This window comes from Heterocephalus glaber, unplaced genomic scaffold (assembly GCF_053883595.1).
Source record: "Heterocephalus glaber isolate CG9 unplaced genomic scaffold, H.glaber_assembly_v1.0 deba00001606, whole genome shotgun sequence".
Lineage (NCBI taxonomy): Eukaryota > Metazoa > Chordata > Mammalia > Rodentia > Bathyergidae > Heterocephalus > Heterocephalus glaber.
This window is the reverse complement of record NW_028258377.1, coordinates 8,218,377-8,340,272: the sequence shown is the minus strand read 5'-3', so window position 1 is coordinate 8,340,272 and position 121,896 is coordinate 8,218,377. Positions and strand designations below refer to the sequence as shown.

Sequence of the window (121,896 nt, the reverse complement as noted above, 5' to 3'; positions counted from 1 at the left end):
CTCTAACTCCCTCCATACTAAAGATTCCCACCTACATATTCCATTATATTAAACAGTAAACTATTATATTACAACTGTCACTTAATCACTGAGTTATGTTTGGTCTGTCCATCTTCATTTAGGGTTGCCAGATAAAATATAGATTCTCAGTTAAATCTGAATTTGCTAAATAATAAATTTTTATCGTGTTCCTAAAGATTGCATAGGAAAGACGTATACTAAAAATTATTCGTTGTTTATGTGAAATCCAACTTGGTCATCTTGTGTTTTTATCTGCTCTATCTGGCAATATACTAGGAATATAAACCACAGGAGGGCGGGAACCTTTGTTAGGTCCCTAGTGCATATCGAATGTGTAGCACAGTGTCGGGCACATAGTAGGAGCCCATTCTGAAGGAATAAGTGCACTATTAAACGAACTAGTAAGTAACGGAATGAAAGGATGAACCTCACCGGGAAGTAGGAGAGAGCGGGAGCATCTGCAAGGAGGTAGCCCCTGCTGGGAGCCCAGGCAGCGATTAGTGCCTACGCAGACGCACTGAGGTAACGTGCTCGGCGGCCCGGTGACGTCATCACGCTGGCGCTCCCGGACTCCAGTGGCGCAGGCGCCTCTGCCGCTGTGGGCTGTGCTCGTGAGTGGGGGCGTCCCGGCAACCCCGGCACGGTACCTCCCGCCTGCGGAGCGGTACAGTCTCGCCCCTGATCCTCAAGTCCCTGTCACTGGCTGTCACAAGCAGGCTGGCTGCCTCTGCGCTGGGAGAACATCGCCTCAGGGCCATGTCCAGGCCCAGCAGCGTCTCCCCGCGGCCGCCTGCTCCGGGCGGTGGCGGCGACGGCGGCGTAGGAGGCGGCCTCGCTGCCTGTGGCTCTGGGGGTGGCCGCCGGGCCAAGGGTCTGAAGGACATTCGTATCGACGAGGAGGTGAAGATCGCAGTCAACATCGCCCTGGAGCGCTTCCGGTACGGGGACCAGCGAGGTGAGGTTTCCGACGGTCCCCCACGGCCGTCGCCCCTCGCGCCCCCAGCCCCGCCGCGGCAGGGGAGCCCGGTCCTGGGCGAGGTTGGCCCTCGGGTGGGATGTGAAGGTCCGAAAGGTTCTTGGGGAGGGGGTCCGCGAGGTTCGGGGCATCTGTCTGGCAGCAGGGGTAAAGGTCACTTTGGTCCAAGCGGGACCTTTTCTTACCCAGGTTTTTCAGCAGCTTTGGTCGGCTAAGCCAGTTGGGTCAGCCGCTATAGGTGTTGCCTTAAATAGGATGCATTTAAGCTACAAACGTAAAAAAAGTGGAAGAAATCAGATATATAAGCGTAATAACAACATTTGGTGGTTTGTTTAAATCTTAGAAGCAGCACGCCAAACCCTTAGACAAATTATATTGTCTTGGCTTACAAAGCTTGTTCAGCCCCTTTATAGTTAGAAAGCTACTTGTCTTGGGTCACATAATACAAGAGCAGCTGCTGACCTGTGGCGTCTCCACAGTTTATTAAATGCCTATTTCAGTTTCTTGGTTTAAATTAAGAGAACCCTCACTGTGGAAGCTCTAGTCCAAACTCGGTCATGACCTGGACAGGGTGATTTTAAACAGAGGTAAAGCCTCAGCAATATGAAAAAGCAAATCCAGCTAGAAGTAGTGAAATACAAATTCATAGGGTTTTGAAAGCATAGACAATGGAGTTTCATGTTGGAAATTCGTAATGCTTGAGCAGACTTCATTACAGAAGGAAATAAGCTTTTTGTTAATTTTTTGTTTTGAGACAGGTTCTTGCTACGTAGTTCAGGCTGGCCTTGAACTCACAGCAATCCTCCTGCCTCAGCTTCCCAAGTGCTGGGATTATAGGCATGCACCATCACGCCTGGCCAGCCTTTTATTAATTAAGCAATTAAGGACTGAGTTAAAATAGTAATAAATATGCTCATCAGTAATTAGACTAACTCAGGATTCCAGCACAAATAAATAACAAGAGTAATCTTTGGTGAATGTCAGAGTTCTTTATCATGTGTAGATTTAATACATTTAAAAAATTAATATCAGAATTCTGGTATATATTCAGTTATTGAATGAATGTTTCCTTTTTTTTTTTTTTTTTCCCAGTACCAGGGATCAAACTCAGGACCTTGCGCTTGTGAGGCACTCGAAGTGCCACTGATCTAAATCCTGGCCCATGAATATTTACTTTTCACATAAAATAGAACAGATTTGATTATATGCTTGTATGCATGTTTTTCAGATTGTTTATATGTATATTGCTTGAAAGAAAATTGCTTATCCACAAATAATACTACAGTATTTTGTTTTTTTCTATGCAGAAATGGAATTTCCTTCTTCTTTGACCAGTACTGAAAGAGCTTTTATTCATCGATTGAGTCAGTCTCTTGGTTTGGTCTCTAAAAGTAAAGGGTGAGCTGATAGCTTTTCTTACTTTAAAAAGAGATTATTTACCGAAAAGTATAAATGTGTCTTCCAATATTTAAATAGTTATTACAGTTTTAGTTTCACATTCTTAATTATATTGTATATAGATAAAATCATTCAGGTCTGTACCAAGTTCAGATTTTTCTTTTTTCCTCCAGTCATACCCCAAGGGCAAAACCCCGCCAAAACTGTGAATACCAGTACCAATCTTAGGTTCATTGCCATTAGATTGATAGAAGATTAACAAGAGAAAAACAAGTTTATTAAAATGTTGATCACACATAGGCAAGGCAGAATTCAGGGTTGAGTAACTCCAACTTGGGGCTTCTATAGCATCTTAATAAAGAAGAGTAACTATTAAAAAGTGATAGAGCCTGGCGAGGTGGCACACACCTGTAATCCCACCGCTAAGGAGACTGAGGCAGGAGGATTCCTGCCTGTCTCAGTACTACCCTGGCCCCATCTTTTTTTCAAGACAAGAACTCAGTTTGTAGATCAGGCTGGCCTTAAACTCACTATGTAGCCAGGCTGACCTCGAACTCACAGTGATCCTCCTGGCTCAGCCTCCTAAGTGCTGGGATTATAGGAGTGCACCACTGTGCCTGGCTTTAAAAAAAAAAAAATATAATGAGTAGAAATGATTAAAACGGAACAAGAAAAAATTGTGTGTGCTTTTTTTTTTTTTTTAAGTTTTTGGTCTTAGAGGGAAAGTCATTTAAGCCATCCAAATTGAAGAACTCCAAAATTCTGTGGAACTACACTTGTGTGGTGCATAATGATGTTTTGGTCAGTGACAGACTGTATTGGTGGTCCCATAAGACTGCATTGCCTAGTGATGATGTGGCCTTAATTTGTGTAAATGCAATGAATGAAATTGCCTAAAGATACATTTGTTGTAGTGACAGATGGCTGTATTTCATATTGGGAATAACAATAGTGGTATCTGTATAGAGCAAGATTTCTTAGTATTGGTGCTGTTGACATATTTGGTGTTATAATTCATTCATTTATTATTTTGCATTCAGGCTAAACGGCAGTGTACCTAGCCTTTACCCCCTAGATTCCATTAACAGTCCCAAACCTAGTTGTAACAGCGAAAAATACCTCTAAACATTGCTAAATGATCCCTGCAGAGCAAAATTGCCCCAGATTGAGACCCACTGATACTAAGGGAAAAAAATGATAAAATTGCAGCTTACCTGTTTTTAGATTGAAAAGAGGGAAAGCAACACCTTATTAAAATATTAATAAAAACTTGGTCCTAACATGAAAGTAGCTGATGTAGAAATGTCTTGCATATATTTTTTTCTAAACTTGCAGCAATCCATTTTCCTGATTAAACTGGCATGAGGTTATTAAGTCTTTACCTTGGTGTAAATATTTATACATTCTCTAGTAGAAATACCATTGTGACTAAAAATGATGTCTGTGCCTTCTTAGGAGCACTATATAACATATTGCAAATGCACCCTAATACCTACCTAGATTCTGAAAGATCTGAATCTCAAAACATGTTTGGCCCCTGTATTTTTGGATAAATCCTCCATCTGTTTTCACTTCCAAGTACAGCAATTTACCTATCTAGTGGATTATGTACAAGTAATATGTGCAGGCTCAGGAACCTGACCACTATTGTAGCACTGACCTTAAAGTTGAAAATGGACACTGACCTAAACTAAAAGTCCCCTCAGGCAGTAAAGTAGCTATTAATGAATTGTGCTGGTATAAACATGGGTATGCATTTATCGCTGTAATATGATGTCTTCAACTCTTTTGGGAAGATACCTAAAATGGGAATAGCTAGTTTAAATGGAATTGATTGTTTTAGTTTTTTGAGGAATCTCCATACTTATTTACATATAGATTGTACTAGTTAACATTCCCACCAACAAGAAAGGTTCCTTTTCTCCTGTTTATTGGTCAGCATTTGTTTTCTGATTTCTTGATGATAGCCAATCTTTCTGGAGTAAGATGAAATCTCAGTGTTGTTTTAATTTGCATTTCCCTAATGACCAGAGATGTTGGAACATTTTTTCATGTATTTATTGGCCATTTGTATTTCTTCTTCTGAGAAGTGTTATTCATTTCTGGTGCCCATTTTTTTGATTGGGTCTTCTGTTTTGGAGGTTCTCAATTTTTTTAGTTGTTTATATATTCTAGGTGTTAGTCCTGTGTGTGAAGAATAGCTTGCAAATTTTTTTCCCATTCTGTGGGTTGTCACTTCACTCTTTCGCGTGTTTCCTTTGCTATGCAGAAGCTTTTAATTTGATATGATCTCATTTGTCGATTCTTGGTGTTATCTCTTGTACAATTGAGGTTCTATTTAGAAAGCCCTTGCCTATGCTTATATCTTCAAAAATTTTACCCATTTTATTTTCTAAAAAATTATGTTTCAGTTTTAATATTTACATCTTTGATCTATTTTGATTTTAGTTTAGTACATGGTGAGAGATATGGGTCTAGATTCAGTCTTCTGCACATGGATAGCCAGTTTCCCAGCATCATTTGTTAAAGAGGCTATCCTTCCTCCAGCATAAGTTTTTGGTCCCATTGTCAAAGTCAGGCAGCTGAATGTGCTTGGAGTTGTTTCTCCATCCTCTCTTTTGTTCCATTTATCCACGTCTTTTTTCAACACCATGCTGCTTTTATCACTTTAGGTATATAGCATAATTTAAAGTCTAGAATTGTGATGCCTTTTGCTTTGCTTTTTTTTACCCAAGATTTCTTTTGCTCTTCTATCATAGGTCTCTTCTGGTTCCATACAAATTTTCTTCCATACAAATTTTAGAATTGTTTCCTTTAGTTCTGTGAGGAGTGCTATTGGGAGTGAACTAAATCTGTATAACACTTTTGGAAGTATGACCATTTTGACTATATTGGTTTTGCCTGTCCAGGAGTGGGGATATCCATTTTGTGATGTCTTCTTCTTCGAATTCCTATTTCAGAGTACTGTAGTTTTTGTTGTAGAGGTCTTTCACACCCTTGGTTAGGATAATTAGTAGGTATTTAATTTTTTGTTCTTTTCGTTTTTTTTTTTTTCCTGGTACCGGGGATCAAACTCAGGACCTTGCGCTTGCAAGGCAGGTGCGGTGCCACTCAGCTAAATCCCCAACCCCCGAGTACATGTTTCTTATCCTGAGACTGCTAAAGTCACTACTTCGTTAGTACTGAAGTATTCTTCTAACCTCTTTCCAGAAGGCTATGCGGCACAACAGAGACCCTGTTTTCATATTTAGGTTATTGCCTCCCTTACCTCCTGCTTGAAAGGTTTCATGCCTCCCCATTTCTCCCTAGCTAAAATAGGAAAAATGGATTTAATGAACTCATTAAAGTTTTAGACATCCATTGAAAAAGAAATCCTGCTGTGTCCAATGATAATAACAGCAGCCAGCATTTAAGTACTATTATGCAACAGGCATTGAGCTAGATGTATAAACAATTAACATTAAAACTTCACAACAGTTTTGTAAGATGGGTTCTGTTAATAACATCTGATACCTGTATAGCAGAGGAGGTAGTTAAAGCCTAGAGAAGTTAATTTTTCTAAGATCACACAACAAGTGTCAGTCAGGATTTGAACACTGTTAATGTTTAGCTAATTATTTTTATATTTTACTGCAAGTTTATAGTAGTGTACTAGGTCCTGTGAGGACCTAAAATAAAAATACTAGATAAATCTTATCTTCAAGTTACTTATGACCCATTAAGACCATCGTATTTGCCACATAGTGTGGTACCACACGAAAGCAGCTGTGTACCTTTTAGTGACAAAATAGTCAGTTGGTTTATTAGTTTCTATGTAGTTATAAAAAAGTATAAATTAGAATGATGCAAACTCTAGTAGTAAATTGTAATTCTATGTTACAATATTGAACATGATCCAGAGCTAGATTTTTGCATTTATTTGCCTAATGGAAATATAAGTGGAGATACAAAATTAAGTATTTCGCTTTTTAGAGACAGTAACTCCTTAATGACTGTCAGCTTTAAGTAGTCATTTTCTTTGAGTCATTTTGACTTTTTACCCGATCTTTTATTCTCAGACTTGGAAGAAGAACATATTAAGGCATATGATTATTGAGTTAAACATTCAGTAACATGCTCATTAATTGACAAATTAATATTAAAGTTGTATTAAATTTGATTATATTATCAGTTTTCCTTTTTGGGGATGGGGGAGTAGAGTTCTAGGGACTGAATCCAGGACCTTGCACATACTAAGCCTGGGCTTTACAAGTGAACTACATCCCCAACCCCATTTTTTTTTTGAAATTACTGAAATGCTAAAACTTCACTGTAGCATGCATCGGTTGCTTTTACCCAAAGAAAGTTAGAAGTTTTCATACTCTTGTCTGTAATTTTATTTCCTTTACTTTCAGTTAATTTTTTAAATTAACAATAATTGTGTTTACTTATAGGGTACAGTGTGATGTTTTGGTATATACGTATGTTGTGAAAATCAAGGTGATTAGTGCATCCATCACCTCAAATATTTATCCATTTCTTTTTGGTGAGAACATTTAAAATCCTGTCTTTCAGCTATTTTGAAACATGCAATACCTTATTGTTAACTGTAATCACCCTACTGTGCAGTAGAACACCAGAATGTATTCCTTTGCTAACTATAACTTTGTACCTGTTGACTGAAGTCCTTGCAACATTTACTTTTATGCTTAAAAATTACATATAGGGATTGCATTTTATTACGTAAAAATTTTTGTGCAGTGTACTTATCTAGTATGTTTCTAGCTAGTTTCTAGTTAATTATGCTTTGGAAAGGAAGTCTTTATGCTTTTTACTAAAGGATAGTGTCAAGACACCTTAGAATGATATCATATATCATTGACACTATAGTGCTGAATGTAGTAGGAACAAGCACTAGTAGTAGCCTGAGGTTGAATCTTTTACTAAAACAAACTGTCAGGTTGATGCTGTCTTTCTGCTCTATCAGCTGTGCTAAAGCTGAAGTCAGTACATTTTAAATGGTAATCACTATGTACTTAAATTTGCTTAATATGAGTTTTTTAATGCACATATACTATATTAGGCGACTTGGGTTAGGAAAGTTTCAATTTGATCCATTATTTTGTTCATGGGCTTGTTGAGGAAGGAGTGTATTTTAGTTTGTAATCCTAGCTTCTTCCATAGTGTCTGACAGATAGGTACTCAGATAATATATGGTAAATAATTGAATGAATGAATAAAAGAAAATTAGTTAAAGGTGAAATATAGCAAAACCTTCCCAAGATGATTTTTTTTAAAAAAAATTAATTTTATTGGTACATTTTAGGTATACAATATAATGACATTCATCATTGGAAATTTGCACCTTTATATAATCTCTTTGGGTTCTTATTTTTCCTCCTTTCCCTACCCTTCCTTTAACCTCTCCATTCCTCCGTATTTACAAAGACTTTGTGCCCGTTTTTTCATTTTCTCATATTAATTCCATTCCCTTCTCCAAAGATGATTTTTAAGAAAATCTGGAGTTGCTAGGTTAATCAGAGACTTTTATTAGCCAATGTACATTGTTAGAGAAGTAAAATCATTTAATTTTGGTCATACAGTTAGTTGAAAGAGTATTACTAGATGGACACTAGCCTGGTTTTTGATCTGGTAGTCATTTCAGCATATCTTCTGTATTTAAACTTTTGTGAACTTCACAGAGAATGATGAATCTGTAGCAGTTATGGTGAAGTTTGAGAACGGTTCATAGGAAAAGAACCTACTACAGAGAATATCTCTAGAATTCAATAATTTTGATTTATCATGGAAATAACTTCAGATCAGGTTAAGTTTTAACTTTTTAATTTCATAATTTAAAGCATCGCTGAGCATTTAAAGTTGATGATACATGCAAACCTTCTAATTCATTAAAGAAATTTATAGAGGAATTTCTGGAAATTAAAAATCTTGGTAAAATGCAAGTCTCACTTAAAAGACTTATGTAGATAGAATTATATAGGTTAATTTCCAGTTCAGTACTATTCTTACAGTGAAGATATTGTTGATATATTTCAATCTAATGAAAATCAGGAAAATTATAAAATTTTACATTTAATTTTCATTATATTTGTGACTTTGTTGCTCATTTTTATACCTTGTATGATGACAATATTAACAAATTGTAAAACATTTTATGAAATAGTTGGATACTTTTTTTGAGTTTAAGAAATGATATTTTTCCTGATTATAATTATAATAGCTTTCACTTATTTGGGGCTTATTCTGTTAGAGATGCAATACTTTACATGATGCCATCTTAAACATATGAATAGCCCTTTGAAATATGTATTCTTTTTATCTTAGGTTCAGGGCCATTAAATAATTTGCTTATAGTCACAAGCCAGTAACTAGTAGAATTGGGATTCAAATTCTGGTCTGTGTGCCTTCACAGCTTGAGCTGTTAACCAGTACTATATTGCTAGATTAGAGATATGTGTTATTAATCAAAACATTTGGAGGCTTGCTGTGTAACATTTTACCTAGTATTCTTGGAGCTGCAGAAGTCATAAAAGATACAGTCAGGTCTATAATAGTTGAAACAAATAAATACTTGAATAGTTTAGGTCATCATTACCTTATAACTGAAGAGCAGACCCTGAAGCTTTGAAAAATTTCTTTGATTAAAAAAAAATGTACCTTAAATGGTTGTCAGTAATGGAGATTAATGTATTTTTTGGTTCAGCCACTAAAACTGGCTGTATTAATAGGCTTTCATGGGAATGTGACATTAACCAATATACTATGGGAGCAATTAGTGGAACATACTAATCTGAAGAGTCAACCATTTTTTCATTATTATTTTTTGTTTCTGGTTCAGAGTCCCCCCAGTGCTTCCCAGCATGTATTAATTAATTGGTAATGTTTATCTACCATGAAGTTTGCTAAAGACAAACTTTGAATGGTTCTGGGTAAGTAAGCCTTTTTTGCTTATTTAAAATTGGATTTGCAGCATTTTGAAATTTTAATTAAAAAGTCTTGAGGACACTTGAGCCCAAAATCTTTCTTTACTGATTTTTATGGGACTTTTAGTGTTTTATCTTGAAGCATTTTGATTTTTTTCAGTGTTTTGCTTGAGACATTTTCTAAGTAGGCATACATCATATGTAAAAAAATTGACTGTAGTAAATAAATGATTTTTATTAATATTCAGAAAGGGAGCAAATAGATACCTAACTGTGAAGAAGAAAGATGGATCAGAAACAGCTCATGCAATGATGACCTGTAATTTGACTCATAATACAACACATGCTGTTAGGAGCCTAATTCAGAGATTTCCTGTCACCAATAAAGAGCGTACCGAACTTCTGCCTAAAACAGAAAGAGGAAATGTGTTTGCAGTTGAAGCTGGTATGTATTTTCTGGGGAGCTTCCTTGTTTATTTGTTTATCCTATATTTGATGATTTTTCTTTTTCTGTTTAGATTTGTTTTAAAAGACTAATATGAAATGAAGTAAGTTTCTCAGGTTGAATAGTTTGTCAGAAATGACTAAGAGTTATGAAAACTTTTGGAACAAAATGCAATATTAAGGCATGTCATGGAGTTGGACCAACTTTTTTTTAAGTGTTATAGTGATAGTTACTGTGTACAATGTACTTACTGTGCTAGGCAGTATACTAATCTTTTTTTTTTTGAGGGGGTACTGAGGATTGAACTCAGGACCTTGCACTTGCAAGGCAGGTGCCATGCCCGTGAGCTAAATCTCTGGCCCTAGTTTACTAATCTTTGTGTAAGGCCTTACAGCAAACTTTGCTAGATAAGAATTTTCCCTGTTTCACTGATGAGGAAACTAAAACTCATAGGAGTTAACTAATTTGTTCAAAGTTACTCAACCAGCCAGTAAACTGCAGAGCTGGGAGTTTACTCCAAAGTCTGGACCTTCCTTATATTGCACTTCCATTATGCGCTAATGAGTAGGATTTTGAATTGGACCTTTAGCTTCTGCTGAGGAATAGGGCAGAAACTTCAATATGTTAAATTGCTCAAGAGTAAATAAATGATACATTTAGTGTATGAAGTGAAATTGTCATTTTATTATTTGGAAAAATAACTTCAATGTTAGAAAAAAGTTTTTTTTATTGCCTCTAGTGACAATTTTGGTAATTATTGCCTGTTGGGGCAGGTCTACACCATGTAGAAAGTAGATGGTCTTAAGATATCAAAGAACTTGTTTACAGGCACACTTTTTGAACTATCTGGAGAATGTAAAACATACCATCCTTTGTTTTTTTTTTTGGTACCAGGGATTGAACTTGGGACTTTGCCCTTGCGAGGCAGGTGACGGAACCACTGAGCTAAATCCCCAGCCCCAAAACATACCATCCTTATCTACCTGCTTAGATAAATGTGAATGTTGTTTAAAAAATGTTCAATTAGGATATTTGTTGTTTTAGGACCTAATGCTTAGATGATACACATATTATTCTATTTGATCACTTGATCTTAACGTGTATAACTTTAAACATGTATTTTCCTTTTTTGCCAGTGTTTTCATATTCTATGTAACAGTTCTTATACATTATTTTGTAAAATTTTAATTTTCTATGACATTACTGAAACACCTAACAAACCTGAATATAATTAGACTATAAAAATTATTTTGCTTTTTAACAGCTATTGATGGATTAATTTTTACTCCTTTTTATACATATATGCATCAGAAGTGCTTTTGAGAGGTTTGCTTTGTAATTGATACTGACATTTCTAACATTCTATAAGATTAGTTAAGTGTAGAACAACAGTTAAGGTATTGCTTGCTAACTTTATGTGGACTGAGCTGAAAAGAAACACTTGAAAGGAATTACATACAAATTACTATGCTTATCTTTTAACACTTCTTTTCAGTGTTGATCATAGTTTTTTTTTATTTTTTCATTCTCAAAGAAAATCGAGAAATGAGCAAGACAAGTGGACGACTCAGCAATGGCATACCTCAAATTCCAGTGAAAAGAGGAGAATCTGAATTTGATTCATTCAGGCAGTCTTTGCCAGTGTTTGAGAAACAAGAAGAAATTGTTAAAATAATTAAGGAAAATAAAGTAGTTTTGATTGTAGGAGAAACTGGATCTGGAAAGACCACACAGGTTTGTTTTTCCTTTGTTGTTTAAAGAAGAAAATAAAAATTATCCTATGTTATAGTTTTATATCATTTATACTACATCTATTTAAAACAGAAAAATAAACTTCTAGTTATTCGAATGATTATTTCAGAAGTAAACTAGTGGCAGGAGTACATTTTGAGAACCAGTAGAAAAGAAATGCTTTAAATTATTAGTTACCTTTAAACTAATAAATTTGTTCCTTAATAAAACAGAGGTGAGGATGGGGTATGGTATCATGGAAGGAATGTAGATTTAGCCTTGGGTTGAAATTCCAGTTTTTCGCTGTATTTGATGTGAAGTTTTAGGCTAGTTTTCTAACATATATGAGCAGGAGTCTTCATTTATAAAATGGGACTAATAATTGCTAGGGTGAAGCTTAGAGACAGTTTTGATAGTGCACTCTACATAGTGTTGTACATGTAGGAGCTAAAGTAAAAGCCACATAACAAATAGTAATACAAAGTTGACTGAAGAATGGAATTAATGTGATAGGTTTGACATGGGTATTTAAAATCAAAAGTACCTTATTGGAAGTCCCACTCTATAAGAGGTTAGAAATAAGTATGGCACAGTATGGCCTTTTTAATATTCTTTAACTTCCAGCATTTTAACATCAGTATTAAAATTAATTTGCTTTTAGTACACACTCAGATAAAATAATATATTTGCAAATTTTCCTCTATGGAAAAAATGTGTTTTTGACAATTGCTTAAAATTTCTTATGATTATATTGGTTACTTTCATGAACTTTGCCACTAGGTAAGGTGGTAGTAGAATGTCTTAGTCCATTTTCTGTTGCTTTTACTGAATACTACAGACTGGGTCATTTATAAAGAATAGAAGTTTCTTTAGTAGAGTCTGGAAGGTCCAAGAGCATGACACTGACATCTGGTGAGGGTCTTCTGTGTTATGATATGGTAGAGATCACTTGGTGAGACAGAGCAAATGTGTTTGTGTAGATCTCTCTTCATCTAAAGCCACTAAGGTCATTGTAGGAGCCCTACCCCTTATGACCTTACTCAGTCCTGTTTATCTCTAAAAGTCTCCATCTCCAAACACATCAACAAGATAATTTGTTAATTAATTTTTCTACTCAGAAACTTTTGGGGGTCATATTCAAAACATAGAGAATTTGACTGAATTAGCCATTTTCACAGAAGAATAACTATCATTAAAACTTGAGCCTATAAAACTAAATAATTAAAAATGTGATGATATTTTTAACTGAAGACTATATAGATTTTTTTCTTAAGCATGAGTCTTGGTATGATTAAGTGAAATATGGAGTTTCTTTAAAAGTCATTTGAATGTCTTAGATTATTACCAGTGTTTTAGAGTAAATTTTACCATTAAGTATTGCAGCAGTTTTAATTACTGTGTTGAATGGGGATTAAATATGAAAGTTTTAATTAAAATATTTTTATTTTACTAATATTATAATTAAAATAATTATTTGCAATACTAGGAACTTAATCCAAGGCCTCAAGCATGCTAGGCAAATGTTCGACGACTGAGCTACATTTCCAGCTCTTTTTATTTTATTTTGAGACAGAGTCTTTTTAAGTTGCCTAGGCTGGCCTTGAATTAGCAGTCCTCCTGCCTTGGCCTTCCAGGTAGCTAGGATTACAGGCATGTGCTTCCATGTCCAATTTAAATTATGTCTTCTGTAATGATGCTAGTCTATTGGAATTATGGAATTTTTTTACAGTTATAGTGTTATTTTATTAGGCGTGAAAAGAAATTTTAGAATTTCATTAGTAAATATTATATGCTTTATTTTTCAAGAAGAAACTATTAATCTAATGGGCATACATATAAGAAGTACTCTTGTTGGGAGTCAGGGATTTAGCTCAGTGGTACCACGCCTGCCTGGCAAGCACAAGGTCCTGAGTTTGAACCCTGGTACCAAAAAAACCCACCTCCCGAAAGAAATAATCTTGTTGAAAGAGTTGAAGTAAAATTACCAATGTTTCTACTATCTGAAATGTAAAATAAAATAAAGTAGTATCTTTGGCCAAATTCATCTTGTCTTTGATGGTATTAAGTTAAATGCTTTTTGAATTTTTCTCCTTTATCCATGTTTATTATGTAAAACTTAAGCATTACACAGAAAGTGAAAGTGTGTTACTCTTTTTCTACCCTCTCTGAATTATATTCAGAAATTTGGAGTATGTTTCTGATTTGGAGGGGGGTGTTTGTGTTTTTTATTTTTGTTATCTTCACAGCATTGATATAGATAAGTCATTTAAAGCAAGTATTTCTTTATAATACTGGTACATATTTTTTAAAAACAAATGTGGAGTAATGACATATATACATTTTTATCTTCTTTCACTTCACAGAAATTGTATTTTTTTTATGTCAGTACCTAGAGATATACCTCATTAAAAAAAAACTACATAGTATTCCTGAATATTTTTATAGTAATAAATATTTACTGTGTGCTGAATTCTTACAACAGTTGTCTCATTTTAGCCTCTCAGTAACCTTAAACTGTGTAGATTTTATTACCTCTTTTTACAGATGGTTTACATAACTAGGGATTGGTAGAGCAGGAATTTTATTTTTATACTGTACTTACTGTTTTGTATTGAAGCCTAATATTTCTTTGCTTATTTCTGGGAGTTTTAGTAGGATTCATCTAGGATAGATGAATCCTAGAAGGGTGAAACCAAATTAAGAATATTGTATTAAATTTTAATTTATATTAACTAGTTATGATAAAATAACTTTAAAAAGAGTTAATGTATTAAAATAGTATTGAAAGTATTACTCTCTAAAGCTTGGTTAAGAATGGATTTTTAATAAAATATATAAACATATTTAGTATATATTTTACCTTTGTTATTCTGATAGGCAAAAAATATTTTAAATTGCATTTCTTTGACCCCGAGAGAGTTGAGTATCTTTGTTTGCTTATTATCCATTTATCTTTTGTGAGTTTCTCATTGCTTCTCGGCCTTTTGGCTAAGATCAAGTGTATCTTTTGTGAGTTTCTTATTTATATCCTATTTTTCTTTTGGCTTATTTATTTTGAATTTCTTTTAAAAAATATATTATGTATGTTACAGATATTGGCCCATTGCCTGTTAAACATTTAAAAAATAATTTCTCCCAAGTTTTTCTTTGCTTTTTAGCTTTGCTTATGGTATTTTATTTAGTAATTGTACATTTTTATTTAGTCAAATCTGTCAACTTTTTTTTTATGAGTTGAGACCATGCTAAGGTGGGTAAAAAATATTTTCCTGTAAATACATTTACTTAAAAATTCAGCAGGAATTTATTTTATTGTATCATAACAGGTAGAAATTTTATCTTTTTCTTTATATCTATATCTATATTTATATCTTTCTTTTCAATATCTAATCTTTCAAACATAAGTTTTATTTAGTAATTTATCCTTTCCCTCTGATTTAAGATGCCATTTTTAAAATCAGGTTTTTTTTGGTACTGGGGATTGAACTTGGAACCTTGTGCTTGCAAGGCAGGCTGCAGAACCACTGAGCTAAATCCCCCGCCCAAAATATGGTAACAGAATTCTTACTCTTTTTTTTTTTTTTGGTACCAGGGATTGAAGTTGGGACCTTGCTCTTGTGAGGCAGTCGCCAGAACCACTGAGCTAAATCCCAGCCCTAAAATCAGTTTTTATAGGTCTATTTCTGGGGTTTTTATTATGTATCTCTAATCTCATTATCTATTCTTCCATCAGGCCCCTGCTTTTTACTTTTAATAGTTTACAAAATATAGTATAACATTTTTCTTTATTATCTTCTACTTTTTTGAGTACTTACCCTAGAGTTAGTTTGCAGTGGACATTTGCAGCTAATCCAGTCCACTTTGAAATGACACTATACCATGTCACAGGTTGTGTATCTTAAATAACACAGTAATCCTAATTCTTGCCTCTTGTCCCTTGTATTCTGTCATTTCTTTCACTTATATGCAGGCATACATGAATCCCCTCCCAACATAAAATATGTACATAAACCTAAATAATCAAGTACATTGTGGCTGTTATTATTTTGAACAAACTTTTGCCTGTTAGGTCAATTAAAAATAAGAAAAATAAGGTTTTTTTTTTTTGGTGCCGGGGATCAAACTCAGGTCCTTGTGCTTGCGCAGCAGGCGACGAAACCACTGAGCTAAATCCCTGGCCCTTGAAAAATAAGTTTTAATTTTACGTTCACTTAGTTTTTCTTGATGTTCTTCCTTTCTTCACGAAGATCTGAGTTCCTGGCCTGTATTATTTTTTATTTTCCTTCTCTCTAAAGAACTCTTTTTTGGGGAACGTTTCTTGATAGAGAGTTTACTGGTAACAAATAGCATCAATTTTTATTCGTCTGAGAAAGTATTAATACTTCACTTTTGAAGGATAATTTTGAAAGCTATAGAATTCTAGGTTGGTGGATCTTTTCATCATTTTATTTCACTCTGTTCTTGTTTTGCTTGCCTGGTCTAAGAAGTCTTATCTGTGTCTGAGAGGTCAGAAGTAGTTATCTTTGCACTTCCATTAGTGAGGTATTTTTTTCTCTATCTTTCAGGATGTTTTCTTCATCTTTGATTTTCTGTAGTTCTAAAATTATATACTTTTGAAGCATCTCTTGGTAGTTCTTTAACATTTATGCTTTTGGATGAACTAGTTACAAATAATCTTAGAGGCTAAGAAATATATGAAAAGAGGTTCTTTTTTTCACTCACATTTAAAGAAATGAAAATCAAAATAATTATATTTATAAACTATCTGATTGACAGAAATTTTAAAAAATGATGATAATGCTGTATTTGTCAGGGAGTTTGCAAACAGCCCTTCTACTTTGTTGATAAGGATATAAATTGTTTTGGAGGATAATTTGATAATTTTTCTGTCTAAGTTTAAAAATGTGCACACTCTGAATTTTTTTTTTTTCAGACATCTCACTATATTGTTCAGGCTGGTCTTAAACCCACTATGTAGCCCTGGCTGGCCTCACATTCATGGCAATCCTCCTATCTCAGCCTTCTGAGGGCTGGGAACACATACTCTGAACATTTTTGCTGCTAGTGATTTGTATCTTTGCAAAAGCTTCATGACAGCATTTTTAAAATAGTTACCAACAGCATTAATAACATGAAAAATTGGAGATTGCCTAAATATTATTTGTTAAATTATGGCACATACGTAAGGTGGACTATGTAGCTATTAAATGAATTAATTAGATATGACACATGAAGTGAAAACTGCTAGTTACAAATATCAAGCACAGTAGTCACTTTGAATAAAAAATGTTTTTATAAATATTCTGAATTGTGTAAATTTTCTTTTATTGGAAGTGTGCATAAGAAACTTTTAAAGTTATTATGGAGAACTGGGTGGGTAAGAGTTTTACTTTTTATTTTGAATGTTTAGGACCCTCTTTAATTTTATTTAGAAAAGTATTTGCAAAAAAAATTTTGTCATTTATTTTATAGAGTAATTTGCCTTATATAGATTTTATAGAAAATTAATTTTTTAAACTAGTGATTATTCTCCTTCAGGAATACAAAATGTTTCTTTTTATATCCAAGTCTTCTTTTATGTTTTTAAGCAGCATTTTTTAGTCTGTTTCATATATGCCTTAAATATTTCTTTATACATTTGAGTGTAAATGTTTTAGTTTTCATTGTGAACAAGCTGTTTTAAAATTACATTTTTTAACTGATTATTGCTGTTTACATAAGAGTTTTTATTTGGGCATGTTACAAAACTTTTTTTAGTTCTAATGGTTTTTTAGTTGGTTCACTTGGGTTTTTGAGGTATACAAAATATTTGTCCCTTTATATTTTAAAACTTCTATTACAGATTCCTCAGTTCCTTTTAGATGATTGCTGTAAAAATGGTATCCCCTGCCGTATATTTTGTACTCAACCAAGACGATTAGCAGCTATTGCTGTAGCTGAAAGAGTTGCTGCAGAGAGAAAGGAAAGAATTGGTCAAACAATTGGATATCAGATTCGATTAGAAAGCAGGTAAAGACAGTCCTGGTTTTTGTTATGCTTATGAAAGATGAAATGTATATATATTTCACTAGAAATACAGGATGTGTTAGTCGAAAAGTTAAATGATTATTTTTTCCAATGTAATTCTATATTGAGATGTTAAAGTCATGTCTAAACTTAGTGAGGTTTCGAAAAAGTAGTTTGAAAGAGTTTGGACCAAGATACAAATCTCTTTTCATAGTTTCATGATCAGTACATGTTATTTCATATCCTTGAGCCTCAGTTTTTTCTATAAAATGAAACTAATAAAACATATGGAGCACAAGTTTGATGTGAAGCTTATAGAAAACAATGAATTTTACTGAGTTATAATGTCATTTGATACACAAGTTGAATATCCCTTATCCAAAATGCTTGGGAAGAGACATGTATCAGATTTTGGAGTTTTTCAGATTTGGGAATGTTGGTATGAAGTTTGAGCATCCTTAATCTGAAATACTTTCAAATCTGAAACTTTTTGAACACTTTAGATTTGTATTTTTGGATTAAAGATGCTCAACCTCCAGTAGGACTAGAAATAGCTTCTTAACAAGGAGTACTTTGTGTGTGTGTGTGTATTGTAGAACTGGGGATCCAACTCTAGGCATTACAAAAGCTAAGCAAGTGCTCTATCTCTGAACTGTCTCTCCAGCCCTGTTTTTAATAGTGATTAAAAATTGATTTCATTTGTTATGTACTTTTTCCCAAGTAAAATGTATTTACAGTTTTTTAAAAAAACCTATTTAATTTTTTAACAAAATATATTAGTTAATAAAACACTACTAGAAATAATGCATTTGTGAGATTGTAAGGCATAAAATACATCATAATTTTGTTAATAAGCTGTTACATCGGTAATATTTGTTCAAGTACATACATAGCACCAGCATTTAAAGTGATTATGTTTTAGTTAGAGAAAAGATTTGTAATTGTTTACTTTATTTTTTAAAAAGGGTTTCTCCAAAGACACTTCTGACATTTTGCACTAATGGGGTGTTGCTTCGTACATTGATGGCAGGTGATAGTACATTGTCAACTGTGACACATGTAATTGTGGTAAGAATATTGCTGAATTTGTCATATGTAGCTCAGATTGTCTAACATTAAATACATAATTACATTTTTAAAAGAGGGCAAAATAAGAGAATTAATTTATTTTTTTGAATAGGCTATTATGATATTCTCACCATTGGGCCTTATGGGAGAAAATAAAACAAAGCAGTAATTTTAAAAATATGCTTTTCATATGTGAAAATGATGCATGTACTTGAGTTCTCCAGAAATAGTTTTTTCTCTATGCTTGGTCACCTGATCCCTTCTCTAATATCATGTTTCCTAGTTGCAAGGATGTACTACTTTATAGTCATTCAACTTCATGGTTAGGGTGCTAAATTAGTTAACTCATGATAAAATGAGAATATGAGTTGCCCTCTTATTAAAGAATTTTAAGCTTTTATCTAGTTTGTATCAGTAAAACATTAGCTTTAGTTTTACAGGCTTTTTTGGTACAGGGGATCGAACTCGGGACCTTGTGCTTGCGAGGCAGGCAGCATATAGACTTTTAGTAAGCAGCTTTTGGAAACTTACCCAAACTAAATGATGCACCTGAGCCCTGATGCCAACAGAAGCACATTTAAATTGATTTTGTTTATATTAAAAAATAAGTATTAATTTGGAATTTTTTATAGTTTATGTAGCTTTATATTTTATGGGATATACTTTGTAAGCTGCAGTAAACTGACGAAATCTGATTGTTTTCAAATTATGCATAATACAAAATTTTTACTGATATTGATTATCTTTGTTCATATTTAATTTGTTTTTTTTGTTTGTTTTTGTTTTTTTGGTACTGGGGATCAAACTCGGGACCTTGCTTTTGCGAGCCAGGTGCCAGAACCACTGAGCTAAATCCTCGGCCCTTTCCATATTTAATTTGAATTAGTGTAAGAAGCAGTGCTATTATTTTAAAGACTGGGCATCCATAATGTTTTCACTGTTTCCTGGTTTTATTTCTGTTTACTGCAGGATGAAGTGCATGAAAGGGATCGATTTAGTGATTTTTTACTTACAAAATTAAGAGATTTGTTGCAAAAGCACCCAACTTTGAAACTGATTCTTTCTAGTGCTGCTTTGGATGTAAATCTCTTTATAAGATATTTTGGAAGTTGTCCAGTGATATATAGTAAGTTAAATTATCACGTTCCATCTGTAATTTGTAAGAAAAACAGTTTGGAGTTTATTTCTAACAAAAATTAGAATGTTCTAAAGTAGAGAAAATCTATTTTATCTTTCTTATGAGATAGGCTTCATGTTATATCTCTCCATTTTGACCTTTACTTTTCTGTCTATAGCTTTTTGGCATTGTGTAGTAAACCCAGCTGTCTCACCTTAAAAGAAATAGGTTTAATTTTCGCCAGATGTTCTCCTTTACATCCTGTCCTGTAGTGTCTTTCCTTTATTCTGGATTCCTTACAGAATGTTTACTTCTCATTTACTTATTTCCTTTTGATACTTAAGAACTTATTTTTGATACTTATACTTTTGATAGTTAAGTACTTATTTTTTTAATGCTCATTTACTTCTTTTGATACTTTTGCTGTTGTTTAATAAAAACCGATTTTGCCCCATCGTTAAAATTTTTTCAAATTTCTCTTTGAAAATTATGAAAGTTGTGTATACAACTGTGTATACAAAAGTTATGTATACAGGGATTTATAGAGAAAAAGTTCATAGTTGTCCCTATCCTGTTTTTGTTCCATGTATATGGATTTTTAAAGCTTTGTGGAAGGCTGGGGATTTAGCTCAGTGGCACTTGTGCCTCCTCACAAGCACAAGGTCCTGAGTTCCATCTCCGGTACTGCAAAAACAAAAACAAACAAAAAGCTTTGTATCTATCCTTTGTTGGTTGGCCATGTCCATATGTATATATACATATATATATATATTTTTTTTACAAAAATGAGCACATACCTAATATATTATTTGTAATTTGCTTTATTTATTTATTTTTTTGTACCGGGGATCGAACTGGGGACCTTGTGCTTACGAAGCAGGCGGCGGAACCACTGAGCCAAATCCCCGGCACTATTTGCTTTATTTATATAACAGTAAATGATGTACATTTCTCCATTTTGAGTGATCTAGTTTATTATAATCAACTGTTTCAGTATTTTATAATGTGGATGTACTATAACTTATTTAAGTACTCCTTCATTGTTGGGTATCAGACTAGTTCTAGATTCACCCTCCCTGCCAACCTACACTATAAATACTTTTATAAAGAACATCTTTGCATGTGTATCCTGATTTACTTTTAGGGATAAATTTTTTTAAATGAAACTGCTAAGTAAAAAAGCATATCATTTTTATTTTTGATAGCTTTTGCCATTTTACTTTTTCAAAAGGCTGATGTGATTTATAGTTTTAAAAGGCGGGGGGCTGCTCACGTGTGAACTTTTACCAGTGTTGTTTTAACACTGATCTAATTGCCATGCCTGGTGTTCAGATTTTAGGCAAAACATTGTACTTCAATTTTCTGTATTATTTCTCATGGTTACCCTTTCTCTTTTCTCTCTCCCTTTATTTTAGTGCACAAACCTCCTGCTCAGCGCTTTTATTTTTTGACTTACTGCTTAAATATTGACTTTTTCTAGGGTTATTCCCTTGATCCATTTTCTTTTTTCTATTCACTCTCCCTTTCTTTTTATTGCATTTCTGTTCTCTTTCTTCCTTTTTTTTTTTTTGTTGCGCTCTCCTTACTACTGTAGGTGTACATTTAATTTCCCTGAAAGTTCTTATTCATGCCCTTGGTTTCTACTTTCTCTTGTGTACTGATGACTCAGATATATTTTCAACTCACATTGTTTTTCAAAGCTCTGGATTTAGATATCTTTTTAAAAATTTTTTTATTTTTTTGGTACCAGGGATTGAACTTGGGACCTTGCACTTGTGAGGCAGGCAGCGGAACCACTGAGCTGAATCCTCAGCCCAGGATTTAGATATCTTATAAGCAACTCACTTCTAATATCCTTCTAATATCCTCCAAACTGAATACTTAATCTACAAACCCTGCTTGTTTCTTTTCCTGTGTTGCCTGTCTTGGTTAATCATACACTGTTGCCCTTATCATCTAAGTCACAGACTTGTACATTCTTCTCATAATAGTTTTTTTGGTGACTAGACACATAAAATCTGTGCATCTGTTAATGGAAAGGTTGTTTTGCTACTTCATGTTTGATATGTGTTAAATCAAACCTCAAGTTCCAGCCATTCTATTTCTCCTTTCAACTTTCGTTGTTATTGTAGAGTAACATCCTTCTGGCTGTGCAAGACAGACATCCACGAATTATGTTTTACACTTCCTCCATTATCATCCTCCACATCCATTGTAATACTGAGTTCTGTGTGTTTTACCTCCTGTCTCAAGAATCTATAGACTTCTTTTCCATTTTCACTATCACCAGTCTTACTAAAATTTTTGTCATTTATTATCTGCATTTTACCATAGTGCATACCTGGCCTAGTTTTATTTTAATTGCCTCTTTTTTTTTTTGGTACCGGAGATCAAACTCGGGTCCTTGTGCTTGCACAGCAGGCGGCGAAACCACTGAGCTAAATCCCTGGCCCCTTGCTTCTTCTTTTTTTTTAAGGTAGAACAAAAGACAGTTTATTTGGGGAAAAAGATGGAAAAGAAACAAGATAGACAGCTACTATGAGATGGTAGGGGGCTTCATAGCTGAAAGCCCATCTAATTGTCCTTTAATTCTATTTTCACACCACAGCCAGAGTGTTTTCTGAAGTGGAATTCTGATGATGTTGAGCAATCACCTGAGCTTAAATCTTTGAATGACCTTTATTTTACGACAAAATTTTAGACCTTTAGTGAGACACGTATTTCTGCCTAATCTTGAACTACACTCCCTTTTTCACTCTCTTGTTTCCACTGTTTTTTAAGTAGGTTATCCTTTTAGGTTCTTGAAAACATCACACTCCTTGCACCACAGGGACTTTGCTTGTGGTTTTTCTTCATTGCACACCCTTTTCCATAGAACCTAGGCCAGTGGTGGCGAACCTATGGTACATGAGCTGCAGCAGCCATGTGAGCCAAGTGGCCCCAGCAGCTGAGGATCAGATAAAAGTTGTTTTTTCTAAACTAAAACCTCAGTGTCCATGTTTAGTCGAAGTGGTGGCACTTTGGGATAAATAAGTGGGTTTTGGGTGCAGTTTGGGCAGCTGGTCTTTAGAAGGTTCACCATCGCTGGCCCTACTTGTTTATTCCTTTTTCTTTTGCCTTGTTTTCTCCATGAGGATCCTTTCTCAATGCAGTCAAATCTATTATAGAGGGTGATAGTGTCTTATGCTTTTCTCTCTTTTCACAACTCGCTTTTTACATTTATTTTGAATTAATGGATTAATGTCTGTTGTGCTACTGTGGCACAAAGTGGCAAGAAATAGTTCTCTTTTTGCTTGCCTTTTGTATTCCTGGTACTTAATGTTATGCCACACACTACCCTGTGTAGTTAAACAGAAAAACAAACAAATGAACAGCTGTGTAAAGTAAAAGCAGTTGACTGTTGTAGACAGATGTCTGTAAATCAAAATTATATTTAAAGGCCAATATTGAGAGAGTCACTTGAACTTTCAGATTAAATATTACTATACCTTGATTCATTAACTTGATATCCTCATGTTTTTATGTGAATTATTTCTAAGATGCATATTGACTTGAAAATTTCTGTTATTTAGTACAGGGAAGACCATTTGAAGTAAAGGAAATGTTTCTGGAAGATATTTTAAGAAGTACTGGATATACAAACAAAGAAATGTTAAAGTATAAAAAAGAAAAACAGCGAGGTAAGTTTTTTTGTTTTGTTTTGTTTTTTTGGTACTGGGGATCGAACTTGGGTCCTTGTGCTTGTGAGGCAGGCAGCAGAACCACTGAGCTAAATCCCCGGCCCCTCCGCAAGTTAAGTTTTTAATCAAAGATATGAAAAGAAATAACTTTTAAAAACGACATTTGGGCTGGGGATTTAGCTCAGTGGCACCCCGTCTGCCTTGCCAACCGCAAGGTCCTGAGTTCAATCACTGGTACCGGAAAAACAACAACAATAACAATAACAACAGGGCCAGGGATTTAGCTCAGTGGTTTCACCGCCTGCTGCGCAAGCTCAAGGACCGGAGTTCGATCCCTGGAACAAAAAAAAAAAAACACCAATAACAACAATAATGACTTTCTGTAAGTACTGTAGCTTTATATTATGGAGGTGCAAGGACACTTAAAAGTATTTTTCTCTTGCATGTAATTGTATAAAATTATGTTAGAATATTGTCCCACACATATCTTTGCATTCTGGTTTATATTCCAGAGTTGTAATCTGTGGAGTAGAATTGAAAGTGACTACTAGAATTGATGGGTTTGAGTGTGTCTGTGTCTGAAGTTTCAACTTAGGGAAACAGAAGAGTGTATGTTGGCTGCCCATAGCATATGTCATAGATGGGAGTAGCAAGTGGAAGAGAGGGAATGAAAAGAATAGCATCTGAGCTATCTTATCTTATCTTTCATAAAAATCTCCAAGTTTCCAAATCTTGATATTATGGGATTGCATCTGTACTTTGAATTTAACATTATTTGCCCTGTTATAAAAATTTATACCATATCACAGCTTTTGAATTAAGATTTAGATTCCTTTTTCTTACTTTTAGCTATATTATTCATCATGGCAGACCTGCCCTCAAGCTTTGACTTCTTTGTTTATTCTTTATGACCTTGGACAAATTTCTTAACTCCTCAGGATTCTCCACTTGAATAATGTAATTAGTAATGCCTATTTCATTAGGCAGTGCTAAATCACTTATATGTAACCTGTGAAACTCCTAGGTCTTGAAACTTTTGAGACTTTTAAATTATATCCTCTTGTATCTCAAACAGTGGACAGAGTGATAGAAGTTTACTAAATGATTTTCTACAACGTGCTGTATAGATGTTAGAGATTGAAATAGTCTAATATGGGTAAAAATACTCTTAATTCTGGACTTACTTAACCATAAACTTCTTACCCCAATAGATGAATAGATGTTTTTAAGCAGTTTCATGTGTCCTTATAGTTAGCCATACTACGTTTTATTAAATATTCTTTTTTTTATTTTTGGTATTGGGAATCGAACTTGGGACATTGAGCTTGCGAGGCAGGCAGTAGAACCACTGAGCTAAATCCTCGCCCCATTAAATATTCTTAATATTTTTAAAAGTAACTGCAAAATACAGCCAATTTTTATGTGAAACCAGTTTCACTTAATTCTTTTGAATAAAGAAATACATTTTTTAAAGGAAATTATCTACTATTTTTCTTTGGTAATTTAGAAGAAAAACAACAAACCACGCTTACAGAATGGTACTCAGCTCAAGAGAATACTTTTAAACCTGAATCTCAGCGACAGAGAACAGTTCCAAATGTGACTGAAGAGTATGATTTATTAGATGATGGAGGTGATGCTGTCTTTAGTCAGCTGGTAAGACTTTATAGGTTTCACAGTGATATTTTGAATAAAAATGATATGGGTTAAATAACATTTGGAACCAGTTTTTCTTTTCTTCCTTTTCCTTTTTTTTGCATGCTGGAGATCAGACGCAGAGCCTTGCACATGCTAAAATATAAACACTGTACTACTGAACTGTATCACTAGCCCTGAACTTTCTTTTTTGAAAAATAATTTTACTGTTTTTAATATGAGAAGTTACATAATGCAGACATACTTAACAGTTTTTTAGTATTCATAGGATTTTAACTTATCCAAATTTTAATGAATCCACCATATGAACGCTACATGAATTTTTAAAAATACTTTTAAAGAAATATTTTTAATATAGAGAAGATCTGTTTTAGTCAGTGAACAGCATTTTAATCATGTAAATTAGTGATTGTTAAGCTTTGGCTGCACATTATCATCCAAGGGGCTTTTAAAACCCTGTGGAGGGCCGGGGATTTAGCTCAGTGGTTCAGTTGCCCGCCTTGTAAGCGCAAGGTCCTGAGTTTGATCCCTGGTACCAAAAAAAAAAACCCTGTGGAATCAGGCTACCTGTCAGCAGGGATTCTGACGTATTTGCTCTGGAGTGGGGCTTGGTATAAGGTTAAAAGAACTTCCAGTGATGCTTTTCTGGTGTGTAGCTGGAAAAGGGAACCACTGGTATGTAGATGTATTTAGTAATAATCCTTTCTATCAGAAACACAGTGTTGTGACTAGATCATAGTCATTTGTTGACAAGATCATTCTTAGGTAAAAGATAAATATGAGAAAGATATATTACTGTGAGTAATGTTTTTGAGATGAAATGAGAAACTTTTGGTATCATATAATGTATTAATATGTTATATGGTTAGTACTTTTTGTGGCCACTATGGCCATTTTTACTTTCTTTGCAAGCAAAAGTTAAGCTATTCAATAATTTATAATTTGTACTTTTTTTTTTAAAGTCAGAAAAAGATGTGAATTGCCTTGAGCCATGGCTGATAAAGGAAATGGATACTTGTCTTTCTGACATATGGCTACATAAAGATGTTGATGCCTTTGCTCAAGTCTTCCACCTTATTTTAACTGAAAATGTTAGTGGTATGTTTTGAATTTTTAAATTACTCTTACAGTTATTTGTAATAGAAGTGTAGTTGAATTCAAAGTATATGAATTACATTTTTTGTTCACAACCAATAATTTATTGTTTTGGAGTACTTATTTTAATTCAGATTTACAAATGTTATGGGTTTGTATGTAGATGTCCCCCCAAAGCCTCATACATTCATAGGTGGAGCTTTTCAGAGGTGGCTGGGACTGAGGGTGTGTGATAACTAAATGGGTTTAGCATAGTTCTGTGTGTGGATAATGGAAACCCTATGCTGGGTGTGGGTGGCACCAATCAGTAAGTTTATAGCCTGGATGGAATATAAAGGGAGGGAGGGAAGGCTTGGTGCTGCTGCTTTCTGCCTGCCATGCTATGAATGGTTCTCTGTGATGACCCTTTGCCATAACCCTGCCTTGGAGCCAGCTGACTATGGACTGAAACCTCCACATGCTGTGAGCTGGAATAAACCTTTCCTCCTTCAACTTGTGGGTGTTGGGTATTGTGTTTTGTCCCAGCAACAAAAAAGTAACTAAGACAGCAAATGAGGATCTTTTTAGCATGCCATAGTACAGTCATTAGGTATTTCATTAATTCAGGGATTCTTGACCTACTGTCTCCAGAATAGTTTCATGAGGTGTGTATATACATGGCAAGTATTTACAAAGATGTTTTTATATATGTATGTTGTGCACATACGTATAATTTCATCTCCTCACCTTATCCACTGGGAAATAATCTTTTTTTTTTGTACTGGGGATTGGTGGCGGCACCACTGAGCTAAATCCCTTGCCCAGGAAAATAATTTTTATGGCCTCAAAGAGATTTGTCCTTTCAACAAAAAGAAGAAAAAAATGGATAATCATTTTTGCTTTAGGTTATTAATTTAGTAAATGAAAACATTTAGTATACTTTTAGTTATATGGAATCAAGTTCTGATTCACATGAACCTACTTTATGTCATGTCATATTTTCACTAATCAGTTATCCTCCTTTTAGTAGTTGATTATGATGGATATGGGTAACCAGAGGCAAATTTCAGTACTCTGTAGACTTTGAAGCAAAAGGCCAAATGAGTAAGTCCTAGAAAATCTGTACTGGAACCGATGTAGAAGTCAAGTAATTTATCCCTTCACCTAAAACCCTTAAGCATTATTGTCATAATAATTGTTATTGGTCTTCCTTTTTGAAACATTTTCTTTAATCAATTTCTCATTTTCATACTTGGCTTCTTTTTTGTTTCTCTGGCTGTAATTTCTTGGTTTGCTCGGTAAGATTTGTCTCTCTTTTTTCTGATCTCCAAATATGAAATGTCCCAGGCCTCAATTCTTAGACCTTATTTCTATTTGCATTTATTAACTGCATGGATCTCATTTAACCATGGCTTTAAATATTTTCAATGATCCCTCATTTTTTCATCTCTAGTCTAAACTTCCTCAGTGACTTTAGTACAGTGGCTCACTTGGCAGCTCCACTTAGATATCTGTTAGGTGAGTAAAATTCTCTGTGAATCCTATGGGCTTTACTCTTTATAATAAATCCTGAATGTGACCACATACCACATTTCTCTCCTGGAGTAATGCTGATAACTACTTCTGTTCTTAAGTTACTGCAGTCTGTGCTCCATAAAACAATCAGATTGATCATTTCAAAAATGCCACTGGCCTGCTTTCAACTCCTTCATACTTCTGATTACATTGTGAATAAAAATCAAAAGTCCTTTCCATGATGGGTCTTTTGGCTGTCTTTTTTATCTCACTTTGTATTTAGAACAGGTGTTTTCTTGCCTTTTTTTCATATATGTTGAAATTCCCATCTTTTGGCCTTTGTTTTGTTGTTTTGTTATGCCTGGAATGCTCTCCCTATACACATTCAGACATATGGCTCAATGCTTCCTTCATTTTAGTCACTGCTTACATATTGCCTTCTCAAAGAAGCCTTTTCTAATCACTAGAATTGTACCCCTTTCTCCTTGCCTTGCTTTGTTCTTTATTGTGCTTTCCTTGGCATCATATGTTTTTAATTTTTACTCTCTGTCTCATCCACTAGCATGTAAATTACATGAGGGCAGAAACCTTGTCTGTTTTACTCAAATTGGGATCCCCAGAGGTTCATAGTAAATTCTCAAAAATATTATTCAATAACAGTTTTACTTTTAAACATCTTTACTAAGTGAAGTCCATTTGAACATGTTTAGTGACAGGAAATTCACTAACTTTGTTGAAGATTTTTAAATTTTGATTGTTTAAATTGCTAATTTATTAATATGTTGAAATAAAATCTACATATATAGCTTTTACCTTTTTCTACTTCAGATGTGATAATGAAGAAATTTAATATGTATTTATACTTGACAAACTTTCAGGTATATGAAGATAGTTATTTTTTTTTTGTACCGGAGATTGAACTCGAGTCCTTGCGCTTGCGCAGCAGGTGACGAAACCACTGAGCTAAATCCCTGGCCAAGATAGTTACTCTTTTATTTTTGTTTTTTGAGGTATTTTTATTACTTTAACTTAATTAACATATAGTAGATAGTCTTCTCCTGCCCTGTTCTGTCTTCCTTTGGTTATGTTTTGGTTTATTCCTTTAAAAAGCATGATATCCAGTTCTGAGTTTCATGTTTTAGGATAGAATGGGTCTACTACCTTACAAATATTGTTCATTCCTTGCATAAATTCAGTCTGTGGTCAGTATAACTCTTTGTCAACACATTATCTCACTAATTCTGATTGCCTTGAAAATCCTAGTTCTGCCAGGCATAGTGGCATAAACCTGTAATCCCAGCACTCGGGAGGCTTGAGACATGAGGATAACCATGAGTGTGAGGCCACTTAGTTCAAGGCCAACCTGAACTACATAGAGAGACCTTATCTCAAAAAAAAATCCTAGTTCTTTTTTTAATTATATGATTTTAATTAATTTACCTGTTGTGTACTTGTTTTGAATTATTTTGAATTTAAGACATTCTCCCCCCCTCCCTTTTTTTGTGGTACTGGGGATTGAATCCAAGGCCTTTGCACTGATCTACATCCCAAACCCTTTTCTAAAAAGAAATTCAAAATTTTGAAATGTTTCATGAAATTGCTAAGTTACCCAGGCTGGGCTTGTACTTGTGATCCTCTTGCCTCAACCTTCCAGAGTGCTAGGGTTACACACATGTGCTACCACACCTAACCCAGTTTTTTCTTTTTAAATTTCATTTTATAGTTTGATTTGACCCATTGTTTCTTTTTTTTCTTTTTTTTTATGGTACCAGAGATTGAACTTGGGTCCTTGCACTTGCAAGGCAGGCGGCAGAACCACTGAGCTAAATCCCTGGACCCCATTGTTTCTTTTTAAAAGCTCTTTTTTAAAGAAAGTTCCAATTGTTTTCAATATTAACAAATATTTTAAATTTATACATCAATTAATCAATTGAATTATTTTTGAATCTGTATTTTGATAAATTTTTTTTGTATTTGGAAATGTAGCTGTTTATCTTATTTCCTGGCATTCTTCATTTTTCCATTTAACAAAATTTACTCTAATGTATTTAGTAATTCATTACTAAAGTCCATGATAGAAAAAAAAAATACCAAACAAACCAAAAAACAAAATAAAACAAAAAACACCAGGCATGGTAGCACATGCCTATAATTCCAGCACTCGGCAGGCTGAGGCAGGAGGATCACTTTGAGTTCCAGGCCAGCCTGTACTACATAGTGAGACCCTGTCTCAAAAAAAAAAAAAAAAGTCCATGACATATTTTATTGCTTTAAGATATTAAGACATTTAAAATATCTAAATATTATCTTTGGTTCTCTTTCAACATATTACACAATAGATTACTTAATAATGGTCATCCTAGGACTTGGATTTCTCCTCTTATAGTTTATACATTTCCTTAAATCCAGTGCTCTAATGTCTTCAGTCACCTGAAGTAATACAAAAATGTTATTGTAGCTCTATGGTTTATTTACGTCTCATCTTTTTGTCTTCTAAAATCTCAACTCTTTTTATTTTTTTTTTTGGTACTGGGGATCAAACTCAGGTCCTTGCGGTTGTGGGTCAGGTGGTAGAACCACTGAGCTAAATCTCTGGCCCTAAAACCTCAACTCTTAATACCCTGGCAAGTTGGAAATACTTTGTAATCTAAGAAACTGTGGGCTTATAGATTTCTTTTTTGGTGCCATCCTTTTTCCCATGTGATCCTGTAGAAGCAGCTAATAATTAGTAAGACTAGACATACTCTGTTACTGCCTAACAAATGATTCCAAAACTTAGCAGCCTAAAACATTATCTCAGAGAGTTATTCTGGGAGTTAAGAATGAGAAGTGATTTAGGTGGTTAAACTGGCTTCCATTCTGTCCGAGGACCACTTAATACATCCCTAGGGGCTGTAATCTGAAGGTTTGTTGTGGGTGGATGATCTACTTTCAAGAAGGTTCACTGGAACTACTAGTGGCAAGAGGCTTTAGTTTGTTGCAGGCTGTTGCCAAAAGGCCCTGGTTCCTGCTGTCTTGAGTCTTTCTATAGGGCTGTCTTATTACACTATGGTATGACAACTGGTTTCTCTGAGAGTAATAGCACAGTGGTTATCTGTGCTTTCAAAAATAAAAAGCAAAGTACTGTAAAAAGTAAAAATACATGTCATTATATATTTGTCCAAACTCATAAACTGTATAACACCAAAAGTGAATCCTAATGAAAACTGTAATTTGAAGTGATTATGTGTCATTATAGGTTCATCAGTTGTAACAAATGTACCACTCTTTTGGTTAATGAGGGAAGCCATACATTGTAGGGACAGGGTATATGGAATATGTCTTTATGTTCTTCTCAATTTTGTATTGAATACAAAACTGCTGTAAAATAGTAAAGTCCTAAAAAACAGAAGCCTGAGGTAATTCTCTTGTAAGTTTCCTCCTCACTTTGAAACCACTGATTGATAGTGATAGTGGATACATGTTTTAGAATGTTATTAAATAATGAGGGTAATTGGGTGTACTGTATGTGGAAAATTAAATGTTTTTCTTTATAATAATCTTAAATTTTACACTGAGGTTTTTTTCCCAGTGATGAATTCTTTTTAAAATTACCAATTTTTTTTTCTTTTTTTTTTGGTACTGGGCATCGAACTTGGGACCTTGTGCCTGCAAGGCAGGTGATGGAAGCACTGACCTAAATCCCCAGCCCTAAAATTACCAATTTTGTAATTAAAGCAAATTCATACTAAGCAGTTACATATTAATTACTTGAGAAATATATTTTAGGAAGGAACTTTAATAGAATTTATTATTATGTAAAAATTAGAATTTGTTTCCTGCTTATAAAAGCAGGCCTTTTATAAGAAGTAAACTTTGTACTAGTGTTTTTCCTTGCTGTGATTTGAAAATAGTTTGTCCCCACCAAAACTCACATTGAGATTTGCTCCAAACTTGTTTTTGTCGAGAGATGCAGCGACCTGTGTGGTGTGGTTGAACCCGTAAGAGGAGTACTCCTTTTCCAGAAGGGTGTGAGTTGCTCTCATGCTATTAGATTGGTGTCTGTTAGAGTGTATTGTTGTAAAGGGAGAGTAGTCCGCTTGGCTGCCCCTTTTGCATGTACCCACCTACCCTTCTTTGGTGTGAGTTGGGCAGCATCAGGCATCTGTAGGAGCTGAGCATGTGCTTCTGCCATGCTTTTGGACCTCCAGAACTGTGAACTACGCAAACAGCTTTCCTGTATAAATCTCCCGGTCTCAGGTTCTCATACCCAGTGTAAAGGAAAAGAAAACAGACTAAGACATACACATTAAGCATTTTGGAAAATAGTAGAATGGAATAATGTGAGATTAAAAGCAAAAGAAAACAGAAATTTGTTGTGAATTCATTACTGATTACTGGTGAAAATGAACTTTTTAATATCTTGTTACTTGGTAATGAAGGCAGCATCTAGAGTTAAGGGGATTATGTAAGGTTCCAAAACTTGGTAGCCTTTCTATTTTAATTACATAGGTGAGTTTTAAACAGTTTTAACAGCTGTCTTTCTTTTTCCTGCCTTTCACCTTACAGTGTCTGTTCCATCCTGTTTATACAAAGACATGTCAGTAAACCATTTCCTTGGATAATCTGATTTAAGGGCTAGATAATGTTCTTATGTGAAGTGAAGGAGCAAGTCCCAGGTTAAAAGGACAGCCAGTTCTGCCATTTAAATTTTATTAAAAAATTAAAATAATTTTAAATAACTTGGAAGTTGAACACTTGTATTTTTTCTTCTTGTAGTTGATTACAGACATAGTGAAACCAGTGCCACAGCACTGATGGTTGCTGCAGGACGAGGCTTTGCAAGCCAAGTGGAGCAGTTAATCAGCATGGGTGCCAACGTCCATAGCAAAGCATCAAACGGCTGGTAATGCTGGACTGCATCCATTTCTGTCTATCTTTACATATCTTTTTAGAATTCTTACATTTGCCTTTATTTTAAAAGCCATTATGTAATAGTTGCGGGTGGATCTCTACTTTAATGGTAAATAATTTTGAGTGGCAGTTTTATAATTTTGAGAGCAAATTATTTCTGTCTTAGTCTGTTATCTTTGAATTTTGGCAGGATGGCCTTAGATTGGGCTAAACACTTTGGGCAGACTGAAGTTGTGGATCTCCTAGAATCTTACAGGTAATTCTTTAGTGTTTTAAGTTAATATTATTTTCTTTTTTAAAAAAAGGCTAGCAATATAAATCATAGAATATGTAAAAGTAGGCTATTTTTAGTTTTTTATCCAGAGATTTTTTGGGGGGTGGATATCAGGAATTAAACTCAGGGCTTTGCGCTTATCAGAGGCAGAGAGACTACTTTTTGTAATTAGAAGAAATTTTTCTTTCTGATTTTTTTCGATTAAGATCTGTTGTGTTTTAAGGGCTTACTCTTTATTTTGAAAAATCAGAAGAGGGATTTGTAGTTAAACATGGTAGATACAGCGTGTGTACTTATCTCTGTATTTCCCCAAAACCTCACTAAAACGATAAAGGAATATGAAAGGTATAAACTGACACAGTCAAAGACATTAAGAGGGCACAGTAACAGACAGAAGATGTGAATGCATTCTTGGATGATAGGTAGCTAGTTGATAAGTGGTAATTGACTTAGGAGAACAAAGAAACTCAGTGCTAGTAAGAAACAAACTCACATTAGCTTTAGAACTCTTGAGATTCTCATTCAGTTGCCTTTAAATGAAGCAATGAAAGAAGGGCTAAAAAACAAAAGCAAAAAACCAGAAAACCATTGTGACATGCATGTAGAGCTTCACATCGCCTTCTTCCCTGCCATTAGATGATATCCCTTTCCCACCTTGATAGGAAATAAGAAATTTATTTTAAAAATTGAGCCACAGAGACTTTTGATTTAGGATTATTTAAAAAATTAGATATAGAGGATTTGAACTTGGGTTTACTAGCTATAGTGGGAAAGTAGGGGTGAGGTTATCAAATAACAAAGTGCTTTGAGTGAAAGTCCATAAACTGAAAGTTGAAATGCCATCCACTTCTTTATCATGTTATCTGCTGTTACCTTTTCCTTTTTAAAGTTTATGTTCTTTGTCAGAAAACTTGATATTTCTTTCCTGGAAAAATAGACCAAATTCTAGAGAAAATGTTTGGACTTCTAGGAGGTTGGTATTCCTTCAGTGGAATGACCTTTAAGCCAGATCACTTAACAGTCCCCATGAGTGTACTCAGTTTTTTGCTACTTTCCTCTTTAAAAGCAAAGAACTGCCAAGGGTAAATACTTGAAGAAAAACTGCACCCACAAGTGAAATAAGTAAAACAGAGCAGCAACAGAAAACTCTGGAACTTGGATAAAACTAAGCATCAGTGAGTAGAAGAAACTTGTCCTATAAAAAAGAAACAGGCCATAAATCTTCATTCAGATTTCAGCTTCATGAGCCCTACTCAGTTTACCTGCATTGTCCTTAACCTGTTCTATATTTACTTTTTCTTTTGCCTGTAGAACATGCTACTCTCTATGCACTACATACTTTGCTGGTTTATTGTTTTTGTTTGTTTATTTTCTCTCTTTTCTCCAACAGTGTTTAGTATACTTGTGTCTTTTGTTCAAGAACAGTGCCTGGTTTAATAGATGATCAGTGAATATTTATTGCATGACTAAATAAAAAATATGATAGCATAAAATTTCAGAATGTTTCTTAAAGTTGAAAAATTGTTTACAAAGTAGGGAAAATAGACAAGAGATGGAAAATTGTAGAAAAAAGATAAAGCTTACTTCCTATGTACCTTTTATAAGGAAACTTTTATTTTATTTTATTTTATTTATTTATTTTTTGGTACTGGGGATTGAACTCAGGACCTTGTGCTTGCAAGGCAGGCGCCAGAACCATTGAGCTAAATCCCTGGTCTCAGGAAACTTTTATTTTTTTTAAAAAAATTATTTTATTTTTTCTGGTACCAGGGATCGAACTCAGGACCTTGTGCTTGTGAGGCAGGTGTGGTGCCACTGAGCTAAATCCCTGGCAGGAAACTTTTAGAGAATGTGTTTCACAAAAAATAGATCAAACAAACAGGAAACCCCAGAGAAACATTGTATATCCAGACAAGGATTAGGTCAGGGAATGCTCTGGTTACTGGTACAGAAGGAGGATTGTGATGACAGCTGTCTAGCAGACCCACCCAGTCCCCGTAAATACGATGGAGGGCTTCAGGAGAGAAGTCTTTGAGAGAAAAACTATTACCTGAAAATTTTAAGTATATTAAAAAGCTTTACAAGCCTGTTGGAACATTTCAAAAGAATTAGTGATAAATTCACAGAAAACCAAGCAAATAAAGATTAAACAGTAATTATCCCAGGAAAATAAAAAAGTACAGAAAAAAGGAAATATGATCATAGTTCCCAGTTTGTCTCAGTGGTACATAGTGTTTACATGATCATAGTAAAGTAAAAGCTGAATGATGATTTAAGAAAAATTATGGGATTTGGAGTGGGTGGGATGTTTACGGAAGTAGAATTGGTAACCTTATTTTTCCTTAGTTGGACTAAATTGTTAATAGCAGAAGACGAGTGTTGCTTAGAAATAATAGCAGTTAATTAAAAAATGGCCTAGACAGTTGCAAAAGGTCCTAAGTAGTATGATTGGGTTTTTGTTATAACTTATAAAATTATTTATTAATGTTATAAATATGTATTATGTTAATTTTATTTTTTTATTTTTTAAGATTAGTATATGGTGAGCCGGGAATTTAGCTCAGTGATTCCATTGCCTGCCTCGCAAGTGCAAGGTCCAGAGTTCAGTCCCTGGTACCAAAAAAAAAAAAAGTTAGGGGAAAAATCAGGGCCAGGGATTTAGCTCAGTGGTTTTGCTGCCTGCTGCAGCTGAGCAAGCGCAAGGACCCGAGTTCGATCCCTGATACCAAAAAGAAAATAAATAATAATAATTTTTAAAAAAGGAGAAATCAGAAGAGTAATATAAGTACTTTAAGTATCTTATGAAACTGATTTAATTATCTTTTTTTTTTAAGTAGTGCTAGGGATTGAACCCAGGACCTTGTTTATGTATATTTGGTAAGCCCTCTATCACTAAGCTGCATTAAGCTTATCCTTTGCCCTAATTATCTTTTACTGGACATTTTAGATAAATTTAGATTAGTTATATAGATTTTTAAAATATGTAAAAGAAACTTTAATATATTTTATAATACATTGATAGCTTCTATTTGTTGTCAGCCTATGAGAGTCCCCCCCAAAATGGATTTTGAAGTTAAAATATAGAAAATCATCAAGAACATATGAAATGTTTTATTTGACCTAATTTTTTGTGCTGCTATAGATGTAATCTTGGACACTGTAAGAAGTAAATGTTTGAAGTATGAAATTATTTTTGTAATTTTGATTTCATTGATACTTAGGTTAAAGAGTCTCAAAATTCTTAGTACATCCAAATGCTAATCTCATTTTTGTTGTCATTTTAGTAATAGTACACAGAATTTGTAGTCTTTTAGTGATAACACTTTAAATGTTCCAGTCATTATTTTGGTATTGATAAGTATAGATACTACAGATTACCAAGTAAAACAGTTATCTGGATAATATTTTTAAGTATCTTGGCCAGCTGGGTTTTTTATTCCAAATTTCAAATATTTTAATTTTATTTATTTCAATTTGTGAGTACTGGAGATTGCACTGAGCTACATCCCTAGCCCTTTATTTCATTTTTTATCTTGAGACAGGGTCTTGCTAAGTTGCTGAGTGGCCCAGACTGGAATTGAACTTGTACTCTTCCTGCTGCAGCCTCCCAGAGTGCTGGAATTATAGATATGCATCACCATGCTCAGCAAATTTCAAATATTTAAAATTAAATTTATTATTATGTTTGAGGGATTGATAGTGATAACTCAGTTTTATAGCTTTTTCTTCACTTGTTAAAAAGTAAGAAACAATAAACTTAGAATATTTTACAACAGATCTTGATATTTAAAATACTGCATAGATACATAATCTTAATATTTTGCCTATTGAAAATAGTCTTGTTATTTTTCTGCTCAGCTCTTTGAGAGAAATTGGGCTGAACTGAACTTCCTGGAAATCCTATTGATAATTATTAGTGATAGCAGTAGTTTATGTTTTTATATACAGAATGAAGAAAAGTGGTAGTTTATGCTGATTCTGCACTTTTGGGAAATATCGCAGTTAACCTGCTTTTATAAATAATCTGTACAGCTTTTAAAAAATTGTGGATCACTCATCAAAATATTGTTTATAATAGTGAACAATTAGAAACAGTCTATTAAGAAAATATAAATGAAGCTTGGTAGCGCATGCCTGTGATCCCAGCACTCGGGAGGCTGAGGCAGGAGGATTGCCTCAGGTTTGAGGTCAGCCTGGGCTACATGGTGGTTCAAGGACAGCCTGAACTACATAGTAAGACCCTGTTTCATAAAACAAAAAACCAAAACCAAAACAAACAAAAAAATGTATATGATGACAAAATGTTTTTAATATTTTATTGAGGTAATTCCTATATCATATAATTCACTCATTTAAGTGTACAGTTGATTGATTTTTTTTTTGTATATTCAGAGACTTACACACTTGTTACCACAATCAGTTTTAGAACATTTTTATCACCACAGAAGGAAACTTGTACCCACTAGCGGTCATACCCTCTTTTCCCTCAACCCTCCTAGTACTAGGTCAATTACTAATCTACTTCCTGTTTCTAGAGGCTGTCTATTCTTGGTGTTTCATATAAATGGAATCATATAATGTGTGGTACTTTATAACTGGCTTCTTTCACTTGGTATAATGTTTTTAAAGTATACTCATGTTGCATAGATTTTTCTTATGACTGAATAATAATCCATTCTATGGATATAGGATAGTTTATCCATTTGTCAATTGATGAATGTTCATGTTGTTTCCACATTTTTGCTATTATGAAGGATTCTGGTATGAACATTTGTATATAGTTTTTTTCTTAGTTGACATATATGTAAATATATTTTCTCTGTTTCTCTTGTGTATATACCTTGGAGCAACTTTACTGGGGCATATGGTAACTCTGTGTTTAGGCTTTGAAAAACTGCCTCAGTGTTTTCCAAAATGGCTGCACTGTTCTACATTCCTACAAGGAGTGTAGGAGGGTTCTAATTTCTCCACACCCTCTCCAACATTTGTTACCTGTCTTTTTGATTGTGTCCATCTTACTAGATGAGGATCTCATTGTGGTTTTGATTTGTATTTCCTTGATGACGAATGAAATTGAACATCTGTGTTTCTTTTTGAGAAATGTCTTTAATTTGTGATTTTCTAAAAGCAGTTATTGCCAAATTTTATGTTGAATAAGGTGCTTAAAACTAGAGCATGAATTATATTGCAGCTATACCTTGTCACTTCCTTAGAGCATATTGGAAATTTGAAGAAGGACATAATGGGAATCATTGGTCTTTAAAAGTTACTCCTTTTAATGAAAACTGACTTGGTGTTTTTTTTTTAAGTGCTTCATTGGAATTTGGAAATCTAGATGAAAGTTCTCTGGTTCAAACAAATGGAAATGACCTGAGTGCAGAAGACAGAGAGCTCCTGAAAGCTTATCATCATAGTTTTGATGATGAAAAAGTAGACTTGGATTTGATCATGCATCTTTTATACAATATCTGCCATAGCTGTGATACTGGTAAATAAATACTGTCTAAAATTACTGCAGCAAAATGTATACCTTTCTTTAAAAATTAATATTTTGATTGTCTACATTTACATGCAATTGCATTGATAGTAATGCATGAATAACTGTCATGGTAATTTACCAGTACTTGAAAACACACAGTATAGTTCCTTATAATTACTTCTTTTGATTGCTTCTCATTTCACAAGATTTGGTATTAAAAAACTTCTTCTCCAAGGTGCAGTATTAATTTTTCTACCTGGATATGATGAAATTGTTGGTCTGAGAGATCGCATCCTGTTTGATGACAAGCGGTTTGCTGACAGTGCACATAGGTAAAATCTGAAGTTTTATATTTGTGGTTAAAATAATAGACAGGTACTACAGTATATTTCTCTTTCAATTGTCAACAGATATCAGGTCTTTATGCTTCATTCAAATATGCAAACGTCTGATCAAAAGAAAGTATTAAAAACCCCACCTGCAGGTGTTCGTAAAATAGTAAGCTTCATAAAGTCTTTTTTCCCCGTTATTATTAGTCATCATTCAGTTTTCATATTACTTATAAAATAATATCCTATTGCAGATTCTTTCCACAAATATTGCTGAAACCAGCATAACAGTCAATGATGTTGTGTTTGTTATTGATTCTGGAAAAGTGAAAGAGGTGAGTATGATAAGTTGTATTCTTATTTAAAAGAAGGCTGAATTCTGTTCTAACTAGTGCTTTTCATAAGACAATTCACTTTAGTGGAAAAATTTATTTCTAGATGTATTTAGCATAGTAAATATTGATTTCACTCAAATATTTTACTTTAAATTCAGTATATAGAATCTATTTTAGTTCAGCAAATTAGAAAAATGATTTCTATCATTAAATACTAGAAAGAAAGAAAAAGCTTGGTTACTTATAGTGAAATTTTCATCACAGTGTGAATTCAATTGAATATTTTCTATATTTTTCTCCTACCTTTGGGAATAGACCATGTCCCTCATGTTCAGTGTTAGATCTTCAGTTCCTAATATAGTAAGTGTAATTCAAGAGAACCTTGATGAAAGGAACAAGAAAACTGCAACCAGTAAACCAACCAAATACCACCACCCCCTCACACCCCCCACCCCCCACCGGCCTTAAACTAGCGGTCAACAAACAATAGCCAGCATTCAAGCTAGACTTGTTACCTGCCTTTGTAAAAAAAGGTTTATCACTCTTTTTACCCACTGTGTATAGCTGCTTTCACACTATAATGGCATCTGAGTAATTCCAGCACAGGCCTTCTCAAAGCCTAAAATATTTACCACTTGGCCGTTTGCAAAAACAGTTTTCTAACACCTGATATAAATAAAAAGGAGTATTTGTTTTCTTTCAGTATATAAATCCCTAGCAATTCTTGGTGCTCCTAACTTTTAGTAGAGCCATTCATTGAAAGAATGAAAATGATAGAAATAATTGACTTGTTGAGAATATTATTCATATTGTAGAATGCAAATTATGTTCCTTTAGTGGATATAAATGGTTGTTAATGTGAAGAAATATAATGTTTTTAATGTAGTTTTTAGGAATCTTACAGAGAATAACACATTACAGAATTTGGTCAGATGTATTATAGTTGGATACTATAAAGAAGAGATAAAGTTTATTTTTCATGATAGGACAGTAGTAAATATTTTTAATAAAACTGCAGTGAGCCAAGATCAGATTTTGTTGCTCCAGAATTATTCAATGCAGATGGAAGTAGATTCTGAATATTTTAGATATTAATTCCTCTAGGTATTACTTTTTATATAAACCATAGTTTAAACACAGTGATAGTGTCAAGTTGTTTTACACACATGATTGACAAATGAAATATTTTTATTAAAAATTGAGTAACATTTTCTAAAAATTCTGTAATTAAACTATTATGAGAACCTATTATGAGAACCCATTTGCTCTAGGTCGTTATTGTAATTAATAAACTTTGTGGTACCTGGGGCTTGAGTCCTGGGCCTTCTCACAGAGCTACATCTGCTATCTTTTCATCTTTTATTTTAAAATTATTATTGTTGCTATTGTTGTTTGAGACAAGAGTCTTGCTGTGTAGTTCAGGCTGGCCTTGAACTTGTGGTAGTCCTCCTGCCTCAGCCTTCAGAGTGCTGGGATTACAAGTGTGCATTGTCATGCTTGGCTTTTATTTTTTTATTTTGAGACAGGGTCTTACTGAATCACTAAGTTGCCCCAACTGGGTTTGACTTTGTGATTCTGTTGCCTCAGCCTGCCAGAGTACTAGGATTACAGACATGTATCACCACACCCAAACTATGTAGTTATTTTACATAATGGAAAACATGTCTAAATAACGGAGGTATAAATTCTAGTTAGGAATGTATTCTTTTAAAATATTTCTCTGCAGATTTTTACTTTTGTTTCTTTGAGGCAGTATGAGGTTAGTAATGGTTTTCTTACGTATTTTCCTTTGCAACATTCAAAAGAGGCTCTTTTTAAGTATCTCAGCAGGAGGTAAAGTAGGAGTTAAAAATTCTTGGCTATGGGATAAGATTAGTTTAGTGATTGTTATTCTTCTGGATGAGATCCCTGGAAAGTATTTCAGAAAATGTGCTTCCCTGATCACTCTGTCTTTGTAACAATGAAAATGTGATAGAAAATGACCTCCAGAGAATAGATCAGTTTTCCCAGTCTTGATTTCTCCTGAGAGCTGACTGCCATGAATAGCAGATAGCTCAGCAAAGCATAGAAGAGGAAATTTTATGGCTCCCCTGAGTTTAATTTTGGTTCTTTTTTCCTTAGTGTTTTTAACCAGAGTATCTGGATTTTTCAGAATTAATACTCTTCCAATTATTTAATCAAGATGGGACTTTAAATTGGGTGTGTTAAAATATGTTGATAATGTTTCCAGTTATTTTCTCTTAAGTACCTTTTATATTTTAACATAAAGATGATTTAAATATTGCAGAAATCCTTTGATGCACTGAACTTTGTTACAATGTTAAAAATGGTATGGATTTCTAAAGCTAGTGCCAAACAACGAAAAGGCAGGTAATGTATATTTAATGTACATTCATTCAGTTGCTTGTAAAATGGAAACTTTCATATATATTACATATTTGTCATATATTCTACCTTCTGTAACATGTTAGTTTTCATGTTAACATTAACTTTTATAATATAAAATGTGAAGTGAACCATTTTAACACTTTTTTAAAAGCTGAATTTAGATTATATAAAAATTTAAGACATTGTGGTATAATGCACACTAAGATGCAAGAAGCGTAATAAACAAAAGTAAAAATTCTATAAATATTTGCAATATAGGACAAAGGACTAATGTCCTTATATAAAAAAAGTTCTTTAAAAAAATAAAAATCAAGGGCCGGGGATTTAGCTCAGTGGTTCTGGTGCCTGTCTCGTAAGCACAAGGACCGGTGTTCGATCCCTGGTACCAAAAAAAAAAAAAATCAGTAATCTAATTAAAATGGATACAGAGCAAAACTGTTGGTTTACCAAAATAAAGAATATACATTCCCTGTTAATACATTACCTCATATACACCAAAATAAGTGCAAATTAATGGAGTACTATTATTTATCGGATTCAATGAAATGAAAATGTTTTATGGTATGCAAAATGTAATGGGAAAAATATGAGCCAGGAAACTTTCTTTTTATACTGATGGAAGTGTAGATTGTTATGACTTCTTCAGAGGGTAAATTGAAACTATCCAAATACTGCCTTTGATCATGGATTTTACATCTCATAATTTATCCTGATTATACTTGTACATGTGTGTAAAACTATGTTGAAGAGTGTACTTGCAGTGTTGTTTATAATAATATAAAGTTGGTGTTGTTTTCAGATAGGGAAAATGGAAAGTAAGGTTTATTTAGGATGAAAAGTTAACTTTTGGTTGTGTTGAATTTGAGTTACTGTGGAAAATCCAAGTGGAGTTGTCCAAGAGACTTGTGAGGTATAGGTCTATAATTAGAATGAGAAAATCTAGGATGGATGACAGTTGAAGCTAGGAGCATAATTAAGATCACCTCAGGAGAGACAGAAGAGCAGAGAGTTCATCCTCTGAGAAACATTAACTTTTATAGTCTGGGAAAAGACCTTAGTGGAAGCTGGGTATGTAGGAAACCTAATGGGTATATTGTAGGGAGTATTTGATGAAGAAAGGCATGGTCCACCAATGTCAGAAGGGGATATTTCTGTATCTCTATGATTTAACATATTTAGTCCTGTCATTAGCTGACATAGTGACTGGATGTGTTTAAAAGAGCCTGCTTTTCTTCATGATATTTCTCTGATGTTTCATAGAGTGTTACACAGGTCTCTATCATTATGAGATAAATGTTAGTGACATGAAGATGTATAATGAATAATTTATGCAACTCTAATCAGTGGTTGTTAATAGCTTAAACAAAATGCTTGTTAATAGCTTGGCAAAATTGATTGAATTTAAATTACCCAACATTTATTCATGCTTTGTTCTTTACTTGCTTTCAAATGTATATTTCTTTTGATTTTTACCATAACCCTGGCAGCTATATCAGGTAGGTGTCATTTATGAATCTCAGTAAGTGAAGTGAGTTCCAGACAATTGAAGTATCTCCTGAAAGGATTCATGGAGAATTAAGAAAGAACTCACGCTCAGATGTTTTGATCTTAGTTCATTCTTCTGTCTTCCAGATCACATTGCTTTTACAGTTTACTATAGCGTTTGTTCCTTGTTTGAGTATTAATTTTGTATTTTGTTTTTAAGAGCGGGGCGATGTAGACCTGGAGTTTGTTTCCGTCTGTTTAGTAGAATCCGATTTCAGAATATGTTGGAATTTCAGACTCCAGAACTTTTGAGAATGCCATTACAGGTAGAAATTTAAAATACCTTTTAGTGGGTAAGGAGAAGGGCCATTTTAATTTCTACTAATTGGACTTGGAAAACAATACATTTATAAAACAGTTGTGTATAATGGATGGTGGATACTGCATACCTATAACAGGATTTTTTTCTGTATAAAATAAGACTTCAAAATTTTAAAGAATTCATTGAATTACGGGGCAGTTTATAAGAATATTGTTTTTATGTACTATTTTATGTACTATTTTGAGTTTCAGCTACATAGCATTCATCCTAAAAATTGTCAATAGAATTAGAAAATAAATTATTTAAGGTCTAAAAGATAATACTGAAATCTCAGTGAGAGATGCTGAGATTATCTTGATAACTTTGGAACTGGATTTAGTAATATTACCTGGCTTTTATTCATTGTTTTTCCTTAGGTTTTATAACTTCATGAAACAATCATACACACTGTGTAGTTTCTAGGGAAAACTACCAGAAGTGTCTAAATCTGACTCTTTAGTGTATTAGTTTAGATGCTGGCTTTTTTTTTTTTTTGTACTGGGGATCAAACTCGGGACCTTGGGCTTGCGAGGCAGGCGGTAGAACCACTGAGCTAAATCCCTAGCCAAGATGCTGGCTTTTAAACCATTAAAGAGATGCAGGATCATGTTTTTGGCATCCATATACCTCAAGTGATTTCTCACCTCCTCATGCCTATGGCTTCCTTCTGGTGTTGGACATATATTTTCCAGTGTTGCAAATAGCACAAAAGAAATCAGACTTTTGAAAAATTTTTCCGCAAGGCCAACTTTACCTCTGCAAAATGTTGCACTGCCAAACAAAAGGGTTGGCCAGCTGTTTATCCCTAACATGTGATGTCGTCACTGTGCCTGCTCTGTTGGTGGGAGCATGGTCTTACAATCTAACCTGATTGGCTGGTTTGATGAAGTCATGGTTGCTAGACCTGAACAGATCCTGTGACATGGGAATCTCTATTACACACAGTATTTATGGCAGGTGAACTGGCGTGTGGCCCCTTGTCTTAACTTGTCTGTCTGAGGAATGGTGAAGCAAGCACATGTACATTTTACAATAGGATTTTACAGAAAAATAGAAATTTGTATAAAATGGAGTTATCTTAAATATCCCGTTTGACAGAAAAGACCTTTGTCACACTGGAATAAAACCTAAAATTCTTAGCAAGCATCTGAATTATCTGTTCTTGTCTGTCTCTCCAGTTTTATTTCTTGCCTTTCCTCTACAAAGATTTTAGTTTCTCAAGAACATCTTATTTTCTTGTACCTTAGGGTCTTAGTGTGTTGTCCCCTCCCTAAATTCCTCTTGCTTACTCCTTCTATGATAAATTCTTACTCAGTCATTATGTATTAAGTGTCATTTCCTCTGGGAAACGATCTTTGGTGTCACATGGCCTCCCTCTTCTGCCCTTTCCTGAAATTCTTTTACCGCTTTGGCTCTTGTGTCCTTTATAACGTTTAGGAGAATTGTAATTAGGTAGTTAATTAAATATTTAGCTTAAAGATCTCTTCCACAATACATTATAAACTCCATGAGAGCAGACTCTTGCTTGTTCTCTGCTTTTTCTCCAATTTGCTGCATAGCACCTTGCACCTAGACAGTGCCTAAATATTTGTTGAACGGATAAAAATATTCTAAAATAAGTATATAGAGGAAAAGATAATCTTTTTGCATAGTTATTCTGAGTGTTAACTGTATATATATACGTAAGAACTCTGTGAGGAGATGTTGCCAGAGGTGACATTGATAATTCTGGTCTGAGTTGATTGAGGATATTTATTAAGGTTCTGGCACCCTATAGCACCCTATACAAGCCCAAGTTTGGTAGAAAGACATTGTTCCTTCTACTATTCATTCTAGTCTGAGACCTTACTAGACTGTATTTGGGAACTGTAATGCCCATGATTTCTTTAAGGATAAAACATTAATGTTCTTTTTAATTTTTCAAAAATTATTTACTGTTTTGACTTATAGGAACTTTGTTTACATACCAAGCTGTTAGCTCCAATTAGTTGTACCATAGCTGATTTCCTTATGAGAGCTCCTGAACCTCCACCAGCTTTAATTGTAAGAAATGCTGTACAGATGCTTAAGGTTGGTAAGAGATTTATTTTACTTGATTTTCTTACTTGAAATTTAAACCAAATAAGAATATATCTTAACTAGTTTTCTGCTGTTGAAAAATAATCTTAGATCATATATTTTGAATAATACTCTTGTAAATAATAATAGGTAAAACAGTAGTCTGTATATATATTTGAAGAAAAGCCTGTTTTTATGAGATATGGTAATAAGAAAATTTTGTTTGTTTGGTTAAGATAAGGTCTTGCTTTGTAGTGCAGGCTGGCCTGGGACTCACTATGTAGCCCAGCCTGGCCTCGAACTCTTGGTGATCCTTCTGCCTCTGCGTTCTAAGTACTGGGCTTACAGGCATGTGCCACCACACCTGGCTGAAATTTGTATTTTTTTCTTCTGGATTTTTAAAGTTAAACACAGTTTTTGGTCATGTCTAATTCTGTTCTCTGTCCTTTGATTTAGTCAATAGATGCAATGGATGCATGGGAAGATCTCACTGAGCTTGGATATCATTTGGCTGACCTGCCAGTAGAACCACATCTTGGTAAAATGGTGCTATGTGCTGTTGTTTTAAAGTGTCTGGATCCCATCCTTACGATTGCCTGCACACTAGCTTATCGAGACCCTTTTGTACTGCCTACTCAGGCCTCTCAAAAACGTGCTGCTATGCTTTGTAGGAAACGTTTCACTGCAGGAACGTTCAGTGACCATATGGCACTTCTCAGAGCATTCCAGGTACTATTACTGTCATTTGTTTCTGGAGATGTGTTAAACAGGTTTCTGGAGCAAGTATAACAGTTTAAAATAAACAATAAGCAAAAATAAAAATTCTATTAATTTTGTTTTATTTGTGAAGTTACATTTTATTAACAGTCCAGAAAAATATTTTCTTGCTGTTAATGTTAAAATTATCAGTTTTTCTTTACTTTGTTTTTCCCCTCGCTTTATATACATTTAGCTTAGAAACAAATTGTATTAAATTTAATATCCACTTACTGGATTTTTTAAAAAGTACATCTTTTAGGGCCAGGGATTTAGCTCAGTGGTTTCGCCGCCTGCTGCCTGCTGCACAAGCGCAAGGACCGGAGTTCAATCCCTGGTACCAAAAAAAAGTACATCTTTTTCTTGAGTGTTCAAGACACTACGTTAAGACCATAATTTTATAAAGCAAAAATTATTTAAAACTTTTTGAGATAATAGAAATTGAGGAAAGAAAATATAAGGGAAGTGAGCCTCTGAGAAAGAGAAATAAAATATAATTTAGAAATTCAGATATATGGAGAAGATGTTGTTTTTGAAAACATAAACATCTTTGTATCCTTATATTCTCTTGAATGTAAACTATTTTTAAAAAATTTTGCTTTGTTTATGCAGAAAATATAAATTTTAGACATACAGGATTTTTCAAGCACATACATAAATTTAAAAAATCGTGAACTCTTCTAAAAGTACTATAAATGGGTGACTCATTGTTATTAGTTGAGTGTATTATATGCCATATATATATATATATAAACCAGTTGAATGATAGAGGAAAATTTGAAGCAAAATTTCTGTTTTTTGTTTATTTTTCCTTCCTCCTCCTACAAAAGCAGACAGGAAAATCATTGCTTTGGTCTTTCAGTTATATTCTAAAAGGAGAGAACTCATTTTCAAAGAGTAGCTTTTTAATATTATATGTAGATTATTTCTAGAAATCCCACTTTCCATTCTCAGTTTAAGGGGTTGATGTGCAGGTTAATTTTGGAGAACCACGGAGTGGCAAGATTCTTATATACAAAAGTGTTAGTGCTTAGTTGAAAATCTTTCACACTTTTGTAAAATAAAATTAACAAATGCATCTATGAAGGTAAATATTCTTATAGTATTGGTCATTTAAGTTACTTGATCCTTAGTTCTCGTTGACATTTTATAAACTCATTGGCTATCAAAGCAATTGGAGTAAATTTAACTAATGATGCATTTTATTTGATCGTAGTCTTATATTTTATAGAATAATTAAAATAAGAATTGACCTGAATTGATTAATATAGTGGTTTTCAGTTACTTTGTTGCCTCATCAAGAAGTGATTGGTGGGGCCAGGGATTTAGCTCAGTGGTTCCATTGCCTGCCTTGCAAGCTTAAGGACACTAGTTCGATCCCCTGTACCCACCCCCCCAAAAGAAAGAAGTGATTGGTAAATATGTCTTGTTTGTAATTCTGTTTTTATAGGCATGGCAGAAAGCACGAAGTGATGGGTGGGAGCGGGCCTTTTGTGAAAAGAATTTTCTTTCACAAGCCACCATGGAAATAATTATAGGCATGAGAACACAGTTGCTTGGTCAGCTTAGAGCATCAGGTAAAGTCTTCCTTCAAAGAAGCTATTTAAATCCATAATATTTCTAATGTTTATGTCAGCTTCTATTATTTTTATATTACCATGTTGCGTGTCTTATATTCCTGAACTGATTTGTAGGCTTCTACCTATATAAACTTTTACTTGTTGAAAGAAATGATACTGCAGAAGCTGTAGTTGAGAAATATATGAGCAGAAGCTGAACCCTTTTGATACTGTTGGCAATGAAAAATTTATAACATACTTGTTTACAAAGCAGTTTAGATCTTGTAGTTGTTATGTTTTATCACCATTAATAATTATTTTAGCTCTAGAAATTATAAAAATGTAAATAGATTGTTTAAACGCTGTTTTTTATGTTTTTCAAACACTAAAACACTGGTAATCACTTGAAGGCATTTTTTTTGAAAGGGGATTTAGTATTGCTTTTTCCTTTTAAACTTCCTTGAAAATATTTTTGTTTTCCTTCTCCTTTTCCTCCCCCCCTTTGGCTCCCCTTTCCACCTCTTCCCTCTCCTCCCCCTCTGTCTTCCCATTTTTTCCCTTGCCCCTCCCTCCTTCCTTCCCTTCCTCCCTTCCTCTGTTTTTGGAGTATTGTAATACATTGAAGTGATAACTGTGATTGTCGAAAGTACCAGAGTCCAATTCATGGATTATTTAAAGTGCCAAAGTAATATAAGGGAAGAACCAGAGGATTTGGAGTTGTCTCATATATGGGGAAATAAGAAAATTTTTTGAAATTCAAGCAGATATACTGTATTTACTTGACTTCACTTTTAGACTGTCATAACCACGACATTTTTAATTGTAGTTAAAAAAATGATTTGGGTTTCCACTTGTGAACCTAGCATGTTTCTGAAAACTGATTTTAAGAATGTGCATTTAAAAAATGTCTAGGCCCTCAATAAATACTATACTTAATCTCTCCTGGGCAGATCTAAAACTTTTCTTATATTGGTTCTATAGTTTAGACTTTCCAGAACAGATTCTATTAATTGTAGAATTTGGATATCATTAAACTTACATGGGACATACATTTTTTTAATAAAAAATACAAATTTTGTTGTTGTTTTTTGTTTTTTGGTAAGAGGGATCAAACTCAGGACCTTGCACTTGAGAGACAAGCAGTGGCACCACTGATCTGAATCCCCAGCCCCAAAAAACATAACAATTTTAAAGTATCTTTTGTATAATAGAAAAAGTATTTTTTCCTCTCCAAAGTTTTTTGGTGCATGTTTGTTATACAGAATAGTGGGTATTGGCATATTATACATGCATATAACATACTTTGATCTTCCCCGTCCCCCATTGCCCCTCCCCACCCTCCTTTCTTCCCTCCCCCTTATATTCTCTAGGCTTTGTTAGAGCAAGAGGAGGTGGTGACATTCGAGATGTTAACACAAACTCGGAGAACTGGGCTGTTGTTAAAGCTGCATTGGTGGCAGGCATGTATCCCAATTTAGTCCATGTGGACAGAGAAAATGTAGCATTGACTGGGCCAAAGGAGAAAAAAGTACGATTTCATCCCACTTCAGTTCTCAGTCAGCCTCAGTACAAAAAGGTAAAATATTTTTGATATTCTTAGACCTTGAGATAAAACTAATTTAGATAGTTGATCAATGAAAATACTCCAAATATCTACCTGCTTTAAGAAATTATCTATCTATCTATCTATATATATATATACAGAGAGAGAGAGAGATAATTACACATTGGAATATTTTGTTGAATCTTAGAGTGGAAGAGACAACTTTGGAAGGGTAATGAAGACTTTTATACAAACTACATAAGAAATGACTTTAGTTTTTGCTTGGTGCTATCACACACCATCTATTTCCTCCAGGGACTTTTTACATTTTAAATGTATACCCAAAATGTTACATGATAAATACAGTTAACAATTTAAAAATTTATTTTTCTAACAGATTCCTCCAGCCAACGGTCAAGCTGCAGCAATCCAAGCACTGCCCACTGATTGGCTTATTTATGATGAGATGACCAGAGCCTATAGAATAGCTAATATTAGATGTTGTTCAGCAGTGACACCAGTTACTGTTTTGGTGTTCTGTGGGCCAGCCAGGTTGCCAAGTAATGCTCTTCAGGAACCTTCATCCTTTAGAGGTAAATGTATTATAAAGGAAATAAAAATGTTTGAAGTGAAAGATTTTGTTTTACTAAACCTAAGAGATAGTTGTGAAATTTTTGTTGTAGCAGTTTACTTTTGATGTAGTAAGACAGTTAAAAAATATTAATACCACTATTCTTGAAATTAATTTCTAAGGTAGGTTGCCATCAGTTAGTGCATTTCTAATTAATCTTGCTCATAGAAGTTTGTTTTCTACTTAAAGTAAAATGATAATTTAAGTAAAGGTAATTTTTTAATAGAATAAGTCACTAATAGTGCACTTTTAATATTACATTTTTCTGCTTGTTTATATGAATTATTTTTCCCATACTGTTATTTTATATTCTGCTATCTTCATTATAGCAGATTATTTAAAACATTTTTAATATTTCAGTCACTGTACAATATTCTATCACATCAGAGTGATACAATGCATTTAAAATGTTTTTTACACTTGGACATTTGATGGATTTGAATTTTTAGCTATTCAATAAATATTTGTCAGATACTGTGCTAAGCATTGAAAATGTAATAGAAACAACATGCTTCTGTCTCTGGCACTTTATACACTCTTGCTAATAGTAAATAAATAGCTAATCTTCATGGTGTTATCGGGGAAATATGTCTCAAAAAAAGAGATCAGCTCTGTTAACTGTTACTTTGGGGAGACAAGAAAGTCAAACTGAAAATTGTAACTTGTATTTGGCAATATGATAGTCTAATAGTACTATTGTATAAATAGGATTCATAATATACTTATAATATTTTAAATATTTGTTTTAATAGGATTTTTAATACTACTACAATTATATGTTTATTGTTGAAGCTGAACTGTAGGGTTTGAGTAGTATGTGCTTGTATGCATTCAAATATTTGTGGGTTTTTTGGTGTTATAAAGTTTTAGGGTTAGGCTCAGGTTATTAAATACATTGGTCAATATTTGCTTCCTTGAAAGTTTCAGAGACTAGGTATTCTGGATTTGTTGGGCTTTTTTAAGGATATCTTTTTTTTCCCCTTAAATATTGGTTTGAGTTTTTCCATTTCTTTTTCTTTCGATTTTAGTAATTTTTTTAAAGTGCATAATAAATTTGAAGATTTCAAATGTATTCTATAATTGTGCATTACATGTCTTTTAATGTGGCTTAATTTTGTAATGTATTTTAGACATATTTTTATCTCACTTGATTTTGTTGATGGATTTATCTTTGCTTCTTTGTTTACAGAGGATTATTTCTTTAATCTTTTCAAAGAACTAGATTAACTATTATTACCATTTTATCTCACATTTATCAGTATTTTGTTTTCATCTTCTGTTATGCATTGGGTTTTACACTGTTTTTCTAAGACATCTAGTTTTTCAAGTTAAAACCTGTGAATTTATATAAGTGTTGTTTTGAGCATTCTCTATATTTTCTCCTACTTTTCTTTATGTTTTTAATTTCTTTTCCATTCACTTGTTGTGTTTCTATTTTTAATTCTTGTTCTTGTTTGGTTGCATTGTAATTAAGAGATTGTAGTCTTTAAAATGTATTAATTTTCTTCTTTAAATATTGGTAATGATCTACTTTATTTGGAGAACTCACAGAAATGGTTAGTATGTCAGGAGGGTTTGTGTGCTCAAAGAGTGTCTTATTTGCTTACTGTTTTGCTGCAATGTAAGATGGTAAAAGTGATTTATTCTTTCAATATGTGTTGGGACAGCAGATGGCATTCCCAATGACAGTAGTGACAGTGAAATGGAGGACAGAACTACTGCTAATTTGGTGGCTTTGAAGCTTGATGAGTGGCTCAATTTTAAACTAGAACCAGAGGTGAGTTTCTTTTTAATAGGAAATAGAAGGGATGATCAAAAAAATAGGTGAACATTTAAATTAAAAATTTGTTACAGTAAAATACACATTGCCATTAATCCTCCTTGCTCTCAACATACTTATACTATCATTCTTGCTGCTCCCTGAAGCAGCTTTGGAAGTTCTCTTTTGTGAGTGTCTTTATGTAGTATGATCAGAAATACAGTAGATGTTGCTGCCTAGTGCTATCCAATAGAAAGGCAGACTTGTAAAAACATTGCAGTGTGTCCTCATCCACCTTATTCACTGGATCTGCCACTAAGCAACTTCTGGCTCTTCCCCAAAGTCAAAATGATCATGACAGGTCAGTGTTTGGAATCAGTTCAGAACATCGAGGCCCCCCAGGACAGTGTAAAGTCTCATAAAGTTTTTAAAATTCAGTATGATAAAATTTTTATCTTTAGTACTAAGCCTTTAATATTTGATAAATAGAGCTTTTTTCAGTTTTAATAAGATCCTCATGCATGTTCTACTGTATTGGTTTCTTTTTTTTCCAGCAAAAGGTGTAAAAAACCTAGGTGTGGTTCAGTATTTAATGGGTGATTGTAGTTTTAGTCCATTTGTGCTGCTATAGCAGAATGCCACAGACACAGTTCTACAGGCTGAGAATTCCAAGGTCAAGTGCTGGTGAGGACTGCTTCGTGCTGTTAAGATGGCTTCTTGAAAACTGTGTCTTTTATTTTTTTTTTTTTGGTACCGGGGATTGAACTCAGGACCTTCCGCTTGTGAGGCAGGCGGCAGAACCACTGAGCTAAATCCCTGGCCTTTGAACTGTGTCCTCTGCAGGGGACAAATGCTGTGTCCTCACAAGGCAGAAGAAGGATGAACTCCTTCCGTGAAGCCCTTTTGTAAGGGCTTGTAATTCCAGTCATCTCCCCAAGGTTACACCTCCCAATATTGTTCCATGAGGGATTGAGTTCAACATGAATTTTTAGAGTAGACAAAAACATTCCAGTGATAGCAGTAATATATGAGTATTTCTGCATATGTAAAAAATACTGAGTATTGAGTACATGAGAACTTTATTTTGGGTAATTCTGTTTTTGAGAGGAAGATATGAGTTCATTTTTTTTTTTTTGAATTGGAAAGGATAAAGATTTTTTCAAATTAAAAAAATTTCTTGACAGAACCTTCCCTTAATTCCATCTGTGCTTTAAAAAATCATTCTATATCCACGGGCGGAGGTAACAACTAAGGTGTCAGTAGTCAGCATTAGTTAGATTTACTTTTTAAATAATCCATTCATCACTCCAGCTTACTGCAGTCTCTTTTCCATTCCCACCAGCCCTTTATTTCACTAAATTGTCCTGGGTAAAGTCATCTGTGTCCTCCATTCCTCCACTTGTCAAAGCCAGTCTGTTCTTGATTGCCTCTCTAATATTTGACTCTCTCTAATACTTACCTCTTTTTAGTAATTCTGCCCTTCCCCATTTTTCCCCCACATTCCTGCCTCTTCTTTGTTATTAGTTACTGTGCCATTAATGCTTTTAATTCTTCTGTATTCATTCCTTCTTAGGTTATTTCACAAACTCTTTGTGCTTTTAGGTTTTTTTTTGGTACTGGGGATCGAACTCTGGTCCTTGCGCTTGGGCAGCAGGCGGCAAAACCACTGAGCTAAATTCCCGGCCCCTGTGCTTTTAGTTTTAAATTCACTTGTTCTCTGTGTCTTGCTCTCTTCTCTCTCTCTGCACAATTCCTGGAAACCTTATCTCTATTTGTAGCTTTAGTTATGCACTCATGACTTCCAAGTTTTTATCTTTGGCATAGGCCTTTCTGTGAATCCAAATGCCTTCTGTACATCATCATTTGGACGCTTTGCAGATACTACAATTTGAATAAAACTACTAAATGTATTTTTGTTTATTTAGCTTGCTGCTGCTTTTTCAATATTAATCACATTCTACACAATCAGTGTTGACTGCCTTATGAGATGTTTCTTTGGTTTTGTGTCTCTAGTGCCTGGAATATGATAAATAAGTGCCATTCATGAAATGAATGAAAATAGTAAATTATATTAAATGTGAACTGTGTTTTTTGGAAATAGTTGTAGACCTTAACTGATAAGTAATATTTTACATATCTGATATACTTTACTTAACTTTATCTGTTTGAACAGGCAGCCAGTTTATTGCTGCAACTCAGACAGAAGTGGCATAGCTTATTTTTACGCCGAATGAGAGCTCCATCTAAACCTTGGTCTCAAGTTGATGAAGCTACCATAAGAGCAATTATAGCTGTTTTAAGCACTGAAGAACAGTCTGCAGGTTTACAACAACCATCTGGGATTGGCCAAAGGCCAAGACCTATGTCTTCAGAAGAACTTCCTTTGGCATCATCTTGGAGGGCAAATAATAGCAGGAAAAGTGCAGCAGATTGTGAATTTTCTGATGAGTCTACTACTGCTGAAAGGTAAATTATAAATGGGAGAGTTTTTTTTTCAGGAAAATTATGTGTGCTATTTAATAATTACTTTCTCATAATCTAGGATACATAAAAGGATTACAATAAAATAAGTTTTTTATTTATAAAATATACTTATAAATATTAAGATAATATGGGCCAGGGATTTAGCTCAGAGGTTTCGCTGCCTGCTGCACAAAGCGCAAGGACCCGAGTTCAATCCCCGGTACCAAAAAAAAAGAAAAAAAATAATAATATGGAAGATTTTAAGACACTCGTACATATTGATGAATTAGCCCATTCTTTCTAGGAAAACTGAAAATGTTTCATTTTCAGGACTTAAAATTTAAGCTCTCTTAGCAGATTTTAAAATTATTTATTTTAGTTGGTACATGTCAGGTGACATATTTCCTGGATATGTGCACTGAGCAGTACTGGCTATGGCTGTGTTTAAAGAACAGCTTTCCCACAAACCTTGAGTAGTATTGGTATATAGACTAATATTCCCTCAGAAGTAATCTTTCATTCATTCCTGGCACATCAAATACCTGGTCTTAGTAGGAGAGGTAGAGTAGTGAACAAAACAGTAAGACCTTTTCTTGCACAGAGTTTGCATTTTTGTGAAGGAGGCACAAAATTACTGTCATGTGGCAAAATTCCTATTAGAGTTCAGCAAATTTTTTTTTCTAGTATTTTGCAGTTAAATGTATTGTCATATGATTAAGAGAGTTCTTACCTGAATTATTTATGTAAACAATGTATTTTAGTATTAGTGCTTATAATGAATTGTTGACCATGAGCCAAAAATATTTCTGGTTATGAAAGCATTTTAAATTATTTTGTGTCAGTTAAAAGCTTTATAAGCCACATTGGAATTCATAGCAAAGTTAATATTCTTACCTGTGAGACTAGTTTGGAGAATATTAGTAAAAGTCTCTGTAATAAGAATATGATTTCAACCTGGCATTACAGCAGTCTGGGTGGCTGAGGTAGAAGGATTGTAAGTTTGAGCCCTGCCTGGGCAACTTACCAAGACCTTGTCTCAAAATAAACAAATAAATGGGCTAGAGATGTGGCTCCGTGGGAAGGCCCTAGTTCAACCTTTAGTACTGCTAAAATGAAGGATTCCATAGTTGAAAAACTGAAAATTAATGTAAGTATAAGTGATGCTTATTTTTTTAAGGAAAAGATAGTGTTTTTAGAACCTTCTTTTGATCAGATTTTACATATTAAGTGAAGCAAAAGCCTTTGTAGGTTTGTCATTTGATTTCAATGAAAGAGAAATAAAAAATACTAGTTTCCAAGTTCTTAAGGGAAAAATTTAGCTACTTTCCAAGAAAAGGTTATAATGTATGTACCTGGATGTTTCTGTTTCATTTTCAGCCTTTTAGATAGATACACATGGAGTTCTTGATGGGGAATAGAATGAGAACTCTTAGGAAGAAGTATATATTTATGTATGTGTCTCTAAGCCTTTTTTCTTTTAAATAACATAACATTGCACATATTTACGGGGTAGAGTGTGATGTTTCAGTACATTTGTATGGTGTGTAATCATCAAGTTAGCATCTCCATCTCCTTATTTCTTTATGTTTGGAGCCGCTGAGTGCTTCTTTGCTAAATCTTCATAAAATATATAATAGCTTTTTATAAACTATAATCATCCTTAGAAAAGACATTTTTTACTAAAAAAATTTTTTTTTTCAGTGTTGGAATTAACTCCAGGATGTTTGCAGTAAACCACTTTCATAGCCCATTTTACTTCTTATTTTTTGATTGGGTCTTACTAAGACCATAAGTTGCCCTGGCTGGCCTTCAACCTGTGATCTTCCTGCCTCTGCTTCCCAGTGTGCTGGTATTATAGGCATGAGCCACTACCTGGTTCTTAATTTTTAAATATACTAGGAGAATTAAGTTTCCTTTTAAAAACACTGTGCCAGGGCCGGGGATTTAGCTTAGTGGTTTCACCGCCTGCTGCATAAGTGCAAGGACCCGAGTTCGATCCCCAGTACCAAAAAATAAAACAAAGAAATAAAAATACTGTGCCGTGCATCATAATGTCATTGGCACTGTGGATTGAAATAATACCTGCTTTGTATTCTAAACTTATGGATAATTGATATTTATTTCTCCCTTCTTGTTCAAGAGTGTTAATGAAATCTCCGTCTACAGCATTACATCCACCTCAGAAATACAAAGATAGAGGAATTTTACATCCTAAACGAAGTACAGATGACCGATCAGATCAATCTTATTTAAAATCTACAGATATCAGTAGTTACCCAGGTCCTTGTGCTAGTCCTTCTCCTCCATCCTCAGGAAAGGTAGAGTATCTAAAAGTAGATGTTGTAAGGAAGAGATTTGTAGCACATCTCATGTTACGTATTTAAATATTTAACATTTTTGCTGGCTTGTACCACCAGTGACATGTGCGTGACTGTTCCATTGGGCAGCTTGTACCACCTGATGGGTCTGTCTCATGCCATTTGATGGGATAGTTGTGCGTGTACCACTCACTGGTGGTGGTTCAGCACCATCTGGTGGTGAGACATATGAATTATGGCCTTGTTTTGAACGTGTTACACAGCGTTATAAAAGCTTCTTATCTGGTCTCTGTTCTATATATAAATTCATGCTGGCATACTGGAGACACTGTTTGCCAAACATTTCTAATTATTACCATCTTGGGGTATTTTAAAAGTAACAGATTATTCACTAATGGCATTATTCATTTCTTTCTTTAGAACCCTTTTGGTTAAATAACAAAAAAATTAAATTAATTTCAGTTTCTATTTTCAGAATTGAAAATATTAGTTTCTTTCAGTTGTTAATTTCTGCTATTCAGTACTTAACATACAAAAAATAAAAATTTAAAAATAAGATATAGAAAGTTTGAAGTCAGGTGGGTTGAAGATGTTGATATGGAATTGAAAACAATGTATCTTTTAAAGAATTTGCAATATGAATGACTTCATATGTTCAGAATGTTTACTTTGACTTTTCTGCATTAGTACATGAATAAATATTTGAGTCGGGGTTATTTAGCTACATAAAAATAACTGCTGTAGCAGTTTTGTTAAGAGGAAATATTTTTGTACATTTGCATTCTTAGGTTTGGGGTTGTTTGGTTTTTTTTGTCTATTAAGTTTTAATTTAAAGATAATAAAATTTACCAGTTTAAACTGTGCAGTTTACCGAATTTTGATAAGGTGTGACTGTATTTTGATAATCGTGTAACTATTCCATAGAAATGTACAGAGCAGTTCCATTGCCATAACTGCTGGTGACCGCTGATACACTCTCTGTGCCTAGAGTCTTCTCTAGAGTTTCCTATAAATGGAATCATTTGAAGGCAGCTTCTTGTGTTTGGCTTATTTCATTTAATATAATGCTTCTGAAATTCATCCATATTGTTGGGTTTTGTCTTAGTCACTTTCTTGTTGCTGGGACAAAATGCCTGACATCTGCAACTTAAGGGAAGAGAAGTTTATTTTGACTTACATTTCAGTCCACAGTTGGTTGGCTCCAAGGCAGGCATGACCCAGCAGAGGAGCATGGTGGACAGGAAGCAGAGATTCAAGGCAGGAGCAGTGGGAAGGGAGAGATAACCTTCAAGGCTGTGCCCACAGTGACCTTCCTCTTCTGACCAGCCCCACCTCCTATAAGCAAACCAACTATAATGCCCTTATTGTCCAGTCACCTTCCAAAGATCCTGCATATGATCCTGTGAGACTTTAGGGGGACATCTAGACATAAACCATTATAAGTCTTGTTTTGTTTTGTTGAGACAGGGTCTCACTGTGTATTCCAGATTGGCCTTGAACTCACTATGTAGCCCAGGCTGGCCTCAGACTCATTTTGGTCTTCCTGCCTTAGCCTCCTCAGTGCTAAGATTACAGATGTGTGCAACTAAAACTGGTTAACAAGTTTATTATTAATTACTTTTATTTCTGAGTAGTATTCCATTGTATGGCTATACCACAGTTTGTTTACTCATTCACTAATTGGTAATCATTTGGATTATTTCTACTGTTTGGCTATGATGAATAAACCTGCTACAATAATTGAATATAGGCCTTTGTGTATAAATATGTTTTATATTTTGGGGCAGGTATGCAGGAGTAGGATTGTGGGATTATATAGTATATGTGTGTTTCACTTAACAAGAAACTCCCGAAGTATTTTCCAAAACTATTATACTATTTTGTATTCCCTTCAACAATCTCGAAGTGTTCTATTTGTTCCATATTCTTTTTATTTATTTATTTTTATTTCATTTTGTTGGTTTGAAACAGAGTTTTGGTACATAGTCCGTGTTGGCCTTCAACTTGCTATATTTATTTGTTATAAACAAAGTCTTGCTATATTGTTGGCCTTCAACTTGCTATTGTAGCCTAGATTGGTTGGGAACTCACAGCAATCTTCCTGCCTCAGCTTCCTGGGTGCTAGGATTACAAGTGTCCGCTACCATACCTAGCTAATTTACTCCATATTCTTGACAAAACTTGTTTTGTAATTTTAGCCATTCTAATGGATATATAGTGATAACACATTGCAGTTTTTTAAATTTGCATTTCTCCAATGACTAATGATGTTTGGCAGCTTTTCTGATCGTGTTGTAAATACTACATTTTGTCCATTCTTCTGTGGACAGACATTTAGGCTGTTTCCAAGATTTAGCTGCTGTGAACATGGGTGTGCATGTATCACTGTAATGTGATGTCTTTAATTCTTTTGGGAGGATACCTAGAAGGAGAATAGTTAGGTCAAATGAAATTTCTAGTTCAGTATTTTTGAGGAATCTCTATACTGATTTCCATAGTGATTGTACTAGTTTTCCTTCCCACCAACAGTGTAGAAAGGTTTCTTTTTCCCTTACAGCCTCTTCACAATTTGTTATTATTTGATTTCTTAATGATGGCATGCTTTCTGGGCTAAGATGAAGTCACAATGTTGTTTTAATTTGCATTTCTCTATTGGCCAGTGATATTGAACAATTCTTCATGTATTTATTAGCCATTTATACTTTTGTGAAGTGTCTATTCATTTTGCTTGCCCATTTTTTGATTGAGTCTTTTATTTTGGGAACTTTTTTTTTTAGTTCTTTATTCTAGATATATGTTCTAGATGTATGTCCTGTGAGGAATTGCTGGAAAAAGTTTTTTTTTTAATCAATCTGTAGGTTGTCTTTTTCACTGTGCTACTCTGTTGATTCTTTTGATGTGTAGATACTTTTAATCTGATATGATCCCATTTGTTGATTCTCAGGACTATTTCCTGTGCAGCTGGAGTCTGTTCAGAAAGCCTTTGCCTACACCTGTGACTTCAAGAGTTTTACCTATTTTGTTTTCTAGCGATTTCAGTGTTTCTGGTTTAACATTTAGTTCTGTGATCCATTTTGATTTTATTTTAGTACATGGTAAGAAATAAGGGTCTAGATTCAGTCTTCTGCATGTGCATAGCCAGTTTTACCAGCACCTGTTAAAGAGACCATCTTTTCTCCTTCCAGGGTATGTTTTTGGGGCCCTTGTCAAAAATCAAATGGTTGAATGTACTTGGGGTTATTTTTGCATCCTCTGTTGTATTTCATTGATCCTCATGTCTGTTTTTGTGTTGATACTATGCTGGTTTTTCTTTTTCTTTTTTTGAGACAGGGTCTTGATATGTAGTTAAGGCTGGCCTTGAACTCACTATGGTAGCCCTGGCTGGCCTCAAACTTGTGACAATCCTCCTGCCTCAGCCTTGCAAGTGCTGGGATCACAGGCATGCACCACCACACCTGGGTCCATGCTGTTTTTAATCATAGTAGCTTTGTAATATGACTTCAGATTCAGAATCATGATCCCTCCTGCTTTGCTCTTTTTAACGGAGATATGCTTTTGCTATTCTGCGTTTCTTCTGGTTCATATGAATTTTAAGATTGTTTTCTCCAGTTCTGTGAAGAATGTTGTTGGTATTTTGATTGGGATTGTATTAAATCTGTGTATTAATTTTGGAAATATGACTGTTTTGACTATATTGGTTCTACCTGTCCAGGATATCTTTCCATTTTCTGATGTCCTCTTCAATTACCTTTTTCAGAGTACTGTGGTTTTCATTATAGGAATCTTTTACTTTCTTAGGTTAATTTTTTTTTTTTTTTTTTTTTTGCGATACTAGGGATCGAACTCAGATCCTTGCACTTGTGAGGCAGGCAGCGGAACCACTGAGCTAAATCCTCGGCCCTCTTAGGTTAATTTCTAAGTCTTTAAATTTTCGTGGTGGTATTGTGAATGATATTTTTTTCTCAGTGGGTTCATTATTAGTGTACAAGAATACTATTGTTTTTTGTGTGTTGATTTTGTATTCTGCTACATTACTGAACTTGGTTATTCTAGGAGTCTTCGGATGGATTTTGGGGGGATCCTCTGGCTATGTCTTTTTAGGTTTACTGATATTTTTATTGTCTCATGTAGTTCATTCTTTCTAATATGTTTTCAAATATTATGTTTTTATATCCAGAAATTCCGTTGGACTCTATAAAAATACCTTTTTTGCTTTTCATTGTGTTCATGTATTCCTGTACCTTCCTGAACATTGTGATCTTATTTTTAGTAGCTGCTTTAATACTCTTGTCTCTTAAATCTGCCATATATGAGTCTGTTTCTGTTGATTACTTTTTCATGGTAATAAAATATATTCTTCAGTATTTTTCTCATTCTTTTGGTTCTTTTGTTTTTTTGTGTTTTTTTTGGTACCGGGGATTGAACTTGGCACCTTGCGCTTGGGAGGCAGGCGACAGAACCACTGAGCTAAATCCCTGGCACTTTTCTCATTCTTATAAACTTACTTGGTTGCTTGAGAATTGTTATAGACCCTTAATTTATTTTAGGCTTTGTTTTATTGTATAGTTTAATCCTTTTGAGGTGTGATTGCAAGTAGTGTTAGAATGGGTCCACAGAGTAATCTTTATTCTGGTATTAATTTAACGTTAGCACTAAGGTGTGGCCCTTCTGTGGGCCAGTGCCCTAAGTATTACACAGTCTCTGTTCTAGCCGAGGATGACGTGAAATATTCTCAGCCAAATGTGAGCTCTCATAATTGTTTGGTGTCCTGCTGTGCTCTGAATCTTTTCCTAGACTCAGTACATTTTGTTCGTTACTCATTTCAGGTCAGTGGGGACCTCTCTATGCAATCCCTTTCTATCTAGTACACTGCCATGTATACTATAGGGACCTTATTCTCTAAACTCCAGTCTCTTTGTAACTCAGTGAGACTACTGGATAATTTGTCATTTTTTTTTCCACCTAGAAATTGTCTCCAGGCAGTAAGCTGGAGCAATTTTAGTTTTGTTTTCAGAATATGAAAGTTTATTAAATTTTTTTGTTAATATATTTGGAATATAAAACAAAGTCGATAACCCAGGATCTTTTTTTTTTTTGAAAGCTTTAAAAATGAGTGCTGCTTTTTGGCTTTAAATTTAACTTTATTTTGGCTGATCCTTGTATTAATTTTCAGGCATGATAGAACTGTTTGCATTTGTTAAATGTTTTGGTTTATTTGTCTATGAAAATGTTTGTTTTTTGAAGATGTTATTTAATGGAGCCTACTACTTTTAAAAGTTCAAATTACCTTTCAGGAACTTGTGCCTTCTTTTATAGGGCTCAAAATCTCCATCACCAAGACCAAATATGCCTGTTCGATACTTCATAATGAAGAGTAGCAATCTGAGAAACCTTGAAATTTCTCAACAAAAGGGTATCTGGTCTACAACCCCAAGTAATGAGCGAAAGCTAAATCGAGCCTTTTGGGAAAGCAGCATGGTTTACTTGGTATTTTCTGTTCAAGGATCTGGACATTTCCAGGTGAGCCATTCTGAAACAAGAATGGGCTTGTTCTGGCTACAGATTACATCAGAAAGAAAAAACAAAACGATACTGGCTCTTTATTTCCTTGGAATACAAGAATGTCTTTGGCTTAAGGAATGTTTCACATCTCTTCAAGAACTAGGATCCTTCGGTTTTTACCTTGTTTGACTAAAGCCTCTGGATAAATAGTTTTTCCTTCTGAAGACATCTTTAGATTCACTAGTTCTTGTGTAGATTAAAAGAGAAACTTTACCTTTTCATAAATAGGTTGAAAAAGTTAATATTGACAGTGAAGAAACTAAGTATAATTAACTCTTCTTGACTTATTGTATACCTGGATTTATAAAATATGAATTTAATATTGATATTAACAGTTTTAAAAATAAAAACTTAGAGGTTTGATTGTATTATTTTTATGTATTAAATATGGGGTTAGAACTTATGTTAAATCAGAATTGGTCTTCTAAAACTTGATCATAAATCTTTTTATAAAAATTAAATAGCTTTTTATGTTGTTTTTAGGAAACTCAAACTTATCAGATAAATTTATTTATTTTAATATTCTCACCTTCACTCTTTCCCTTCATTTTCCGTACAGGGATTTTCAAGGATGTCTTCAGAGATAGGAAGGGAGAAGAGCCAGGACTGGGGCTCAACTGGACTAGGGGGTGTATTTAAGGTGGAGTGGATAAGAAAAGAAAGCCTTCCCTTTCAGTTTGCACACCATTTACTGAATCCTTGGAATGACAACAAGAAAGTACAGATAAGCAGAGATGGGCAGGTATACACTGGTATTTAATTTTTTCCTTTTACTTCGGATTTTATTTTCTTTTGATATTATTCAGTGCCTAGAGAAGAAAACCTACAAATTTTATATTCCATATGTATATGGAAACAGTGATTTTGATAAAATTATACTTGCAAATGTGTCTTATAGCTTTTTTAGCATTTTGTAAATTGTGTTTCTTGCCATCATAGCATGTGTGAAATCTTTCATAAGTTGCTTCATGGTGGTTACTTTAATATATGATCAAAATTTAATGCAGTCATAAGGTAATTTGACAAGTCTCAAAATGAAACAGTATTTAACTTCTCTGTATCATTTTAACTAATTATGTAAATAACCTTTTATAGTCTAGTAGCTTGCTTTATTTTTATTATATTTTACTTTGCTTTTGTGATACTACTTGTGTACATTTTAAGCTAGTTATAATACTGAGAATTAACATAGTGTTAAGATATACTGCCAGCTGTGTACTTTATATAATTCTTATAAATGAAATGAGTTATTAGCCCAATTTTATGTAGAAAATAGATTTACATATTAACTTTGCCTAACATCACATAGTTATTAATGTGAGAGTTGACTAGATTTAGAGCTCTAGGTTTTTTTTTTGGTACCGGGGATCGAATACAGGACCTTGCGCTTGTGAGGCAGGCGACAGCGCCCCTGAGCCAAATCCCCAGCCCTCATAGTTATTAATCTGAACCAGTGTGGCTTACTTCAAATCTCCATGGGAAAAGCATTCACGATCCTTTTAAAGTATTCATCAGAGGTATTATGCCACAGGAAAACTATAAAGTGGAATTCTTTTCATTTCTATAGTAATATTTTCATTTTATTTTATAATAAGCATTAGAAATAATTTAAGTAATTCCTAAGATTAGGATGTATTGTCACTTAAGATAGTTTCTTGGTGAAAAAATCATAAAACATGTAACATGATAGGATTCACAGTAAACCTTTGAAAATTCAAGTTAAGTGCTTTTGTTGTTTCCATTTAATACAAAATACTATTTCCAGATAGACAAAATTCCAGAAGGACGTCATGGAAATCTGTTGCCATGTGTAACAAAAGTTAAGATAATTTGTACATTAACTACAGTCTTAAATCAGAAAGTCAACTTTATTCACCCTAAATTTAGCAAGGAATTAGAATGATGTGTACCATATAATTTTAGCATGTTCTGGTAAAAATAAAACTTAAAGTGATTTTTTTTTTAACATTTTTATCAGCATGGATTTTGCTGATTAAATAAAGTTTTAATCTTTTTATGTTTATTTTACTTTTGATTTATCCAGGAACTAGAACCTCAGGTTGGTGAACAGTTGCTCCAATTATGGGAACGCCTTCCATTGGGAGAAAAACCCACCACTGACTGACACTCAGGTTGTACCATACTTGACTTTGAGTACTGGCAGCATTTATTTTCATTAAGATGACTTTCATATTATTTATTTATTTTTTTCTTTTTTCTCTTGTAGAACTCAGCTGTGGAAGAAATCATGCCTGTTATAACTATTGAATGCACTGACTTCCAAAAATTTAGATAGGGTTGTGTGTCTCTGAATGGCCTTTTCTTGTTTAGAATGTTGCTTCAGAGTCACCACCATCTTTATATATAAGAGAAAAGGATCATTTAAATCTTTATAGTGGGCTGAAGATACAGCTCAGTGACAAGTGCAAGGTCCTGAGTTCGATCTCCGGTACTGGGAAAAAAAATATATAATCTAAGTCTATAGTGACCAGAGAGGATACCTAGGTAGTGTTTGTTAATCATCTCTTTATTAAGGAATAAAATAGTAATAGTTCATTATTTGACATAGCAATATATTTAAAACAAACAATTTGAAGTTAAACATTTCCATAAAACCCTGACTTAACAATTCTTACTGATGACTTTGTAATGTGGGAAAGGCCTGAATATATCAGTACCTCTGAGCACCATTTTAGAAGAGTCACTGAGCATTATTTTAGAAGAGTCAACGCTTTAAGAAATATCATTAACAAGTACAACCAATGAGCCAAATTCTAAAGATATCACCTTTAAAAATAGAGTATTTGGGCTGGGGATTTAGCTCAGCGGTTCTGCTGCCTGCCTTGCAAGCACAAGGTCCCGAATTCAATCCCCGGTACCAAAAAAAAAAAAAAAAGGTATAATAAGGTCTATTCATGTTACCATTTTTAATCTGAGTATATTAAAGAAAAAAGGGATGTTCTTTTGCTCTGATTATAAAATGCAGTAAAAGCTGAAAAAAGGGCACAATTCCTCCCTGTCTTTGATTTGATGTTTAGTTTTATTCCTGGTCCTATCTCTTTTAACTTGATGTATACTATACCCTTTCTTTCTTTCCTCCCATTTAACAAACTTCACAAATCTTTTATATGAGCACAGTAATTATGATCTTTTTGTGTTGGTTACAAAAACTTGATTTAGATAAAAGTTAAAAACAAATTCATAAAAGTTTTAAGTGCTCAGTAGTTATTGGTAGTTATTAGTATCATTATAGCTTGGTTGCTATGTTTTTGAAACTAAAATGCAGAAAGACCACAGATCCAAAAGGCTTCTTCCATTTATTTTTCATTACTTTTTCTTGACTTATATTCTCAGATACGATTTACCTCTTTTTCACATTTATAGTTTAATAATTTTTTTCTTTTTTCTTTTGTAAACCTGTGCTAATGCCAAGTTACGTACTTATTGGCATTCTCAGGATTATTTGACTTGATATTGTTTATAAAGTTTTCTTAGAGTGCTCGCTTTGGCAGCACATATAAAAAAGTTTTCTTAGAGACTTTTTTTTTGGTTCCGGGGATTGAACTCAGAACCTTGGCTCCTTGCACGGCAGGTGCTGGAACCACTGAGCTAAATCCCCGGCCCTCTCAGAGACTTTTTAAAGGGAAAATAGAGGTACAGGGAAAAGTGAAAGAAATGTCTTGGTTTCTAAGCTCTAAGTATTGAACATGTTTGATATATTTTTCATGATACATTTGAGTCATTATTATTAAAAGAACATGAATCCAATTTAAAGACCAAAAAGAAAACTCGTAAGTTCTCTGGTTCTCCATTTGAGAATAAAGAAGTGAAAAATTATGGCTCAATATAAAATCTTAAGAATCCTCTACTTTTTTGGTAAAACGATGTATATTAGTATGCTAATTTAGAATGTCAGCTGTGAATTTTGCCTCTATTAGTAATTAGCTTTTTAAAAATACTTTGAGACATACCTGTAAATGGAGCTTATGTGAATTCTGTGAATTATCTTTCATTGTATCTATTACTTTTTTTCTTATTAGAATAACTTGTATTTTTCTGATAATGTATACTTTTTAAAAGTATACATTTAGTAGTTCACATTGTTCAAACTTTGGAAGGACTTTTTAAAATTAAAACTTGTTTTAAATTTTAATCTGCTTTCTAATATTTAGCCCTGTATATAAATGATGAGTTTGTTGGTAAAATAAATACAATTTGAATGTAATTAAAATGCTGTTTTTGGAGGAGATGAACTTTAAATATCCTTATTAAATGAAATTCTATTAAATTATTCCAATCTTGTCATTTCTGATACTAATAGAACAAAGCTAACAATGATCAAAAATATACCCTGACATATTAGTGAATTTTATACTGATAGTAAATTGAAGAATACTAAGTTGAATTTAGAGTGATAGTTTCATATTACTACCCTCTCCATGGCAAGAATCTCAAGATTGATGTGTGTTCAGTATATTTTAAATCTTAAAAAAAAAATGACAAGTAGGAAATTTATACTATAATGAAACATCTATACATATTATGGAGAGTACCTTGTACTTAAATGTCAGAATTTTTCCACTCGAAAAACATGGAATGCCCGGTGTTTGCCAAATCCTGTTCATATGTTTCTTTGTAGAAAGTAGTAGTACTGAAGCCACTTGGTCCTTTTATCTTCTAATTTGTTTCTACTGATTCACTGGAAGCAGTTCATTGTCCTTTACTGATAATAAATATTTGCTTAATAGCACTAATGGTGGCATACTAAGATATATTAAGTACAGTTCTTTTTTTTTTTTTTTGTACTGGGGCTCGAACTCAGGTCCTTGTGCTTGTGCAGCAGGCGGCAAAACCACTGAGCTAAATCCCCAGCCCTCAAGTACAGTTCTTGCTGTCCAGGAGAAGTTTATATTCTTGTGGGTAACAATTTTATTTGGTGTCATATAGAACAATTAAATCAAAGACCAAGTGCTAAGGCACTAAGAAGAGGATAATAATTGAAGACTTCCTGATGAAGTTGTCTTTCAATATACCCTTAAGAATAGATAGAATTTAAAAGGTTTGGGTAGTAAAGACCTGGGAAAAGACAAGTTATTTTGGGGAATATATATATATATATATATATATATATATATATATATATATATGGTTTGTTATAGTTCTTGGAAAGTTTTTATTAATAGGAATTTTACCACGTGAAACATTTATAAGAACTAAGAATGATAAATCTAGGAGCTCTTGAGCTTTTGTGTGTATATGAGAGTACCTGTTAAACAGACTTCCTTGACAACCCCCCATTTGAATGACAAGTAATTTTGTAAGAGCTCAAGAATCTGCATGTTTAGCGGACTGTTTTCAAATGGACCATGAGAACAGATTAATAAAACCCCAAAATACCTTTGGATGTGTTATGGCTTCTATCTAGATCCTCCCACCAAGCCTCATGTGATCATAGGTGGGGATTTGAGGAGGTGATTGAATCATGGGTGTGCTGTCCTCTTTGGTGGAATTATTGGTAAATGCACTGTTAGGTGGGGCCTGGTTGGAAGAGGTGGGTGACAGGGCTTGGCCTAGAGGGTTATATCTCTCTCCCTAGCTCCTTCCTTCCCTCTCTCTTCTACTTGCCACAAGGTGAGCAGCTTTTCCTCCTCCATGCCCCTCTGCCATGCTGTTTCTTCTTCAAAGCCAGCTGACCTATGGACTGAAATATGAGCCAAAATAAACCTCTCCTTTAGGAAGTGGGCATCAGGTATTGTGTCTCAGCAATGAAATAACTAAGACAGTACGTTTTAAAGTTCATGTTACATCAACCCAAAGTATTCACGTTATTCATCTTGTGCAATAAAATGATAGAGGTTATTGGAGTGCTAGAGGTATGTTTAGTCAACTTTGTGTTGCTGTGTCAAAATACCTGAGAGTAACAAAGGGAAGTTTATTTTGGCTCATGGTTTCAGTCTGTGGTTGGCTGGCTCCATTGCTGTAGGTCTCTGGTGATGGAGAACATCATGGTAGAGAGGGCATGGCCAAGCAAAGCAGAGTTATTTTTTGAAAGCCCCTCAGTTGCCAACTAAGCTCCCAGAATATAGCATTTGGGAATCTCCCTTTCCCTCTCCACCTCCCTCTCCCTGTCCACCTCCCATCTCCCCATCTCCCCATCTCTGTCTCCAGCTGTCTCCAGCTCCTATCCCAACCCCTGTCCTCATCTTTTGAGTCAGGGTCTCACTAGGTATATAATTCAGGCTTGCCTTGAACTCATTGTATAGCCCAGGCTGACCTCAAACTCTTGATGATTTCCTGCCTCAGCCTCCCATGGGCTGGTATTACAGGGGTGAACCACCACACTCAGCTTTCTGGGACATGTTTAGATCCAAGTTATAACAAAGCGCTTAGTGAAACATTGACCTTCTTGCAAGAAGTACCATATTGTATCAAACTCTGCACTTAGAGTACCTCTTAGGACAAACTCAAATGCTAGATGTAAAAGCAGCAAATTGCTTGACTTTTCTGACCTCCAATTTTTAAATGTGAAAAGTGAAAATAATACCATCCCTGTCTTATGGGATATTGGAAGGATCAAATGAAAGTGCTTGGAAAAATATGAATACTACAAATAGAAGTTTTTAGTATTTGCTTAATAGTGTTTCATACACTGAACAATGATTCTTAACATATTTATTCAGTAGTTAGGTGCTCATTGCCTAGTATAACCTAGAATCTGTTACAGGCTTGAGTACAGCAATAAATCACACTCATGGAGCTTCTGTTATAGTGCAACACCTCATGAGGTGATCTTCAATTATCTAGTAATACAGGAAAGCATACTGTGTATACAATAATGGGAAAAACTGCAAATCCCTTTGAAGTAAAGATACGAAGTTTAAGAGGCCCAAACTGGTATATTTGATATTCATTAACATGGAGACGATATTTTAAAACCTCATTTTGGGGGTTTAGGATCAATATCCATACCTTCTTTTGCGAAAAGAACTGTAGAAGAAAACCTGAGTGAGTAATCCTAAGGAAAAGGGAGTAAACTGCTTGATAGAGTTGATCCTGTCTGTCATGCTACAAAACTGGATTTGTGAACACGATGCACCTGAGAAGATATGTCTATAGGTTCAGTGTAATCTTGGATGTTAGGCTGAAGTGTCTTTTAATAATGAAATGTGCTAAGGCTGCCTATTAAGGAGCCTGGCTTAATCTGGTTTACCTGTATATTTGATAAATGTTCAGAGACTATGCCTGTTTCCTCAGTTTGTAAGAAAGGCAGGAGAAGTGACTTACTGGGTTGTTTACTGTGGGAGGAGGGATCGTGTGTACTTAGCTTAACTCTTCATGGATTCTCTATCTGTACTTTATTGCAACTGACAATTTCTTTGGGAGCAACGTGTATTCTAAAAATGAAAGCAGGAAATACCATCATCTAACTTTTGTATTAAATACATAAAGTACAATTAAATCATTTGAGCAGAGCACACTAATGGAGATAAGCTCTTGTAGATGTTTCTTGAGTTTTCCTCCTAAGCATTTATATGCACACACACCCCATCCATCCATCTGTTGAAATCAAGACACTTTTACATATACATTGAAATTCAGTGAATTAATGTTTCATAAATACTTTGAGGTCTTCTATCAATTTGAAAGTCACGATTACTCAAAGTATTTGAAACACAGAATGTTCTCATTTAGCCAAATGAAAAAAAATGACAACCAAAATGAGAGATCAAATTTAGAATAAATATATACACATATACTTATGCATATATTGTGTCCCTACAGAGACAGTGAAAAAGAAAAGGGTAGTTTTTGGTGGGAACAGGTCTTTTGAGTTTGTTTCTACAGTGCCGAAAAGAACAAATGCTATGTATTTTTGTCTATCATGGTTAGTCAGTATTAGAAATAGGCTCCTAATTTAGTATACTGGAAAAGTGTTTCTAAGTTTCCTGTGCAGAATCTTTTGGCTAGTTTGTGAAACAGTTTTCATGTTTTAGTTAGCTTTCAGACAAAAATCCACTATACACTTAAAAGATCTGGTTTAGGAAGTAAAAATATATGTGATTATATAAGATTATAACAATTATGTAAGTGGATAAATACTAAGAATGAAAAACCCATAAAATGATGCAAAAACTGCTGTTCTCAGCAATTTTAAGGTAACATTTCTTAATTTTCCATCATTCTAAAAAAATAGTGGCAAAACAATTATGTTTAATTAGGGAAGTAATCACAGAGGCTTCAAAAAAGTATAATGTTTCTCATGTCCGCCTCCCTACACCTTCCCCCTCAGTAAAAGGCTAACTTGCTGTTTGAATGATTTGATGGGATGTATTTAAATTATCCTTGGGTCTACTGCACATAGTGTATGGATTTAAGATTTGGCTAAATTTTCTAATTTCTGATTTCTAGCATCTCAAGGCACAAAAAGGAAAAGTAATCAAGTCCTATTTTCATGAATGAGAGTATCTTTGTAATTTTTCTTTAGTCTTTATTGACTATGATTTCTCAAATGCTGTGGGTTAAATACAGTGCTATTCAGGAAAAGCAGATGAATATGATAATGTGAAGGAATTCTGGGAGTTTTTAGTTTCACATACTTCATTGTTTACTTATCCTTCTGGCCTAAAAGTTCATTGAGAAATGTATTCCATTACATCTAGTATTGAGTCATTGTACACTGGTCTTTTGATAAGAGAAATATATGCATTTATTAGCTAACAACTGGGAGTTGAGTTTGAGAGTGAGATGAAAGTAGATTGAAACAGCACTATTATACACAGTGTTTATGTAGAAAGTTGGAATCGAAAGTAGTACTACTGATGATATCTATTCAGGGGAATGGGAAGGCAAGGAGGGAGGCAACTTGTGATTGAAAATATGTTTCATTTCATAATATGCACATAAGAATTATTGTTTGCAACTGAGGCCAATGTCAGATTTTATTGCTACTTTTTTCTTTAAGGATACCATATTTTCACAGCTTAGTGTATCATCTGCTACTATTTTTCTGATTATCTGGTACTTTATTGCAAACTATTCTTCAGTGAGCTCGTGCATTTTCAATCCTTTGTCCAGTTTATATTTGTTCCTTCTGATTTTCTGAGTAGTTTAGAGTTCTACAGCTATCCACCTTCTAGAACGTTCTGTCAGGACACATGGCACAGCATTATGGTGGCATGCCATTCTGTCTATTGAACTTTTTTTTTTTATATTCTTTTATTGGTACATTGTAGGTATACAACACAATTATATTTCTCATTGGGAATTTTACCTTTACATAATGCATCTTGGTTCTCATTTGTTCCCCATTCCTAGCCCTCCAAGCCCTCCACCCTTCCCTATTTACAAAGACTTTATTTCCATTTTTTCCATTTCTCAGCATTTTTCCTTTCCCTTCTTTCCTTTCCCCTGCCCCTCCCACTACCCCTACCCCTTTGGACCTTTTCTTCCTATTTTACATTATCGATTATTCATTCTAATCATTGGTACATTTTAGGTATACAATATAATGACATTCATCATTGGAAATTTGCACCTTTACATAGTCTCTCTTGGTTCTTATTTTTCACCCTTGCCCAGCCCTCCCTTCAACCCCTCCAGTCCTCCCTATTTACAAAGATTTTGTTCCTATTTTTCCATTTTCTCCTATTAATCCCATTTCCTTCTATCCTTTCCCCTAGCCCTCCCACTTCCTTCCCCTTTGCCCCTTTTCTTCCGATTTCACATTACCTATTATACATTTAGTCCTTATTTACACTTTCAGTTTCTCACACCAGAGAAACTATTTGGTATTTACACGTGTGTCCTATTTATTTCACTTAAGAGTATCTCCTCAATGTGCATCCACTTAGCTGTAAATGTCTCTAATTTCTCATTTTTTATGGCTGAGTAGTACTCCATTTTATAAAAACACCACATTTTCTTTATCCAGTCTCCAGTTGATGGGCATTTGGGCTCTTTCCAAGTTTTAGCTATCACAAACTGTGCTGCTATGAACATGGGTGCACATATATCACTGTGGTATGATTCTTCTAATTCTTCGGGGAAGATCCCCAGCCGTGGAATAGCTGGGTCAAATGGGACTTCCAGTCCTAGTTCTTTCAGGTATCTCCATACTGATTTCCACAGTGGTTGCACCAGTCTACACTCCCATCAGCAGTGGAGCAGGGTTCCTCTTTCCCCACAGCCCCGCCAGCATTTGTTATTGGTTGATTTCATGATAGCAGCCATTCTTTCTGGAGTGAAGTGGAATCTCAGCATTGTTTTCATTTGCATCTGTCGAATGACCAGTGATGTTGAACGTTTTTTCATGTATTTATTTGGTATTTCTACTTCTTTGTGTGAGAAATGTCTGTTCATTTCAGATGCCCATTTTTGGATTGGGTCTTTAAATTTGGGAGGTCTGATCTTTTTAAGTTCTTTATAGATTCGAGATAGTAGACCTTTGTCTGAGGAAGAGCAGGTGAAGATTTTTTCCCACATTGTGGGTTGTCTCTTCACACTGCTGGTGGTTTCTCTTGCTGTGCAGAAGGCTTTTAATAAGAAGAGGTCCCATTTGTTGATTGTTTGTGCTAGTTCACAGGCAACTGAGGTTTTGTTCATAAAATCTTTTCCTACACCGATGTCTTCAAGGGTTCTCTTCCAACTGGTTCAGAGTTTCTATTTTAATATTTAGATCTTTAGTCCATTTTGATTTTAGTTTAGTGCATGGTGAGAGATATAGGTCTAGTTTTAATCTTTGGCAGGTTGAAGCCCAATTTTTCCAGCCCCATTTATTAAAGAGGCTATCTTTCCTCCAGTGAGGGTGGTTGGCTCCTTTGTTGAAGATGAGATGGCTGAGTGTGCCTGGTGTTGTTTCTGCATCTTCTAATCTGTTCCACTGGTCCTCAAGTCTGTTTTTTTGCCAGTCCCATGCTGTTTTTATCACAGTAGCTTTGTAGTATAGTTGCAGGTTGGGGATTGTGATACCCCCTGCCATGTCTCTGTTATCTAGAATTGCTTTTGCTCTTCTGGGTCTCTTCTTGCTCCAAATGAATTTTTGGATTGTTTTCTCGAGATCTATGAAGTATGCTTCTGGGCTCTCAATTGGAATTGCATTAAATCTATATAGCAGTTTTGGAAGTATGGCCATTTTCACTATATTAATCCTTTCTACCTAGGAGCAGGGGATGTCTTTGCATTTTCTGATATCATGTTCAATCTCTCTTTTCAGAGTGCTATAGTTTTCAGAGAAGAGGTCTTTGATTTCTTTCATTAGGTTGATTCCTAGGTATTTCAGTTTTTTGGATGCTATTGTGAAAGGAATTATTTGCCCTATTTCTCTCTCAGTGAGTGTGTCATTGGTGTAGAGGAAAGCTATTGATTTTTGTGTGTTGACCTTGTAACCAGCTACTTGACTGAATTTGGTTATTAAGTCTAGAAGACTTTTGGTGGAGTTCTTGGGATCTTCTATATAGAGTATCACGTCATCTGCAAATAATGACAATTTGACTTCTTCATTTCCTATCTTTTTTCCTTTTGTTTCTTTCTCTTGTTTAATTGCTGTGGCTAATGTTTCCAGAACTATATTGAACAAGAGTGGTGATAGTGGACATCCTTGTCCTGTTCCTGATTTTAGTGTGAAGGATTTCAGGTTTTGACCATTTAGTATGATATTGGCTGTTGGTTTTTCATAGATGGCTTCTATCAGTTTGAGGTACAGACCATCTATTCCAATTTTTTGTATGGTTTTTATCATAAATGCATGTTGAATTTTGTCAAATGCTTTTTCTGTGTCTATGGAGAGAATCATATGGTTTTTGTCCTTGGCTCTATTGATATAGTGTATTACATTGATTGATTTTCATATATTGAACCATCCCTGCATCCCTGGGATGAATCCCACTTGATCAGGCTGTATGATCTTGATGATCTTCTGCATTCTGTTTGCCATTATCTTATCAAGGATTTTTGCATCTATGTTCATTAGTGAGATTGCCCTATAGTTCTCTTTTTCAGTTTGCCTTTCTCTGCTTTGGGGATCAAGGTGATGCTTGCTTCCAGGAATGAATTTGGGAGTATTGCTTCCCTTTCAATTTCATTGAAGAGTTTAAACAGTAGTGGCAGCAGTTCCTCTCTAAATGTCTTGTAGAATTCAGCAGTGAAGCCATCAGGGCCTGGGCTTTTCTCAGTTGATAAGTTTTTAATTACATTTTCAATTTCATCTGTTGATATTGGGTTGTTCAGAATTTTTAGGTCTTCTTCGTTCAACTTTGGTAATTCATATGTGTCTAGGAATCTGTCCATTTCTTCTGTGTTGTCCATCTTATTGGCATATAGGTTCTGGAAGTAGGTATTGATGATCCTCTGGATTTCTGCTGATTCTGTTGTAATTTCACCCTTTTCTTTCCTAATTGAATGGATTTGGGCCTTTTCTTTCCTTTTTCTGGCAAGGTTGGCTAAGGGTTTATCAATTTTGTTGATTCTTTCCAAGAACCAACTCTTGGCTTCATTGATTTTTTGTATTGTTCTCTTAGTCTCCATTGCATTGATTTCTCCTCTAATCTTTATAATTTCCTCCCTTGTATGAGCTTTGGTGTTGTCCTACTCTTCTTTTTCTAGAAGCTTGAGGTGCATCATCAGGTTGTTTAATTGGGCTCGTTCTGTTTTCCTAATATGCATATTCACTGCTATGAATTTCCCTCGTAAGACTGCTTTCATTGTGTCCCAAAGATTCTGATATGTTGTATTATCATTGTCATTTAATTGAAGGAACTGTCTGATTTCTTCTTTAATTCCCTCTGTGACCCATTGGTTATTCAGAAGTGTGTTGTTCAATTTCCACATGTTTTTGAAATGTTTTGAGTTTCTTTTGCTATGGATCTCCAATTTCATCACACTATGGTCTGATAATATACAGGGGATAATTTCAATTCCTTTGCACTTACTTAAACATGTTCTATGTGTGAGTATGTGGTCTGTTTTTGAGAATGACCTAAGTGCAGCTGAGAAGAATGTGTATTCTGATTTTGTGGGGTGGAAGATTCTGTAAACATCTGTTAAGTTCATTTGTTGAAGAGTTTGATTGAGTTCTAGTATTTTATTACTTATTTTTAGTCTAGTTGATCTATTTGTGACAGTGGGGTATTGAGGTCCCCCACTACAACTGTATTAGTGCATATATGACTTTTCATGTCCGTTAGTGTTTGTTTTATATAGTTGGGTGCACTAGTGTTTGATGCATAGACATTTATGATTGTCATCTCTTCCTCTTGGATTCTTCCCTTTACAAGGATGTAGTGTCCTTCTTCATCTCTCTTAATCAGTGTTGGTTTGAAATCTACTTGATCTGCAAAGACAATAGCTACTCCTGCTTTTTTCCGGGTTCCTGTCACATGCAGTATTGTTTTCCACCCTTCAACTTTCAGTCTATGAGTTTCCTTTTGAATGAAGTGTGTTTCTTGTATGCAGCATATTGTTGGATTTTTCTTCTTGACCCATTCTGCCAGTCTATTTCTTTTGATTGGTGAATTGAGACCATTAACGTTGATGGTTATAACTGAAACGTATTGACTTGTCATTGCCATGACTTTTTCTTTTTGTTGAGTTCTCCCCATTTACATTTAATTTCTTGTCATGCCAGATGGGTTCATTCTGCTTTGCTTCCTGGGGTTGTGATCCTCAATATCTTTTCCTAGGATATTGTGTCAAATTCTTTGGAGTGCTGGTTTGGTATTCACGAAGTTCCTAAGGTGTTCTTTGTCATGAAAGTATCTTATTTCTCCATCGTGTTTGAAAGATAGTTTTGCAGGGTACATCAATCTGGGTTGGAGGCTGTTTTCTTTTAGGGCTTGGAATATGTCACTCCAAGCTCTTCTTGCCTTGATGATTTGTGTTGAGAAGTCTGCTGTGATTCTGATGGGCTTTCCTTTGTATGTGATTTGTTTCTTTTCTCTGATTGCTTGGAGAACTTTGTTCTTCTGTTGTGTTTCTGGAATCTTAACAATTATTTGCCTATGTGTAGATTTTTTTTTGATCAAGGCTATTTGGAGTCCTATATGCCTCACTTATCTGTATGTCAAGGTCTTTTCCCCTGCTTGGGAAGTTTTCTGCCATTATTTCTGTGAAGAGATTTTTTATGTCATCTGCACTCTCTCCTGTTTCTTCATTGAGCCCAATCAGTCTTATGTTATTCTTCTTTGTGTCATCTAGCAGCTGCTGGATTGATTTCTCATGTTCCCTTATAATTTTGAAGCAATTTTTCTTTTCCTGGTCACTAATTGCAATCTTATCTTCTAAATCTGAAATTCTGTCCTCACATTGGCTTATTCTGCTGTGTAGACTTTCAATGGAGTTTTTCATGTCCTGGAAATCTATTTGCATCTGTTTTATGGATTCCATTTGTTTCCTATGTTGGGATTCCATCATGTTCCTGATCTCCTCTCTAGATTTATTAATCATGTCTTGCACTAGGAGCACAATTTCTCCTGTTATCTGAGAAATTATTTCTGATTTCATTTTTTCCAGATCTCCTTTTGTTGCCAGTTCAGTGGGTCCAGGTGGTTGAGTATCAGAGTGTTCCATCTCATTTACCTTTGGTGTTGCTGTAGGTGATCTGGAAGTCTGGTTTTGAGACTTATTTACATGTTTTCTCATTTCGACTGGGGCGGGCGGCTGTTAGCGCCTGCACGGATTACCTCCTCTGAGCTGGGTGATGTGGGACAGGGGTCGGGAGCAGCGGTAGGGATGGTTACCCAAAAGCCCTTTCCTGTGGGCTGGGAGCAGTGGGAGGGATGGTGGCCTGAAAGCCCCTTCCTCTGGGCCAGAAGTGGTGGGACAGAAGGTGGCCCAAAAACCCTTTCTGCTGGGCTGGGAGCAGCGGGTGGGATGGTGACCGGGAAGCCCCTTCCTCTGGACCAGGAGCAGTGGCAGGACAGCTCAGAAGCCCCTATCTCTGGGCCGGGAACAGTGGGACTCAGTACCTTGGTCTGGTGGTCTTGTGTCCTCTGCGTCTTTGTAGTGTGGAACCAGGTGGTTGCTTGTCTGCAGCGGGGTGATTCAATGTCTTCCGTGGGACTCAGGACCTCAGTAGGGCGTGCACAGACCTTCCTCTCTGTCTACTGAACTTTACAGCAGAGGTAGATAGTGAGAAGAGAATATTCATAAATGAATACCTCAAGGCATACTCATTTGCTTTCAGAGGCTCATTGTTCACAATTTAAAATCTTTTATCCTGGGACAGAGAAAGTTTTATAGTCAAATAAGCTTTAATACCAGAGCAAACAGGCTGCAACTGTGAATAGGAAACCTACAAGCGATCATACTTTACAGCATGAGTGAGCATCCCAGAGCATAGGTCACCACTCTGCCACAGAACTCTGCAGGGCTTCTCCTTACCCAAAAGAGCATACTGTTCAGTTTGTATGCTTAGGCCACTGGATGTACTTTTGACTTTCCAACCAAACATGAAATCTTTACTTTTCTATGTAGAAAAATGCTAAACTAGGCATATTAAAATTTGAATTGTACTAGTCTTTCTCCACAACATATTCATGTAAGGCTGATGCTTGTTTGGTTCTTTTGATTGGTGAGGCCAAAAAAACTTGAAGTTATCCTTGACTTCTTTATGTCATTCTTAGTCTACCAGAAAATTCTTTTGAGCCTGCCTTCAAAAATTTCTAGACTCCAACCATTTCTCTTCACATTTGTCACAACCCCTTTTAGCTTGGGTTATTGAAATAGCTTTCTAAGATGTCTTTTGTCTTTTACTCTACACCCACATCTCCATGCCATCCCAGTCTGTTTTCAACGCAGAAGTCTAAGGTGATTGTTTTGTTGTGGTACCGGGGTTTGAACTCAGCCTTGTACATGCTAGGCATGCACTTTGCCACTGATTTATATCCTTCCCCATATGAAGATCATTTTAAAACATTAAATTGGTTCATATTACTTTTTTGCTCAAAACTCTTAAGTTCTGATATGGCCTTGCATGATCTGATTTCCTATATATCACTGACCTGTCCTTTATTCTTTAACATTGCCCTTCTCTTTAAATACTGTTCCTTTAATATAGCAGAAATATTTTAGCCTCAGAGGTTAAGTTTACTGCAAATTTTTCTCTCAAACATATTTAACTTTGAAAATTGACATGCAGTAAGTTGGCTTCTTTCATTGATACTGTTCTATGAATTTTAGCACATATACAGATTTATGTAACCTTTAACACAATTGGGATACAGTTCTATCATCCACCCCCCCCAATTCTCTGGTACTGTCTTTATGTGGTTACTCTAATTCCTGCTGATGTGTTCTGTTATCTTTTTGAGAATGTTATAGTAAATAGAATCATATGTAATCTTTTGAGACTGGCTTCTTTCACTTGGCATAATGTCCTTGTTAGTTCTTACATATGTCATTAATTGATAGCTTTCATTCCTTTTTTTTTTTTTTCAGATGAGGTCTTGGTCTTGCCCAGTCTCATCTTGTTTTTGTTATTTTGTTTTTGTTTTGGGAGGTTCTTTTTTGTATTTTTGAGACAGGGTCTTGCTTTGTAGTTCAGGCTGGCCTTGAACTCACTATGGCCTCGCAATGATTCCTGCCTCAGCCCCCCAAGTACTGGGTTACAAGTGTACACCACTATGCCCAGCCTAGCCCAGCCTCACCTTGAACTCTTGGGCTCAGGTGAACTACCCCAGCCTTCCCAGGGCTGAGATTACAGGTGCATATCACTGCATCTAGCTTAGTTGATTTCCTTTTATTACTGAGTAGTATTCGCTATTTCCCAGAGCAGCTATACCATTTTGCATTCCTCCTAACAGTGTCTGAGAATTCTCATTGCTCCACATCCTTCACAACACTTACTATTGCCAGTATCTTTAGAAATTTCTCTATTTTTAGATGTACAGTATTATCTGATTGTGGGTTAAGTGGTATCTCTTTAATGGTTATTAATATTGCTTTTGACCATTTAAAAATTGTTTTATTACTGTTGAGTTTTGAGTGTTCATTGTATATGCTGAATACTAAGTCCTTTGATATGTGATTTGCAAATATTTTTGTACTGGGGTTCAAACTCAGGAACTTGCGCTTGCGAGGCAGGCACCAAGTGGTATAATTTTATATTTTATATTTAGATTCATGATCCATTTTGAGGAAATGTTTGTATAAGGTCTGAGATTTAGGTTGGACTTCATTTTTATGGCTGTGAATTTCCAGTTGTTCTAACAACTGAACAGACCACCCTTTCTTTATTGACTTTCTTTTGTACTTGGGCAACTAAGATGGAATAGCAAGGATCACATTTTCTGTCTTTCCAGAAACAACATTAAAATAACCAACCAAAATACTGTACATGCAACAACAGCTCTTAAGACACTGAACATGAGGCAACAAGGGATATCTCTGAGAGATGGGAAACAAAGTGAGTCTTTACAATCGCCCAAACTTCCTACTTTGAGAATTCCCAGACCATGATTTAGGGAAGGGAAAGAGAAACAAAAATTTACAGAGTTCCTAAGTTGAGGAGACAAAGGTGAAAGCAAGAAATCCTAAACAGCTAAAATTCATTGACTAGAACAGAGATGGACAACTTCATAGAAGTAAAGAGCCACAGAGCTGTCTAGGGTCCCCAGTACTCAGCAGAGTGCATTCAAGTGCAGAAACTGCCTTAGGTCAGAGAGAAAACTACCTGAAAGGATTAAAGGGGACAGTGGTGCTTATAAAAGGCCAAAAATAGTGACTGTTCTGCCAAATAGACTTGTAAAAATCTGAAAGGATGCAGAAAAGATACAAACAATAAATGGAAAAAAGAGAAACAAAATAAATGGAAAACATAATGAAGTGATAGACACAAACCTGACAAAATTAATAGTCACATTAAATGTTATAATCTGAAAACCCCAATTAAAAAGAAGTGTTTCTCAGATTGGGACATAACGCATGACCCAACTACTTAAAAGAAATGCACTTTAAAGTCATAAATAGGTTAAAAAATCATAAGTGGAAGAAGTTATGTTATTTTTAAAAAGCTAGAATAGCTATATTAATGTCAAACAACAGAGAATTTGAAGGAAAGAATATTAACTGAAAAAAGTAATGATAAGAGTCAATAGATATAATGACCATAAATACTGATGTACCTAAAAAATGGCTTAAAAATACCTTAAGTAAAAATTGATAGAAAAAAAGGAAAGTTCAAAATTACAAATCAAGATTTCAATAATTCTCAAAAATTAGTAGAAAATGTAAGTGTAAAATCAACAAAGATACTGTATTTTAGGCTTGAAAAACATGTAGCCAATTTGTCTTAATTAGCATTTATAGAACATACTGCTCAAAGAGCAGAATACAAATTTTTTCAGTGCACATGAAACATTTACCATTCTAACCCACATTGTGGGCCATAAAAAAAACTTAATAAACTCAAGAAGATTAAAGTCCTAAAAAGCATATTCTCTAACCCCAATGAACTTAAATTAGAAATCAATGATACCTACTTCACACTAGCTAGAAACTATTTTCCCACTAGCTTTCCTGTAAGTTCCAGTATTGACTCTTCTTGGATCAATTGGCCATATGCTTATCTCTGCACCAATTAAATGCTTTCCCCAGGCATATGGACCAAGAGTAGAAGACAAATGGTTCTCCAAAGGAATATCAAAATTACATTACCAGAATAAGGATTCTTGGGCAGATTATTAATGATGTTCTACCAAAAACTACCAGAACTAATTATGAGTTAACAAGGTTGCAGGTCTCAAATATCAACATGAAAAAATAACCATAACCAACTGTGTTCCCATAGCAACAATTAGAAATAAGTAAAATAAGAATGCCACTATAACAGCATCAAAAATATCAAATACCTAGGAACAACTGACAAAAGATGTGGAAGTCTTGAACACTGAACAGTACAAGACATTGCTGAAAGAACTAAAGAAGATTAAAAACAAAGATTTGCTTTATTCCTAGATTAGAAGACAATATTGTTAAAATGTCAATTATCTGCAAAATCTATAGATTCATTACAATCCCCATTGAAAGTAAGGCTTTTTTTAAAGTGTGGACAAACATTTTGAAATTTATAAAGAAAGGTAAAGCCACTCTGATATAGAAGGCTCATGCTCTCTGACTTCAAGACTCACAAAACTATAGTACTCAAATCAACTTGCAATTGGCATAAAAATAAATGAGTCCAGAAACAAACTCAATCTATGGACTACTGATTTTTTACAAGGTTACAAAGAAAATAGTGGAGAAAGTATAGCTTTTTTATTTATATGCAAAATAATGAACTTGGCTCCATACTTCACATAATATATGGAAATTAACTCCTAATGGTTCATATCCCTAAATATACTAGGTAAAACTATAGAACTTTTAGGAGAAAATCTTTCTCATTCCATGTCTTTTCTTGTTTGGGCTGCTATAACAGAATATCACAGACTGGGTGACTCATAAACCACAGAAATTTATTTCTCACTGTGATGTAGCCAGGAAGTCCAAGATCAAAGCACCAGCAGTTTCAGATCTGGAGAGAGCCCTGCCTCCTGGTTGACAGGTGGCTGTTTTTCCTTGTGTCCTCACAAAGTGGAAGGAATGAGCTGGCATACAGCAACTCTTAGGTATTGACCTAGATTTTTTTCTCACTGCTCTTGCATATCTTTATTATAGTAATTCTTACATTATTTGTCATTGTGGTCAGATCCCCAGACTATATTTATTATAATAAATGTTATTTATTGTAATAAAATTCATAATCATAACTATTCCCTATTATGATGAATGCTGCAAACTTTTTATTTTAAATGATTTCCTTAGGACAATTATGCAGGAATAATATTAAGTAGGTGAAAGGGTATGAACAGCTATACCACATTGTTTTTTTTTTTGTACCGGGGATCGAACTCAGGTCCTTGCACTTGCAAGGCAGGCAGTGGAACCACTGAGCTAAATTCTCAGCCCTATACTACATTGTTTAAAAATATACTTTGCTAGGGCCAGGGATTTAGCTCAGTGGCACCAGTCCTGCCTTGCAAGCACAAGGTCCTAAGTTCAATTCCTGACACACACACACAAATATATATATATATATGTGTATATAATATATATGCATGTGTGTGCTTGTATGTGTGTGTGTATATATATGTGTGTGTGTGTATATTCTGCTATAAGTGAATGTATAGTTCCTTAAGCAGAATGATATCCAGGATTTTTAAATTTTTATATTTTAAATTAATTTTTAATTGTCATATAATTATTTTATAGAGTACATTATGATAATTTGGAACATGTATACAATGTGTGATGGTTGAATCAGGGTAACTGGCCTTTTCATTTCCTAAATTTTTATCATTTCTTTATGTTTGAAGCCTATGAACTCCTCTCTTCTAGTTCTTTGTAAAATGCATAAACTATAGTCTAGACTATAGCCACTCTACTGTGTTGCAGAACACTGGATCTTATTCCTCCTACCTAACTATATTTTGGTACTTACTATCTAACCTCCTTCTATTCCCCCACCCCCGGCTCTTAGTATTCATTAGTCTATTCTCTTCTGTGAGATCAGTGTTTTTGCTTTTTATTAACTCCCATGTATGAGTGAGAAAATGCAATATTTCTCTCTTTTTAAAAACTTTAAATTGGGGAAATAATTTTCTAAAAATAGAACTACTGATGTATGGGTTCAAAGCAAGAAGCTGTTTTTGATATGAGTGGTTCTTTCTCTTTTATATTGTAGTTAATTTTGAAACATTCTACAGTTAGAACTATTTTTCTAAGAACATGTTTCATGGACTCTTAATTTATCTTGGGTAATAATCCCTTTTATTAGTATATAAACATGTAAAATACTCTCTTGTTCCAAAAGGATTTGAGATCAAATTAAACCTGGTGTGAATTGTAGGCAAAAATAACAAAACCAGAAATGGCTTCTTTGGAGACTGTATGGACTGTGAAGCACAGGGTCTATTGGATGAGAGGCCTTATGAGCCCAGGCTATTCTGCTGTGTGCCTCTTTAGAAAAAGGTGGTTTCTGGAAATTTTCATTAGCTTTGTTGTTTTGTGTGGCTGTGCTACTAAGTAAATGACAAAATATGTTGCATTTGATGAGTGTTATCTTCCTGGTCACCCAGGAAGTATGGTGTATATATCAATCGAAAAGTTTTGTGTTGTTTAATTGTAAATAACAGATTCTGATACAGTAATGGGGTTTCTGGGAAGGATGTCAAATAGTTCATGGAAAAGATGGGACTGAAGAGGCAGATATTGAAATGAGCTGGGGAGTGGTGTGTGGGATTGAAGCCAAAGGAAGTTTAGGCCTGCACCTTTCCCCTGGCTTTGCTGAGGCTGGACACTGCTAGGATTAGAATCTCACTTCCTTGTTCAGCCCATTTTTCAGCCTGCCATAGATCTTTGCCACACTCTCAAAAATCAGTCTGATAGAAACGAATGACAAGCAATGCTGGTGCTCTCACTATCAGGTAGGTAAGAAGATCTGCCCTCTTTTGTCATGGAAGCTGAGACACTACCTCTACCTACTCTAATGCAAAATGAAGTACAGTGGTACCTTGGTTTACTAACTTAATTTGTTTTATGATTTTTGGGAAGATGGCTGCTTTTGTGTTTGTGTGGGGAAGATGGCCATGGCTATGTTTGTCACCTGATACAGAGTTTGCAAACAGAAGCAAAATTTTGTAGAATGTTTTTGTTTGCAGACTGAATTGTTTGCAAACAGAAGCATTCATGAACTGAGGTAATTCTGTATTACTTCAAGTAGAAAGGGGGTTTCGAGTATGGTTTGATATTTAAAATAGATAACTAGATATTCTATAACATCTATTGATTCTGGATGATTTTAGGATCATTTCCCTTTTCCCAAAGGTCGAAATAATATATTTAGTGGAGGTTCTTAAATTGGCCTGTGCATATGATTGAGGAGAGGTGTAGAGTGTCATATATTCCCTAAAATTGTATGCAGAAAATTTGCATATGTTCCTTTGCAATATTTGGAGGTAAGAGGATTCATAACTTTCACTAGTTTTTCCAAGAGATCTGCAGTCTACAAGAAGTTGAGCAGTAACTACCTGGAAAATTAGTTAGTATTTCTTTTTTTTGGTAGTATTACTACCTTTTGTTCATTAGGTGGTGCTGTTGTATCCATTTTCAAACATCATTAACTTTATTGATATCAGTTGAAAAAGCTCAGTGGTTTAAACGGCATGTTCTAACTTTTTTTCTTTTTACTTTTTATACATTTGTTATTTTAAATTTTAAGATAGGGTCTTGCTAAGTTTTCCATACTGGCCTCAAATTTGGAATCTTCCTGCTTCAGCCTCCTGAGTGCCTGGGCTTACAGCATGCGCCACCACACCTGGCTCTAAATGGCATGTCCTCAGGATCATTTTAAGGATGGAAGACATTTTAGAAAATATAGTTCCTTCTATTTGTTTTACAGATGAACAAATTAATTCCCAAGAGTTTAAGAGAACTTAGGCTTTTTAAAAATATTAAAAAGAGGCCTCAGACTCTCCTCTTTCAACCCTAATTCACTTTACAGATGTGCTTCTGATTGGCATAAGAATGGGGTGGTATGTGTGGACATTAGATTCCTTGGGCTCAGAGATAAATATCTTTCTGTTTTGATCAGAACTTAAAATCTGGTCCCTCTCCCCTGGGATAGTAGGGCTCCTGGTCATGCTAAGGAGGGCTTAAGGAGGAATATGTACAGAAAGCCCTTTCTTGTGATGTAAGCCTCCTGTCTCCCCTTTCCTTGTCAGCTTTAGGTATTATAGTTACAACACACACACATTTCTTTTTAGAGGCAGGGTCTCACTATGTAGTTCAAGCTGGCCTTGAACTCATTATGCAGCCCAGGCTGGCTATGAATTCACAGCAATCCTTCTGCTTCAGCCTTCTGAGTGCTGGTATTATAGGCATGGGCCACCACGCCCAGTGTGCCATGTAATATTTTGATAGCTAATGATAATCCTATGAATATACATATAAGGAGTTTTATGATACATAAGAGATTTGCTATAAATATTGGTGCTTAAATTCCTCAGACATGAAAAGAGAAACCCTCAAGTCATATGGGGGAACCACTCTGACCTTCTCACCTAACTGGGGAGAACTCTGAAGGACTATCCCAGTTTTAAGATTTTCTACAGAGATGACTGGGGCCTCTGTTGAGATTGCACTTGGCTTATCTTCACTCTCTAATTTTGCTTCCCCTTTTTAGGTATAGTCATGTCATTTAGGAGGAGGAAATGTTTTGAGAAAAATGCATCATTAGATAATTTCATCAGTATGCGATCATGATAGAGTGCACTTATACAAAACTAGACAGTATAGCCTACTATCCTCCTTAGCTACATGGTGTACAGGTACCATAGAACTTATTGATCTTGGCTGTGTTGAACAAAACATGAGAAAGTGATGTAATCAACAGATACAGTAATTCCAGGATGTATGAGGCTGCTGCTGGCCTAACACTGCATACTGTTTTACAATAAAGCTTTTATATCTAGAAGGAGTACACTCTAAGATGTCAATAAAAAATATAGTATATTAAACACAAAGTAGCAATGTGGTCATTTATTATTAGTACCAAGTATATACTGTACATAACTATATTGCTATACTTTAGTATTACTGGCAGTGCAGTAGGCTTCTTTACCCCACAACACATCAGCTCAAATACATGAGTAATGTGGCTCTGTGATGTCATGGGGGCTACAACATCATTAGGCAAGATATTTTCAGATCTATTACAATCTTACATAACCATTGTCACATTTTAAAATATTAAAAAATTTTATTAGTGCATGTTTGCAATTCATGCAGTTTATAATCATCTTGGGGAGTGGTTATATGCACATATTATGGCTTGTTTCTTTTTTTTTGTTTTAATTCCCTTCTCTTTCCCTCTACCTCCCCACTCCTTCTCTGGTTCACCTATCCCCATTTTTGTACTTGTTATTATGTTTCTTTTTTTGGTTAAACATATTACTGTTTTTTAATGATAATTACATTACATCTAAATTTCATACATGGTAAAATATGGACCTTATAATGATCATAAGTTTCCAAATTTCTGTACTTGCTGCATGTTAAGGTCAAAATATAAGTTAAGGATTTGGTTTCTTTGTTTTTGTTTTTTTGTTTTGAATTTATATTAAATGTTTTATTTAAAGGCTTTAACATGAAAAAAGAACACAACACAGGTTATATTATGATGACCAAGTCAGTGTTCTACATGACAAAAATCAAAACAAAATAAATGTATACAGTAAATATACCAGTGCTGAACACAGTACTTGAAATTTAACCCAAGCTACGTATGCATAAAATGATCTGACTGTAGGATTATGCAAAATAACTTTTTTAGAACACCAGAATGTCAACCATTCTGACTATAAACTGACTTATTCCCCTAAAGAGTATTTTGAGACAATTTCTATATGACAGGAAAAGAACTGACATAACACTTAAATACTACAAAAATCGTTGAAAACATATTTGTAATGCAGTTCTCTATAAAATATACAGTTAATCTTATTACTTAAAAAATTGAAAAGCAAAAGACCACCCTGAATAATGGTGAAAACCTCAACAAAGAAAAATTCTCATCATTTGGATATCATTGGCAGAAAACTGATAAGATTTGGTTGAGGGGAACAAGGACGGTATCTAATGAAGTCATTCATGTAAAATTTGTTCAAAAATGTTCATAAAGTTGTAAGTTTCTGCTTGTAACATCTTAAAATATTATACCATGAACACACTTTCTACTATTTAATTGGAGGACAAAGGAACATCTTGAAGAAAGTGTTTCTCAAAATGAGGTTCAAAAGCCCAAAAGAATTCTAATGTAGGCTCAGTAATAAATATGGTAAACAAATACCCCGGGTGATTATTCTACATTCTGAAATGCCCTACAGAAAAGAGCAACACTTAAAAGCAAGATCCTAAACATATTTCTGACATGTTAGAATTCTCTATAAGTTTATGTTGTGAATACTGCTTTTTGTTTTAAAACAAGTTCCAGGCATTAAGAGAAACATACATGATCTAGTTAATGATCTAGTTTTAAATTTACAACAATTTAAAATTTATAAACATTTAATAAAATATCTTTTAATCTTTTTCAGATGCCCCATTTCATGAGAACTATTACCTTTCCAAAGCTTGTAGTCATATATTATATTTTCTTCATATAAAAAAGATACAAGTATGTGTGTTTTTATTCACAATTGTTGATATTTTTTGGATTTTCCTGAAGACTACATAAACTGACCCCAAAAGGTGGTCAGTTTTAAAAGTGTGGTTGGAGAGAAACTAGCATAGGTAAGATATTTTACTGAAAAGACAAATTGTTTTCTTGTATCATAAGTAAAAAGAAAAAATATTAGGCATTATGTCCCACTCAACAAATCGAATGTATATACAAGTGTGGTTAACAAGTGATTGCCTCATTGTTATTTAAATCTTCATAAAAATCAAATCTATGAACAAAAATTCTATATTCTCTACTATAGACTGTAAGAATCAAATATTACATCTAAATATAACTTCAAAACAATAAATTAAAATTAGCTTCCAAACAACTCTGAAATGGTTAATTCTAGCCAGGCTGGTAACAAGTTTTTCCAAGCATTAAATGGCAACATAAGCAAAACACATAGTTGAAAAATGAGTATCAGACCCCTTCTTCATACATCATAAGACGATTGATATACTCAAAACCTGCAAATTCATATCCATCAAGCTCCCTCACGATGTCATTATCATCTGGGGTGAGCCGGACAGGTTGGTTAGTAAATTCAGGATCAAAGTTGTCCAAACTGAATCCCTCAGAGATATTTGGTTTAAATGGAGGCATCACCTGCTTTTGCTCCATCATGTCCCAGTCCACATTTTGAAAGAATGGATGCTCCTGAACATCATCAAAGCCCCTGTGAGGATGACAACCCAGTCATTCTTTTGGGTCCCTGTTCAGAAAACCCTCTAGGATACTTGGAACTTGTACAGACAGACAATGAGGTATGACAATGTCTCTTTCCAAAATTATTTGGAAGAGATTCTTGATTGAGTCTTCATAAGGGATATCAGAGCACTCATCAAGATGGAATGGAGACTCTCTGATCATCATCATAAATATCAGCACTCCAAGAGCCCACCTATCCAGACTGAAACTGTAATCTTCCTCTCTTATAATTTCTGGAGCCACAAAGTGAGGAGTGCCACAGAAAGTGTGGGTCGTGTTTCCTGGCTGTAAGCCTTCCTTACTCAAGCAATAATCAGTGAGTTTAATGTGCCCTTCTGAGTCCAGTAATACATTTTCCATTTTTGAAATTTCTGTGAATTATTCCTTGCTGGTGAAGATAGTTGACTGCTAAACTGATTTCTGCAGAGTAAAACCTGGCATGTTCTTCAGGAAGCATGCTTTGTTGCTGCACATGAAACAGTAGCTCTCCCCCACTGACATAGTCTAGAACAAGGAACAGTCTGCTTTCTGTCTGGAAGCAAGCATGCAGTGCAACTAGAAAAGGACAATTGGATGTCTGTTGTAGAATGCGCCTCTCTCTCTGTACCCAATGAATGTAGAAATGCTCCTTTTTCGCTGCTTTCATGGCATACATATGATCTGATTTTTTCAGTTGGACTAACAGTATTTTCCCATAACTTCCTCTGCCAATCACATGGAGCAAGTCGAAGTCCTCAAGACCTAGACCAGATGAATCTTTGCCACCTTCCCCGGTGTTCCCTGCCTCATTCTCTTCATCAACTTGTTCTAAAGCCTCATGAGTTGTTATGTGGGATCGCTGTGTGTGCAGGCTCTGAAGCCATGGATGATGGATTGACTGGCACCATGGGCTCTGATGGTAAAGAATGCTGCACACATTCAACTGTGACAAGTTTGTGGCACTTCTTGTGAACTGAGAGTTTGCTGTTGGTGCACTTATACACCTGGTGGCCAAGTCCCCCTACACGGTCTGTGCAGACAGCACAGTGAGCTCACCTGCTGAAGCATTTGGCCTGAAAAGTGTGGCCATTCACATAATACAGCTTTCTCCAGTGGCCTGCAGCTCTGTGGTGGATGGATTTCTCTCCTCCTGGACAAGGCACTTTAGGATGTTCTGGTATACAAGGTGAAGAATGAAGTAAGAGCTCAGAATCTTCCTTTAGCTCAGAAAGCCTAATGGCCTCTTCTAACTCCAACTGAGGTGACACAGTATACGGGTCTCCTTCCTCCTCTACACAGTGTGTGGTGAAAAGCTGTTTATTGTCCAAACACCACACATCTCGGTCTTTATCACACAGGCCCTCAAAGTGGATGGAATTCTCAAGAGACCTTGTCATGATGTCTCTTCCCAAAATCAGGGCCGATTGGGTAGAGGTGTGGGTGGTGGAGGTGCCTGGGAAGAAGGGACCATGGACAGGTTGGCTGTCTAGGGAAACAGGCAGGCAGGGCTCAGAGAATGAGAGTGGCCTGACTGCCTGGAGGGACCACACTGGCTGGAATTCTGCAAGGCTCTCTGCGAAGTTCTTTCCAATAGTGGTGACCAGGCCTGGATGGATGTACATCAGGCTTCTCAGTGTCTCTCGGGGGCCAGTGGCTGTGACTTTGGTCTCCCTCCCTGGACTTTGACTCTCTAGGTTTTCTGTGCCTGGCTCTGGGGAGACCTGCCCAGAGCTACTGGGTGTTTCTGGGCCTGGTGATACTTGCCCCATGCTCTTCCCAGTTTCTGTGCCATTGGTATTTGGGCTTAGGGAGACTTCACTGGGGCACCTTGATTTTGGTAGGTCACTGGTGGCCACTCCCTGGGAGACCATCCTTGGGGTGTCTGTGACAGTTGTGTGGCATCTGGATGGAGTCAGCTGTCTTCTTAATCTTTCACAGATACTTTCTCTATGTGGGGTCCTGAGACTGTGGCCTCTCAAAGTGGAGAAGCAGCTCAGCATGTTCGCTGTTGACTGTCTCTGGCCAAGTGAGCTTGGGAGATGCCTGTTACAAGATTGTGACACCCATTATCAAGGGTTCCAAGTTCTGTTTGGAGATATTGCAAAGGAAGTGAGCTCATGTCTTGGGGGTTCCATAACCTGAGTCTCCATGTAATAGAAAAGCCTATAGCCCTGTAGGGATAGAGACCCATAGGCAGGGAGAGATGAACCCCTCCCCAAAGAAGTTCAGATAGCTGGCAGAACAGGCTTAACCATCCATAAAAAGCTGATAGTCTGCTGAGGTTGCACCTCTTCTTCACGCTGTACCCTGCAAAGCTTGGTTTGCTAAGATCAAAAGGAAAAAGAACCTTGGCCCTAAGATGTAAAGGGCCCCTGAAAAGACCCTTCCCTGTTGTCCCTAGTAATGAGATAAGTTAATCATTAACCAATCAAGTAGGGGCACCCTCAGCCCGGAGGCAGGATAGGTCCCAACTACTAGAAAACCAGCATCTTGAGCCCCCCTGCAATGGCGGCCCCATTGCGGGCACCCCTGCCTGTCTCTCTGTGAGAAGGCAGCTGTACTCTTGCATGCTTGCTGAATAAAAGTAAAACTTTGCTTCTATGCTTTTGGTCTCTATTTGATTCTTCCACAACCTTCTGCGTCATCAGGAGAGTCAGGCCCGGGACTGTGGGGACTCTCCCCCTGTCTCTGCCCATGACAGCCATTTTTTCTTCACACTAAATAAATCAGTGGCCACTTATTTTGTTATTTTTATCTAAGTATCTATGAATTTTTTATCTATTTATCATCTGTTAGTTTCTCACTTTTGCATTACTGGGGCTTGTACTCTGCATCTCCTCAGTGAACTATATCCTTAGACATTTTACTTCAGATACCCACTAAGGGTCTCACTAACTCACCAAATTGGTTGGGCTGGACTCCACCATGTGACCTTCTTACCTCAGCTGTCCAGAGTGCTGAGACTGCAGTCACACACTATCTAGCCTGATTCAGTGTGCAATTACAGTGGTCTGGTGTGCCTTTATTGCAGAGATTTTCTTCACTTTTCCAATGGGCTTCCATTTTCATCAAGGAGCTTGAGAGAGGCCCTCTTTCTGTTGCTCACTTCTGCTCTATCTTCTGGAGCTCAGAACAATGTCCTTTATGACCCCCTGTGCCTCTGTGCTGTGGATCCAAATACTGTCTCAGCACAGCCACTGGGGTGGGGGGAGAGTGGTGCTGCTGGCACCCCCTCAGCTCACCTCCTTGGCACTGGGAGGAGGGGCTCTGCTCCTCTAGTTTTTTGCTGTTTTGCACTGTGAAGTACATCTGAGGATTTTATGTGGCTATGGTGTCCCTAGGCCTACTCTAGAAAGTTGTATAACAAATTTCTTCTACATGAGGGTCAACCTGATACGAGCAATGTTGAGCTATTGAAATCTTGATTTCAGGATCTGCAAAGAGGTGAACCTGAAGAAGATAGCTTGTACAGGACAGTCCCCTTCAGAGCACTGCTTGTTTACCCTTCATGACTGTGTGGCTGGCTGGGAGCAGTAGCCTTTATCAGGAAGAGAGTATCAGGTCACATGTTGCCAGCAAATTGTTAACTGCTTCCAGATGTGGTGGAGGATGCTTGTAATCCCAGCACTGGGAGACTGAGGAATATGCATTTGAAGTCAGGCTCAGCTACATACTGTGTTCAAGGCCAGCCTGAACTCCATAGCAAGATCCTGTGCATGGGGCTGGTGTGGCTTCCACACCTCCATCACAGGGGCTCTCTGATGTCCAAGAGGAGACAACACGGCTCCGTGTCCTCCCCTCACTCCCAGATCCTGATGTCTTCACAGAAATCAGCATCCTGGTTCAATTATCACTGCATAACAAACCATCTCAGAATATAAAGACCTCAAATATCTTCAACATTAGGGACCATGAGTCTGGTTGCATCGTGGCTTCTTCTCAGCTGACCCTGCCTGCATCATTCTTGGAGCAACATTCCATTAATGGACACTCTCAGTAGTATCCCTTGAAAGAACATCTACAGGACACTGATGGATACCATCACTGCCGTGCATGATGAGAGGCACAAATCTTCCTTGCTGAGATCAGAAATATGGCAAAGATTTCTCTTCTCACAAGTTTTCTTCAATATCACAGTAGAAGTTGTAGCTGTGCCTCAGAGCCGAGCCCAGCGGCCACTGGATGCCGAGGCCTGAGCACCTATGTGTGGTGGCAGGAGTGCCATGGACTCCTGCTGCAGCCGGTGTGTTCATTGGGGGGCCAGTACCTTTAGGTACTTGGCTGGCATTTGTTGGTCCCTCTCAGCCATGACTCCAGTCCCTAAAGGTCAAGAACAAAAAGCTAGAGGAGGGTGTAGAGCCCGGTGGCCCTAGTGGCAGTAAAGAAGTCACTGAGACAGAGGGTGCTGGACGAGCTCAAGCGCTACTATCTGTCTGCTGTGGGAAACTTAAGGTTTTGGCAACTTGATAATTACAGTAGTACATTGGTTCACGGACCTATCATCTGTTATCATCTTTCCACAATTTTGGTTGCAAACTGAATTGGAGGGTGTTCATGCGGTTGGGCAGCGTGTCCGGGGACAGGACCTGTGAGAGCTCTAGGCTGCAGCACACCACCTTGCCCTCAGTGGGTGCCTCCGCCCTACCACTCCCTCGGGGCCGGCCGCCACTCATGCTTGCAGCCCGGGGGCAGCGCAGCGACCCCGCCGTGGCCTCCGCCTCCTCCTCCTCCTCCTCCTCCTCCTCCTCCTCCTCCTCCTCCTCCTCCTCCTCCCCCCCCCCCCAGCATGGCGAGCAGTGCGAGCCGCAGACAGAAAGAGCGGCGGTGGTGGCACGCGGCCCCGGGGGCGGGACAGCTCCATGCTGCGGGCCGGGCCGAGTGGGTAGCGCCAGCCTAGCTGGCGGCCTCAGCGGTCGGGTGGGTGGGGAGTGCCTGGCGGCGCTCAGGGCCTCCAGGCGGCTGGGCTGTCGGGCCGGCGCTCCTCCTGGCGACATGCTCTTTGTCCGCGGCCGCAGCGGCCTTGGGGAGCCACGGGGTGACAGCTGCCAGGTCCCAGCACCGCTGCACAGCCCGCGGGAGCGCTGCCTCCTCCTGTTATTATTTTTCTTAGCTCATGTTATGGAATATAGTGTTTACATTAATTGAGGTTATTAGGTTCTTGTGCATGCCATATCTTTATTCCTCTCATTATTCCTTTCCTTCCTCCTTACTCCTTGCCCTCTTTCCCTTGGTCCACTTCCCTATTGCAAGAGATCTGTCCTCTTGTCTGCATCTATCCATCCTTTGTGATTTTGTTTGTACTTTGCCTCACTCAAATGAGAGATACAATATGATATTTAAGCTTGTGTGTCTGGTATAGTTCACTCAACATTACATTTTCCAGGTACATCCATTTTCCTACAAAAGTCTCAAATGTGTCATTTTTTTTTAAATTAAATTCTTTTATTGGTACATTGTAGGTATACAACACATTTACATTTCTCATTGGGAATTGTTCCTTTACTTAATGCATCTTGATTCTTATTTTTTCCCCATTCCTAGCCCACCCTTCACTCCCTCCACCCTTCCCTATTTACAAAGACTTTATTTCCATTTTTTCCATTTCTCAGCATTTTTCCTTTCCCTTCTTTCCTTTCTCCTGCCCCTCCCACTACCCCTACCCCTTTGGACCTTTTCTTCCTATTTTACATTATCGATTATTCATTCTAATCATTGGTACATTTTAGGTATACAATATAATGACATTCATCATTGGAAATTTGCACCTTTACATAGTCTCTCTTGGTTCTTATTTTTCACCCTTGCCCAGCCCTCCCTTCAACCCCTCCAGCCCTCCCTATTTACAAAAATTTTGTTCCTATTTTTCCATTTTCTCCTATTAATCCCATTTCCTTCTATCCTTTCCCCTAGCCCTCCCACTTCCTTCCCCTTTGCCCCTTTTCTTCCGATTTCACATTACCTATTATACATTTAGTCCTTATTTACACTTTCAGTTTCTCACACCAGAGAAACTATTTGGTATTTACACAGGTGTGTCCTATTTATTTCACTTAAGAGTATCTCCTCAATGTGCATCCACTTAACTATAAATGTCTCTAATTTCTCATTTTTTATGGCTGAGTAGTACTCCATTTTATAAAAACACCACATTTTCTTTATCCAGTCTCCAGTTGATGGGCATTTGGGCTCTTTCCAAGTTTTAGCTATTACAAACTGCGCTGCTATGAACATGGGTGCACATATATCACTGTTGTATGGTTCTTTTAATTCTTTGGGGAAGATCCCCAGCCATGGAATAGCGGGGTCAAATGGGACTTCCAGTCCTAGTTCTTTGAGGTATCTTCATACTGATTTCCACAGTGGTTGCACCAGTCTACACTCCCACCAGCAGTGGAGCAGGGTTCCTCTTTCCCCACAGCCCCACCAGCATTTGTTAAATGTGTCATTCTTTATAGGTGAGTAGTATTCCATTATATTTAAATACCACATTTTCTTTATCCAGTCATCTGTTGCTGGGTATACAGGTTGTTTCCAGGATTTAGCTATTACATGTTGTGCTGCTGTAAACATTGGTATGCATGTATCACTGTAGAATGGTGTCTTAACCTCTTTGGGGAAGATACCTTGCATGGGTCACTGGGTTGTATGGAATTTCTAATTTCAGTTCTTTGAAAAATCTTAATATTGGTTTCCATAATGTACTAGTTTTCATTCCCACCAACAATGCAGCAGGGTTTCTTTTTTGCCACAGCTACACATGCATTTGTTATTGTTTGACTTCCTAGTGATTGCCATTCTTTCTGGAGTAAGATAGAATCTTAGCATTGTTTTAATTTGCATTTCTCTAATAGCCAGAATGTTAAACATTTTTTTCATATATTTGTCAACCATTTGTATTTCTTCCTCTGTGAAGTGTCTGTTTATTTCTCTTGTCCATTTCTTGACTGGGTCTTTAATTTTAGATGTTTTAATTTTTTTTAGTTCTTTGTACATTCTAAATATTAGTCCTCTTTCTGAGGAGTACCTGGCAAAATTTTTTCCCATTTTGTAGGTTGTCTTTTCACTCTACTGATTGATTCGATTGTCACACAGAGCTTTTTGGTCTGATACAATTCCAATTGTCAGTTCTTGTTGCTATTTCTTATATGATTGAAGTTCTGTTAAAAAATTTTTTCTTGAGGGGCTGGTGATTTAGCTCAATGGTTCCTCCACCTGCCTCACAAGTGCAAGGTCCTGAGTTTGATCCCTGGTAGCCCCCCCCCCCAAAATTCTTTCTTGCCTTCAAGTGTTTTACCTTCCAGAAGGTTTAATGTTTCTGTTTTAATGTTTAGACTTTTGATCCATTTTGATTTTAATTTAGTATATAGTGACAGATAAAGGTCCAATTTCATTCTTCTAGAAATAGATACCAGTTTTCCCAAAACTACTTGTTAAATAGGCCATCTATCCTCCAGCATGTGTTTTTGGTCCCTTTGGTGAAAGATCAAATAGTTGAATATGTCTGGTGAAGTTTCTGTATCCTCATTTCTGTTCCATTGATCCATGTGTCTGTTTTTGTTCCAGTACCGTGCTATTCCGATCACTATTGCTTTGTAGTATACCTTGAAGTTAGGTATTGTTATGCTGCTTGCTTTGCCCTTACTGCTAAAAATTATTTTTGCTATTCTGGGTCTCTTCTGGTTTCATATGAATTTTAAGATTACTTTCTCCAGATCTGTAAAGTATGCTGCTGATATGTTGACTGGGACTGCATTGAATCTGGGTAACAGTTTTGGGAGTGCGGCCATTTTGACAATATTCATTGTGCCTATCCAGAAGCAAAGGAAATCTTTCCATTTTCTGATATCTTCTTCAATCTCCTTCTACAGAGTATTGTAGTTTTCTTTGTAGAGGCCTTTCACTTCCTGTGTTAGGTTAATTTCCAAATATTTCATTTTTCTTCAAGCTACTGTGAATGGTATTGTTTTCATAATTTCCTTCTTGTCCTATTCATTGCTAGTGTACACAAGTGTTAATGATTTTTGTGTTTATCTTGTATCCTGCTACTTTGCTGAAGTTTGTTATTAATTCTAAGAGTTTTTTGGTGGATTTCTTTGGGTCTTCTATGTAGAGGATCGTGTCATCTGCAAAGAATGATAATTTGAATTCTTTCTTCCTATATATATTCCTTTTATTTTTTTCTCTTGCCTAATTGCTCTGGGTAATGTTTCAAGTCATATGTTGAAGAGAAGAGGTAAGAGTGGATATCCTAGTCTTGTTTCTGGTTTTAAGAGGAATGCTTTTATGACTAGAAATAAGTGAAAATAGAAGGAGAAAAATGGAAACAAAGGTTTTGTACATAAGGGGGGAGGGGGTGTGAGGGGGGAATGGAATAAAATAAAATTTGTAAAAAAATTGGATTAAAAGGGTGAAAAATTTAAAAAAAGAGGAATGCTTTTAGTTTTTCCCCATTTAGTATAATGCTGGCTATTGGTTTATCATATATAGCTTTTATCATATTTAGGTATGGTCCTTCTATACTTATTTTCTTCAGAGTTTTTATCATGAAGGGGGATTGAATTTTGTCGAAAGACTTTTCTGTGTCTATTGATATGATCATATGTAGGGCTGGGGATTTAGCTCAGTGGCACCACACCTGTCTTGCAGGCACAAGGTCCTGAGTTTGATCCTGGTACCAAAAAAAAAAAAAATTAAATGATATGATCATATGGTTTTCAACCTTGCTCCTTTTTATGTGATGCATTACATTTGTTGACTTGTATGTGTCGAACCATCCTTACATCTCTGGGGTGAAACCTACTTTATCATGATGTATAATCTTTTTTTTTTTTTTTTTTTTTTTTGGTACCAGGGACCTTGCTCCTGCAAGGCAGGTGGCAGAACCACTGAGCTAAATCCCCGGCCCATGTATGATCTTTTTAATAATGCAATGCATTCTATTTGCTAATACCTTGTTGAGGATATTTGCATCTATGTTCATTAAGGAGATGGGTCTATAGTTTTTTTTTTCAGTTGGGTCTTTATCTGATTTGGGGATCAGGGTGATACTGGCTTCTATAAATGAGTTTGGGAGTAGTCTATCCCTTTTAATTTCTTTGAAGAACCTGAGGAGTATTGGTGATAAAGCATGCTTAAAGATTTTGTGGAATTCAGCTGTGAATCCATGAAGTCCATGGCTTTTTTGGTAGATTCTTTAGTACTGGGTCAATTTCATTGTTTGTTATTGGGTTGTGAAGCATATTTATGTCTCATGGGTTAGTTTTGGTAGTTTGTGTCTAGGAATCTGTCCATTTCTTCAAAATTTGCTAATTTTTGGAATATAATTTTTCAAAGTACTTACTATCATCTAGATTTCACCTTTTCACTTCTAAGTGGATTGATGTGAGTCTTTTCTTTCTTTGTTAAGTCTGGCTAGGAGTTTATCTATTTTGTTTATTCTTACATTGCATATGTGAGGATTCCCAAGTAGCTGTTTTGCCAGAGAGTCTGACTGCTCACAACCAGTAACTCCTCTGATCCCTCCACTGCAAAACTGGGGTTAACTCAGACTCAAGACTTGTTCTGCCAGGTTGCAGGCATTCTTGTAGAGTTTGATCCAATCTGACTTCTTGTGTTAGGAACTCTTGTTGTCCTTCGCCCTGTGTGTGATGCTGGATTTAGCTGACAAATTCACTGGCACTAAATTGCCCACTTTGTCAGGGTTATTTCCATGCAATCAATTAAACTACAAGAGTAACAGGTTATTCTATTGCAATGGGACCTAGCAGGGATAGTTGAGAAATAACATACCATAAGACCCTGCTTAGCAGTGGGAACACAGCACCAACACAGCACCAAGTGAGCTTCCAATCCTGTGTAACTCAGTCTGAAGGTGACCTCTGACTGCAGGAACTGAGTCTGTGCTTTCCAGGCCCTGCCTCTCAGTGTGACCCCCCCTCAGTCTGCTCTCTAACTGCTGGCTGTCTCCCATGACTGTTTTTCCCTCCTCCACTTTGGGAACTTGGTAGTGTGAAGCAGCCAAGGGGCTGCTCTGGGACCCTGGTTCAAACACACAGCTCGCCCCTACAGTTGTGTTCCTAACAGCTCCTGCTCAGCACAGCTGTGTCCTAGGGCCATTATATCGCAGTCACTCACCAAATGTTGACTGTGGAGGGTCACTCAGGAAGCAGTGTCTCGAATTCTTCCTAGTGCCTCCAACTGCATAAGATTCTCCTGGTCCCTGTGCAGCTCTCTCTGAGCAGAGAAGTTGTTGGTTTCAATTTGCCTCCAAGCTGGAAGCTAGCCAGTGGCTGTCAGAGGCTGTGGCCTCTCCCCTATGAGGTGGTTCACCTCTTCTGTATCACTTAATACTTTTTATTCTCCTCTCTCAGTTCCCTTGTAATTCCTGTGTACCCCCCTCTCACTTCAGTTCTTCTTCATGCTATAGTTTTCCAGACACTAAACACTTTCTCCTGGAGAAGTTGAGTTGCTGGAGCTCTTTGCTCTGCCATTTTGTCTCCCCTGAACCACTTATATTTGTGGTCTGTCATCGAGTACAACATTGTTATGTGACACATGACTGTATTTATCCCAGTAATACTTCTGCATGGTAATCTTCTCGGAGTGAGATTCAACCACTGATATTTGGTTTCAGGAGTGATTCAAGAATATAACTGCTGGGATAGAATGTTTTTCATCTTTTTTGGAGATATTATTTATAAATTCAAATTATATCTATTTAAGGTGGACAGTGTAATATTTTGACATACACATTTTGAAATGATTGCTACATTGAAGCTTAGTAACCTAATATCCAAGCTAATAATCAAGTTAATATACATCATCTCACACAGTTACTATTTCTATTTTTTGTGTGTATATTTAAGGTCTACAGTCTTAGCAATTTAAAATATATTATACATCATTAACCTTAGTTTATTGTTCTTTTTCTAATTACTTAAAGTATAAAGTTAGGTTGTTTATTAAGACATTTCTTTTTAAAAATTAATTAATTGATAAATAAAACTTGAATTTATTTATGCTGTACAACATGACACTGTGTGGGCCCATATCAGATATGAACCCTTTAATTTTGGACATCTTAGCCTTCAAAACTGTAAGAAATATATCTCTGTTTAAAAACATTACTGAGTCTCTTTGTAATTCCATCACCCAGGAGACTGATACAGAAGGATTGCAAGCTCAAGTCTAGCCTAGGCTACTTAACAACTATCTCAAAAGAAAAAATAAAAAAGGGTTAAGGGTGTAGTTCAGCGTGAAGGCCCTGGTTTCAGTTCCCAGGATCACACACACACATACACACACACACACACATACCCACTCTCACACACACACCATCCCAAACTCAGATATTGTGTTATAAAACATTATAATGTAGACTACTAAGACAATGAGAAAACTGCACTGAGTTGACTCAGCTGCACCCTTACTGGTGTCAGATCACTGCATCTCACCCAGTAAGTGTCCTGGCACCCCAACCCCAGGTTTTTCACACCAGTTGTAGCTTATAAATTTGAAAGAGGTAACTGTTCACCAAATGTGCAGACATCAACATAAGAACATGAAAGACCAAGGAGACATATACCATCAAAGAATACTGTAGTTTCCTAATAGCTGAATTCAATGAAATAAAGATATATAAGTTATATATGCGGCAATCATACATTGCTTTAAAATGTGGATATGTTCAAAGAAACACATCATTAGGTAACTTCATTGTGGTACCAGGATAGAACTCAGGAGCTTGCGCTTGTGAGGCAGGCTTGGTGACACTGGGCTAAATCCCAGGCCCTAAATGTAGGTTTTTATTGATATAAACTTCCCTCTTAGAATTACTTGGGCTGCATTTCATAAGTTTTGCTATATTGTACTTCTTCTTCTGTTTGTTATAAGGTATTCTTTGATTTCCAATTTGATTTTTTTTTGACCCACTGATTGTTCAGGAGTATGTTAATTTCCATTTATCTGTGAATTTTCCATTGTTCACCCTCGTACTGATTTCTAGTCTCATACCATTGTGGTTGGAAAAGATACTTGATATGATTTAGGTCATTTAAAGTTTGTTAAAACTTTTTTTGTGGCCAACATATGACTTATTCCAGGAAATATTCCATGTACATTGGAGAAGAATGTGTATTCCACATTGTGGATAGAATACTCTGTATATGTCTATATTATGGTTTAGATCTAAAATATCCCCTCAAAGTCTCATGCATTCAGAGGTGGGGATTTTAGAGGGTGATTTTTTACCATACAAGTGCTATACTCATCACTGTATTAAAGTAATGATGAATTTGTAGCTGAATGCCCTCTTAGGAGGTAGAGCCCAATTGGAAGAGGTATGTTGTAGTCAGGGTTTTGGCAAGGAAATACATTTAATGCAGAACAAATAATTTATAGGATTATTTTATGATATTTACCCAAAAAGTCAAATACAGAGTAGTGCAAGAGATTAGCCACACACTAGAGGCTTAAAGAATCCAGCCAAGGGCCTGGATCCCACAGGAATTTCCCACACAAGTCAGGCTGAAGGCTTAGCATCCAAGACAATGTACTCCATGAGTCCAACCAGTGACCTAGAGCCCACAGGAATGTCTTATGCTTGACCATATTGAGACCAATGGTGGAAGCCAGAAAACTATACCAGTGGGATGAAGGATTTGTGCCACCAGGCTGAGAGATCTACATTGGAGTCAGGAAGTGGTGCTCACAGTGAAGATCAGAGCTCCCCTGGTGAGAACAGCAGCCATTCCCAGTGACAGTGAGGTGCCAAACTCCTCCTTTAAGGAGAACAGCCAAGTTCACATCAGGAAAACCATCTGCAGTATGCTTCTCCTAGAAAATCAATAGCTCCTCAATCTTTCCCTATAGTTCTCTTTTTATAGCTGTTGGCAACAGTCCTCAGGTAGATATTCCATGCCCAAAGTATGCTGATTCAGTTCAGCTGGGCATTAAAAGTTGATGATTAGCTAATCCACCACGAGGTGGATTACTGGGAGCTTGCCTGTGGAGGGTTTATTTCTCATTCTGGCCCTTCTTTTTTGCTCTGCTCCTGGGATGCATGGGTTAAGACACTTTCCTTCACCAAGCCTATCTGCTGTGCCATTTCTGTCTCGGAGCCAACTGACCATAGACTGAACCCTCTGAAACTGTGAGACAAGCAAACTTCTCCTTTAATTTACAGATGTCAGGCATTGTCCTAGTGATGGGAAAGTGATCGATACAGTCTATTAGGTCCATTTTACCTATACTGTGCTTTAATCCAGTTTCCTTATTGATTTTCTGTCTGTATGATGTATCTATTGTTGCAAATGAGATATTGAAGCCTCTTACTATTATTGTATTGTTGTGTATTTCTCCTTCAAATTTGTGAATATTTGCTTTATGTATTTAGGTTATTTGATGGTGGATCTATCTATCTATCTATCTATCTATCTATCTATCTACAAGGTTTTTTGTCCTTATGATGAATGCATGACAGTTGATGAGATTCTGATTTGAGAAAAACAAATACAAAAGAGATCTTTTTAGAGATTATAATAAAGATATTATAGAAACTCCCGGTTTAGAGTCAGGGACACAGAAGACTAATAATATGCTGTAGTATTGTTTTTTAATCAATAATGATTATATTAAAATGTCCTGTAAAAATACCATTATCTTAAGCTATGATAATGCAAAGTGTTTATGTATGAAAATGTCCTTGCTCTTGGAAGCTTCATGATGAAGTAGTTAGCAGTGGAGTGTTATGATATCTGCATCTTATTTTCAAATGGCTCATACATATACAAAAGAGAAAGATAGGTAAGCAATTGTGACAGATGTTAATAGTTTTTGAATCTATGTGGGGGTATGGGTGTTTATTGTGCTATTCTTTCAAATTGTATTTTTGAATTTTATTCATAATTTTAAAGCTAGGGGAAAAGAATGCATTTAAAGATATAGAAGAAGAAGAAGATGGAAGAAATCAAATAAATGATGCTCAGATAATGGAAAGAACTAAGGGAATAGAGCTAATTCAAGAAAAGGAGCAAATATATGACAAGTGTGTTAGCAGTTACACAAAAATTTAAATTTGACAGAGCTGAAAACAGAGACACAAGAAAGATCTAAAAAATGAGTACAAAGTAAAATAGAGATAAGACCAAATAAAAAGATGATAGATATAGATTCAAAGAAGATTGGCTACACAGATCCAACATACACATAATTAGTACTCCTAAAAAGAATAAAATATATTCTGAGACTTTTACCTAATTGAATTTTTCAGGGCTTACCCTACTTAAATCTACATTTAGTATCTCAAGTTATTAAAATTTATGTAATAGAGGAGCCAAGGTTTTTATGGAAAGGCCAAACCAGTTTAAAACACAAAAATCTCTAGGAAAGAAAAATGGAGTTATAGCAGAAGTATTCTAAAGCAAGTAGTCTTTTGTGTTTTTTTGTGGTTTTTTTTGCAATTGGGGCTTGAACTCAGGACCTTGTGCTTGTGAGGCATAAAGCAAATAGTTTTGACAAATGATCAGAAGTGTGAAAAATTTTCTGTTCCTTGGCATGTGGTGATCAGATCAGGCTACATAATTGTGGAGCCAGTGCAAAATGAAAGTGTGGGACCTGTGGCTTAAAAATTATTAGCAATTCTCCAGACAGAGACAATAGCATATTAATAAATATTCTTCTAAATGCAGGTCTCTGTATAAGGGCACATGTTGCATGTCTAGGAAGTCACATCTGATGGTGATTATGTGAGGATTCACTTTATGATAATTTGTTCAATTAGATATATATAGTTTATGTATTTTTTTCTCTTTTTGTTATGTTTTACAATAGAAAGACCAGAAATTATTGAATAAGAAGAAAACTCAAAAGGAAAAGAATGAACTAGAAGTTTATGATTACCTCAAGAATCTCTTCCTGCTCAGGAAGAAATAAAAGCATAGAAAGTATAAACAAAAATCATAAAGTGTAAGGATTATTATTAACATCTGTACAATAAATAGCAAGCTCTAAAAGAGAGAAAACAATCAGTAAAGAAGGATAAATATTTGGAGAAATAGTTATGAAAAAGTTTCCCAAATGATCACAAATAGAAAGAATTCATACATTACAAAGTAGGGCAGGTAAGAGGAAACTCACACCTGGATAAACTATAATAAAATTTAAGAACAACTAAGAGCCAGAGAACACTTTAAAAGCTTCTGAGAGAAAAAGCAAATTAACCATAAAGGAAGAAGAATAAAATTAGTAACAAACTTCTCTTTAATGAGATTAGATATAGGAATGCAATAACATAGGATCTTCAAAGTATTAACTGAAAAACCTTTGAACTTATAATTTTATATTCAATAATTCAGTATTTCTCAAACTTTTTGATCTTAGAATTTTAAAATATAATTGAAGAACATAAAGAGGTTTTCTCCATGCATATTATATCCATCAATATTTAATATATGAAATATTAAATTTGAGAAAAATTAAAATACTTTTATTACTTTACTTAAGAATTACATTTTTTTTGGTACTGGGGATCAAACTCAGGTCCTTGCACTTTCAGGGCAGGTGGTGGAACCACTGAGCTAAATCCCTGGTCCTAAGAATTATGTTTTAACATAAATAACATACTTTTATGAACACTATTGTTCTAGTCACTTTCTCATTCCTGTGACAAAATACCTGTTACCCACAACTTAGAGGAGAGGTTTAATTCACAGTTCAGTCTATAGTTAGCTGGATCCAAGGCAGAAACAGGATGGCAGAGGGGCATGGCAGATGAAAAGCTGCTCATGTCATGGTGCCCAGGAAACAGAATAAAGGGAGAAGTCAGCAAGGGGGATACAGTATGGTATTCCAGGTCAAACTCTCAGTCTCCCAGTGATTTCCCTCTAACCAGGCTCCATCTCCTAACAGCAAGGCCACTATGAATTCATCAGTGGTCTAATCTACTGATGAGAATAATGTGATCCCACTCTCATCATGTTCCAAATACATAAGGCTTTTGGGCCCATTTTAGATCCAAAGCATAATAGTCCATTCCTGGTTCCCAAAAGACTCATGTCTTTCTGTTTATGCAAAATACATTTAATCTGTCTCTAAGAGCTGTCAAAATCTTTTACAGATCCAATGTTGCTGAAAAGTATAAGTTCAAAGTCTTCTCTGAGACTCAAGGCAAACTCTTGGCTGTGAACTCCTATAAAAATAAAAAAGAAGGTTAAGTACTTCCAACAGACAATGGCATTCAAAAGGGAGAAATAGATGAATAAAAAGAAATGAGTCTAAAGTAACACCAAAACTCAGCAGGGCAAACATTAAATACTGTAGCTTCATGACCAGCACCTGGGACAAGCTCTGGCAAGATGTGAATTCTAAAAGGCTTGGACAGCTTCACCAGTATGGCATTGAGGTGGCTTTACTCATAGCTTGCAGCTTTCCTCTGATGATCTATATTCCTGCCATCTCCAGCTTCCTTCGGTCTCTCCTGCACTTTCGATTTCACTCTCATAGCTCCATGCACTGCCCTTTCAGGGGAATGCTACATGGTCTCCAAGGCCTTTTTCTTTTTTTTCCCCCATTAAGTTTATTGGTACATTTTAGGTATAAAATACAGTCACATTCATCATTGGGCTCTTGCACCATTACATGTGTCTCTTGGTTCTTATGGTTTTCCCCTTCCCCTGCCCTCCCTTCATCCCCTCCACCCTTCCTTATTTGCAAATACTTTCTTTCCATTTTTTTCTTTTCTCATATTTTTTCTTTTCCTTTTTTTCCTTTCTCCTACTCCTCCCACTTCCCCTGCACCTTTAGACATTTTCTTCCTGTTACACAATATCAATTATACATTTTTAAAATAACAATATCAAGATCTAGAAGGCATTACCACAGATTTTACAGAATTTAAAAGGATATAGAAAGCATATTTCAAAAATCTGTTTTGAAATAAATTTGACAACTTCTAAGAAGTACCTTGGAAGACAAATTAATGAAACTAACTCTGGAGGAAATATAAAATTTGAATAGCACCTATTAAAGAAAGTATATTCCTAGCTTGAAAACCTACCTATATGAAAACAACAGGCTCATAAACATTTTAACTGATAAATTATATCTAACAATTAAAGCAGAAAAAAGAAGGAACACTTGTCCCCTCATTTTAGGAACTCAACATTGTGCTAATCCTAAAACTGGATAAAGATAATAGAAGAAAAAAGTATGAACATATATAGAAATTTGTTTAACAAAACAAACTATTAGAAGTCAGATTTGGCAGTATGTAGAAAGTGGTTTTGTGGGCTGGGGATTTAGCTCAGTGGTTCTGGTGCCTGCCTCACAAGTGCAAGGTCCCAAGTTTGATGCCTGGTACCAAAAAAAAAAAAAAGAAGAAGAATAAAAAAAAAGAAAGTGGTTTTGTTATAGGGATGGCAGTGTTTGTTCAGCATTGGAATATCCACCCCCAAAAGTCATCATTTTAACAGAGGAAAGGAAAAAGCCATATGATCATATCACTAGTTGGAGAAAAAGTATTGGACTAAATTCTATAGCTGTTCATGGTCAAAGCTATCAGGAGACTAGAAGTAGAACAGAACCTTCTCAACAGATTAAAGACATGCACTCCATACTTCCAGCAAGAATGCCTTATATGAATGGAGAAGATACAATGCTTTCTCCCTAAGGTGGGGAAGAAGGGCAGATATGCCTACTCTTTATCTGTCCATTAAACTTTGAAACCTAGGTCCCACCAAAATAGTCTGGGAATAAAATGACACAATTAGGATAGGATTGACAAGGTAGAAGCAAAATTTTTATATGTAGATGAAATGATCATCTACAGAGAAAATACTAAGAAATCTCTAGGAGCCCCTAGAACTTGTATTTGAGTTTAGCAGGATTAGAAAACACAAGGTATATATAAAAACTCAGGTCCGTGTATACTTGCTATATAAGAAGAATTGGATATTGAAATTTAAAAGTTATGCAGGAGTGCAAAGGACCGAGAAAAGTTAAAATAAAAAACAAAAACACTGTTGGAAGACATTTAGTACTTAATTTAAAGACTTCTTCTAAAGCTATAGTAATCAAGGCAGTGTTGGCATAAGGAAAGACATATAGATCATTTGAATAAAACAGAGAATCTAGAAATAGAGCCACACATATATGGTCCACTGAGTTTTGAAAGATTATTTAACATTAGCATTTTATAGAATATAAACTCATTTCAAGAGCCAAGGAAGAGACAGTCTTTTCAGCAAATGGCACTAGAACACCTGGTATCCATCTATAAAAAATTAACCTCAACGCTTTATTTAAATACACGAAAATAACTTGAAGGGATCTATGAACCTAAATATGAAAGCCTAAAAGTATAAAACTTTAAGAAGAAATTATAAGGGAAAATGTTTATGAATTCAGGGTAGGCAAGAACTACCTAGGATACAAAAGACATGATGTATAAAAGAAAAAAATTGATAAATCAGATTCCATCAAAATTTAGAACTTTAAATAACATCATTAAAATGAAAAGTAGTCCTTAAACAGACCATATTTTCAATGCATATAACCTATGAGCAGAATATATAAAGAATTCTTAGAGCTCATTAATAGACAACCCAATTAAAAAGTAGACATAAGATAAATAGCCAGTATAGCACAAGGGATGGTGTGCAACTCTAGAATCAGACAAATACTAATCAGTACAATGACAAGATTGAATTATACACTGATTAGGGAGATGAAGTTAAAAGTTTTAAAAGCCTTGTCATGACTTTTTCTTTTTGTTGGATTCTCCCCCTTAGGGTTTAATATGTCACACCCAATGGATACATTCTGCTGGGTTTCCTGGGGTTGTGATTGATCCTCATTGTGTTTTCCTAGGGTATTGTCTACAATTCTTTGGAGTGCTGGTTTGGTTTCATGAAGTTCCTGAGGTGCTCTTTATCATGAAAGTATCTTATTTCTCCATCAATTTTGAAAGCTAGTTTTGCAGGGTACATCAATCTGAGTTGGAGGCTGTTTTCCTTTAGGGCTTGAAATACATCACTCCAAGCTCTTCTTGCCTTGAGGGTTTGCATTGAGAAGTCTGCTGTGATTCTTTTTTTTTGTATTAAATTCTTTTATTGGTACATTGTAGATATAAAACACAATTACATTTCTCGGTGGGAATTTTACCTTTATGTAATGCATCTTGGTTCTTATTTTTTTCTCATTCCTAGCCCTCCCTTCATGCCCTCCACCCTTCCCTATTTACAAAGACTTTATTTCCATTTTTTCCATTTCTCAGCATTTTTCCTTTCCCTTCTTTCCTTTCTCCTGCCCCTCCCACTACCCCTACCCCTTTGGACCTTTTCTTCCTATTTTACATTATCGATTATTCATTCTAATCATTGGTACATTTTAGGTGTACAATATAATGACATTCATCATTAGAAATTTGCACCTTTACATAGTCTCTCTTGGTTCTTATTTTCACCCTTGCCCAGCCCTCCCTTCAACCCCTCCAGTCCTCCCTATTTACAAAGATTTTGTTCCTATTTTTCCATTTTCTCATATTAATCCCATTTCCTTCTATCCTTTCCCCTAGCCCTCCCACTTCCTTCCCCTTTGTCCCTTTTCTTCCTATTTCACATTACCTATTATACATTTAGCCCTTATTTACACTTTCAGTTTCTCACACCAGAGAAACTATTTGGTATTTACACATGTGTGTCCTATTTATTTCACTTAAAAGTATCACCTTAATGTGCATCCACTTAGCTATAAATGTCTCTAATTTCTCATTTGTTATGGCTGAGTAGTACTCCATTTTATAAGAAAACCACATTTTCTTTATCCAGTCTCCAGTTGATGGGCATTTGGGCTATTACCAAGTTTTAGCTATTACAAACTGTGCTGCTATGAACATGGGTGCACATATATCACTGTGGTATGATTCTTCTAATTCTTCGGGGAAGATCCCCAGCCGTGGAATAGCTGGGTCAAATGGGACTTCCAGTCCTAGTTCTTTGAGGTATCTCCATACTGATTTCCACAGTGGTTGCACCAGTCTACACTCCCATCAGCAGTGGAGCAGAGTTCCTCTTTCCCCACAGCCCCGCCAGCATTTGTTATTGGTTGATTTCATAATAGCAGCCATTCTTTCTGGGGTGAGATGGAATCTCAGCTTTGTTGTCATTTGCATCTCTTGAATGACCTGTGACGTTGAACATTTTTTCATGTATTTATTTGCTATTTCTACTTCTTTGTGTGAGAAATGTCTGTTCATTTCAGATGCCCATTTTTGAATTGGGTCTTTAAATTTGGGAGGTCTGATTTTTTTAAGTTCTTTATAGATTTGAGATAGTAGACCTTTGTCTGAAGAAGAGCAGGTGAAGATTTTTTCCCACATTGTGGATTGTCTCTTCACACTGCTGGTGGTTTCTCTTGCTGTGCAGAAGCCTTTTAAAAAGAAGAGATCCCACTTGTTGATTGTTTGTGCTACTTCATGGGCAACTGAGGTTTTGTTCATAAAATCTTATCCTACACTGATGTCTTCAAGGGTTCTACCTAACCTCTCTTCCAACTGGTTCAGAGTTTCTATTTTAATATTTAGATCTTTAATCCATTTTGATTTTAGTTTAGTGCATGGTGAGAGATACAGGTCTAGTTTTAATCTTTGGCAAGTTGAAGCCCAACTTTTCCAGCCCCATTTATTAAAGAGGCTATCTTTCCTCAAGTGAGGATGTTTGGCTCCTTTGTCGAAGATGAGATGGCTGAGTGTGCCTGGCGTTGTTTCTGCATCTTCTAATCTGTTCCACTGGTCCTCAAGTCTGTTTTTTTGCCAGTACCATGCTGTTTTTATCACAGTAGCTTTGTAGTAGAGTTGCAGGTTGGGGATTGTGATACCCCCTGCCATGTCTCTGTTACCTAGAATTGCTTTTGCTCTTCTGGGTCTCTTCTTGTTCCAAATGAATTTTTGGATTGTTTTCTCGAGGTCTATGAAGTATGCTTCTGGGCTCTCAATTGGAATTGCATTAAATCTATATAGCAGTTTTGGAAGTATGGCCATTTTCATTATATTAATCCTTCCTACCCAGGAGCAGGGGATGTCTTTGCATTTTCTGATATCATCTTCAATTTCTCTTTTCAGAGTGCCATAGTTTTCAGCGAAGAGGTCTTTGATTTCTTTGGTTAGGATGATTCCTAGGTATTTCAGTTTTTTGGATGCTATTGTGAAAGGAATTATTTGCCCTATTTCTCTCTCAGTGAGTCTGTCATTGGTGTAGAGGAAAGCTATTGATTTTTGTGTGTTGACCTTGTAACCAGCTACTTGACTGAATTTGGTTATTAAGTCTAGAAGACTTTTGGGGGAGTTCTTGGGATCTTCTATATAGAGTATCACGTCATCTGCAAATAATGACAATTTGACTTCTTCATTTCCTATCTTTATTCCTTTTATTTCTTTATCTTGTCTAATTGCTGTGGCTAATGTTTCCAGAACTATATTGAACAAGAGTGGTGATAGTGGACATCCTTGTCTTGTTCCTGACTTTAGTGTGAAGAATTTCAGGTTTTGACCATTTAGTATGATATTGGCTGTTGGTTTTTCATAGATGGCTTCTATCAGTTTGAGGTACAGACCATCTATTCCAATTTTTTGTATGGTTTTTATCATAAATGCATGCTGGATTTTGTCAAATGCTTTTTCTGTGTCTATGGAGAGAATCATATGGTTTTTGTCCTTGGCTCTATTGATATAGTGTATTACATTGATTGATTTTCATATATTGAACCATCCCTGCATCCCTGGGATGAATCCCACTTGATCAGGGTGTATGATCTTCTTGATGATCTTCTGCATTCTGTTTGCCAGTATCCTATTAAGGATTTTTGCATCTATGTTCATTCATGAGATTGGCCTATAGTTCTGTTTTTCGGTTGGGTCTTTCTGTGCTTTGGGGATCAAGGTGATACTTGCTTCCGGGAATGAATTTGTGAGTATTGCTTCCCTTTCAATTTCATTGAAGAGTTTAAACAGTAGTGGCAGCAGTTCCTCTCTAAATGTCTTGTAGAATTCAGCAGTGAAGCCATCAGGGCCCAGGCTTTTCTTAGGTGATAAGTTTTAATTACTTTTTCAATTTCATTGGTTGATATTGGGTTGTTCAGAATTTTAAGTCTTCTTCGTTCAACTTTGGTAATTCATATGTATCTAGGAATCTGTCCATTTCTTCTGTGTTGTCCATCTTATTGGAGTATAGGTTCTGGAAGTAGGTATTGATAATCATCTGGATTTCTGCTGGGTCTGTTGTAATTTCACCCTTTTCATTCCTAATTGCATGGATTTGGGCCTTTTCTTTCTTTTTTCTGACAAGGTTGACTAAAGGTTTATCAATTTTGTTGATTCTGTCAAAGAACCAACTCTTGGCTTCATTGATTTTTTTGTATTGTTCTCTTAGTCTCCATTGCGTTGATTTCTCCTCTGATATTTATAATTTCTTCCCTTGTATGAGCTTTGGTGTTGTCTTGCTCTTCTTTTTCTAGAAGCTTAAGGTTGAGCATCAGGTTGTTTAATTGGGCTCGTTCTGTTTTCCTAATATGCATATTCACTGCTATGAATTTCCCTCATAAGAGTGCTTTCATTGTGTCCCATAGAGTCTGATATGTTGTATTGTCATTGTCATTAAATTGAAGGAACTGTCTGATTTCTTCTTTAATTCCCTCTGTGACCCATTGGTTATTCAGAAGTGTGTTGTTCAATTTCCACATGTTTATGAAATGTTTTGAGTTTCTTTTGCTATGGATCTCCAATTTCATCACACTATGGTCTGATAATATACAGGGGATAACTTCAATTCCTTTGCACTTACTTAAACATGTTCTATGTGTGAGTATGTGGTCTATTTTTGAGAATGACCCATGTGCAGCTGAGAAGAATGTGTATTCTGATTTTGTGGGGTGGAACACTCTGTAAACATCTGTTAAGTTCATTTGTTGAAGAGTTTGATTGAGTTCTAGTATTTCATTACTTATTTTTAGTCTAGTTGATCTATCTATTTGTGACAGTGGGGTGTTGAAGTCCCCCACTACAATTGTATTAGTGCATATATGACTTTTCATGTCTGTTTGTATTTGTTTTATATAGTTGGGTGTACTAGTGTTTGGTCCATAGGTATTTATGATTGTCATCTCTTCCTCTTGGATTGTTCCCTTTACAAGGATGTAGTGTCCTTCTTCATCTCTCTTAATTAGTGTTGGTTTGAAATCTACTTGATTTGCAAAGACGATAGCTACTCCTGCTTTTTTTCATGTTCCTGTCACATGGAGTATTGTTTTCCACCCTTTAACTTTCAGTCTATGAGTTTCCTTTTGAATGAAGTGTGTTTCTTGTATATTGTGTGTTTGAAGTGTGTTTCTTGCATATTGTTGGATTTTGCTTCTTGACCCATTCTGCCAGTCTATTTCTTTTGATTGGTGAATTGAGACCATTAATATTGATTGTTATAACTGAAACATATTGACTTGTCATTGCCATGACTTTTTCTTTTTGTTGGGTTCTCCCCGTTTACATTTAATTTGTTGTCATGCCAGATGGGTTCATTCTGCTTTGCTTCCTGGGGTTGTGATCCTCAATGTCTGTTCCTAGGATATTGTGTCAAATTCTTTGGAGTGCTGGTTTGGTATTCACGAAGTTCCTAAGGTGCTCTTTTTCATGAAAGTATCTTATTTCTCCATCGTGTTTGAAAGATAGTTTTGCAGGGTACATCAATCTGGGTTGGAGGCTGTTTTCTTTTAGGGCTTGGAATATGTCACTCCAAGCTCTTCTTGCCTTGATGGTTTGTGTTGAGAAGTCTGCTGTGATTCTGATGGGCTTTCCTTTGTATGTGATTTGTTTCTTTTTTCTGACTGCTTGGAGAACTTTGTTCTTCTGTTGTGTTTCTGGAATTTTAACAATTACATGCCTATGTGTAGATTTTTTTTGATCAAGGTTATTTGGAGTCCTATATGCCTCACTTATCTGTATGTCAAGCTCTTTTCTCCTGCTTGGGAAGTTTTCTGCCATTATTTATGTGAAGAGATTTTTTTATGTCATCTGCACTCTCTCCTGTTTCTTCATTGAGCCCAATCAGTCTTATGTTATTCTTCTTTGCTTCATCTAGCAGCTGCTGGATTGATTTCTCATGTTCCATTATAATTTTGAAGCCAGTTTTCTTTTCCTGGTCAGTAATTGCTATCTTATCTTCTAAATCTGAAATTCTGTCCTCACATTGGCTCATTCTGGTGTGTAGACTTTCAATGGAGTTTTTCATGCCCTCAAAATCTATTTGCATTTGTTTTATGGATTCCATTTGTTTCTTATTTTGGGATTCCATCATGTTCCTGAGCTCCTCTCTAGATTTATTAATCATGTCTTGCACTAGGAACACAATTTCTCCTGTTATCTGAGAAATTATTTCTGATTTCATTTTTTCCAGATCCCCTTTTGTTGCCAGTTCAGTGGGTCCAGGTGGTTGAGTATCAGAGTGTTGCATCTCATTTCCCTTTGGGGTTGTTGTAGGTGATCTGGAAGTCTGGTTTTGAGACTGTTAGTGCCTACACGGATTACCTCCTCTGAGCTGGGAGAGATGGGATGGGGCCTGGAGCAGCAGTAGGGATGGTGACCCAAAAACCCTTTTTTGTGGGCTGGGAGCAGCGGGAGGGACGGTGGCCCTGAAGCCCCTTCCTCTGAGCCAGGAGCAGCCGGACAGAAGGTGGCCCAAAAGCCCTTTCCTCTGGCCTGGGAGCAGCATCAGTGATGGTGACCAGGAAGCCCCTTCCTCTGGACTAGGAGTAGTGGGACAGTGGTCAGAAGCCCCTCCCTCTGGGCAGGGAGCAGCGGGACTCTGTACCTTGGTCTGGTGGTCTGGTGTCCTCTGTGTCTTTGTAGTGTGGATCCAGGTGGTTGCTTGTCTTCAGCGGGGTGATTCAGCATCTTCCTCATGACTCGGGACCTCAGTAGGTCATGCACAGACCTGCCTGTCTCTCGTTCTGTTTTCCTAATGTGAGTATTCACTGCTGTGAATTTCCCTCGTAAGACTGCTTTCATTGTGTCCCATAGATTCCGATATGTTGTATTGTCATTGTCATTTAATTGAAGGAACTGTCTGATTTCTTCTTTAATTTCCTCTGTGACCCATTGGTTATTCAGAAGTGTGTTGTACAGTTTCCATGTGTTTATGAAATTCTTGTGTGTTTTTTTTTGCTATTGACCTCCAATTTCATCACATTATGGTCTGATAATATACAGGGGATAACTTCAATTCCTTTCCACTTAAGCATGTTCTATGAGTGAATATGAGAATGGCTTATGTGCATTTGAAACGAATGTGTTTTCTGATTTTGTGAGGTGGAACACTCTGTAAACATCTGTTAAGTTCATGTGTTCAAGAGTTTGATTGTGTTCTAGTATTTTGTCATTTATTTTTTGTCTAGTTGATACATCTGACTGTGACAGTAGGGTATTGAGGTCCTCCACTCCTATTGTATTAGCGCTTATATGATTTTCCATGTCTGTTAGTATTTGTTTTTTATAGTTGGACACACTATTGTTTGGTGCATATATATTAATGATTGTCATATCTTCCTCTTAGATTGTTTCCTTGACAAGTTCTTCTCTGCTGCTTGAGAAGTTTTCTGCCATCCTTTCTGTGAACCATTTTTTTTTACATCATCTACACTCTCTCCTGTTTCTTCATTGACTCTGATCAGTCTTATGTTATTCTTCTTTGCTTTGTCTAACAGCTTCTGTATTGATTTCCTCCATAGGTTAGGTCAAAGGAAACATGTGATGCTCTTCAGAACACACTGGAGTCAGCAGGGCTGCCTTACAGAACTGCTGCTTGTTCACCATGTGTGCTTGCCCATTGCAGGATGTTAGTGGATTCTAGTACCTTGTGTAAGAAACAAGTTTCAGATTTCCTCTGCTCTCACATCCTAAATTTCTATGGTGCTGTTTTTGCTGTGAGAAGGAAGAGACAGTTATCATGGACACTCAACAGTCTCTGGATCTCCTCTTTTTCTTTTGACTGCTCCTGCTGCTGAGAGAGCCTCCTCTGTGGGTAGAAATTTCTTGCTGCAAGTAGTCTTCTATTTGTTCTGTATTTGGATTAGCAGTACTGAAGGCAGTAATTTGAGTTCTTTGGTTTCTGGGCTGCCCATGATGGCTCCTCTTGTGTCTCTTCACCCTCTGAAATAGTAGACATAATTTACATGACTTCTCTTTCTATTAGATACATTGTGAGTGTATGAGTGAATGTGTGTGTGTGTGTTTGTGTTGGCTTGTTGTCTTTTAATTTTTTATAAGGTGTTATTTTTGGAGATACATGTGTGTTCTTTTTGTTCCTTTTCCCATTTTCTTCTTGCTGCCTATAATTCATATATGATAACCATAGCAGCCTCAAATTGTCCTTGAGAATATAAATTAGATTCTAAGGATGGCAGGGCAGAAAATTATGGGTCCCTGACACCTTCATGGGGCAGAAATCCCTGCCCTGTTTGCCTGACTGTAGACAAATAGCCTTATATTAGATTTCTCATTTGTCAAATAATACAATCTTTATCTTTTGCTTTGTACATTCCTAAACCTAATTCTAAATGACACCACGAGCCTAACCATTTTACTCTTGAGTTCATGAGTATTGAGTAGACACCAAGGTACACAGTGATCCTCTGTCTTCTCAAGGAGCTCATGTGCCACACAGTATGAGAGGCAAAAGCTTGCACTGTTCACTTTGGTACAAGGTAAAGCAGGCAAACAAAAGCGATGTGCCAATGTTGTAGGACTTCAGGAGAGAAAGCTATCTATCAAGTTTAATGCAGAGCAGATAAGATGAGTGACTTGGCAGATGACAGACTTTGAAGGAAATGGATAATTTCTTTTTTTTAAAATGGATGGGGACAGGAAGAGAAGGGCTTTCCAAGAAGAACGAATAGCCCAAACAAAGGAGCGGGCTGCTCAAGGAATGCTGAGTTGGCTAGATTGGCAAGATTCTGGTGTGGAGAAGAGTAGGAAGAGGGCTGTTGGAGAAGGAGGTTGAGGTTACCTCTTAGAGCCACTGAATTTCCATGTTTCAGGGTCATTGTGTGGAAAAAGCTTTTCTCTTTTTCACTTCTATGTACTTGACCTCCACAGTCAAGGCATACAACTTTATACAGACCACAGATGAGAGCTTGTGAGCTTTTTTTGAGGTCCTGGGATCAAACTCAAGAGCTTCACACCTCCTAGGCAAGCACTCTACCTCTGAAGTGCATTCTCATTTTCTAGAATTCTTAGAGTGAATATGAAAAACAATATGCATTTAGCTTGCATCAACATTTAGCTTATAAAATTCAAAATAGTATTTAGCAGCAAGACAATAGGCTTGAAAGTCAAATTTTATTTTTAAAAAAGAGAACTTTCTGATATTTCTTAAAAAGGCTGAGAACAGAACACAGAGGCCCCAGCTTATAGAATTTTCACTACATTGTTTAAAAGATTCTTTAGAACTTTTTGTTGTGTAAGTCTGAAGTCTTGATACCCAAGTAGGAATCAAGAATAAGACAGTACAGAGCTTCCCAAGCTGTGTGCAACCAGTGGATTGGAGGTGCTTTTTGAGCCTCAGTCTCCAGAGAAGCCCAGAACTCTGACTGTGCCTTTTGGCTGGTAGCTGTAGCTCCTGGCTCTGAGCCTCTGGAAATGAATAATTTTGCCTGGGACTTGAGCAGAATGGAATTGGGAACTCTTCCTGTACATGGCCTATGTAATGTTCTACACCTGGCTTCAAAGCTAGCAGGTAGGTGAGCTGTATTCTTAGCCATGGCACACATGATCTCTCAAGCCATAGTTTTCACTTTCCAGAGGCTAAGGAGTGTGAGGTGCTGCCAGAGGACCTGTGATCAAGGTTCAGAGGTGGGAAGTCTGCTGAGGGCCCTGATGGATCCAGTGGAGCTGTTTTTCTGTATATCTCATACCTTTTCCTATGTACTGCACTTTTGCTTTTCTGTGGTGCCAAAGCTAGTGGTAGAGTGACTGCTCTAACAGTACACTTGGCTCTGCCAATTAACTTCATCCCTGGTTTGAATACTTGATATGGGAAAAGGTTTAATTGAGTTAGATGCACCTTTGCATTATACCCAAAATTTCAACATTCCATTTCTCTAGGAAGGAAGACAAAGAACTGATTTGTTAGGTATAATTTTAACGATTATAAATTTTTGAAAAATTCCAAAATTTTAAATGGTTATAAAATAGTTGGTGTGAAAATTTGTTTTAAATTTATCATGCACTTATGATAATAAAGTTTCTCATTAATGTTGACTGTGTAAAATTTAAAGAACTTGTCATTACATACTTGATTAGATATTGCTTGTGCCTGTTTTTAGGTACATAATCATACAAAATTTATTTATGCAGAATTAAATTTTAGTTTCTTTTAAAACATTGAAAAATATCTTTCATGTTTTATATAAATTCAAAATTTACTTTTCTAATACTTGGCTTTTTATTTATTATAGTTTTATGTTATAAAAACAATGTAATGAATTTTTTTCAGCCTGCCACATATAAATGTTCTCAAATCCCTCTACTTTTGTGTGCAGTACAAATGTTATCAAGTTTTATGTTTGTCACGAAAAGGATGGGAAGCACCTAGAGAAGAAAAGTTTACCTTCTTTACAGGATTAGGGAAGGAAGAAGATCAAGCAAATCAGTAATCAAGATTGCAGAACTTCCTTGATATGTATGTGGGAACCCTAGATGACTAGACTAAGTAAACTTCTTCAGTTTGCTATGAGAAACTGCAAGCTTTAGCCTGGCATTAACAAGGAAACTATGAGTGGTGGTCTAGCAGCACTGCAGGTGAGAGCAGAACACACAGGCCTGAAGCAACTCTCAGTGTCCCTGTCCCCATGATTTGGAATGGTAATCAAGGGGTAAAGGAATTCCCATTTGCCCCAGGGAAGCAGCATGGACTTACCGACTATGATGGAATCTGACAGTGTCTGAAGTGAAACCATAGAGATTAGCAGTGGGTATGACTCTCTAGACTGGGGACAAATGAATTAGACCACAAGCTCAGAGGTGAGTATTCTCATGTTACCTCCTAAGAGCAGACCTAGCCCTTTGTACTTAGGGATCAGTCAGCCCAGCCACTCTGCAGCAAGAATCAGTGGCCAGAGGATGCCTGATGATCTGAGAATCCCTTCCAGCTGTGGCCAGGAGGATGCAACAAGCCCCATTTAGGTGTCTAAAAGCAAGGTATTCCAGAAATCTGGGGCAAAGTAGGAAGTGAAGGAGAACAATCTGAAAGAATGAACATTTGGCAAAAGGGTCTGAGTCATCTCAAAGAGATCACACAAACTAGATAAGAAGCCAAATTTGAATAGATTTAATATTTAAATTTCATGATTTAAACTGCTTAAAATAAAGCTGTTAAAATGTTACTAATTGCAAATCTAAGTTATACATGCTACTTACCTTTATGAGGAAGGTGAGAGGAAACTAAGCCTCTTGGCCACATCTGAATGCAATGGGGGGAGTTGAGTATCTGCCGTACACCAGCCAAGGGGCTTCAACTTCATTTCATAGGGCACAAGAGGCCTTTAAATGTTTCTTGGTATCAGCAGTTCTCTCTGCATCACAGATCTCCTCGCTCGTCTGAAATTCCCAACATGTCCAGCATGGACACATACTGCTCCTGGGAGAAGAACGCTACCTCCACCTCCTTCAACAACCCCAAATAAAATCTATATTTAATTGAAATCATAAAGTTTCTTGTTAGGGAATAGTTTGGAGATTTCTCTAAAATAATCTGGCTTAATGAATATGCTCATTAGAATTTTTATTTCAGTTCACACAGTCTTCTTTTCCTAAATCCTAAAATATATTAAAATACTTTAGGTAACAGAATGGTGATGAATTCCCTTACATAAAGTGGCTATAACTAGAGATTGTTTTTAAAAATCTGGCATTGAGACATCACTAAAAACGTCTTCCTAGGTCTGCAGAAAGGATCTTGGAAATGGTGTGTAATACATTAATTCTAACTTACTGCTTCCCACACGCCAAGGAATAATCTTTTTAAAATTTAAAGATGAAAATATTGGATGATTATTTCTAATGTGAAATAGTTTTCAGTCATAAAATGTGCATTGTGAAATACCAGTCATTTGTATCTCTGTTGATGAAGACAAATAAATATGAAAGCAGAGAAAGGAATGTCTGAGGGAGCCAGACCTTTCGTTGATGTGTCTTGACCTCAGAAGACTGAGACAGCACAGACAGTATACTTTGCTTTAGGATCCTGGCCTCAACTCCTCTTCCTGGCTTGTTCTCTTTTTTTCCTGGGATGTATTTTAGTGTGGGTCCTTTCTCTTGAACCATTCATATTTTATCACACAGTGTATAAGAGTCATGAATATTTGTCATTAATATTACAAGTTCTCTACCACTTTTGTCCTAATCACACCACTAATTTAAATATCATAATGAGTAATTGGTTTGTGAGAGATGATTAAATTAGGAGTGATGAATGCTTCGCTTTTAAATAAAAACATCAAGTCCTTAATTTATAAAATCTTCCTTTTTTAGTATGCTTCTCATCTCACTTGTCTCCTGGGATATCTTTACTTGGAGGACACACAATGCCATGATTTCAGGGAAGAGTGTTTTGGCCCTGTCATGACAATAAAGTCTTATATTGACACAATGTCTTCCTTTCTTCTGACATTTTTTTCTTGTCTTGAAAGTGCATTATGTCCACAATTTAAATTAATTATAAGCTCTTTTTCTCTGTAAAAGGGTAAATATTAAATCGGGGGATGGTAATTGTTCTTTGACTCTGGACATGTCTTTGGGAAGATTCTCTTTGGTAAATGCAGTTCACACACACACACACACACACACACACACACGTACGCACACAGTGGAAACAACTGTCAGAAGCTTTTGTATAGAAGCTTATAGTGTGGAGCAGTAAATACTCCGGAAGGGCATTAAGGGAATTAGTCTTAGAGGTGCTGTAAAGTGGTTAGAAGACAAAAAGTGCAATATAAATGCTAAGTAGCCCCATATTTTTTGGGAAGTACAGTAAATGTAACCAGGGCTCTGCTCCAGCTGAGCAGCCTGATGGTTACCTTCATACTCATATTTAATGTTGATGAAATCACTGTCAAAACTTCCAACAGAGCTTCTTTTTTCTACCCTTCTATGACAATGAAGATAATTTTCACAGGTCAGCAACTTATGCTTGTGAAGGCATTATGCAATTTCCAAAATTGTGAAGAAAAAAAAAGTCAGGCAAATGGTATTGATATGGTAGGTACTCAAATATCTGTTGATTTGTTAAGGTCCTCTACTCTTGTGCTTTTGAATTCTCCTATGATGACCTCAGCACTAGATGGTGCTCTGTCACCATGGAGACTGCCAGTGTCTGGTGAGGGTGAGCACCTCTTTCTAATGTTATTATTAGCCAACAATGTAGATAAGCAGAGCTTTAATTTAAGCCATTTCCCTCTCATTATACATAACAAGAAATCATAACCTTTTAAAAATAATGGAGGAGGGACAGGGACCCACTGTATTATTTTATACTTGTGGAAAGCAAGTTCATTTGATTTAATTCTCACTTTGAAGGAGAGAAGGCCAGGCCACTGCAAGCTCTGTTTCACAGTGTGTGGCATTAATAATGGGCTATGACAGCATTCCTCCTGGTGCTAACTCTGTGTCATATGAGCAGTGGGAAGGTGACTTAAGTTTTGCAGAAATGAAGGTACTTGATTGATTCTTACAGTGAGAGCATGCTTTCCAGTCTTTCCTTCTCCGAAAGCTAATGACTATTTAATTTTCATTAGAATAAAAGTATTGCCTTTCTCCTAGTCCTTGGAAATTCCCACAATGAGCTAAAATGTTTATTTGCCCTTTAAAATAATTTGTAATGATTCAAAGGGTTAATGATTTTGAAAATAATTGAACAGTTAAGCCTTAAAGCAATGTATAAGAATAAGTTCTAGGGCCGGGGATTTAGTTCAGTGGTTCCAGCACCTGCCTCGAAAGCACAGGGACCCGAGTTTGATCCCAGGTACCAAAAAAAAAAAAAAAAAAAAAGGAACAAGTTCTAGCAGAGGAGAACACTGGCTTCCATTGTAAATGGAATTATCTTTGTGGGGGTAGGGAACATTATTATCCTTCCTCCCATAACCAGCAGTGTGAAGTACTGTGGTATTCTAATTTGTTAATTTAAATTTTGATCTGATTAGGGTTTAAAACATTCAGAAATGTTTAATTCTATTAAAGAACCTGAGAGGGAAGGAAATCCTTCAGCAGGATACATGCTTCTGAATGACTGCATCTTTGCAATAACATTGTGATTGTTAATTGTGATATGTTGACTTGAATAAGAACTGCCTAGCAGATTAGTAAAGCTCTGGGTGTGTCTGTGGATGATTGACAGGTAGACTGCAAATTGAGGAGGGAAGACCCACTTGGATGTGGGTGTCACCAACTAACAGACTTGTAGTCTGGAGAGACTAAAAAGGAAAACAAAGTACAGTGGACCCTCAAGTTACCAATGGCCTGATATATGAACAACTTGGATAATGGAAGATTCATCTGCCTCTTGTTATCTATAGCATGTACCCAGGTAAATATCCAGATCTCAACTGTATTGACTTACAACCAACTTGAGTTACAACCAGCTCTTGGGAACCAATTGAGTTTGAAAGTCAAGGGTCCACTGTGTTCCCTTTTCTTCTTCAGAAGAGCTCCAGTGTTCATCATTGCCTTTGGACTTTTGCCTCCAGTTCCTTGAGGCTTCCAGTGCAGACTCCAGCCTTCTAATATAGACCTGTGGTTTTCCAACATGGACTCCCATGCTACTCTGCAGTGAGTTCTGGGCCTTTGAGCTTCAACTAGATGCACTAGCAGCTCCAGCATGCAGGTGGCCATTTTTGTATTCTTCCATCCCTGATTCTACAGGAAAGTGTAGCAGAGGGGCATGGTGGGGGAAAAACTGCTCACCTCACATAGGCCAGAAAGCAGAAAGTGAAAAGAGGGGGTAGGGAGGGAGCTAAACCCTCCCAGACTTGCTCCCAGGGACGGGCCTCTTCTGACCAGACCCCACCTCCTAACAGCAAGTCAGCAATAAGCCCCCATAATCTAATCACCTTCAAAAAGCTCCCCTGTAACAGAGATGCACAGTTATGTATTTCTATATATCTGTCTCTATCTCTCTATACCTGTGCTTTGTTAAGACAGTGATTACTCAAAGAGGAAACTTGGAAGGAGAAATTTCATATCCACATTCAAAAGGAGTAGGTTTCACAAGGCATTAACATAAGGAATGGCAATGATTGGGGGTCACCCTAGGGTCTGTCCGCTACACTCAGCAGGAAATGGAGCATGCTTTATTTTCTATAAGAATCCTAGTCCCCTGTTTGCCACCCTAAACTATACTGTAGAGTAACTTTTTCCCCAACATGCATTCTCCACCAAGAGTTATAGCTTTTACAGAGTCTTCTTTAATGACTTCAGAGAAAGGAAGTCCTGGGCTTATCTCTGCACCTTGCTGAGACATCCTGGCACCATGAAGCCTCAGCCCCATGAGGCACTTTGCTCCAGCTGCTAGACCCCTGTCTGACAGAGGTGGCTCTGTCTTAGGTACTTCGCTGGTGAAGCTGTGTTAAAAATACAGGTTTGGGGCCAGGGATTTAGCTCAGTGGTTCCACCGCCTGCCTCACAAAAGCAAGGTCCTGAGTTCGATTCCTGGTACCAAAAAAAAAAAATACAGGTTTGAAAATACATTATCCATTGAGGTTCCTCTCTATGACTATCCAGGTAAATTATTTTGTTTATTTTTGGAAGTTCAGTAGTTATATTTGTAATCTAATAAATTATTACCTTTGAATCAATAATATACAGTGTCTAGCACAGCATGTTTAGATATATCTAAATTATGGGAATTAATGCAATACATGCATTTTCTTATCACAAGCATAAAAATAGCTATAAGGAACCCTGTTCTTTTACTTTATTTTTGTTTAATTAGAATTGTAGTCTACTTATTGCTCCCATAGGGAGTGAGGTGATGTTCTCTTAGTCTCAAAAATAAATTGTAGCAATAGAAGCAAGTGGTGAACAGCAAGATGGGCTATTATTTAGCTACATAGAATCACCAAAG

At 35.9% G+C, this 121,896-nt stretch overlaps 1 protein-coding gene across 3 annotated transcripts; it reads left to right on the top strand.

Annotated features, from left to right (window-relative positions):
• The first annotated feature begins 595 nt into the window (after nt 1-595).
• On the top strand, nt 596-66,091 carry Ythdc2 (YTH N6-methyladenosine RNA binding protein C2). Of its 3 annotated transcripts, none has more exons than XM_087194716.1 (30): nt 596-976; nt 2,305-2,395; nt 9,567-9,763; nt 11,298-11,497; nt 17,334-17,500; nt 18,463-18,565; nt 19,535-19,691; nt 23,255-23,362; nt 24,870-25,018; nt 25,981-26,116; nt 32,366-32,492; nt 32,691-32,756; nt 38,084-38,262; nt 38,489-38,585; nt 38,664-38,751; nt 38,837-38,917; nt 41,205-41,287; nt 43,011-43,116; nt 45,102-45,221; nt 45,666-45,938; nt 47,416-47,542; nt 48,895-49,100; nt 49,465-49,660; nt 51,369-51,475; nt 53,631-53,923; nt 56,061-56,238; nt 61,555-61,758; nt 62,360-62,542; nt 63,845-63,932; nt 64,028-66,091. In XM_087194716.1, exons 1-29 carry the CDS (start codon nt 778-780, stop codon nt 63,923-63,925), a joined length of 4,302 nt encoding a protein of 1,433 aa, XP_087050842.1. In that variant the 5' UTR covers nt 596-777; the 3' UTR covers nt 63,926-63,932; nt 64,028-66,091. The 3 variants fall into 3 exon arrangements, 2 of the variants coding, with proteins under 2 accessions (XP_087050842.1, XP_004836242.1); XM_004836185.4 differs by having other exon boundaries at nt 51,366-51,475; XR_015444737.1 differs by lacking the exons at nt 56,061-56,238; nt 63,845-63,932; nt 64,028-66,091 and having other exon boundaries at nt 51,366-51,475; nt 62,360-62,541.
• Nucleotides 66,092-121,896: the final 55,805 nt, after the last annotated feature.

Excerpts from the sequence above, each read along its gene's own strand:
- Ythdc2 (XM_004836185.4), top strand. The coding sequence starts at position 778 with ATGTCCAGGCCCAGCAGCGTCTCCCCGCGGCCGCCTGCTCCGGGCGGT. Across the intron at positions 38,752-38,836 it reads CTGCAGGTGTTCGTAAAATA|ATTCTTTCCACAAATATTGC; the intron begins GTAAGCTTCATA and ends ATCCTATTGCAG. Across the intron at positions 49,661-51,365 it reads GGAACCTTCATCCTTTAGAG|CAGATGGCATTCCCAATGAC; the intron begins GTAAATGTATTA and ends GTGTTGGGACAG.